The 144,179-nt window shown below is 45.2% G+C and overlaps 1 protein-coding gene across 1 annotated transcript; it reads right to left on the minus strand.

The window, feature by feature from the left end:
• Positions 1-8,076: 8,076 nt before the first annotated feature.
• Positions 8,077-75,527, minus strand: LOC119647845 (chitin deacetylase 1). Its single transcript, XM_038049102.1, has 6 exons — positions 75,289-75,527; positions 75,063-75,214; positions 50,204-50,361; positions 44,995-45,244; positions 10,069-10,387; positions 8,077-9,995 (listed from the first exon to the last, which is right to left on the minus strand). The coding sequence occupies exons 2-6, from the start codon at positions 75,112-75,114 to the stop codon at positions 9,167-9,169; spliced, it is 1,608 nt and encodes a 535-aa protein (XP_037905030.1). The 5' UTR covers positions 75,115-75,214; positions 75,289-75,527; the 3' UTR covers positions 8,077-9,166.
• Between the last annotated feature and the right edge of the window lie 68,652 nt (positions 75,528-144,179).

Below are 144,179 nucleotides of genomic sequence, written 5' to 3' on the forward strand. Positions count from 1 at the left end.
GGTAGGGGGAGAGTTGACGGTTCTTGCAACCTCTTCAACACGCAAATGTTGCAAGGGGAACTGCAACACTGCGAAAACGGTTGTTACCCAAGAAAAGGTGAGAGCTGCCATACTGTCCTTTGAACATTTCAAAGCACCTGACATGGATGGCATCTATCCGGCAATGCTAAAGGAGGGTATGGAGCATTTAGAGCGACCTCTAAGAAACATTTTTCGAGGATGTCTTGCTCTGGGCTACGTGCCTTCTTCTTGGCAACAGGTTAAGGTAGTTTTCATACCGAAACCTGGGAAAGATGACTATTCTAATCCAAAGAACTTCAGACAGATCAGCTTGACTTGATTCTTGCTGAAAGGTTTGGAGAGACTGGTGGAGCGTCACATTCGTGGAAACGCACTTAGGTCACAGGTTGGGTTGGTAGTGAAAACCAACATGCTTACCAACGTGGAAAGTCCTGTGAGTCTGCTCTTCATTCTTTGGTCACAAAGATAGAGGATGCAACTTTCAATGGTGAGTACGTGATGGGGGTGTTCGTGGACATTGAAGGGGCTTTTGACTGTGCGCCTTTTCAAAAACGTTGTGATGCCGCCAGAGTGCATGGTGTTGATGATGCTTTAATTAAGTGGATCCATGCCTTGCTAACGCAAAGATTGTTGTGCGCTGAGGTAGGGGTCGATCGCTACCTGACTACAGAAGCGACGAGGGGCTGCCCCCAAGGAGGTGTGCTTTCGCCGCTTCTGTGCTGATCGACTCACTGCTTTGCGAACTGCAAAATTTGCCAATACACACTCAAGCTTATGCTGATGACGTGGCTGTACTTGCTGTTGATCGGGATCTTGGAACGGATGTGAAGGAATATACAATGTGCCGTTGATTTGATAGACAGCTGGTGCCTCAGACATGGTCTGTCAGTTAATCTAAAGAAAACCACAATGGTTTTATTCACAAAAAGGAGAAAACTGGATGGACTTTGTCTCCCTGAGATGAGGGGTACTACCCTTCAACTCTCCGAAGAAGTGAAATATCTGGGAGTCACTCTAGATAAAAAACTTCTTTGGAACAAACATGTAGAGGTAAAGATGAAACGAGCTCTCACAGCTTATGGGCTGTGCAGACGGACCTTTGCCTCGACATAGGGACTCAGGCCTCATGTGGTAATGTGGATATACGTTGCCATCATTAGGCCGATGTTCGTATATGCATCCGTAGTGTGGTGGGTTAAGGTGAGACAAAAAGGTTTTCACCGTAAACTAGACGCACTGCAAAGAACTGTTTGTCTGGGTATCACTGGTGCCATGAGCACGACATCCGGCGCAGCTCTGAATGCACTACTCAATTTGCAGCCCCTGGATATATTTATTCAAAGCACTGCAATGAGAGTAGCTCATAGGCAGGAAAACAACGGATGTGGGGGGCACAGAGCATTGGAAGAGTTACTGGGAGGACTGAATCCAGTTCTTATAATGCCTTCCGATTCTCGTGTCCCCATGTATCTGTTTGGTACAAGATATGAAGTTACCCGGAAGCGTAGAGAGGACTGGGAAGACCCAGAGGAATGCGTGGCGGGATATACGGAAGTCTTCTACACCGATGGCTCAAAAACAGAAGAGGGTTCTGGAGCCGGAGTCTACCTCTCGAATAAAAACGAGAAGTGGGCTTTTCCTTTGGGACAATATGCAACGGTTTTTCAAGCCGAAATTTATGCGATCCTAAGGGTGGCAAACTGGGTGATTGACGAGCGGTTGAAGGGCAGGCGCATCGCAATCTGCAGTGACAGTCAAGCTGCGCTGAGGGCATTGAGCAGTCCTTTGATCACCTCGAAAATTATTCAGGAATGCAGAAACCGTTTGAACTCTATGTCTAGATTCAATACGGTGGAACTACTCTGGGTACCTGGTCACTGCGGCATAGAGGGAAATGAAATCTCGGACGCTTTAGCGAAAGAGGGGTCAATCTCCCCTATGCCGGGACGGGAGCCAGCAATTGGAGTTACAGTAGCATTGGCTAAATCTGTTTTCAAAAACTGGGAACAAGTTTTCCATAACGACAGGTGGCAGAGCCTAAATGCTGCTCGACACACCAAACTTTTCCTGCCAGAACCGAACATACGTACCGCAAAGTTTATCCTGTCGAAAAGCAGGAGGGCTTGCAGGTGTATTGTGGGCATTCTGACAGGCCATAATTCACTAGCTGGGCATATGTTCAGAATAGGAATTACCGAAGATGATACGTGTCCCTCCTGTAATGAGGAAGCGGAATCCACGGAGCATTTCCTATGTGAATGCCCCGCCTATGGACGCATCAGGCATCAGATCTTTGGTGCCGATGTCCTCCAATTGCGACGGGTAGCATCACATCCACTAACGGAAATCCTGCGATACGTTAACGAATCCGGAATATTCCGTTAGACGGAGGAGGCGAGTACAATGGGCCAACACGGCCTGAGTGCTCAGAAGCTGTAGCTTCTCCCCCACTATACACACACACATACCCACAACGGGTCAAATCCTCCTTGACTTGGAACAGGTGGTGACACTTCGCCATCTGGGGTCCGCGGCTGCTAAATACTGTTAGTAGACACCGCCCTAGACAGTCGCAGCGAGAAACCAACCGGACCCACGGAAGTACTGCCAAGAGAACAGTCCCGTCTGGCCAATCCGTCAGCCCTCTCATTCCCCTCTATGCTCCTATGACCGGCAACCCAGAGGAGGGTGACTTTGAACGTGCCGTTCAGACTTTTCAACGCCTTTCTGCATCACCAGCCAGGAGGATGCCGTCGCAGAGTACAGGGCCTTAATGTCCACGTAGCTATCGGTCAGAAGGTAGAGGGCAAGAAGTTGGACAACTATCGTTCCGATACCTGATTATTCAGCCGCTGTAGGAAGAACAAACCAAGCTTGGAATACCAAGAAGAGGAGGAACATCCACAAGAACCCTCAGGGTATCTGCTTGACATACAGGGAGGCCCATAATGAAATGAGTTTAAAGACATTAAGTCGGGAAATTATATGAATAGTTTATATAAGAGAATCCCATGTATTTATATAAATACATATATTCATAAATCCTTGTGATAGGCAAACATTTTGCGATAATATAAAAATAATAATAAAGTTATAAATAAATCCTATCTGGTCCCTGTGCGGAGTTGCCAAATCTCCCATCAGGCGCGTCCCTTCGTGCGGATAAGGGAATGCTCGGCGAATGTGTCATGGGCATGCACATGCACGCATCCGGAGATGTGCGTGTATGGGCATCCTTATGCGCAGGCCGGGTAGGTGGGAAGTAAACGCCCACCCGTGGATAAAAATTGGCTATGGGAAGGACACCCAGAAATTAAACCAAATATGGAAGAGAAGAAAAGTAGTTTTTTTACGGTGCAGGGCTTCGGAAACCCAATGCCGGCGGTTTTTGGGAGTGAGCAAGCGGGCTCCCGGCCGTCGATATCCAACGACCGCAGTGCCTCAGTAGTGGGAAACTTGGCTACTGTGGCATCTAATGCTACAAGAGATAATGGTGGAGTGGAAATTAGGTCCACACCGGATCCCTTTAGGAGGAGTTCGAAACTTGGGAGATCACCACCGAGAACAATGGTTCTTTTTGGTAGTCGAGATTCGTCGCGGGACTCTGAAAGAAATACGAATAGTCCCTTAATCGAGATCATTCCTTGTGGCGCAAGGCGCGAAAGCAAACGGGAACATACCGGAATGGCGTTCGTTACACTCGGGGAACGAATAAATGAACTGTGCGAGTTCATCAAGGAGAGGCGGAATATCCACCAAAATATTCGAGCCTTGATAAGAGGCATTAAATTGTCTTATATCAAGGCACTCGAAGAAAAGAATTCCCAAGCGTCAGTTGGCAAGGTCACAAGGGAAACGCAGGTGACGCCTCCCCATGATAAGGCAGGCGGGAAGACAGGAAAACGGGCTAGAGACGGTACCAGCGAGCCTCTTGGACCACAGCAAGTCCCGAAGAAGAAAAAAGCCTCTTCACCAAAGAAGGCGGAGCCGGCGAGAGTACCCGCGAAAGTCGGTAATCTCACGATTGCAGCCACAACACCTACGAAAGTGGAAGAAACCAACGCCCGGAGGCCCGAACAATGGACTAAGGTGAGCAACAAGAGGAAAAAGGACAAAAAGAAGCTCCGCCCGGAAATAATAATTATTTCCAAGAAATATGTCCTATGCCGACATCCTCCGAAAAGTGAAGTCAGACCCGGAATTGAAGGATTTGGGGGATAGTGTGAGCCGTATTAGGCGAACACAGAGAGGGGATCTGATGCTGGAGTTAAGTAAATCCGCCGACAAGTCGGCCGATAACTTCCGCGGGAAGGTGGAAAGTGTACTTGGAGAGGAAGCTGAGGTAAGAGCTCGGAAACAGGAGATAGTGGTTGAATGCAAGGACCTAGATGAAGTCACCTCACGGGGGGACATCTGTGCTGCGCTAAAGCAGCAGTTCAACCTTGGCGATATAGACCAGAGTGCCATAAAAAGGATGAAGAAGGCATATGGTGGCACACAGACCGCTATTATTAGTTTGCCGGCGGAATCAGCTATTAAGTTAATTACCGCGGGCAAGGTAAGAGTAGGTTGGGTCGTGTGCAGGCTCAGGGAGCAAATCTCTCTAAAGAGATGCTTCAGATGCCTCGATTTCGGTCATTTTGCGGCGGCATGCACTAGTCAGCATGATAGGCCGAGGAGTTGCAGGAAGTGTGGGGAAGACGGCCACCTCATCAAAGATTGCACCGGAGATCCACGGTGTATGTTATGTAGTGGGAAAGAGGGCGTGGACGACCGGCATATTGCGGGAAGCAGCAAATGTCCGGAGCTGAACCGCACAGGCAAATGAGATTGATACAAATCAATCTCAATCACTGTGAGGCAGCTCAGGACCTGCTCTCGCAAACCATTCGAGAGTTGAATGTCGATGTCGCGGTTATTTGCGAGCCGTACAGAAACTACGGTTGTGCGACTTGGGCGGTGGATGCGTCTGGCAACGCCGCAATCTGGGCGTGCGGAAGACAGGCCATTCAGGAAGTCATGGCCCCCCCGGCAGCCGGTTTTATAAGGACGAAGGTCAATGGTGTCCATATTTACAGCTGCTACGCTCCTCCTAGTGCAACCATAGCACAATATGAGGAGATGTTAGACAGTCTGGTGTTGGATGCGAGAGACCGCAGCCCTAAAATCATTGCGGGCGATTTCAACGCGTGGGCCCTGGAGTGGGGAAGCCGATCGACGAACACCAGAGGTCAAATTCTGTTGGAGTCATTTGCGGAGCTGGACACCGTGCTGACCAACGTTGGATGCGTGCCCACCTTTCGAGGAAGAGGGTCGGATTCGATCGTTGACCTGACATTTGTTAGCACTTCACTGGTGAGGGGGATGGCTTGGCAAGTGAGCACTACACCCACAGTGACCACCAGGCCATCTTCCTCCGCATTGGGAACTGGGGAAGCAGTCAACGACGCTCTGGAGGTGAAAAGGCTTAGGCGGTTGGCTGGTCTATCGGAGCTTTCGACGAGGAGACATTCCTGGCCGCATTGGAGGGAGCCCATGATCCGGATGGAACAGCGGTGGGAAGGGTCACACAGCTGCCTCAGCGTGTAACCGAAGCATGCGACGCTACGATGCCACGACGACGTTTGCACCACGGCAAGAGGCCAAACTACTGGTGGAACACGGAGATCGCTGCCTTGAGATTCTCTTGTCTCCGAGCGAGGAGACTTTCCCACAGGACAAGGGAAAGGCCGGAGCACCAGGAGCGTGAGGAGGAATACAGGGATCTGCGAAGCAACCTTAAGAAGGCCATTCGGAGAAGCAATCGGGAATGCTACCAGAAGCTCTGCATGGAGGCTAATACGAATCCGTGGGGTACAGCCTACCAAGTTGTAATGAAGAAGATCCGCGGGCGAAAATCCCCTCAGGTGACATGCCCACGGGTCCTGTTGCAAATAATTGCAACTCTTTTCCCGCAGCAGGAGCAGGACGAAAGAGAACCCCAACTGGCAGCTCAGCAGGACGTCTTCTCGATCCCTGATGTTACCGAAGAGGAACTTTGGGAAATCTGCAGACGTATTGGGGACAGCAAGGCTCCGGGATTGGACGGAATTCCGAACAGGGCTCTAAAGGTGGCGGTCAAGGCCAGACCAAGGTGGTTCGCAAGCACATTCGAATCGTGCATGGCGGAAGGAGTGTTTCCCGCCCAGTGGAAGAGGCAGAAGCTGGTGTTGCTACCGAAGCCCCGAAAACCACCCGGCGTGCCCTCTTCATATCGCCCTATTTGTCTCTTAGACACCATGGGGAACATGTTGGAGAGGCTGATATACAACAGGCTGCTCCCGTTCATCGAGCTTGCGGGTGGTCTTTCAGAGCGGCAATATGGGTTTCGGCGAGCCCGTTTCTACGGTCGATGCAGTAGCAAAGGTCGTGGAATTGGCTCGAAATGCAATGGCCATGGGCAAATGCTATGCTCTGGTGACGCTGGACGTCAAAAATGCTCTTAACTCAGCCAACTGGGGCTGGATTAAGGGCGCTTTGGCCAAACTGGGTGTTCCTAGCTACTTGGCTCGGCTCATCGAGAGTTACTTTTCGGACAGACTTCTCTGGTACGAGACGGACGACGGGCCGAAGGAGTACATTGTGACAGTAGGTGTGCCTCAAGGTTCTATATTGGGACCGCTGCTGTGGAACATAATGTACGACGGAGTGCTTGGCCTTCGCGTGCCGGAGGAGACAACGCTGATTGGTTTTGCAGACGACCTGGCGGTAGTTGCAATTGCAAAGCATCCCGAGGACGTGGAGCTTTATGCAAATGAAGCCATTCATACCATTCATATGGTTACGAATGGCCAAGCTGGACCTGGCGGACGAAAAGACGGAAGCGGTCCTCATTACCAACCGTCGTCTCAAAATCGGTTGTCAAATACCTGGGGGTGATGATCGATGCCAAGCTGAGTTTCAAGGGACACTTGGATTATGCGCGAGAGAAGGCAGCAAATGCCAGCTCATCCCTTGCAAGGATGATGCCTAACGTGGGAGGGCCGAAGTATAGTCGCAGGTTACTCATCGCGGGAGTGGTGAGGTCGATCCTGCTATACGCAGCCCCTGTCTGGGCAGGAGCGTTGAACCACGCTGTCAACCGGAGGAAGATATGTTCGGCGTACCGGCCAATTGCGCTAAGGGTGTGCAGCGCATTTAGGACGGCGTCGACGGAGGCAGTGTGTGTTATCGCAGGAATGATCCCTATAGATCTTCTAGCGAGCGAGGCACACTGGTTCTACGAAAAACGGAAGGCGAATCCAGCCGAGGTGAATGCGGATTTCCGAAAAGCCATCAGAAGACAGTTGTGTGGCAAGTGGCAGCAACGATGGGATAACTCCGACAAGGGCAGGTGGACCCATACATTGATCCCGTACATCGAGAAATGGGTCAACCGAAAGCACGGAGAATTGAATTACCATCTGACACAGTTCCTTACGGGACACGGTGGCTATAGGAAGTACTTGCATCGCTTCGAGTTGGACGAGTCTCCCAACTGTCCTGAATGCGGTGCTACACTCGAGGACCCGGAGCACGTTATGTCCCATTGTCCCAGATTTCTGCAGCAGAAAAGGAGGTTGAACAGCATTTTAGGGGCGGACATCGAGCCCTCCAACCTGGTGGAAGAGATGTTGAAGTCGGAGGAAAACTGGATGGCTGTAAATGAGGCAGTAGCCGTGGTGCAGACAAAACTCCTGGAGTTGGATCGAGCTCGGAAGGCGACGCGACGGAGACGTGACATGGACGAGCTGGTATAGCGAACCAGAGCCTCCCCCGCGAAGTAATACTTCACGGTGGTCCCGCGGGGAGGGGCGGAAGAGTGGGGGTGGTTTTAGTGGGTGTGAATCCCACACACTGCTGCAACCTGGCGCAGCAGCGTCTTTCTAAGATTTCCACCTCCATCCATAAAAAAAAAAAAAATCCTATCTGGTGATAACTTCAAGCACTAGATTATTAAAATTAAAACAAAAACGCTTAAAAATTTTTAGAAAATTCTTTATTTAATTTTTTCTATCTTTTGTAACACTTTTTTTCTTTCCAAGGGATTTATCCGTACTATCATTCTTAAATTAACACAGCGCAACTTTGCCCGCAATTAAAAAATATATAAAAATAGATCTAGAAAAAAAAAATCTTAAGAAATTTAGATTCGCCTTCCCGAAAACGTGGGGACAACGTCCTAAAAAACTTGTACGACTTTTCAAGACAAAACGACGCTTTTTGGAGATAAATAAAAAAATGATAGAACCAGAATGAAAAGAAACAGTTTTAATTTTTTAAACAATTTTTTTGTAATTATTTTTTTTTCATATATTTAATTTTTTACTTTATTTTATATACAAATTAATAAAAACAAATAAGAAATAATAAGAGAATTGTGTTTCAGGCTTTTCTCAGTGTAAATCTAAACTTTAAATGATATAAAGTTTATTTCGATTTTAATTAATTTTAAGGAAGTGTGTCGTTGCTAACTTTAAGGTCCTCCTCGGATGGGAGGAGTCTTTTTAGAGGCAAGAAGTAAAGTACGAGGATAAAGGACAGAAGACTGGAAAGGTAAAATGGGGAAGAGCAGATTGTGTTTGAAGTGAAAATGATACACATGTTCAGATAGTTCGCAATCTTAAGATACAGATTGCGAAGAACAGCCTTTTTTCAAGTAGCAACTAGGCTTGAGCTGCAGATTGAGGTTCGAGAGAGGAGAAGAGAGAGAGAGAGAATTGAAGTGAGTAAGATTAAGATAAAAGTTCCAGAACGATTGCTCATGTTGAGGCGACCCTTCTAGGATATTTGAGTATTTTCCAGGTAACACATGTTTTATTGTTGTTTAATTGGTTTTTCTTTCTAAAAATATTACATAAAAGTAAATTTTATGAATATAAAAAGTAGAGAACAAGGAAATACAAAAATTACTGATAAGTTGGTGGTAGTCTATGCGATGAGAAGTGTAACCGGAACAAAAAAAAGGGATTTATTACACTTTCACATTTTGTTTGCATCAAACCCTGAAAAGGACACGGAAAAAATTTGTGCCTTCCAGGGATGATATGTGGGGGTGTACGGGTTTTTTTCTCTCCACAGAAATAAAATATATATAATGTAATTATATAAAAAAATATGATATGACTTAGAAGAAACCATCACCAGTTGGATCATTGATCCATGGATAGTTGTTAGGACATCTGACGCAGGTTTGGAGATTGATGGTCTCCCCGGGAACTTCCTTTGAGGTCAATTTACAGCTGTTTGGTACCCAACAAGCTGGTTTGCCTTCAACAACACACTTCTCCCTCCATGGTTCGAAGTTCTTTACTTCTGAGATTGTCTTAGGGTTCTGTATCCATTGGATGACTTGAGTCATTGTCACGAAGTAGACATCGTTGTGGTTTGAAAGGATTTCATCGACCCAGTAAAGGAAGGCATCCAAGAATTCGGGATTGTTCTTCAACCAAGCAGCGTGGAAATAGAGACCAAGTGGAGCACGATTCTGTTCGTAGTGACGATCGAAGTTGTGATTCAAGAAGTTGTAGAACTGGTCACCGGTCATGATGTTCGAGCAGGAGTCAACCATAGCACATCCAGGAAGGTATTCATCATTCTTAGGATCCTCTCGACGATCTAACTCGTTCATAACCATTTCCCAAACAGCATGTGATCGGGTTGGGCAGTTTTGCAAGTTACCGTGGCAACGATGTGGCATGCGGAAGTACATGGTGTATGGCCATAGGGGTGGGTTGGAGAGGGCGGCAGTGATTGTTGAGTCATACAAGAAAGCTTGTTCTTCCATCATCGTGAATTGATTGTTACCACCTACACGCAAGTATGGGGCACGAACTCCTACAACTGAATTGTCAGTCAGGTTGGCGTATTTCTCAATGATGATCCTCATTCCAGCCATTTCTTTAGCCCAGTCATCGACAGTGGCGTTGGACCAGAAGTTTTCGTCGTCATTGTGTCTGTTCAAGGAGACAAGATTCGCTAGATTAGTTTCAAAATCCTTCAGTTTATCATAACCTTTTGGAAACTTACGTGATCGAATGTACAGCAATTTCATGTCCTTTACGAGCAGTTTCCTGAATAGCTGAGTAGTTGGAGTATTTATGTGAAACGAAGAAAGTAGCCTTGATATCACATCCGTTGGGGTTCTTGCGATCCTTGAAGATTTCCTTGTACAAATCAATGTTGTTGTTATTGATGGCATCATCAAAGGTGATTGTGACCATTTGTGGAACATCACGGGCTGGGATTTCACCAGGAATGGTAGTACCGTCTTCAGAGCAGAAACAATCAGGAAGGACGCAAACGGCAGGGTCGCATGGTGGAGCGCGATTTGGATCGTTATCAATATCTGCAAGGAAGAGGGTGGAGGATTAGAATTTATTTTAATTAACTAGAGAAAAGTTTGAGCTTAAAGTGGGAATCATAAGGCGAGAGCTTTTTTTTTCAAAAAAAAGTTTGTGTAAAGACCTATCCATGCGGTTTATTGTGCCCTAACATGGTCATAGTGTGAAATGTAAGAACGATGGGTCGCAAACTACTTAGAAAATTCTAGATGCCGGATTCTCGCGTTTCTTTTCTATTAGGCTAATTCTGAATCATGTTTCACATAATGTTCTAAAAAAAACCACTCTAAAGAATTTTTGGCCCCACAATCCGCCACTAAATCCCAACGTAATTCCCTAAAACGACGGTCTATCAATCAATCAATCAATGATTTATTCCACTTTCCAAAAATCACCTAAAAATCATTTCTTTCGCAACACCTTTCAATGACTGCATAATCCGCCCATACAAAAGTTTTCAACCGGTTCCCCATCATAATACCTTGGATAACCCAAGGTACTCCCTGAACAGCAAGAAGTCACTCACGCAAAAAAAAAAAAGACTCAACCAAAAAACGACGAAATAGCAGAAAACCAGATAATGCCATAACCATCATTACATTATGACTTTTTTTATCTCGAAGACGAAAAGTGAAATACAACACAAAAAACCTGACGCCTCTTCTTCAGTCTGATCACTTTCGATACTTTTATATGCACTTACACACATGCTCGTCATACCTGGCCTTACCTTTTCCTGCTGCAAAAGGTGAACCAGCTGAGCTTAACTTGTGCATTCGTACACCATCTTCAGATACCAAATCGACACATGAATGCACATTTTGCTGGTAAATTCAAAGATATCTGCATACCTGAGATATTACGACCATCGCGGCTCAGAGCATATAAGCCATTTCTTCGATGGTTGTGACCAGGTGAAAGTTTCTGCGGATCGTGTTAAGTAAATTTTGGAGGAGAAGAAAGACTGCGTAAAAGTAACACTAATTTTCATGGAATTACATAATGCTGGGAGCGGTGTTAGTTTGCTTTTAATATAAACATTCTTTTGTGCAAGTACTGGCGGTTTGACGGAGGTTTTATGGGCTAATCAGAGAGCTAATCACGATTATAGCCCGGAGGAAAGAAAGACTGTAAAAGGTGGTATGCTCGGTAAATTTGTAGAAAGCGAGAAGAGATGATATTGAATGCAAGTTTAAAGGCTCATTCAGGCTTTTGTTTGGCTTCATGGATGCAATTAAATCCAATTTCTAGCCAGCCATAGAGCCATCTACGAAGAAGAGACACTATCAGCCTTATCTTTTCCACCGAGAGTTCCTCGCTTTCAGTCCCAAAAAATGCTAAAATATATTGCAGGGGAAGAGGAGATCTCAGAAGAGACCAAGAATTATGGAGCACAAAAAGCAAAAGGAAAGCCTTGCCACCTAATTATAACACCTGAAACCAAGGAATGTCCATTAGAACTTGACCTGGCCCTACATCCTCCCTTTGTTCCCACCTCTTCTCCAAGAAATGCACAGCATTCATCAGTTAAATCTTATAGTCAAGCCACGCAAAGCAACACCGAAGTGAAGGCACCTACGAGGACGTTGGCATTGCTAGACCTAAGGCAGGAGTACCGCAGGGCTCAGTTTTGGGTCCTATTCTGTCGAATTTAATGTGCAATAGGGCTCTTGTCTTCCCCCTGCTAAAGCAGGTGACGGTAATCAGTTTCGTGGATGACCTTGCTATGATTGTCGTTACGAAAGGACCCAAAGATGCTGAAGTTCACGCTAATAAAACTATCAGGGCTATAAGGCAATGGCTGACGAAGGCAGTTTTGATTACCAGCCGTAGGAAAAAAAAATACGATAACTATTCATGTTGGGGGCCACATCATTACTTCAAAGTTGGACACCAAATACCTGAGGCTGATAATTAACGCAAACACCAATTTCAAGGGACAGCTGCACTATGCCTGAGAAAAAGCGGTTAATACCAACGCATCGTGAGCCTCACATTCGAGGCCCAAGATACAGTCGCTGATTACTTGTAGCCGAAGTAGTTCACTCTATACTGTTATACTCAGGCAGGTCTCGGAGAAAACTCTAACGTGTGAGACCAATCGAAGAAGGCTAAACATGACTCCTAGTGACGCTAAGGGTGTAGCGCCTTCAAGATAATCTCAGGCAGGACACCGTGTGCTATTGCACGAGAAATTGGAAATGAATCTATCTAGAAAAGATGCAGAATACTGAGCATTGACAAGGCAGGAAGCACTGCAAAAGTAACACCAACAATAGGATGACATGCAGAGTGGTCCCTAGACCCATACTCTGATTCCCCGTATTGAGGAGTGGATTCAATCACAATAAAGCTAGATTAACTAGAACGTGACCCAATTTCTCTTAGGAATAGTTTGTTACAGGAAGTATCTGCAACGATTCAAGTTGGAGGTTTCTCCCTTTTGCTCTAAATGTGGTTGCACACCTGAGGACCCGGACCATGTCATGTTATACTGTCAACGATTTTACTGAGAGTGACAGCAGACAGGAAGACTCCCTGAAAGCCAGCATAAGCCATCAGAACATTTTCGGAGAAGGTTTGAAGTAGGAGGCCAACTGACGTGCGGTGAACTCCGTAAGCAAAAGGATTCAGGTGGAGTTTGAGATCGCGAAGACTGGAAGACTTAGTCGCTTAAAGCGCGAACTAACGCTTTACGGCAGTTCCACACAGAAGAAGGAGAGTAAACATGGAGGTGGTTTTATTGTGCGAGAATCTCATCCACTGCAACTTCCCGCGGCAGTGTCTTTCTCAGATTTCCATATCCAGCCATAAAAAAAAGTCATACCTACTACCCTACCCTACCCTACTACCCTTTTGTGCGTAATGCAAAAAATTTGGTAAAGTAGTATCCAATGTTTTCGAGGATCCATGAAGGAGCATTTTGTTGATGGATCCTGAAAGTCATCTTAGGTAAAGCCAGGGATGCTTCAACCATCTCTATTCACCCAAGACCAATTCTGCAAGTCGCCATCGTCAAGACCAAAGTTGTCAGCAGAGCCAGAACTAAAAGTAAACTAGTGATGCCCCAATCCCATCTACAGTCCTTAGGAAATCCTTTGCTCTTTCTTTAGAAAACATCTAACCATTGCCATGCCCAAACCTTTCTCCATTATTTCAACTCAATCCTTTCAGTATAATCAATAACCAATTAGCACTGCGAAAGAAATGATACTATTCCAGAATTTCAACCTGCCAAATGTCACTCAATTGAGTATGCCATCCTAGTCAGTAGTAAATTCCATGCTTACCACGGAATGTCTTACCACTTACCACGATGTACTCCACTTTGGACATTTTTCCGCTAAGAGCAGATCCCATCTTAACTTATCCAAAAATGGAATCATCGCCCCATGCAGCACGGACCGCCCACATTCCTGATTTTGGGAAATATCCGGTCATTAGGGAAAAGCTGTAGAAAGCGGTCCACATTTTGCAAGTAAATACACGGAGAGCTGCAGCTAGTCACGAAATAAGGGAGTAGATGGCACAAAGCTGAAGAGTTGCCAGTTGGTCCTCAGTGAACCCTAACAAAATTAGGGTCATTTTTCCTCGAAGCATATCCCCAAATGTTCTTAACCGCTTGTCCGCCTCCATTGATACATGGATTGAAGCGTATTTCGAAACGGAACACTGAGCCTGCCTGACACTTTCCGTCCCAACTTCGCATTTTACAGCAAAAGACTCTCCACGGTTGAAAAGAGGGTCGAAGACGGTTTATGGTTTGCTACCAATGTAGAGGCAACTCATCAGACCCTGCCTCAAAACAGTGGGATTAAGTTGCTTTCCATTTAATCTGGTCCAACATCCAGTGGATGCAGGCTTAGGACTCCTTAACCCCTAAACAAAAAAAAAAATTGTCCATGCTTTTTACCCCATCCACGATCAGCTATGGTGGGATATACTCAACAAAGCACATTCACGTGACGCGTAATCAGCCATGGAAACTGCCAGCTTCATCTCCTGGCTTCTTCCTCCCTCAGTTCTACTAGTCGCGAACAACAGCCTTTGCTCACCTTCCTTACCACCACAGCTTTCGTTTTTAATCCCACCCCTCATCTGGGGAGTGACGCCAACTACTAACCAGATTATCCCGGCTAATATTCCCCCAATCCAGAGACCTCGATGTTTGTCCTTTTCTTTTTGAGATGAATCTTTTGGACACCATTATATAGTTCGTCTGACTTCCCTGACCTGATGAGGCATCGCTAGAGTATGTATCTAGTACTGGAATAAAGGGGATTCAATTAATCCTCTGCATGATCAGCGCACTGCTTCGCCTGTATCGCATTTGAGATACTTGCGCTTTTTGCAGATTTCGTCTCTCCTGGATTTATGGCAAGTACTAGTAAATAAAGGGTGCTTGGGCACCGTTCCTTGTCTCAGTACAATCTACTAACTGTGGACATCCAGAAGCAGTATGATCTCCCAGAAAAATAAGGAACTTTAAGTTTGGTGATTTCTCCCCCCGACTGACCTGACGAAAAAGGTCCCTTTGTGGTGCACTTTCTTCTTGTTTCTTGCATCACCTTCCTGCAAACCACAAACCCCTCCCCATCTGGGAGATAATATCAGACACCCACCCGACGAACTGATCTACTAGTGTAATAGTGGCCGAGCAGGTCCACAGCCCATCTGTCGCTTCTCCTTTAAAATGGCGCAAGTGGGCCTAAATACCTCCTAGGTTACGGGAGTGTGATCCCTTATAACTTGAAAAATTGTTCGGGTAAGGTGCTGATCCAACAGCGAAGCATGCAGTCAGATCACTGTTGAAGTTTTCGAGAACATATGTCTATGCTTTTAAGCAAATGTGGCGATAGTAACCCATATGTTCTTCCCGACCTGCTGACATACCTAAGGCACCTATTGCAAATCCTATGTTGGGCGCTATGCTAGAGAACCCTCTAATTCCTGGGAAGAGAATGAAAAATTGAAAAAAACTAAAGCCACAATGTGGACAATAAACTGAAACTGTCTTTTTATCCTTCCCCAAAGACTTAACACATCAGATCAGTTCTTCTCCTTCAGGCAGTAGATAAGCATAAACTAGAAGGAAGGAACAAAGAGTCAGGGGGCTCTATGGTCTTCAGTAAGTTCCAATTTTTAGTAAGGCTTAAAGCCTACACAGCATCCTTTTTTCCATCTGCCAAACGCCACAATTAAAACGAACTCGTCCCACATGGAATGCTTCCATGAAAGCTACAAGGAATGATACAATAGCTGAACAAAATGAAACCAGTATTCCCCCAACCCTACACACCTTAGCTGTGTTTATGGGGCAATATCCTCTCTCTCACAGAATACATCAATTCACTGGGTCCGTAGGGGTCCCAATTAGCACTAAATAATACCCACTATCCAGCATTCCTTTGATTATAAGGTAAGGTAAGGCTTGGAAAACTGGTTCAATCGTTTAACATGAACCACAAAGGCAACTTTCCTCTTTATTAGCTGGTGACCTATTTCTGCATTGACTTCCGAATCAATATCTGTTGTCTAGAGGTCGAAATACTGCAGGAGAAGAAGGTCCACCAGCGTGCTTCCAACTTTAATCAGAACTGCCTGTCTACGATAGCTCAAACTGAGGCGTATTCCCTTCAAAATTGAATAGTAAAAGGGGCTATCTAGATCCCTCACACTTAAACCAAGAAGTGAATAAATATCAATGTCTTGCTTCACCCTGTTTATAAATTATGAAGACAAACTATCCAAAAGATTGCACTATCAAGATAAATAGAATATCACGGCCGTCCAATGAATATCAACCTCAAACTAACAATACAACATTTTCCATACATTGTGCAAACCCATACAGTTCCTCATCCAACAAAGAACATAATTCAAGTTAATTTAAATGTCCCATGACAAACCAGGCGCCAACCATTGGAGTAAATTGCTTACATACTCATCCTAAATATGCAACTCATGCTCTTCAGCATGAATTTACGGAATTTATCCGTCTCGACAGATAACTATCTATTCACTCTGTTAAACGTGACTTTATTAAATTCCAACATTATGCAAATATGAAGATTATAAACTCTTTCCTTGCAGAAAATTCAACAACTCCACATGAATATGATGAAGGAACATATATATATATATATACCATATATCCCGGAGTAATTGCAGGCAGATGCAGTGCAAGAGGGATGTGTATGGGGGCTCAGTTTCGAGTAGATGCATATGAAGTCTTTCTGAGAATTTAAGCTTGTATCTGATGGGATTATGCAAGCTGCTCTAGAGAAAGATGGAAGGAGCGAACAATTCACGGTGGATCGTTGTCTTCCAATCTCACCAAACACACTTCACCTCCTTCCTCACCGCCAATCATGAACTTGCTACCATTTGAAGGGTTGCTCTTTTGACTAATCCCATTTTTACACAAATTTTGATACCTCCCCTATTTTCAACACCCTTTCCCATTCGGCTCCAAAATGTCTCAATTCCACTCAGTTTCAACACCGATTTCCATACGGAATTTTGGGTCATTTACTTTTTTTTTGGTATAGTACATGAGGGGCCCAGCATCAAGGTCCCCATTGCAGCCAGGTTATCCCTAACAACCCCAAACTATTTTGTATTTGTTCCCGAAATATAGGTAATTGCGAGAAATAAAATCTTTTTACGCGTTGGTTGACAAAAAAAAATTACGCTCATCTCCACCCCTGCCCCCCAACTTTCCATTCTGCAAAAAAGAGGGATGTCCACTAGCTCTCCTAGTACCTGAGGCTCAGGTTGGATAAATAACAGTTCCAGGCTAATTGAATTTTCCATCTGACAATTCAAAAACGAAAATTCCAGTCAGAATAGGTTACTTCCATGTACCCCACATTGGGCGCCCTTTTCAAAAAGGTTGGATGATAGAAACCAGGACCAGTATACCACCATTTGTAAAGAATATGAGCTGCTGGGATAGTCAAGTACCATCCAAAAATGGCTTTTGCTGGCAAGGACGACAATTCATGATGTTACAAATGAAATCTACCTTGAGCTCCAAAGGAATTTAAAATGGAATAGTGAGGACGTCCAGCAGCATCCTTTCATTTCAACATACTCACTTAATATTCATCGTAGAGAATGAAAAATCTACCAAGCACTGCTGCCATTTGCAGAGGTCAAGGAACTCTCTCTCCTTCAGAAGCAAAGTATCGATCACAACCAGTACAAGATACCATAAAAAGGGCAAACACAAATATTGATGTGAGTATGAGGACTCGAAAAAATTAATTTCAAAAAAAGTTGCGACGGGGCATCGGAGGCGCGAACCTGGGCGCCATTATAGATTCGCCTCCATCACTGCATCCAATGGCCGCGGAAAACAGCTGACGGGATGACAGTGACAGGAGGAGACGACTAATCAACTGTCGAGTTTGTTTACCTTCAGTGTCAGGAAAGAAAATGGAGAAGAATTTCCAATGCGACCCGAGTCGAGTGTAAAATGTAAAGGAAATAGTTGTAATATTATGAAGAGTTTTTTACCGTATTTCATTATGTGTTAAATTCAAAAGGTTGCCAAAAATAAATAATTACTGAAGTTCCAAGAGTTGCACTTCGATGTCGAGTTTGTTTTATTTAGAAAGTAATAAACAAAAGAGTCCCAAAGAAGGACATTTTCCCAAAGTTTCCTAAAGGGTCACCATGATACAAAATCAAAAATCTCACGAATAGTCCCTCCCCGGAAAAGTTCTCAGGCTAAGAGAGTATTGTACTCTTGATTTAGTGAAATTGGCAGCAAAAATTGATATAGTTTTGAAAAGACGACTTCAGTTTGGTCCAGGGCAAAGGCAACTCATCTGAGGCTGCCTCCGTCTCTGCCCTAGGAGCAGCATGACCGAAGTGGTTAGCAGATGGAGTACATTATAGCTACGAATTATATTCAGGAGAAACCCCATCTGGTATTTCTGGGCAAAAGCCGGCCGAAGCTGAAATATTTCTTGTTTGGAATGAAGAGAGCCCTGAATCCGTCATCCACTTCATGACGGAGGGAGAGAGAAGCAGCCTCTCAGGTTCCTGGTCCATAAGTTCTTCGTTTTGGGCTTACACTCAAAGGTAAAAATAAAATAAAAAGACAACTACGATTCCGTTCTAAACAAGAAATAGTTTTGAGCCCAGGCTATAGCCAAGATCCTGCGACAGGGGAAAACTAAATTTGGAGGGCATATTCACAACTGTCTAAAATCATTAACAGGAAGCACTATCAATCTCGTTACAACCGCGAACATTTCCGATGGCAATAAAGCAATAAATGGCCAATTATTCGGATATTACCATACTTTGAAAAATCTGTTGTGATGATCTCCGTGAAAACGGAAAAGAAAGGGGAAAGGGAAAAAAGTCTTTCGGTAAATTTCTGCCCACTCCCGATCAACAATCATGAAAAAAGGTGAAATTACAAAAGTTTATGATGTCTACCAGCAACCGCTCAACTTGAAGATGCCGCGCTTGACATTATTGCCTGCAGATTTAAGGACTATCTAATACCTCGGTTGTTTTAAAAAAAAAAAAAAACTTGGGATAATTAGAAGAAAGGACGATTCCATCCAATGGTGGTAATCAATGGGGGCTAGTTTGAGGAATGAACTACAACTAGAAACCCCCAATCCCATTCCCAACCATGATGAGAGCCTTAAAAAAGAGCGCTACAAAAATTTCTTCAAGCTGGACCAAACCTTGGGGATGGAAAGATTTCAGTCCCGTGAGACTCAACAAAAGCAATGATCCACCTGAGTTGCTCAAGTAGGCAAACCTGCAACCCAACCTACAGCTACAAAATGAGTTGGATAAAAACATTCCATAGGACTATGGACCAGGCAGTCAGATGAAACACCATCAGGTGCCGCTTTCAATCATGCTTTTCTGCAGGACCGAGGTGAGGCAGGTTCCAAAGAATTGTCTCTGATTGATAACGAGACGTTGAGCAATTTTTGAAAATGTGGACATTTGCCCAAAAAAGAGTGGTTCACGCACTAGGAGGGAAAACAAATTAACTCCTCAAATGAGTGCGGCCTGGGGGACCTCAAGAACACCCAACCTTCAAACAAAAAAAAAAGGTTCAGCCAGACGATTGCCTTGTTATCTCAGGCGGAGTACATACGTTTTTAGGTCCGTCTGGAGCCTCAGGCCCGAGAAGCCTGCACCTGTTCTGCACCATATACGTCAAGGGTGATTCACTCGTCGGCCATTCTAAGATATTGGTTTCAACAAGAAGCTATATCGGCTCTGCTGCAAACATAACGCTAAAAGGAAACGCAGATTATAAGGCTTTCCTAATCGGTGCGTGCCAAGGCGTATTAGTTCCTGAAACGAATAGTGAACTTTTGGTGGAATTCTGAAATGAGGGATTGCCACTGGTCCTCCCTCAAGGACAGAAGACGCAGTCAGCGAAACAGAAACTGATACATTTAAGCAGAGGCTTTCTGTTGAAGGCAGTCGATTTCGACGATATGGCGAAAGTCACCCCCAAACATGTTCAAAGTGCGACCCACTTCAAATGAGCCTTTTCAGGTCACTGAACGAAAACCATCAGAATATCTAGACAATACAGTTTTCGGTAAAGAAAGCAAAAGAGTTTTGGAGTGGGCTTGGAGTGGTTACCCTACCCTGCAATGGCTATCCTAGTCAAGCCCTTCGGGAGTATCACGGAAAGAGCGTATGCAAAAGTCACCTGTATAGAAGAAACATAACATTCTCTTTTGAACCCCTCTACGTCTTCCAGCCAAAGGAAATTCTTGATTCGATCTGTGACATTTTGTGCCGTCGTATGTCACTCTGACAATAACCATTAGTTTGTCCGGAATGCTCCCCCATTTGCAAATACATCCACTCCCTGTTTACGGTGCCGGAAGCTGTCCCAATATCGTTGGAAACTTGGTGGATCGTGAACTTAAACTCCGTACACTGTTCCCCAAAGATCGGAAGGGTATCAAAATGATCGATACATGAAGACCATGTGCGGAAACCACCCTGTTCTGTGAAGATCCAGCTCTCAAGGTGCTCCTGGATGCGTTCCGGGATTATTTCAACTACAACCTTCGCGACGCAGGAAGTAAGTAGATAGTCTTCTGGTTGGAGGACTCTTTTCCAGAACATCAACGGTCAGCTCCTTATGCCACTCTCACCTGGACCTCAGATTGCCAGGATTTACGACCGTTAAGGCCGGGTTCCTAACTATACATGAGCTTGTTGATGGTTTCTGTTTGAAAGACCAACCCGTATCAGCATGTTATGGTGACTTGCTATGAGCTCACCGGCTGTTATATGATTTAGAATCGGGCAAAAATGCTCCTTTCATCTCACAGACTACTTTTGCCTCACCACCCACCACACTGAACTTCTCGTCCTTTTTCACGACAACAGAATTTTAGAGCGTCTTGTTCGCCCCTGCTCGCAGCCACCGCTAGATTGCAAAACTCCTTATATTCATCCAATCGTCTCCACTAGTCCACATTTAGCCAGATCCTGTAATGTCCTTTTGGAAAGTAGTCGACAACTTCACCAGCAATACAGACAGATTCACTTTTGATAGCCCAGGGTTCGTCAGTATTCTTAGGCGGGTGGTTCCAATTTAGTGTCATTTGCGAAGCAAAAAAGGATTCCCATTGCTGACTGGCATGCGGATCGCTGAGATGGCCCTTAGTGAATTTAAGAGGTCGACGTAGCAATCAAATGCGGGTCCCATTCGAGACCAATGAAGGTGTTAATCCCGTTCAGAAGGCAGCATCCAACTGCATCTACTGCTGTTAACGATGTAGTCAGACTAATTAGAAGTTCATTGTCGATCACCCAGAATAAAAGCAAGAATGCTACTAAATATAGGTGGCCCAAAGCCAAACTGTCGCTCCCTTATTTCAAGAGTGGTCAACTCGATCCTACTGTATGCAATCCCAGTATCGGCAGATGCACTAGAAAGGAAAGTGAACACACGAAAAATTGGAGACGCATATAGCCCTAGTGTCCTCCGTACATGTTGTTCAAACAATACCCGATGAAGCAACCTACGTGACAGCAAGGATGATCGTCATTGATATTCTAAAGAGAGAAGGGCAATGCCTTGATGATCGAGCATATCTCACCGGAGAATTTTCTACCGATGGCACTTCGCACGGAGTGAAAAGTGGCTCTCAGCGATTCATGAAAGGTGGAACAAGTCAGGAAAAGGCTAATGCTTATGCCAAATCTCCTACAGTAACCGCTTCGACCCTATGTGGAGGAATTTTCGTGGAATGAAATAAGCTCATACTCTCACTAACTGTGGCTTTCGATCGCAGATAGAAGGACGTTATCACTTTTTTTAAGCTAATTCTTCCTATCTCTTACTTGATGGTATGTCTCGCCTTGTTCCCGATGCTGAAGCTTTCTTTGAGGTCCCCCCCTCTGTTGTATCCCCTCCTCAGTTTAGGCGCAAGTTTGCTTTAAGGAACTTGGATGGCTTTCATGAGAATGGCAGGCCATGACAGCTCCTGAGACTCGGATGTCTTCTTTCAATGTTCAGCCAAAGAGAGCCTATGATAGTGCCCTGTATGTCCCGTTCATTTGAAGGGAGGTTTAGTCCCGACAGTAGTAGTACGGTAACCTTTATCCCGAGAGCCTTTCGAGGCTCTTAAAGTGGACCTAGACTACACTATTATGTATGACCCAAAAGTCGACGAAAAAGGGGAACAATTTTGTATGGTAGTCCAGAGGTAACTAGCGCAATCAGTCACTGATATTGCTGGAGTCCAGCCTCGCCTCCATATTTCAAAATGGGTCAAGTTTATACGAGCCTATTCCTCCACTTCCACGTCTTTTCAGACCTGGTACGTCCACGAAACTATTCTCCCATTTCCAAATTTGGAAGACCAGTTCGCCGTTCGCGACTCATTTGGAGTATCCCACTAGCACCAATTCCCATTTGAAACCAGTAACCACGCGAAGCCCATTATCCAGTGCCATATTCTCCTACATAACCGAGACAACCTAGATAGTACCCCCGGAAAAACTTTAGCCTTCCCTGGATCCCCAACACTGAGTACACCCAACTTATTTGGAGCCTAAAAAAATCCGGTCATACTCCGGGTTATTCACCTTCACTTCTTCCGGCTTATACTGGAGTCATCAACAGATTTCTGAGTGATACCAATAAACAGTTAGTGCGTGTGCTCTTCAGAAGCACGTACTCCCCATCAGGACGGAATTATTCACCCCGGACACATACAAAATTATGATTTAATGTCGAATGAAAACAAAAATTTAATTAGAACACACAACTTGCATACAAATCAACTGAGAGTATCTATACAAAAGCTTTTCATATAAATGTATCTTAGATACATCATATTCTGTTTAACGGAATGACTACGGTATATGCTGGTGTTCATACTTCTGTCTTCATTAATCCCACAAAATCCGGCTAAGTTAAATTAATATGCAGCCGAAATACGGTAGAAATAGTAGAGTACGTTGGGAGGTACTTGTTTATTTGGAGGTGTTGAGTATCTGTGAATTATTTACCTGACAGGGGGACAGATAGTCAGGTGCTAATAGCAACACTTTTTTATGATTAAAATTCAAAGTGCAATCCCAAGTTTTTCGGGTATTGTTTACCGGATTGAGAGTGCCAGATGGGAGGGTCGAACGTACGGAGGGGCTCTACTGGGAGTTCAATGTTTTCGGTGATTGCTTATGCATTTTGAATGCAACCCAGGCTGTTTTTAGATATTTAGTATATCTAAAAGCCGCAGGCTGCATTCAAAGTGCATTTTTATTGACTGTTCCATCATGGTTGCCTCTGATTCGGTATAAGGCAGCGCATGGGAAGAGAAAGATTGATTATGGGCTTAGATTGTCCCAAGCTACTTCGGTTCTAAGTCATTTAGACAAAACGTCGAGGCATTTATTCCTGTGACAGAGTTAAGAGATTCTCTCTCTATCTGGCTCTAGTAACATGGGCACAACTCCTCAGGTGCTACCACCTTGTGGTACTAGGAGTCGACCAGAGACTCTCTCTCTCTGGCTCTAGTAACATGGCACAAGTCCTCAGATGCTACCACCTTCTGGTCGTAGGAGTCGACCAGAGACCCTCTTTCTGGCTCTAATAACATGGGCGAAACTCCTCAGGTGCTACCACTTTGTGGTCCAAGGAGTCGACTAGAGACTCTCTCCCTGGCTCTAGTAACATGGGCACAACTCTTCAGGTACTACCACCTTTTGGTCCAAGGAGTCGACCAGCCTGTGAGGAGTGGCCAGATCTCCCATCAGGCGCGACCCCAGGTGGCAGATAGGGGCATACCTATTGATGTGTAAATATGTGTTCATGCACTTTTCTTTTCTGACTGTGCATGGGCTAGTGTTTGCTCATCTCTGGTGCGTGGACCAAAATGGCTATGGGAAGGACACCCAGAAAATAAAACCAACATGGACGAATTGAGAAGGAGTAAAGTTACGGTGCAGGGGCTCGGAACCCCAGTATCGGCGGCTTTTGGGAGTGAGCAAGCGGGCACCCGATCGTTGATATCCCTCGACCGCAGTGCTTCGGTGGTGGACAACTTGGCCACCGTTGCATCTAATACTACAAGTGTTTTAGATTTGGAGAAGGAGGTGTTCAAACGAAGCACAACTCTGCCAAGAACACCAATTGCGAAGGCAAAGAATGATGGGCTAAAAGGAGATAGCTGGCAAAAAAAGGCGATTTCGACACCCATCGGATCTGATCAAGAGGTACTCCTGCAGCAGCAAATAGATCCATTCAGGAAAAGCTCATCAATTTTACGATCTCCTCCAATATCAAAGCCGGCAAAAAAGAAAGCTCATGGTAGCTCAGCAACTGAAAAAGGTGAAGGAGTCAGTAAAAGGAGTAGTCTGGCCAGGACTCACCGAGAACAGAGCCCTGACCCAGAAGAACTACCATTTATGCAGCTTGGGACTAAAATAGTTGAGCTGTCCGAATTCATCAAGGACAAGCACAACGTGCACCAAGCCATTAAGAACACGGTGAGAGCCATCAGGGTGCTTTATAACAGGTCACAGGAAGAAATAAGAAAGCCTAAGGAAAAGCCGGACATCCCAGCCTCAACAGTGTCACAGGCGACCCAAGTGACACCCAAGCATGAAGTCGCCGACCTTCGCTCCAGTAAAAGAGTGAGAGACAAGGAGGGGGAAGCTTTGGCGAATCAACAGGCCCCAAAAAGGAAAAAAGGGGTCTTGACCAGTCCAACAAAGGGAACTAAAAGTTCAGATGGGCCCAAAGTACCAAAAGAAGGAAAGTCGGCTAGCGAACCAAAACTGAAAGAAAATAAGAACGATGGTTGGACTAAGGTCATGAATAAAAAAAGAAATAAGAAACCAAAGGTGCGAATTCACCCGGAGGCAATTGTAATCTCCAGCAGAGGACATCTAACATATGCGAAGATACTGAAGAAGGTGAAATCTGACCCCGACCTAAAAGACCTAGGCGGAAATGTTAGCAAAATCCGGAAGACCCAGAAAAGTGATCTCATGTTCGAGCTGAAAAAATCCAGCGTTGGTAAAACTGACGACTTTCGTAACCAAGTTTTAAACTCACTTGGGGAGAATGTCGCGGTTCGTTCCCAAAAACATGAGCTCTATATTCAGTGCAAGGATCTCGATGAGGTAACATCCAGAGAAGAGATCTGCACTGCCTTGAAGGAACAATTCAAGTTGGAGGAGCCTAAGAAAGGCTTATGGCGGTACTCAAACGGCCACAATACGACTGCCAGTGGAGTCAGCGCAGAAGTTGTTGGCCGTGGGGAAGGTTCGGATTGGATGGGTTGTTTGCCGACTAAGGGAACAGATCTCCTTAAAAAGGTGCTTCAAATGCCTAATGTTTGGACACTTCGCGAAGGCATGCACTAGCGGCATCGATCGGTCCGATCGATGTCGAAGATGTGGGGAAAAAGGACATATTGCCAAGGGGTGCAATAGAGACCCCAAATGCGAAGAAAAGGAGGGAAGGGATAACCGGCATATTGCCGGAAGTGGGAAATGCCCAGAATTTAGGAAGGCGTTAACTGCAGTGAAAAAATACAAATAAACCTTAATCATTGCAGGGTCGCACAAGATTTGCTTGCGCAGACCACTTACGAATCCGCAATGGAGATTGCTCTCATTAGTGAACCGTGCAGAAATCTTGACGGTGCTGTATGGGTCACAGATTCGACTGGTGGAGCGGCGATATGGGCGTGCGGTCGTCAAGCCATACAATATAGCATGGGTCAGGCGGCTAGAGGCTTTGTGTGGGCAAAAGTAAGCGGTATATTCATATATAGCTGTTACGCCCCACCGAGCCTCACACTGCCTGAGTTTGAAGAACTGTTAGACGATCTTGTTCACGATGCAAAGGGACGGAGTCCAAAGGTGATAGCCGGTGACTTTAATGCGTGGGCTATCGAGTGGGGCAGCAAAGAGACTAACGCAAGGGGGCGGTGCTTATTAGAAGCATTCGCCCAGTTGGATGTGGTTCTGGCCAACGAAGGCGATATAAACACTTATCGGAAAAGGGGAACTGGGTCAATTGTAGATCTGACTTATATCAGCCCTGAGTTAGCACGTGACATGTCCTGGCAAGTTAGTGAGGACCTCACGTACAGCAATCACCTTTGAACTAAGGATGGAGCCACAAGGCAGGAGACCCGCACCCCGGAAGCCGAAATCCAGAGGAACACCAGGATGGTCTGCCAAAGCGATGGACGAGCAGACATTCATGGAGGTGTGGCTAGACTTGCCTAGCAAAGCAGGCACCTCCACGGATAGAGCTCTCCATGTCACACAGAGCATCTCTAAAGCATGTGACGCGTCGATGCCTAGGAGATGTTCATTCCCCACTAGAAGACCCAATTATTGGTGGAATAGTGAACTTGCCAATCTTCGATCGATTTGCCACAGGGCCAGACGAACGGCTCAGAGGGCAATAGGTAGGATCGATCAGGGGCAAAAGGAGCATGCCTATAGGGAAGCTCGCAAGAACCTCAAGCTCGCCATCCAGCGGAGTAAGAGGGAATGTTTTAAGGGGCTCTGTTCGGAAGCGGACATAAATCCGTGGAGTAGCCCTATGCTCTTGTTGAAAATAATCCAGGGGTTATTTCCCCAGCAAGAGAGGGGTGCTGACACCTTCCAGCGCCCCCTGAACGTGACGCCGATTCCACCAGTCACCAGAGACGAGCTGCTGGAGATCTGCAGTCGAATAGGCGACAGTAAAGCCCCGGGTCTTGACGGCATACCGAATAAGGCTCTCAAACTTGCCGTCAAAAGTAGACCGGATATGTTCGCGGAGCTGTTTGAAACGTGCATGTCGGAGGGTATTTTTCCTGCACCATGGAAGCGGCAGAAGCTGGTACTATTGCCTAAGGCTGGCAAACCTTCAGGTGAACCGTCCTCCTATAGACCCATATGTCTTTTAGACACTATGGGGAAAATGTTGGAGCGGGCCATTTATAATAGATTACTTCCAGTCGTCGAGAGCCAAGGGGGCCTTTCAGATAGGCAGTATGGGTTCCGGAAAGCCAGATCAACCATCGATGCCATCAAAATGGTTACTGGCTTGGCCGAAAATGCAATTCACGGAAGGGGTTGTACCAGCAAATATTGCGTGGTGGTGACCCTAGATGTGAGGAATGCATTTAACGCGGCCAATTGGAACCTTATACGAAAGTCTCTGGCGACGATTGGTGTTCCCACCTACCTCGCCGCTATTATCGATAGCTACTTGAAAGAGCGGACACTCTGGTATGATACCGATGACGGATCCAAAGAGTACGTTGTCTCCGCGGGTGTCCCTCAGGGTTCTGTACTGGGCCCACTACTGTGGAACATCATGTATAATGATGTGCTCAACCTTCCGGTTCCGGAGGAGGCTACGGTGGTGGGTTACGCCGATGATATAGCACTGGTTGTGGTTGCAAAGCATCTCGAGGATGCTGAGTTGTACTCAAGCGAAGCAATCAGTGTTATTAAGGCTTGGTTAGAGAGTGCTGGACTGACACTCGCGGAGGAAAAGACGGAAGCGGTCCTCATCACTAAGCGCCGCAAAAGAAATTACGCCTGCATTAGAATCGGGAGTCGTATCATCACTTCCAAGCCGGCCATCAAATACTTGGGGGTGATGATAGACGGAGGACTTAATTTTAAGCAGCACATAGAGCATACTTGTAAACGAGCATCCACCACGAGTATTTCTCTGGCAAGGATGATGCCGAACGTAGGAGGCCCGCGGCATACTTGCAGGCTGCTCATAGCCAAGGTGGTGAGCTCTATCATGCTGTATGCAGTCCCAGTTTGGGGAAAAGCACTGCAGGTTTTAGGCAATACACATAAACTGAGTGCGGTCTACAGAAGAACATCCCTAAGGGTGTGTTCTGCCTTCAGGACCGCCTCAGACGATGCAGCGTTCCTCATCTCGGGAATGATGCCGATTGACATCCTGGCAACCGAAATGATGAACATTTATAACACCAGGTCCATCTCTCCCTTATCTCAGGTGAAAAAAGCCGAAAGGGAGAGATCCATAAGCAGGTGGCAACAGCGATGGGACCAGTCAGAAAAGGGTCGTTGGTCTTACAGGTTGATCCCTTCCATCGGGGAGTGGCTGGAGAGAAAGCATGGGGAGATCAATTATAATCTCACCCAGTTTCTCACCGGCCATGGAGGATACCGTCAATACCTGTACAGGTTTAAATTGGACACCTCGCCTAATTGTCCAAACTGCGGGGTCCCAGAGGACCCGGCGCACGTTTTCTTCCAGTGTCCTAGGTTCGTGGAAGAAAGGAGGAATTTTGTCCGAAGTATGGTAGCCTGTCAGGAAGACTGGGATGCGATCAATCCCATGATCGCTGTAATCCAGGAAAAACTGCGAAAAACAGAAAAAGTGAGGAGGACGCGGTTACGAACCCCGCGGGTAGACGGAAGGAGACCTAGCTAAAGTAAGCTAACTCCGCCCCGTGATGTAATACCTAAAGGTGGTCCCACGGGGTAGAGGGGGAGTCGGGGGTGGTTTTAGTGGGTAAAAATCCCACACTCTGGCGTGCCCAGGCCAGAGTCTTTTGAAGATTTCCACCTCCTCAAAAAAAAAAAAGAGAGTCTCTCTCTGGCTCTAGTAACATGAGCACAACTCCTCAGGTGCTACCACCTTGTGGTACTGGGAATCGACCAGAGACTCTGCTTCTCTGGCACTAGTAACATGGACACAACTCCTCAGGTGCTACCACCTTGTGGTACTAGGGATGGAAACCCATGACTCAGTTTTGTTTCTGTTTGATTCCTTCATCCCAAATCGTACCTTTGTTGATAAATATAGTTCTCCGAAATGCAGGGGTAAAAAAGAACACTAACATTTCAAACTGACAAAAGACAAGTTCTGGTCTCACCCCGATGTACCCACTTCACTCATCGACTTCAGATCGAGGAAGTATCTAGTGGTAGGCATGGTCTCCATGGAGACTATAGATAGCATAGCATAGATACACCATATATCCTGGGGCCAACATGGTGTCCTCTACCAGTCTCAACTGAGACAACTGAACTCATTAGCTCCTTCAGTTGTATGCCAATGTCACCACTTAGACACGCCAAATCCGCTCCAGATCACTCAACCATCTTTCCAAATTGTTCAAAATAATCAAGAAATCCGTCATCGGATTAGCCTTGTTTACAATTAAACAAATCACAAACTGGTTCAGATACTTTTATGAATATCTAACAAGAAAACTATCCAAGCAATTGAACCGAACTGAACAACAGCTTGGGGTTTTTTTTTCTGCTGCTGTCCTATCTTGTTTTCGTCTCCTCGAAAGGTAAAAAGAAAGAAAAAAATCTAAAAGAAAAATCATATCTTGACGCAATCTAATTAAGCAAGTACTCGCACGAGTAAGATACAGATAAATGGGGGGTAAAAACAAAAACCAGTTAAATGCACATTTTGCCACTTGACGCCCTAATACGCTCGATAAAATGTTGTAATGTGGTAAACCTTGTGTTGATTTTGAAAATCTACAAGAAGCAGAGTATTCGCAATTGCATCTGTACTCGTGTATCTATTGCAGACTTGCAACCATGCAGACAGTGGATATCATGGAGTTTTTTAATCGATATTTTAACTGTGGAAAATAAGTAAGAGCAATTTATGCGTATTTATGACATTGTAAAATGTGTGCCCATGGATATCTACAGATACTACTCGTATCTCTTTGAAATATGTTACCATGTATCTGAGGGTCTTGCTTCAAGATATTTATAGCATTGGCAACGAAACTTGCTTTCATGTCTGTGCCATTTTCTCCAAGAATATTAGAAATAATGTCTTATTTACGAGCTCACCTGGTTTTTGGTCTACAAACCACTAAAACTTACAATGTCTGTTAGTTGCGGTCCGGAAAGTACGAAGTGCACAAGGATAAGGTAGTTGGAAGGTACAAGATGCATTTGCTTGCGTTAAGGGTGAAGTGATGAGGGTGTCTTTGTTGGAAGTCAGCTCCTTGCTTGGACTGTGTTCAGGCGTGCCATTGGCAGCCTCAATGGAGCTAACATCCTTTAGGATCCTGTTGTTGGTTTCGCTCCAAGTAATGGTGTAAACTATAGTTTTATAGTCCTTCCAAAATGTGCTGATGAAGTTAGTCGGGGTAGAAGTTTCACACAAGAAACTATTGCCATTCCGTCCATGTGGATATCCTTGCCCAGAATGGGGTGGAAAGTGGTCAAACCTTTGGAAAAGTTTTGAAGAATTTACATGTAAGTCTGCAGAAATCTATGCGTCCACTCCATGGCACAATTTTCCCTTTAGTTTCGAAGGGAAAGCGCTCCCCCACAGAAGGGATGTAATCTGCCAAGAAAGTCCGTAATTAGATTTCCTCGAAACAAGTTTCACTTCTGGAAATTTCGGGCACATTTAGGAACAATGAACCCTTACAGCCAGGTTTAAGGGAGAATGGAGACGAAAAACTGATTTCGGCCCAGCATGGAGTTTGCTTGGCTGTAGATGGCTTGAAATGGTTTGAAAGAAAAAAGAAAGGAGTCACAATAAATTGAATGGGTGTGCAACACCTGGGCGCCCCAAAGGGTAGAAGACTAAACCATACTCGGACTAACAGACCGGCAATTTCAGGCCCCACTGAGGTTGAGCTGGGAGTTAAAAACTCATTCAATTCAGTCCTGGTATGTCATAAAAAGCCACCAAAAAGAATTGAAATTTACAGGCCAGGAACCTCCAAATCGTCGAACTTATTTAAGCTTCGGAAAAGGCTACTAAACCGTGAGTCAAGCCAGGAATGAAGAGTGTCTGACCGTTCCTGGAAGGCAGTACAGAAGCCACCCCGAAAACTTTGCTCAAGTTTGCAACTTCAACAGGAATTCCAGCAGTGCAGGCTGAACACTCTCTGGTTTAGCGAGATAAATTGGTGGGACTGTGAGCACATTTCTCTCTCTTTTTCTCTTGGTGGTATATTTTGACACTTTGGTACGTCTGACTGAAGCAAATGTGACTCTGGTGCTGGATTAAAGCTAGTTTATGGAAGCCGGGGGGGAGGTGATTTGAATATCAAGGTGGACTCTCATAACAACTTGCTGGGAGAAACGACTTTAAGGAACCAAATGACAACACGCTTCTACTTCTTGAGCAGAGGCCCTGACCACAATCATACCAAAGCTTTTTTGCGAAATACCCTGACCAAAGAAACGACCATTCTAGTGCAAGGTTGCCTACATCAACAAGAAGGAGTCTACAATGGAAAGGTGAAGTAAAGTAATATATGAAGCTAGCCAGAATCTTCATGCAGGAAGCCTACTGTATAAAAGCTAAAAGAAGCTCCCAGGAGGAACTCCTCTTCCCGTTCATCAACGAGATCTTATTGCCAAGGTTTTGAAAGAAGAATATGGAAGACATCTGCGCAATCGTCCAGAGAGACGAAGTCGAAAATACGCTCAATTGCATCAATAGTCTACATCCCAATATCAAACTTACACTGGAGGTGGAAAAGGAAGGTTAACTACCACTCTTAGACCTACTGCTGAGAAGAAAACCAAAGAAATTAAACCTGAAGATCTAAAGGAAACCGATAGATACCGAACGTGCAATCCCCAGCACGTCAAACCACACTCTTCAGCGCAAAGTTGTCTCTTTCAACCACATAATCTACCGGATGCTAACCCTTCTTGTTTCTGGGAAGACAAAGGGCGGGGGGACCAAGCATATTTTTGAAGCCGCCAGACTGAATGGATACACCAACCTAGTCATCAGCGAAAGAGGATGCTTCAACCACAAGCGCTCAACAGCCCAAAAGGAGAATCGTTTTGGAATTTAATGAAGTCTCCCTTTCATGCTAACCCTTCCTGTTTCTGGGAAGACAAAGGGGGGACCAAGCATATTTTTGAAGTCACCAGACTGAATGGATAGACCAACCTAGCCATCAGCGAAACAGGATGCTTCGACCACAAGCGCTCAACACACGCTGAAACCGGGCGTAACAGCTCAAAAGGAGAGAGAGACAAGAGAGAAATCTCCCTTTCATTGAAACGAAAGCTGGGAAAGAATGGTTTGGACGTCGGTGGTTTCAGCAGCAGGATCAATCAGCCCAAAACTCTTCCAGGATCAGCCAAGGACCCCATCGACCAAATGGCCAAATTTTGGGATATACTAAAGTGTCCTGGCCAGATTCATCATCAACGGCGGAACAACCGGTATCCGGTGTAGGCCTGGCCAGATTGCAAAAAATATACTTCGGACAGAAAAGAAGGAACTTGGAAAGACGCCATTTAGAGCCCCTAAAGGAGGTAAAGTTGGCGCAAAAAAAGGGAGCGGTAGACTTCAAATCAAAGGAAGTGAAACATATAGTCTTAAGTAATCCACATCCTTTCAGAGATGAGCAAGAGATTGGTGAAACAAATAAGGGATGCAAAGGAAGTTAGTCGTGGCGAACCCCCAAAAGATGCACTCCTCAACAGAGATCAAGGCAACGAATACCTATGGCTTTTTAAAATGGTCAAAAGGCGCAATCATAAGGATAATTATAATATCTGTTCCATGGGAAAGACAAATAATAAGTGGGACGGAATGACTCAGGATTTCTATCTCGGTCGAATCTAAGCACCTAGGAAGGCGATAAGTAAGTAGCCGTCGGGCTCGAACATGATAATCGCTTAATGACTGCTCGCATTCAGTCCTGTTTTGCGTTCGCACTTATTTGTAGGGATGGAAACTCTCTACCCCTCATGGTCAATACGGTAAGCTTTCCTAATCTGGTTGTCATTCAATAGTAGGAGATCTGATCTGCTACTATTCTGATCTGATGACAGAAATCGGGTACAATTGACCCGAAAATGTTGGTGAGCATTGAAGTGGCACAAGATTTTCTTTGCTACCGTAGAAGCCAAGTTGCTGACTAGGGCCTGAATTGACGCCATAAAATCTGGCTAGCTGGGGAATCCTGCAAACGAATCGATGAGCGCAGGTAACTGAAGGTTTTTATTGCTCCTGTCAGTAAGGACGAACAAGACGCTTACAACATTAATGGAAAAAGACTGACGCATTTAAGCTTCGATACCTCGAAAAATCTCGAAGAGTACAGTGTTGAGTGTGCGTGTAGAAAGAGAAGGGAATGGGGGAGGGAGGCTCAAGCTGTCAGAAATAAGAATGATTTCAGTAGTGCATCACGAAAGAGCTTAAAAGTGGTCGTCAGTCGCTCGATGATCCGGGTGACGGCGTTGATTTGGTTGGCTCCTACAGAGATATAAGGTGCCCCCCAAAATGATGCTTAATCATAAAACATCCCTTAAATGTTGGAACTTTTTGAGCTCCTCCAAATGAGGGAAATTATCTCGAACATCCACGCACTCAGACAGAGTAAAACCGAGGTCCTCTCCAAGGAGTAAAAAGGTAAGATGAACGTTCAGATTCCAGAAGAAAGCACCCTCCCTGGGTCCGATAACTAGAGCGGTCTTTGCATACTTCTAGCCGTCTGAAATATGATGGCCAAAATGCTCCTCAGTGCATCAAAGATCGACAAGGAAAAGGCTTTTTTTGATCTGAATTTGCCTGTGCTAATCCCATCAACACCCTTCGATTCATTGTGAAACTGCGTGTAGAGTTTAGATCCTTGCTTCATCTGGTCCTTGTTGTCTTTGAGAAAATTTTCGACAGAGTCAAAGGGAGTGAATCTGGAATGCTTTACTCAGGAGATACCTTCCGGAGAAACTACTATCTGGCCAGAGACAACGAGTAGGTTGCTCAAGAAACACGTGGTACAAATCATTAGAAAAAGGGAGTAGTCTTCTAGGGTAAATTCGGAGGGAGGGTCTGGTGTCCATTTTTGGAGACCACCAGCAATGGAACTAAGGAATAGTTGGCGAATAATGCACAAGGCTATGCGAATGGTAAGGACAAGAAAACTCAAGCCTAACCCGATCTGGCAAAGTTAATTCACTTAGGCTTCACTTAGGAATTATATCTAAGTGAAATCCGCCTTTATATTCAGAGCTAAACTAGGCCGAAGCAACATTATTTTGTTTGAAGGTTGAGAAAGTCCTGCCCTGGACGAAACTGTCAATCATACTTTTGAAAATTTGGTTATTTAGGTCAAAAATAGGCATCCGTAGACTACATATGTGGAAGCGAGTTTCTTCCCAGTCAGTTCAGTCCGAGATCAACTGGATGCGGATATAGGACTCCCGCAATCTTCAAAAAAAAGAGAAGACCTATTTTGACGGGTCCTTGGGAATGAATAATGTGAGTTAGTGAACCATTAAATATGAAAGAACGCGATGTGGGATTTGTCTGTTTGATCGATACTAGTGCACTTTCAGTTACTACCTGGAATGAACTATACTGGATTAGGGTGGTCAAACAACCATCCAGAGTGGCCAAAAACGAATCAGAAGGAAGAGCTATCCCAAAACCTAAAAGAAGTTGACTAAGTGACCGTGAAGGTCTGCCCTCTAGGTCATCTCCAGCCACTCAGGATGATTGTTTGACCATCGCAATCCCATAATTTTCATTACAAACGGCGCCCAACGTGGGGTCCAACATTTCCAGGATTCAGGCCTAATAGATTTCTTGAATCCGTGGAAGATAGCCAATTCCGGCTCACAATTTCATTTTCTGGTGTCGGATAAAGAATCAATAGATCAACAATGTTCCTGGCTAGGCTCCACGTACACTTTCCTCGACATTTCTAGTTTTGGGTTTCGGGCCTTTTTCCCCGGAAGCAAGGCTTCCTAACCTCAGTGTTCTTTCCCACCTTGTAGAGTTTCCTGCCCTATCCTTGGTAGAATACCACAAGAGCTAGTCGTTTTTTGTGTTCGTCTTTGAGACTTAACGTCTCCTAGATGATTGCCTACCAGAAGTCTTTGGATCTACGGGCCTTTGCGGCTATATGCTGAAAGGTATTGCCGTCTGAGTTTCTGAGGGGTGTCTTCCCCTACCTCTCTATAAAACGGCTATCTATTGGTTTTCGATTTTGAAAAATTAACTATTCTTTCTTCTTCGGAAGATTAAGTGACGGGTGAGATGAATCCTTGATGGAATACGGAGGCAGTCAGCTACATGCTGTGCCGTTCCGTCCTCAACGATTCATCCTCTCTTTGTTTTCTGACTTCAAACGAAGGAGATCGAATTGCCGCTACCCCTTTTGTTTATTTTTATTATCTAATTCTTTGCGTCGGGGAGCAACTCGATTGATGTTTCTTCGTTAATAAGCACCGTGGGCGGAACAGGTGGAACAAATTTCCTGAGGTTGGGATTGCATTTTGGCCATCCGAGAGTTTTGCGGAATTGATTAAAGGAGTTGAAAAATTAGGGACATCCTCCAAATAATGACCGAAGGATATCAAGGAAGGGAGAAACCCTAGAGGGCCGTGCCTCATTGAAAATCTGAGGCAGAGGAAACAATGATTGAGGCTGTGGTCCGTCGTGGATTTCCCTCCCTCGATCGAGGGTCCGAAGACTCACGGCTCCACGCAGGCGGTCGAGCCATTTTTTTTTATTTTCCAGCTTTAGCTCGCGTTCTGGTTTATCTCGTTAGGCCGTCGCGAATTCCCTTGTTCGTTGGGTTGTGTTTAGATCCGGTGCGGACCCACGCATCGGTATGGACACTTTTCCGAGCCTGGCTAGCACAGAGGTGTGCAAAGACGTGTCAAAAAAAAGCTTGCAGTACCGTACTGAAGGAGTGCATTGCGAACGTGGTGCCCTTACCGTACAATATCAGACGAAGCAGCATGACTGATAGTAGGCATAGTCCCCATCGACAACGAGGCGAACCCAACATATGCAACCGGCGAGTCCTAGACCTATCATTGGCAATTAGCATGGACAGAAGCTGTTTGTTTTTAAAGGACAATAGACTCATAAAATTATTGTAATTAGATTAAGCGATGGCACGGAGAAGTTAGGTACGACCTGACCCAATGCCTAAGCGGATATGAAGGGTATAGTTTATGCCTTTATCGCTTTGGTCGTGACGACTCCCCATATTGCCTGACAAGCGGGATGATCCGGAAGGATATGGACCATGTTGTTTCTGACTGCCCTAGATTTTCGGCGGACAAGATGGAGGTGGAAATTGTCACCGAGAAGCTATTGTCTCCTAAGAATATCGTGGACCACAAGTTAGCCACTGAAACAATTTGGAGAGCGATCAAAGGAGGAGAAGCCACAGGTCGTGTGTGATTAATTGTCTCTATTGAGGATTAAAAAAACGCATAGCTGAGGTGATTTAAGATCTTTCATGGTTCGCAGATAGGTGACCGACAACTGCCGGGTGACAGACTCCCTTAGGGATCATTTCCTACAAAGTCCCAACAGATTACAACTAAAATCGCCCCCATCTCATAACCCAGCTACATCAGTTACTTAACCCTCAATAAAGCCAACCGATGCAACCAGTTGAGTGATCTAATACCGGATCTGAATATCTTATTATTCAAAGCTTCACTATTGACATACACACTGAACCCTCCTGACTGACTCCACTGTCTACCAAACTGACTACTTATCCAATCTTCTATAAAGATTGCTTGATGGAATGCACAATGTAATGAAAGATACAAGATACAAGATATTACACACATAGCCCGCGGAGAATACAAGAAGTTATAGTGACGCCAGTGAAGGTACCTGTTACCTGTGTCGCGCATAACAGCCGGCTCATTTCTAATATTACCTAATCGTCGCTAGCCAAGCTAGATCATTACCTGCAACGCCACGCATATATATATATATTGCGATTAGTAGAAATTCCAAAATGCCACACATATGCTAATTATATACACACATAGTATGCGTGATCTCAATAAAATATCGATTTAGGATATTTTTTCGATGATGGAGAGATCGCGATCTGGATAAAGGTTCGATGAGGTGATCTAAGGGGTTATGGTAATCGGTGGCATTATTCCAAGTGTTTTGAAGGCATATGAGTGAATGGTTATTAATGAATTTTTGCATAGGACTTAATGTTCAACCAAGTTGTGGTTGGTATCATTGATTCAATCAACGTGCTCGTATGCATGTGTAATATTCAGTGGAAATTTTTCGTGGTCTCAAATGGTGGACTTGAATGCACCGTGACTAAGTGCACTGCGTGAAGTGTCTGAAATGTTGATGACTTACTTTAGTCCAAGAAACAAATCGTGGGAAAGGTGGTAGTAGCCATGCTTGACATTTGAGTTTCTGGCTTTGAATGAGGGGTCCAATTCTTAGAGACGGACAGGGGTCATAATTGGAGCGATTTAAATATTGGCTGCAACTGCAGACAAACAATCAGTTCAAAGTGCATTTCTGTGCAATGTCTCCAAGGTTATCCCAGGTGGGTTCCCTAGCAGCCGAGGAATGACCTTGGAAACAATTATACTCGTCGAGATGACAGGAGGAAATGGGCCCTTCCCGTCGAGCTCGGGTTTTTCGACAGGGCCGAAATATGACTCTGGCAATTCAAGGCAGGGAGGCCCAAAACTTTGACCCCGGTCCGGATTTTCCCCCTACAACATTGGCAATTACATGCTTCGGCGAAATCAAGGCTGTCAAATGCTGGATGGTAAAGAATCCTTCCGAGCAGAAGGTCAATTTTCTACGAAGAGGTCCACCCCCAGTTCTCCATGTAACCCAGAACAGTTTCGGACTTCTCTGAGCGGCAATCATTCGAGCTCTATACAAGTAAAGTTTCCGAGCTTGGATAGAATTCAAACTTCCGAAAATTGGCAAATTTCAGACCTCACTAATCTTAATATACCAAAAAATGCTGGGAGCCAAACTCCCAGCCATTGTTAGCCCTCACTGATGTACCGCATTCAAAGAGATTACATCACCATCAAACTAAACCAGACCATTTTCCGATGAAAAACTTTCAAATTACTCATCTAAAACCCTCCATCTCCCGAGCCTCTATCCCGATACAATCAAAACCACATTCAAGGAGGTCACAATCACTTTCGGTGTGAACTCGCAACCAAAATGATCTGTGACAAACACATGACTGGAATGTTGAATAGTAACTCAATGTTGCATAATATCTCAATTTATTAAGTCGATTTTGGCATAGTTTTTCACGATATCTCTCTCTCTCTAATCTCGTTCAGACATTTTCAATTAATCGAGTAACACATGGAGCTACGTCCACCAATCTATTTATTATGCAGTCTTGGCAAGCTCCTGTACATCCCGCTGAGATACAACCGCACTTGTTAGATTCAACAAATCAACCTCATCCTCCACATCATCATCAGCATCATCAAACCATCATAATCACCATCACAGCATCACTGTCGGCTTCGTTTAAACTTGTTTAACGTGTTTTCGGCCCCATTCGCCTTTTTTCTCCATTTAAACTTTTTCGTCCCCGGTTTTGTTATTTCATCTTTTTTTTTTGTATCTTATTCAGATGAAAATGTTAAAAGGTAAAAGTGCAAACAAGTTGTTAAATCTCAAATGTTAAATATGCATGCCATCATCCACACGTTCGTTAGGATATGGTGAATGGTAATTGACGTGAATTTGGTATGCAGATAACAGCCATTCGGCGAGTAGTGGAGTGGCAAGTGAGGGAAACAAAAATAACGAATAGAAACAAGAACGATAATGGCGAATATGAGGAACTTTTTTGAATACATAACTAATGATTGGATGATGGATGCGATAGTTTGAATGCGGAGCCGAAACTATGGATACAATGAAGGAAAAAGTTGTCACTCTTGCCATTTAATTCTTTGGAAATTCACTTGTTATCCCCCATGAGAAGGCTGTTTGACTACTATTTCGTTGGCATGTTCTGCCTAGTGATTTGTAAGTCTAAATTTACATTTCTGGCAACTAAAAGATATTTCAAGGATGCAATATGTCAAGCTCATCATTATTAACAGAAACCTTGATGAAGAGTTTAAGAGCTTATTTTTTAATGGGGTCGAAAACTGTTTTGGGGGCGAGAAGAAGTCCCAGGAGCGGACAAGGGGGTTAATATGTAGAAAGTCCCACCAACCATTAATCAATTTTACTTCTTTTATAAGGCGTTTGAAAGATACTTGATAGTAAACTATCGTAAAGACGAGAGTATCCTCTCATGGACACAACAAGGCAGCTTCTAGTTATCGCGCGGATTCGAGACCCATTTTATAGCTATTGTATCCCAATTTAACCTTATTAAATATCCGAAAACAACAGAATATCTCAAAAAATTTAAATTCTGAATTAAACTAAGACAAAATCTCTTCAATGACCGCGTGTTCCTTGATATTTCTATGAATTCAAAAATAGCGCCCAATGTGGGATCATTTTTGAACCCCAACAGTCGATTTTTTTTAGTAAACAAAGATCGTCGAATTTAAACTGCTGATTTCAAATGCGGAAAAGCCGAGTAATCAGAATATTAAAACGAAAGTCCTTAATTCGTTTCCGTATTCAAAATATAATACATTAAAGAAACGGCGCCCAACGTGGGTTCAGGTGTATAGAGAGTCAGTCAACAGTCGTCAACTTTCCCCAGTTGTCAAAACTAAAAAAGTCGCCTGAATTGCTCACAGATTCGACTAACAGATAAACCAAGAGGTTTTCCACTTAAAATACAAAGATGGAACCATTAGAGCCGATGTTGGCAGTATGAAAGCATATGACGCAGAAAGTATACTGGTTCGTCTGGGGCTTAGTCCACCCAACCCCTTCTGGAGAATCATTGAAGCAAAAGGGGTAGTTTTACTTTTATTACCAAACTACCCTAATGAGATGAATGCCATGAAATTTGAGCAAGTTAATTTGAAATTTGGATATTAATGTGAGGAGCTAGATCCAAAAGGAGCTCTGAAATAACCTCCCAAACTTGAACTTCCGGACAGTGCCCAAAGGAGTTCTAAGGTTCGAATAGGCGAAATTAGTTAATATAACCGCCAATTATCATCGTTATAACAAACCCTTCATTGAATAGCTATTTTGCTGGAGGTAGAACATTACTACATGCGAAAATATTGCAAACTTCTACATTTATTTCCTGAGAACTCCAGCCAGCAGAAAGATGTCCCAAAAGATCTATTTGAGCAAGACCCGGAGACACCAAAATTTAAAAAAGCTAAAGGCCTGATAAAGTGCCAAGATGTCAACCAAATCTTGAGGAAACTTCTGAACCAAAATTCGGCATTCACTCCCATTAAACATTTAGAAAATCTGGCAGCTTCCAAGGAATTGGTACAGACATAATACCTGAACAGGGTTCACTACCAAAACAACAGAAGAATATTCTTCCTCCTTTATTTGAGGCTGTATCAAATATAAGCGGGGCTGATTTTCTTTAAAAGTCTGGAGAGGTTTTATACCTTGAAAGGGTTAATAGGCGAGTATCCAATACCTTGATTCAAAAGGGGAGAGGGAAGGGTCGGCCGTACTTTTCTCGAAGTGCACGTGACTGCGGAACAAAGAATTATTATTAAGTTTTTGGCCCGGAAGGAGGTGAATCCGACCAAAATTTTGAATCGACTGCATACACCGTTCGTAGAAAATACCCTTTCGAGGCCCGGAATATTTTGGTTGCATAAGCAAAATTCTTTGAAAGGCATAGGAAAATCGAGAACTTGAGCCACAATCGACCCCCAAAGACGAGTGTTATCGCGGAAAACATTGAGGTTGTCTGCAAGCTCATTGATGAAAATCGTCAATGATCCTTATTCGAAATCAACATAAGCTATGGAAGTGTTCAAAAAATTGTTGCAGATGACTTAGAATTCCAAAAAGTCCCACTAGATGAGTGCTATGTTTCCTATAGAAAGAAAACAAACGGCATCGACTGGAAGTCTCCCAGCGGCTGTTCGGACGGTTCCAGGAAGAGAAAGATGCGTATTTGAATAGAATCATCATCATCGTCACGAAACTAGGTTGAATAATTACACACCCAAGTCGAAACAGGCCAATATAGCGTGGAGGGAGAGCAGCGAAAGGGGGTAGTAGAAGCCAACCAACACGATTTCGTGGAAGCCAACCCCCACGATTCCGCGAAATGGGCTTTCGACGAAAAAGAAGGCAAAATCCTTCAGAAGTGAGATCCTTCCTTGCACAGAACGCAAACATACAAAAATTTGACGGGGATTAAAACGCAACACCGTCTCCGTTTCCGCCTCTAGTAGTGGTTTTTATTTGACATATATCGATATATCGGGAACAACCTATTCCCTTCTTCAGTGCCGGCCATCGGGTTCTAATCCCTTAACGTCTTCGCTAAAAGCACCGTGAAAACTAATTGACTAAAAATTTGACTCCTTTCGCTGGGAAACCTTAGAACATCCTCCATACACCCCTGGACTTACCTCCTTGCGATTTTCATCTTTTTGAGAAATAATTTAAAAAAAAAATCAGTTCCCATCCTCGTAGTTATCCTTCTTATGCACAACCCAAACATTTCTGGCGAAAATAATTGTTGCAGTTTCACAGTCAATTTCGGAACTTTCTGACCAATTGTTCTCGAGTACCCAAATATTAAGAAGCTGCTAAGGATACGATATTGGCTTATATTATTTGTATGGTCGCTTCAAGCTCGCCATGGTATTGGTTCCCTAGAGATCTTCTTAAACAGGAATTGAAACTCTAAATCCAACGCAAATCTGGAGATTCACATTGAAGTTTCTCCTCCTGCTAAAAACACGTGATTCATTTTGTCAAAATATGTGGAAAATGATACCCCCCCCCTGCAAGAAGAGATTCAAGTCCCAGCGCATTGTTCTGAATTTTATGGTGGACAAATATAATTGCGCATCTTCGACCGTCGACGGTAATTGCGGTAGAAAAATTTCGCTTCTAAGTTTTGATATTAGTGACGTCCATGTGATGCGATGCATTGATGTGCACCCAGGTGGCTGCTGGAATGTTGACATTGAACAGCAGTTTATGCTTGTCACATGGGATGGGGAAACACAGTCCAGAAAACCATCTAAGTATCACCGACACACCAATATATTAATCACATAGGTCACGAGTCAGTTAGCTACCTCGTCCTTACCCCAAAGATAAACGATAACATTCCGTGCCCCTTTGCCGCTGGATTTGGTCCTTCTGTCTAGAGTCTTCTTGGCTCCTGGCTGAAGTTGACCTAAGCACTCTTGTCGATGAAAAACAACCCAAAGGCCGCAAAAAGGCTATGGTTTTGATACAGTAGAACCCGAATTCAAAACCGTTCGACTCGGCCAAGCCCATGACTAGAAATAGTGTTTTCTTAAGGGCGAAACATTCGTCTCTTTCTAGCCAAAGAAATTTCAGGACGGAAAAGAACTATAAAGTCAACACAGCCCAGCGAGCTTTTGAATGTGAAAAGTGAAAAAAAGAAGCGATTCTGACGAAAAAACTCACACTTTCAAGGCAGAGAAAGCCAGCGAAAACCAAGATATAGGTGAAAACCATCCCAGACCTCGTGTTCAACAAATCTACGGAGCCCTCTAGTTAAGAACGAATTGACTACCGGACTCGATAAAACTAATCAAGGAAACACTCAAGGAATACTCGAAAGTAATAGCAAATGCAGCAGCACTCAGGATAACGAACCTTACTCTCCCTCGAATCAGATGCTTGCCAAAAGCGCATAAGCAAGGCGATGCATGAAAACATAGTGGCGAGAAGCTCACCAACATAGAAGGTAGCACGGTGACTCCTGTCATGTTAAAACTTTCTTGATACTATGAGCACGAAAACAAACCATAAGGAACAGAGAAGGACTCATTGAGAAACTTCAAAATATGGAAACAATTTTGGATAAGGAAGACATGGTATTATTCGACATAAAGCCCTGTTTCCAAATCTATCAGTAAAGGAAGCACTCACATACATACACCTAACAAAAATCGACGAATCATCATGGGAATGGAGAAGTTAAGCTGGAGAATAGGAAGCGTCAAAGACCCCAAGAATGACAGAGGAGAAAGCGAAATCTACCAGTTAACTTCCACGGATTGCGAAAAATCATATATAGGGCGAACCAGAGGACTAATAACGACCAGGTTCAACAAGCTTTTAAGGGAAACAAATCTAGAGATAGAGAAAAAACTGACCGACAAGGGCCCTCAAATCGTTAGTAGCCATACCCATCACCAACGAAAGCCTCTTGGTTGACGATCCCGATTCAGGTTAGGCGACCTGCTACCAAAAGAGTCAAACACTCAACAAGAAGAGGATCCAAGTTGATGAAGAAGTACCCAAAGGCTATCTAAAAAGATTATGGTGTGGCCGGCTAGATGGAAACTTAACCTCTTGACACCTCCATGCTATCGAACGAGACCAAGTCTGAAGGTGAAGATGTCCTGTCGGGGGCTTTATTTTCCAAGTCAACTGCCCATAAGAGGCTTAGTCTCAAAGGTTTTCCATTTAAGAATACACTTACTGAAAAAATTGTTTTAAGATCAGTGAACTGAAACTAGTTCAAGGTCTTCACAACTGTCAGCACTGCAAAGCTTGAAATGGCCAACCAAAGCTCAACTTTTTTCGGATTTTGGGACCCAGAAGCAAATACAACTTCCGATTGTGGTAGTACTATCATCACTAGCGTCCTAAATATTGTTAATGCTTTCGACGTATCATGAGCCTGCCGCATTTCCAATCCTTATTTTATTAGCACAGACTACGCTCTTCCGCCGAGTTTCACCCCGTACACCTATTTTTTCCCTTGCGGACCTAATTTCTCCCAAGCAATCTTGCTTTCCTTCCATACCAATTTCACCTCAGAAACCTCTCTCAGACCTTCTATCCCTTAAACCTAGCTTCTCTCCCAAAGTCTTGACTAATTATAACAGCGGCTTCGTTAGGACCCATTCATGCCACAATTATGTAACTAAAATTGAAGTTTTTTTCATAAATTATCATAAAACTAGTTCCCGATATACAATAAAACTTTTACTGTAAAAATAAGTTGACACTAAAAAAAAGTAGAAAAATCGGTTCAAGTTTCAGTTTCGGTATTACGAAATACTTGAACTTGGTAACCTTGGTAAAGAAATTGTGCGATTATATGGCATTGACGTATTGAAATTTTTTGAAATTTACTGATGTCACCTTGATCGTCTTCAATTTTGTTAAACTGGTATAATTACTTTCACTTTTGTATGGTTTTTATGTCAGTTTTAGGCTTGTTTAATTTTTTTGTGTGGTTTGGGTTTTTATTTTAATCATTTGTCTATTTTTTTTATTATTTTTTTCTTGTATTTGATTTATTTTGTATTTGATTTATTTTTCTTGTATTTGATTTATTTGTCTATTTTTTTTAATTGTTCGCTTTTATGCTTTCTGTTACTTGATAGAATTGAAGAAAACAAGATTTAAAAATAGCAGAAAAAAATATTATAGAAAATAGAACAGGAAAATATAAAGAAAAATAAAATAACAAAATACAAGAAAACTAATCAATATTAAAAAAAAAACAGAAAAAATACTAAATAGAAAAAAAAATAGAAAATAAAAGGAATAAAAATTGGTTTTTTTTGATTTCTTGTTTTTTTTTCTATTTTTCTGTTCTGTCTCCAAACGTTTTGACAGAACAGAATAAGAAAAAATACTCTAGAAAGAAAAAGAGTAAAAAATATGAAGTAATTTAATTAGTATAATTTAGTATATTTATTTTTTTTATTTCTGCTTTTTTTAAATTATTTTTTTTATTTCAATTTTTAATTTTTTAATTTTTATTTTTTTAATTTTTATTTTTTTAAATTAATTTGAATTTTTATTTTTCTATTTCCACAAGTTTAGTATTTTTTCTATTCTGTGACAGATAAATTTATATTTTTTGTTCTTCTGCCCCTTTCCTCTCTAAAAATCGTTTTCTGCTTTCAACTAATGTTTTACCTCCTTAAAATCTACCTTTTTTCATTCCTGTTCCCTTCCACTGTCTTCTTATTATTCCTACGTACTTCCATTCCAATTTTTCCTATTATTATGTTTGTTTTGTCCGGCTCCTGCCCTTTCCGGCTCCTGCCTTTTCCGGCTCTTATTCCTATTGTTCCTCATGAATTTCCTCATTGTTGTTCATGTCCTGCCCCTATTTACTATTATTTTGGATACCAAAACCCTATCTCTCTCCAACAACTCCTTATAGACCCCCCCCCTTAATATTATACTTAGAAAAAATAACATTACATCTTTACTTACCACAAGTGTTTTCATCAGAACCATCTGAACAATCCTTTTCGCCGTTACAGAACAATCCACGTTCAATACAATTGCTATCACCGCAAGCCAAGAAACCATCTTGACACAATGGTTCGTCTGTGTGCAAAAGTGGTTTTATTTTACGTTCTTTGTTCTTTAGTTTGCAATTTTTCACTGAATCCTTCCAATCGCAAGTTTGCTTTTCAATATCGAAATACAAACCGGCCGGACAACGAATAGCTTGAAGACCCTGGAGAGAGAAGAAAAAAAATATTAGAAAAAATATTTTTAATTAAATAATAATTATTTTCATAATTATTCCAATTGCCTCCAAAAAAATCTTTAATTTAATAATTATTATCTTTAGAAATTTTCTTTTATTCAGGAAATTATTTTAAAAGCATTTCGATATCAAAAGATGGAGTTCTGCCTCTTTATTTTCAAAATTAACGTATATTTTTTTTGTATAATACCAATTCCTCAAAGAAGGCGGGGGGAAGGGGGTGCGGGTGTTTCCTAAGCATGAATGAAACAGCAGAAGGTGGATAAGGATATCCCAGAAAGGGTTCTGTAACGAAGAATCTCCAAACTCTCTGCCTTTGGAAAAGTAAACCATTTTATCGAAATGGACAGCATTTTGAGGCTCAGATATTGCATATAGACACCACTACGACTTTTTTGACACATTTTGGTTAGGGAGAGTCTAAAAATGGCCCCTTAAAAAATGTGGTTATTTTCTAACTCCCGCATTCCCTGTCTCTAAAAAAACTGTTCCGAAAAATACTAATCGAGGCCTTTCATTTGATACCCCAGAGTCTATATTCGACAAACCCAGGGGGGGGGGGGGGGGGGGGCTATTTAAGGTTTCTCAAGCAGTACTCAGGTAGTCCTAGATTGGACCATTGATAATAATAATGATATCTAGTATTTGCTTGTTTGAATCTGATTGTAAGCCAATGTTGGCTACCATCTCAGAGACCTGATGTATCCAACCAAACATTCGCCAGACTTTTTCAATTGAATTTGATTTATACAAGTCGTAATTGCATGAATGCATATGAATAGCCATCCCCACTCCGGCTGAAACAGAAATCTCCATCTCTCACAATATCCTCTGAGAAGCTTTCCAGGAGTCTTTCCCAATGGGTTTCTAAGTGTGACGGAAGAGCATTTCAATTACAGAGCGCTCCCTATTAGAGACTTTCAATGATGAAAAAATTAACTCCACTTCCTCCAAGTCAAAGTTATCTAGAATGGGCTCCCTGGCCGGCTAATTTACTAGAAATGCGTTATGAAATTGCTTAAGGCATTAGCGAAACCTGGATGAAGTAGGGTCCGAACACTGGTGTTCTTTGTGATCAATGAACGTCTTAAATCCAAAATTTACCGCAGTTTAGTCAACCCTACATATCGCCCTCTATGGTTCTGAGTGTTCTTCGACTATAAAAGACAATGAAGAGCGCCTCGCGGTAATGGAGAAGAAAATATTACGTTGGATCCGCTGCATAACACGCCATGATCACGTCCAAAATGATTATATCCGCGACTAATATGGGGCTGCATCGATCGAGGAAAAATTGCGAATGAAGCTTCTTCGATAGTATATTCAAAAAATTCGCACTAACTAGAATTCACTTGTTAAGAGTTACCTGAAAGTCGATGGTAAGTGACCAAAAGGCCGGCGGACACAGCGGTGGCTTGATACTTTGGATGGCGATTTGAAAGCCACTCTTAAACTGCTTTAAGCAGAATTTGTCAATCTTATCAAATCTATAAGGGGTACCCCAAAAATGATAATTTCAGAGAAGGTCCCACATGAACGCTTGAGATATGGAGGCCATGAAACTTTTAAACTTCAAGAGTCCTTTTGATCCAGATCAGGCTACTTTCCCGACCTGAGCTGATAACATTTTTTTAAAATTCTTTTCGATTTTGACGATCTGTCATTCGCTGAAGTCTCTTCTGATACTTGCGAATGCGCTTCGACCATACCGCAAATTTCTGTTTTAACACCTCAAAGATATCAATGATTGGTATATCAATGGAGAGATGATATAATACTTTCTAACGATATTCGCTATAAATTTCCAAAATGCACTTGTGTAACGCGACCAGTCTCCTTTGAGTCGACATTCCCAGTTACTGAGCTTCTCCTGATTGCTAGGTGCATGGAGTGGCTTACAATTGAAGTATTTGGGTTACTCCTTTGCTCAGTCCGGTTTCTCAATGACTCTCCGTTGGGCTCAAGTGAAACTTCTTGAAAAATTTGTCCCCTAGTTGGGAGAGTAGTTGCTCCTTTACTCAGTCCAGTTTCTGAATGATTCTCCACCGGAGTCAAGTGGAATTTCTCGAAAAATGTATGCCTAGTGGAAGGGTCAACTGGATTATATAAGCCAGCCACGATACATCTAATAAGTAATATCTCCACTCAATGGTCCCGGACTTACGAATGTATTGGGGAGCTTATTCGTACACATTATAGGCACTAAACCACGGATAGATACTGCTAGATGTTAGGTCCTATGATATCCACGGACAAGCTTCCCCAAAACATTTAATACATTGTCTGGGACCATTGAGTGTGCATACTACCTATTAGATTTACTCTACACCCGGCGTTGATTGTCCAACCAACCTCCTGTTCCGAAACATAATTTGGTTCCTGAAAACAAGTTGTGAATGCGCAATGAAATCGATGTCTCCACCCCACTGGACCATATATTTGCTGAGTTGATTCGTTTCAGCCATACATCCCCTAGATTTTTCGTCCCTGGTGGTTGACAACATAACTACAAAACGTCCAAGGGCCAAGAGCCCCTTTGATGTTGTTGACCAGCTCTCAACCGTGTTGGAAACTATCTTCGTATCTCTGGGCTCTCATTAACTAAATTGAAATTAGAGCCCCCGATTTCTCGCCACTGGAAATTAGGGAACAGCGAACCCAGCGACAACGCCCCAGTGTTCGAGTATCCTATGGTACGGGAAGCGCTGAAATACAGTGCCAGGTCACAATTCATCCGGTAGGCGCGTTGATTCCCTGTCCCGAATCAGGGATTTGTTTAAAGGAGTTTTTCTCCCAGAAAAAAAGAATGGATCTAGGATGACGAACAGAAATAGGACCGTTCTGGTTGTCCATAACTACTTATTTGAAACGTCAGAAGATTAAAATCAGGAAACTTACTGATTTTAGAAAAAGATGGAAATTTAAATTAAGGGGGTATTCGCGGATGAGATGAGATAAATCCCAGTTGGGACGGTAAAATGGGGCCAAACAAGATACTTTAACCCATATGCCGAAAAGTTTCTATACTTGGAAGAGGAGAAAATATAGTTAGGATTATCAGATTAACTTCAACATAGAACATCACCTTTGGCCTACGGTGTGTTACCGAGTCATCTCGACCTAAACTTCCGGGCATCCGAATCCGAATGCCAAACCAATAAAGAAATCAGATCACATTAGATTAATCAATAAAAACCGGAAATGTCGGAATGCCGAAATTGGCAGTGTACGGATCAATTTATAACGAAAACGAAGATGACAGAATGGTCAAATTATCAACTCAACGCCACTTTTATCAGGCTTGGGGCTATACTTCACTTGTAAAAATTGGCGACCCACCCTGCCTGCATTTATATAAACTTATATGCCACTGCGGTATTTCCGAACTTAGGCACCATATAGTGGTAGCTTCTTGACTTTTTTCAGATTTTTTGATTGGGTAGGTCCTGAAAATGGGTCTGTGAAAGAAGTGACCATTTTTCAGCCCCCGCCCTCCTCCTCTCTCATCAAATGTCAGAGCTATGGTCAGCTTTTGAAAAGTACTAATCGAGGAGTTTCATTTGATACCCCACATGACCATGTTTGAAAAAAAAAAATTGTACACGCCTTGTGCATGTTTGGAGACCCCCCTTAAGTTCAAAATGCAACTATGTAACTCACTGTATGCGTAAGCGTTCTCAGTTCCCACCTTCCCACCAAATTTTATGTTGACCGTTTCTGAGAAAAGTGTGTATGACAGTCAGAGGGGCAGACCGTGTGTGGGCGACCATACTAGGTAGGATCAACAACAGAAAAAAATGGTAGCAGTGTATGGATTTAGTGTCCTCTGAACATGTTGCTCTTACCGAACTGCATACAACGATGCAGCATGTATAATGGCTGGGATGATGCCTATCGATATCTTGGCAACTGAAACCCTATGGATTCGTCAACCAAGCTATGGAGCTGGTAAACCTAACGCCGTTCGACAACAGTCGGCATGGAATCTATCATTGGTTGAATGGCAGAAACGATGGGACGAGAGCTAGGAAGGACGTCGGATATATAGGTTGATACTGATCGTCGAGAGTTGGATTAAACGGAGACATGGTAACATGAGCTGTGACTGAACACAGTTCCTGGGCAGATATAGTGGTTAGGAAGGATACCTATTTGGAAGGATTATTAAGGTGGGAGGCTCCCTTGTCGGTAAGAATTCATATGCAACGCAGGTCTTTGTTCAACTGACAAGGACGAATCATATTGTTCGACATGCCATCAGGCCCCATATTGTCCAAGCCATGGAAGAAGGATAATTCCAGCCTCTGAAATCAATAGTAGGGCGTAAAATTGAGATTGCGAATCGAACTTCCTCTATCTGAGCTAACCAGGCCAACGTCGGCTTCTATAAAAATAAAAGATACTCGTCCTGATGTTCATGGAAGGATACTGTGGCACCCGAACTCCTGCGTTAGTTGAAATTGGTGTTTTGGGGAAAATGATGGAAACAGGACAAAAGAGCTACTTTGGTACTTTTATCTGAATACACGTAGAACCTTAACATTGTCAGGTTACCATAAATTTACCGGATAACCCAGTAAGATAATCAACTGTACCCGTACGCGATAATATCAGATAAGTAGTCATATACTATCCAGGAGCTGCAGCCGTTTCAATCTAAAACCCCACCCCAGATCCCATTATCCAAGAAAAACCGGAACTAGCAGTGCATAGATCACTTATTTCAAAAAAAGACAGAAGAAGGAATACTCTCTTTGATGGCTACGCTTTGTAACGATTTTTTATCGGTTATTGTATTGTTTGTATCTCAAGTATTTTTTGTTGGTCCGATATCTGATTTCGCTTCTTTTTATCTCCTAATCATTCACGGAAAAATCTTATATTTCTCGAATTAAAATATTAAAAAAAAACTATAAAACAACTTACAGATGATGTACATTGAATAACATCACGACAATTATCACCTTCACCGGCTACCAATCTAAACCATTCACCGGCATCTTTATCTTTACACAATTCTGTTTCGAATGATTCTTCTTTCTTTGGTGTCTCCTCAGCCTGTCTTTTCCATCGATTTGTAGATGCTGTAATGTAATAGAAACATGATAAGTTTATAGTTGAAAAATGCAAACAGGTTTCACTATTCGTTGAATTATCTGGATTTATTTAGCAATGACAAAAAGAGGAACTTATAGATACTGCAGTGACCAGTAAAGTAAGGAGGAAGTGCAAAGTGACTACTTCAGACGAATGTTTAGGCTCGTTTGCTGATGGATTGATCTTTTTTATTATAATCTGCATAAATGTGTAGATATATTTGCCGTTCACTCCTTTGTCTAGCAAGGGTCACCATACCAAATGAAAAAGGCCGGACCTACCTTTCTGGGCCGAAATTTGGATTGTTTGAACCAATACCGCATTTCGGGAATCAGTTGTTCCCTTCTTCCGCTATTATCTTTATTTTTAAAAAAATAAACACTGAAAATGGGAATAACTGATTCCCGAAATACGGCATTTGCTTGAACAAACCAAACTGTAGCCAAAAAAAAGAAGGTCCATCTTTATTTAAAAAAAAAAAATTAACACTGAAAAGGGAACAACTGATTCCCGAAATACGGCATTTATTTAAACAAACCAAATTATAGCAAAAACATGCCGGGAAATCGGAAGCTAAGCGCTTCAGGTATGAAAGGTTTTGTTTGTTTCTTGTGTGAGTATATTTGAGTCTAGAACTATCCCATTTGTGCGTAGCCCCTTAAGAATATGCATTTAACATGTCAGATTTAGTACTTCGGGTTGTAAATTTACACGGTAAGGCAACTTTGAGCAGCTTCATAATTTTTGTCAGATTTTTCAGTTGGTTAGTTTCTGACAATGGCTCCGTTAAAGAAATCATCACTTTGCACCCCTTCCACTCCCCGCCTTTTTAACAAACCACAAAACTAAGACCGGCTTCGAAAAGTACTAATCGAGACCTTTCATTTGATACCCCACATGACTATATTTGGTGAAAAAAATTTTACACCCCCCTTTTACATGTACATGGGACCCCCCCCCCTAAATGTCAACGTAGGAGGATATTACTCACTGCATGTCTGAGGGTCCACAGTTCCCACCTTCTCACGAAATTTCGTGTCAATCGGTGTAGCCATTTCTGAGAAAAGTGCCTGTGACAGACAGACAGATAGACCAACCTAATAAAGCAGGCACCTCTACTACCGCCCATGTGGTCCAATGCATCGCCGAAGCGTGTCACGCGTTCATGCCGAGGAGGTGCTCATTCCCCAGTAGAAGCCTTCGATCAGCCTGTCACCGAGCCAGAAGAGCGGTTCAAAGAGCGATTGACAGAATCAACCAAGGGCAAAAAGAGCGCACCTATAAGGAAGCCCGCAAAATCCTCAAGCCCGCCATCCAACGGAGCAAGAGGGAATGCTTTAAGGAGCCCTGTTTAGAAGCGGACGTAAACCCGTAGAGTAGCGCCTATAGAATCGTGATGGGGCGATTCAGAGGCCAATCATCTCCGCAGATCACGAGTCCTTCACTCTTGTTAAAAATTATCCAGGGTTTATTCCCTCAGCAAGAGGAGGGCATAGACAGCTTCCAGCGACCTCTGAACGACATGGCAATACCGCCAGTTACCAGTGACGAGCTGCTGGAGATCTGCACTAAGATAGGAGATAATAGAGCTCCGGGTCTGGATTGCGTGCCGAATAAGGCCCTTAAGCTTGCCGTGAAATCCAGACCGGACATGTTCGCTGAGTTGTTTGAAGCGTGCACGTGAAAAGGTGGCGCAGGTCCTTGAAAAGTTACAAAAAGCTTGTGACGCTTCCATGTCTCGCCGTACGGTACTCGAAAAACGAATGCCTAACTTCTGGTGGAATGTCGAAGTCGAAGAACTTCGTAAAGTTTGCCTTAAAGCCAGAAGACACAGCCAACGTAGCAGAAACCGGTCTGAGTCTGAAGAGTTGCACAACCAATATAAGAAGGCGAGGAAAGCATTGCAAGCAGCCATCTCTAGAAGTAAAACTGAACACTTCAAGAGATTATGCAAGGAAGCAGACTTCGCCCCATGGGGAGGTGCATACAAGGCAGTTCTGGCAACAATCAAAGGAAAGCGCTCACTGCCGATCACCAACTCTGATTTGCTGCGGGAAATCCTTAGCACTCCCTTCCCATACGTTTCAAGTGAGTCGAACCTACCCACTGTCCAGGTAGATCCCGGTGAAATTCCCGAGGTAACCACGAAAGAAGTCCTGGAAGCCACGAAGAAGATTGCCGAAAATAAAGCTCCAGGTTTAGACGGCATTCCGAATCAAAACACTGACAGTGGCCGTCAAGACAGTTCCAAGGTGGTTCTCTGAAACATTTACTACGTGCCTCAAAGATGGGATGTTCCCGGAAGAGTGGCGGAAACAGAAGCTTGTGCTAATCCCGAAGCCAAATAAACCTTTGGGTAATCCTTCGTCTTATAGACCTATATGCCTGCTAAACGGCATCGGCAAACTTTTCGAACGGGTCATCTTCAATAAGCTTGTACCAATCACAGAAAGGGAGGGTGGTCTCTCAGACAGGCAGTTCGGATTCCGAAAGGCAAGATCTACTGTCAATGCCATCAGCACGGTGACGGAAATTGCGGAAAAAGCAATGGAGGCCAATAAATCTTGCGCGGTAGTTACTCTCGATGTGAAGAATGCCTTTAATACGGCAAAATGGAACAAAATAATTGCGGCTTGACCCAATTTGGGCGCTCCTAAATATCTGGTGCACATAGTCATGGAATTTCTCCGGGAGAGAATATTGTGTTGCGATTCGGACGATGGACCTAAAACGTATACAACAACCTGCGGGGTTCCACAAGGATCAGTCCTCGGTCCTCTCCTGTGGATAATAATGTATGACGAAATTTTAAAGTTGCAACCACCCAAAGGAGTCACAATCATTGGCTTCGCAGACGATATCGGAGTACCTATTGTCGCACAAGACATTGATGAGATCGAGGTACTCGCAAACGAGGCAATTTTTGAAATCAGGTCTTGGCTAGAGGAAGCTGGTCTGACACTCGCGGAGCATAAAACCGAGGTAGTTTTGATTACAAAGCGAAGGAAGCAGACGTCGATAAAGATCAGGATTGGAGAACACATAATACAGTCGCAGTCAACGCTTAAATACCAAGGAGTTATGGTTGACCAAAGACTGAAATTCAAGTCTCATCTTGAAAATTTAGCCACCAAGGCTTCCGGAGTGGCTCCATTGTTGGCAAGAATGTTGCCAAATATTGGTGGTCCTAGGCAAAGCCGTCGGCTCCTGATCTCGAGAGTTGTTAGCTCCATCTTGCTTTATGCAGCTCCAGTCTGGGCATCGTCTTTGAAAGTGGAAGCAAACAGAAGAAAAATCGCAGCTTGTATCATAACCGGCATGATCCCCATCGACATCTTGACGAATGAGGGTCGACGCCTCTATGAGCCATCATATGCAATCGGTGAGTCTTATACCAATCGTCGGCAATTGGCACGAAGTGATTCTATTTTGGAATGGCAGAAAAGGTGGGATGATTCACCTAAAGGACGCTGGACACACAGGATTATTCCAGATGTCTCTAAATGGATCAAGCGAAGACACGGTGAGGTTAGTTACCACCTAACTCGGACACGGAGGGTACCGTGCATACCTTTATCGCTTCGGGCGTGACGACTCCCCGTATTGCCCAACATGCCTGATGATTCCGGAAGATGCAGAGCATGCTGTTTTTAAGTGCCCGCGGGGTTCGCTGCACACAGAGCGGAGGCGGAAATTGACGCCGAGGCACGGTTGACACCCGAGAATATCGTGGACCACATGCTTGCCTCTGAAACATCTTGGAGGGCGGTTGAAAAATTAATGAAGGCGATCCACAATCTGCTGAGGAGGGAGGAGCTTCGCAGAAAAGTGACAAATGACGACAGAAGCCGCAGTTCATAACTGATCCTGCCCCGCGATGTAATACCGAAATGGCAGTCCCGCGGGGTAAGCGAAGGAGAAGGAGGTGGTTTTAGTGAGAAAAAGTCTCACATAACCGTATGACAGGAGCCAACGGTAGGTTTTGAACCTTTCCCCCCACCCAAGACCCATCTTTTTCACTAGGTTACTAAATGACTACTTTTAGTTGCAGTTACTGTTGCAACAATTTTAAATCTTTTTAAAACCACCACTGAAGATACAATTAGATGAAAATCAACGAACTAACCAAAGAATGAAAGCAGATATTCAATGGGGATTTCATGTGACCAAATCAAATCTTCAAAATTCATCTGACTTGGAAGGATAGTATCTATTATGTTAATTGCAGAAGTTTCCAGCCCATAGTATAGTAACTAACCAACAAATGAATATTGAACTCATTGTATGGAAGCCATTTTACCCAGAGGAAGGAAGCAAAATGTTCCCGAAATGTCGGTATTTGCTGAATAAATTTCAAACTAGTGAGGAAATCATGTATGGAATTAATTAAGAATTGAATAATTAATTAAGATTTGAATATTGTGGAACTGGTATACCCAACAACGGGGTTTGGCTCGCTTCACGAGTAACCTCCATAGATTTTCATCGAAACTTCCTTATTACGAGTATCTTTTACATAAAATTCTGTATCTATCAGATTTTCTGACTTTTCATTTATAAATTCTCTAACCTTGACTATTCATTCACTGGAAAAATCCACAATGAGGTTGGAGAAAATGCAACAATGAGCGCTTCTACCCCACTTCACCCTTCTCCGTAGTAGGGGACTACCTTGAAGCAATCTACCTGGCAAACTCCTCGTAGTCATTTGTTCTTTAGTGAAATCTACCTCATTTCCTGTCTGCGGCAACTTCAGCAATCCAACTTATTAAGATTATTAAAATTACCCCTCGTACTTGCTGAAGTTGATTGAATTTTATGCATAAATCTGCAACTATCGTTATGCATGAATCTTGATTTTTTTTAATAAAAAAAAAATCTGTTTTTCTTGATATCACGCCGATTATGAGTTGCATACCAGCCAATGTCAAACTACTTTCGCTTTTAATGTGCTAATAAATATTGAAATATCGTAATTCGATAATACTCGTATTTTAGATATTATACTGAGCTGGGTTCCAACGTCTGGACGACCTGATAATGGTATGGAATTGCTGGTATTGCTGGGAGTGCAGTGGTAGAATCGGGGTGGAACTGGTAATTTGCAACTTAGATATCTCAACCGGTAGCCGTTTCGCATAATATCTTATTGCAAAAGATGAATGTTTACCTATTTCCATGAAATATAGTTTGCCGTTTAGAGGTAAATAGAAAATTACAGTTAGCTATTTACCATACTTATGCGGCCACCTTGTTTGCTGTTTAGGTGTGAATTGAATTTACAGGTTTTTTGCAATATTTGGCATAGTGCCAGGTGAAATTCGTAAGATAATCGAAGCAAGTCAAGCGGGAAGAATTATCTGTTTGTCCTGCATATGTACATTTGGGACGTTTATTTACATTTTTAACTGCAGTAAGCTCAAAAGTAAGCAAGAGAAGAGACCGAACATCTTCTGTCCTATCTTAGGCATCCCAAAAAATTGGTCTGCTTATCATGAAAAGATAATTGGAACTCAACTTTGACAAATAATCCTTTCAGAAATCCAGCATGAATGGTTGTCAGTGCGAATACACCATATTCAGCAGTTTTCCCAGAAATGCCTTTTCTAAGCTAAAAACTTAAAGTTTCTTCTTCTTTTTCTTCAGCCTTTGCCCCGTTCACAAGCGGGGTCGGCTCGTCGTCATCGGCTTCGCCATTTGGCTCTATCGAATGCCTGATCTGGGTGCAATCTCTAGGCTTTCAAATCGCCATCCAGCGTGTCAAGCCACCGTTGCTTAGGTCTGCCTTTTGGTCGTTTACCATCGACTTCGATGTTCAGACCAATCCTGGCAAGTGAATTCTCGTTTGCACGAATTGCGTGACCATACCATCGAAGACGCCTCTCTCGCAACTTTTCCACGATCGGTGCAACCCCATAACGATCGCGGATATCCTCATTTCGGATGTGATCTAAACGTGTGACGCCACTAGTCCAACGTAGCATCTTCGACTCCCTTACCGCAAGACGCCGTTCATTGTCTTTTATGGTCGGCCAACACTCAGAACCATAGAGAGCGACTGGACGGACGACATTGCGGTAAATTTTAGATTTGAGACGTTCGTTGATACATCGATCACAAAGGACACCAGTTGTGGAACGCCACTTCATCCAGGTTGCGTTAATGCGTGAAGCAATTTCATAACGCAGTTCTCCATTGGCTGATAGCGTTGACCCGAGGGATTTAAATCGCTCAGTTCTGGGCAGATCACTGCCGCTGACAGTGATTGTGCCTATTTCATGGGGATCGGTCGTCAAAAATTCGGTTTTGTTTAAATTCAATCTGAGACCGTGTTGCATGAGGCGATCATTCCATTTTTGAACAAGTTGCTCGAGACCATTTTTGCTGTCAGATGCTAGGAAAACATCATCTGCATAAAGCAGTGTGTAGGGCGCTGGACGTTGGATCTCCCGTGTGACGGTGTCCATAACAAGGACAAAGAGGAGTGGTGAGAGGTCACTTCCTTGATGAACACCAACAGAGACACGAAGCGGTTTTGATACACCCGCCATACTTCGAACTTTACTTTTCGGATCGTGGTAGAGCAATTGAACCCAGCACACGAGTTCTTCTGGCACTAAGTGTTGTCGTAAAGCATACCAGATGAGTTCGTGTGGTACACGGTCAAACGCTTTCTCTAGATCCAGAAAGGCAATGTAAAGAGGGCGATGCTTCTCACGGTGTTTCTCCATGAGTAACCGCGCAGCGTGTATTGCGTCAGTAGTTCCGCAGTTCTTGACAAATCCGGCTTGATTCACGGTTATTTCAACGATTTCGCGAATACGGTTGTCAAGAATGCGTTCAAAAATCTTCATAGTATGGGAAAGTAACCGGATCGGACGGTAATTTGAACATTCTGCTGGGCTACCTTTCTTTTTCCATATTGGAACAGTGGCACTTTCTTGCCAGTCAGATGGTGTTTTTCCTTCCTGAATAACCCGGTTAAAGAATTCACTGAGCCACAGTGTTGGGTCCCAGCTCTTCGCTTTCCAGACCTCAGATGCGATGTCGTCAAGTCCTGTTGCCTTCCCCGATTTCATTTGTTTTATTGCCTCCTCGACTTCAGTTGCGCTGACTGGTGGAACTGCTCCAAATGTCGGCAATGATTGTGGAAGTGGAGGATGAGCAAATTCTTCAGTTGAAATCTGCTCGAAGTATTCTCGCCATCTATCCGTTGCGGCTCGACGGTTGGAATGCTAAGTACCGTTCTTGTCATTAACACAACAGAAGTGTTCGATATCCTGTGTGCGTTCATCACGGCTTTTAGCAAGTCGATACAGATCTCTCTCGCCATCCCGAGTGTCCAGTTTATCGTAAAGATTTTTGAAATGGTTCGCTCGGGTGACAGCGACCGCTTTCTTTGCTTCCCGGTTGGCATTTTTATAAATTTGCCAATTAGCAGGCGTTTTATCGTCGAGAAATTTGTGGTAGAGGCGTTTCTTTTCATGAACCTTCATTTCAACATCATTATTCCAAAGCCAAGTATCTCGGTTGATGTACCGCTTACCCGGCTTGGTGACCCCGAGGGTTGCATAGGCCGCTTTGTGGATCGTGTCTTTCATTTGGTTCCATGATTCTTCCACAGTCGTAATGGTTGGCAATTGTATGAGTGAGACCGTTTCTTCTTCCTTCTCACCAAATCGCCACCATTTAATGCGAGGCGGGCCAGTGCGTTCCTCACGCTGTTTTATCGGTGGCTTAATTCGCAGGACGGCAATCAACGGCCGATGTTGAGGTGCGATGGTCTCATAGGGAACGACTTTGCAAACAGTGACAGTGGTAAAGTGTTGGCGTCTTATGAGAATATAGTCGATTTGCGTTTTATTGTTCCCACTATAAAATGTGGGAAGATGAGACAATCGTTTGATGAACCATGTGTTCATAAGTACAAGGTCATGGGTGTCCGCAAAATCGATTATACGCTCGCCGCCTTCATTGCGCGCTCCGAACCCCTTTCCCCCATGGCACCTGTTACCGTCTGCCTTTTTACCCACATAACCATTAAGGTCGCCGGCAATGATTATGTAATCGTCAGCAGGCACGTGACAAGTCTTTTCATCGAGAATTTGCTAGAAGGCATCTTTCTCGGCATCAGGTCGACCTGTCTGTGGTGCATACGCGGTGAAGAAGTGAATAGTGCGATCAGCTGATATAATGGTGAGCTTCATCACCCGATCATCAAATCGTTCGACTTCTTTAATGGCATCACGGAAACCCTCTGAGATGGCAATGCCAACACCATATTGAGTGTGTGGGTTACCAAAATAGAGAAGTTTGTAGCCATTTTTACCGCGTTCGCGTTCAATGTCGCAGCTTTTGGAACCAGACCATCGGGTTTCTTGCAGAGCGCAGATGTCAATGCACCTTTTCCGAAGGGCTCTTGCGAGTTCCTCCGTCTTTCCAGTTAGGGTACCAACATTTAGCGTACAGACACGTATTTGTTTTGTTCGTTGTGTGCGGACTAACTTGCTTACGTCCTGACGCCGTCCATGCGTCAAGAACCCTTGCCCATTTCTCGACAGGACCGGGGCCGTCCTGCCGCGTCGACTGAGGTGGACGCCCTAGCATTTCTCCGAGGCTTATGACTCAATCCGATCATCATGTTTGTAACGACATTGTATGCATTTTCTTGGTCGACCTGTCGCGGGGCCTGTCACCAAGAGAGATCAGGTAGGATTTAGCATAGTAGAATAACTCCATCTATACTCTATTTATCTCTTTTCCTGATCTCAGCATTTTATTTTTGTTTTACTGAGGATAGTACAGAGTACGTTGCCTCAAACCCTCCTCCTTTACCTGGGCTTGGGACCAGCATACTATGTTAATAGCATAGTTTGTTCACTCAAAAACATGGACATTAAGGTATTTCGGACCTTTGGTCAATAAAATGTTCCTTGGTTTACTGGAAACTAATATAGACTTCTATTGTAATCTCACAGATTGAGAAAATAGGAGGATTGTCAAAATTCATTGACAGAGGACTTTTCAGAAATGTCAATAGGCTTAGGTTTTCTCTTTATATACCATGCAGGAACCTCTCTCTTCTCATCTTGTTGGAACTACGAAGCCAAACTAGGCCATTCAAAATTCACTCTTGTCATCGGACTCTTAAAAATCGAAAATTCCACAAAAACGCAACGAAAAGTACAAATATTCCTGATAACCTTACTATGTCTGTCACAAATATGAGAGCAATTTTGACAATTTAGCGCTGATTTATGTCAATAGATTCTCAGAAGCCAAAGCTTTTACAAAAATGTCGCACATGGGGTTGATACTTTGATGCCAGTTTAACTGAAACAAGAGTTCAAGGAACCATCAATAAAAATATTTTGGTTGGTAATTGGGCGATCTTAAGTCCGCATCCACTTGATGACGGACTGGAGAATTAGAGAGGAACTTACTCCCCCTTTTGTTCCACGAAGAAAGGCAGGAGGACCACCTAGGGACCAATCGAAAGAGAAGGATTGCCAAAGATTTGGGAAGACAAACAAAGAAAAATCCTGTATACTCGGTCCTTAAAACGTGTAGCTGGACTGCCAAAATTCTGGGTGCTTATCAAAAAAACCATTCAAACAAATATTTTTGAATAAGGTGATACCATGGTACTCTGCAATTATACACTTGGTTAGCCATAGTCGGCCATAATTTTTTTCTGGTAGGCCAACTGAATGACAGAATCCAAGAACCCGATGTAGTGGTGTAAATCAAGTGTGCCTAGCTCGGCTGTTAAAATGTACTTCCAATCCCCAATAGTGACCTTCGTTAAATGTAAAACAGCTACAGGGGCAACTCCCAGCTCAGCAGAAAACTAAGAAAACCCAATCAACAGCATAAAAGGAAACTTCGATCATTCATTGATTAACAGATTAAGAAATTTCGGCTCCCGACTGGCTTACAAAGAACCTTGCAGGAAAGATACAGAACTCTAGAAAAAGATGGTAGCTAAAAAAGGGGAAATAGGAAGAGGACCGACAGATGGTAATCATCATCCATAAAAAAGATAACATTCTCAGAAGAGTGAAGTCATATCCAAAGCAGCCTACATGCTATCGCTGTCGATTTTTTGGGGATTCAGCTGCCATATGACTTTTCCAAAAATTTTCACTCTTCCTGCACTGTTTTGCGCCACGGAAACATGCGATATCATCATGATCAGATAGCGAATGCCGAACTCGGCCTTCTTTCTCTGGTAAACATACAACCATGGCCAGGCCGCACAAATGAAAACAAAATTTATTCCGTGAAGATCCAGCCATGAATTAGGGGGAACCACTAGCGTCCACAATCATCATCATCCGATCTTGAAACCACTCAATGACAAAATATTGGATCTCCAAGGTACAGCAGGGTGCCGAATATTCGTCCCTTCCACCATGTACCAACTTCATCATGACAACAAACGCTTCTATGTCAGACATCTAGGAACCGGACAGAATATTGGCTCTTGAAGTGGCTCAAGTATGTCCTCTCAAATGTACTACATTTACCACAAAGGAACTATAAACATCTCTTCAGGAAGGTAATTTAAGGTAATTATCATCTCTAAACGAATCGAAGGGTCATACGCCAACATTTTCGGAAGCGTCAAAACAGATCTAAAACTCGTCGATTTGAAAAAAATTTAAAATGTGCTTGAGCTCAAAGGATCCGAGAATATAACCACGACAAGTTCTTCAGTCAAATTGAAGGAAGACATAAGGACTATAAAGGAGATGCCTATGAAGCATTAAAAAGCACACGGTAGGGCGAAGTGTGTACTCTATTTACCGCAAAGGAACTATAAAAATCTCTCCAGCACCATGGAACCAAACTATGTACAGTGGCCAATATCCCCCAAATGGAGCATAGCGCACCGGTCATGCCCACGTGCCATCGTTCTCGGTTCGACGAAATATGCTTGACTCCTCCGCAAACCAAACTAAATGACTCAAAATTTAATACTGTCACCAGTCTCTTAAAAATCAGAACTACCGCAAAAAAGTATCGCAAAGCGCTAATATCCTGACAAACTGTACCTCTGCAACAGATTCTCAGAAATCTATGTATTCACGATGTAGAGATCAAACTATGTTCAAAGAGCTAAGAAGAGCCTGCTATGCGACTGTACGTTCACTTTTCCGTGGTTATCTTAGTTAAATTCCAGCAGCTGCCGAAGTGCAGGAGAGCCCTCTATGCGGTTCGTACATGAGGGCCATCATCTAGAAGTAAAATTCAGAAAACCAAAAGTCTTGCAAAATGTTCGGTCCACAGTAGGCGAGACGAATATATCCCTAAACGGTATAAACACAAAAACTGTCACTCAGATTACCCACCCCCCACCCACATACAATGTCACTCACTCCTCAATGAACAGCCCGGCTGCTACTGGAACAATGAAATCATAGTGCTGTGAGTCACTACTTTACTGGACACTTAGAGGGGAATCCGATCGATTGCATGCAAGCAGTTGTGAGGTAACCTGAGAGGTATCATTCGAAGAAACAACAATTCAGGATACCAGAAGCTAAGGACTTCAGGTATGAAAGGTTTTTTTGTATTGCTTAGGTCCAATCCGACAAATGCGCAATATCTCCAGTTACCGAAATGCATATGGAATACCTACGGATGATGATCGATATCAATTTAAGGAGGCATATATAGTATTTTTGGTGAACCATGGCCGGGACCGCCACGACATTTGAAAAAACATCACCGAGATAGAGAGATCCCTCCCAGCTAAATCTGTGCCTTACATTCTGCTGCAAGTATGACCTGTGACAAAGACACTGAGGTGAAAGCATTTAAGGTCCGTTTGCCATCTGATGGTTTTCAAGGTTTACAACTTTTTTAATACCACATCAGATGAGACAGTGCCGATAATAACGAACATGATCTCAGTCAGCCTATTCACGCGACAAATTAATTCGCTATACCCGGAAGACCATATGGCCATGCGGATAGATCCCAGAATTGCGACAAAGGTTCTCTTGAAAAATCGAAGTACAAATAAGATCATTCCTAACATTAAAAAATAAGACGAGCCTAGACACGGAGACATGATCAACCTGCCCCCAGGATACTGTGGTCACTACAGACAGCTCCTGTAAGGCTTTAGATTGGAAGATTCCCCGAATTTTTCTGGATATGTTAGCATACCGGTAGTCAAAAGAGTGCTAGTTACTAACCTCTGGATTTGCAAAAATTCCTGGTATCTTGCAATAAATTTCAACTCCTTCCTAAAAAGCAAATGCTCCACTCTCTATGCCCTTGTTACACAGAAATCAAATTCCTTAATTCGAGGGGGGGGGGGGGGTATGGATGCCTCTCCGTTGAACTCCTCCTTTTCACACACAAACAGGGGTTAACAGCAAAATTTTTAACGAATATCTAATTAACATCTCTCCCAAGTACCATTTATATATGGTGTGGAGGAATCAGCAGACTGTCTATTGTATGAAGCCACAGGATATTGATTCATAAGTTACTAAAACCGGTTAAATAACGTCCTGATAAACTGGCATATATTACGAAAACCTGTCTTAGAATTTGTCAACCCTGCAAAGTTGGAATAAGACCTGGCCCTAGAAGATCCTGGCACCCACTACTTTCGAAAAGCTCACTAATATTTTCTTATCCAGGATAATAAACTGAGCCCTACTCAACATGCGATAACATTCATCAACCATTCGCTAGTCATGCATTAGCATTCTACGAATAAAGTCCTTGGAGTACGTGGTGACCAGCACGTAACTAAAGCCACTCAAAGCTCAGCTGACGTTCTCGTTACCCGCAAGGTAGTGGAATGAATTTCAGCATTTCAAACAAAGTAAACCACACAAACCATGGACATCAGCACGTAGCAAACTCCCTTCTGTATTTTTACCATACTTCCAAGGGTTCCCACTGTTTCCTGTAAAGAATGAAGTTCCGAGTAAATCCTTCCATCCACATTGTTGATTTTCCTTTCCATCCTTTTGGTCCCGGAAAGTTTCCCAGTAAATAGTCTTCCCCCCAGTAAGTTCCCAAACTATCCCGACACTGCATCATTCCACCCACTCAATTAATCGAGTAAACTTTTCTGATAACTTACGCTCGTTGACAAGAGAAAAACTACTTCACTGGAATATCTGCTCGTTTACCCAGTACTCGGCGGGCGTACGGCAATTAATTCTTCTAAGCCATTATCTCACCTTTAGCTACGTAAGATACTCAATGAAAACAAAAGATACAATTTCTGGTATATGCAGCCCCAGCCAGAGACAGAACATGCACAGAGTGCAGGTGGTCACATTGCTTAACATCTTTCATGCTAGACATGATTTTCCGCAGGTGAGGTATGCAACCTCGCCAAAGAATTGATGTCGGCATTAATTAGAAATGCACTTTATAGTCTTGCTACGCGCATATAATATCTATCTGAAAGTACTTAGATACACAGGCCCAGGTGAGAAACGCACTATGCATTGTCATACCGTGAGTGCAACCAGCCATGCTCATTATATTAGCTGGAAACACTTTGACAATCTGTTGCCATTGTCTTGTGAGGAAAATGTTTTGTCATATAGTGCACGCGTACAGAGGGTGGGTGGGTGGATTGCTTCGTTGGGTATGTTCAGTTTTCTTTGGACACCTTTATTGTCTCACTCGAGGGCTCCATGAGGTGATTTTCTATTGTTCACTGCTTCTCAGTGGGATGCCGTTGTTGCCGCCGGGTTCGAGTTCATCTACAGAAGGCTATTGTGCGAGGATACGTACCAAACATGGCTCCATGAAAATATGGCCAAGTTAGAAGTGGAAAATTGTGGAGGCGAGGTATGTTATGCAGTTCCCTGTTGTTAGCTCCTCTAAACTTGGTTGGGAGACGGGACGAGACCAGGAAAACGATCAACTTTTGTGGGTATTGTAGATTTCTGTATAGCATTGAGAATGAGGAAGGACTAGTCGAATGGTGCTTGGATCGTATCCTTTCAGGCTTTGAGTGGATAATAGGCTCTCGATATGGAATTCCGCTTGTGTGGTAGGAAATGGTTTTGTTGAGTGTCTCTTTGTTGATGTTATTGCGATTGGCTCTAACAAGGAGAGAAGTGTCACTCATGTCTTGCTTGAAAACATCCGCTGATCAACTCACGGTGTCCTTTTTGAACTATGAACCACATTAGGGAATAGAGTTTCCGAAAAATTCAAAAGCTAGAGTGGTTTTTTTGGGTACTTCAGCCGCAGCATGCCCACAGTAACATTAAGAAATAGACCGCCTTGCCAAGCATATATCCATTAAGAGTATGGTGAGACCCTTGAGCATTACTTCAACCCGAAGCTATAAGGTTACCTTCCGAAGACACTTAGCTCCGCCAGTTTCAATGCTCCATCTCATTATGGGTCCGAAATTCAAATGAGCTCTTTAAAAAAAAACCCCAAAACCTGTTCAAGCCATTCGACCACAACACTTGACCGCACACTCCACCGAGTCAATTAAACTTCCTTTTCAGTATTCGGTACTTCCGGAAACTGGAACAATACTAATTGCAGGCTAATGAATAACCACTACAGGTTTTGCGACTTAATGACATACACCACGCATAGTTTCAAACAAGAAGTTATCCATCAAGGCTACAACTTGCAACCTCGAGGCACCAATTTCAAGATTGCGAAAATGCATTCTACATATAGTGGCTACGCGTGAATGGTAATACCACACAATATGGTGGACCTGAGGACGGAAAGGAGGAAGAATGCAAGCATGCAACAATTATAACTTTGTTCAAAACTACATTCTTGCTTGAAAGTGCAGTTTGGCCATGTATGCATGTTAAAAGGGAAAACGTATGTGCACTTTGTATGCATAGTGAAAATTGCATGGAGTGAAGGCGAAGTTGCCAAGTGACTACAGAGAAAAAGGAAGAAAATATGCCGGAACCACAAGGGGATGAAAACATAGCCTTTTTGTGTCTTATACGGAAGTACTTTGTAGGAAGAAATTATGGATGTTGAAGGGCTTTTTTTCAAATGAATCTTGTTTGAAGTGGCATTTCGTGGAGCAAGTTTGAAGGAATTTAAGACTTCAGCATTCACATGGAACCATTGTACTCTTAGCTCTGGCCTTCAGTGGTGTTCTCTTTTGATTTTAAATAAATATAATGACTTGGTCTAAACACAACCAAAAGAGTTCCTGCCTACTGAGATTTCAAATATTCGGAGTCAACTGCAGCCATTCAAGACACCACCTGACTCCGAAGAAGAATCCTCGCCAATATACCTCTGACCTTATGACTCCGGTTATGACTGTCAATATCAACAAAGGGAAAGGAGACCTTGAGCTGCCGTCTACATACCAACCATACTCCATCCTTGGCACGACCGGAAAAATGTTTAAAAAAATCAACAGGAAGAGACTAGATGAAGCGATACATAGTGTCTAGGGGACCATCAAAAATGGAGATGAAAAAGGGGATTCCCCCATGGCCCGGAGTTTTCCTGAAGGCCCGGAATAGAAATTCTGCTGAAAAAAGGAGATAATAAGGAGGACGCATAGTTTTCGTTCCAGACCCGCATAATTTCCACTTCGAGTCCGAATTGTTTCTTTACAACCCTATCTGTCAGGGACTTATCTCCAAGACAGTTCGGTTTTAATGCAGGGAGGCCGACAGTGGAAACTATCATAGATTCCGTGGATACAGCTCATAAAGCTGTGGCACTGGAACACAAGCACACATAGGAAAATTCATTCCAAATTCAGGGTTACCTCTTACGGATATTGGGGAATTATCTAAGTGACAGCTTCCTGCTCCATGAGACGCTACAGGGGCAGAAAAGAATGGGAATTACGCCCGAAGTAACGCAGGGCTTCATCCTAGGGCCGAACTTAAAACACTTCCTATGATAATCTGATAAGACTTCACCCGGCAGAAGAGTTACACCAGATCGAGTATGCCCGACGCACTTTTCAACAGACGCAAAGCAGACCACTCTTGGTTTCAGTTTTGTGCTGAAAAGAAAAAAACAAAGTAGTCATTGTTTAGGATATGGGGGATCCACATCCACATCTGCATGATGTTGGGCCAGACCAAATGGAGAGCAATTTACTCCAAGGTTTTCTTTGGTCCACGGATCCCTCGTTTGGGGCATAGCACCCAAGCATTCAAAAAACAAGGACTAACAGTTTCGTTCAGGGCAGAGACAACTCTTCAGACGCTGTCTCACCTCTGTCCTGGGAGCAGCGTAACCGAAAGTGGCAACAGACGGATAAATGCTCCTATATGCTATTCAAGCTGAACCGCCAATAGTTTGAGCCTAAGCAAGGCTAAAGCTAGGAGCGTTTTTCCTCCTGTTGCCTCCTAGGGTAGAGGTGAAGCAACGTCTGAAGAGTTGCCTCTGCCCAGGACGAAACCATTAGTCCTTGTTTTTTCAAAGTAGTCACCCTGATTAAAAAAGAATCCTAATCTAACGCTTGTCGATCGGCGAAGTCAAAACCAACATACCAACTACCTTGGATTCACACTCCATTCGAATATGAGCTTTTTCAATCCAATTAAAGGACCAGCAGCAGCAGACAAGGCTGTAGTCTTAGTTTCGGCTAATGGCAAACGTTGAAGGTCCTACATCTATGTAGCAGGAGAGGGTTTCTAATAAGTACAACATAATCAGTCCTGCTGAACGGTGCGGAGGTATGGACTGATGTTCCTAGCGAGAAGGTTTATCATATACGTCATACACAAGTATAATGTTGGAGAGCTTTGTAGGCGGCGTCTAGCCCTCGCATTATGGTTTCCGTTACACTCCTTAATAAGGGACGCGTAAAGACGTTTCCCTAACAAGTGCAAAGCAAATAAACTCCATGGTTCAATGACAACTTAGATCCATGTAGGATTGGCTATTTCCTTACCTAGCTTCTAAGCGGATATGGAGGTTTTCAGTCTTACTTTCAGAAGATTTGGAAAGCATGATCCTCTTATTGTGTGCTCTGCAATAGAGTGATGGACGACGTCGATCATTCCTTTTTTCTTGTGGAAGGCCGTCAACAACTCCATGTAAACACAAAGGAGCTCTATCCAGGCCTCATTGTGAGAGAGATGCTGAAGATAGAGTTAGAAGAGTTGTGCATTATGTTCAGGATCTTCTTGTGGCAAAAAAGATAGAACTCGACTTTCCTGGAACTAGCAACTCCCTTTCTCATCTCTCCTCCTGTTGGTGAAGGGGAAACCAAGAGAGCTGGGGGCTAACTTGAAGTAATGTGTCAAACGGTTCCAAGCTAAAGAATTAAAACGTAACATCGTCACTAGTGGTGATTATGTATACCCGTGCACTGAAGAAGGGACGAAGATGGTGTTACGTTTTAATTCCTTAAACCTTTTCGCTAGAAGCACCGCGAACACACATTGATTCCACGCTTGTTCACCGCTGACGAGGAGATTTTTAGTTGGTAGTCACACAGCTGACCGTGGCTGAAGTCCATCACTCTGTGCGTGAACACATTCACCCTCTCCAAAAAATCAAATACGCAACCACTGCATTAGTATCGAAGAATCATCAACATCCACAGTACTGCACATCCCTGGCCTCCGGAAACCAACCACTTAAGATCAAATTACTGAAAAGGCGCAGTGCTTCTCTCACAGCATCATTTGAGACCATATACATCACCACGAAAGCAACCTGCATAAATCTCCTATCCAAGGAAATTTGTCCCCCGGCACATTGCTTGAAATTGTATGGTGGAAAAGAATCATTGCGCATGTTTGACCTTTTTCGGTTCGTACGTATGTAAAATTCCGCGCATTAGCTCCAGTGTTAGTGCGTTACAGAGCAAGCATGCTTGCTATAAACAGCAATTATGCCGCTTTGAACTAATTGATTTCCTGAATTGATCATCAGAAGAGCCAAAACAAGAATCCGTGCTTGCATTGTCCGCAATCAAAACCGAGAGTAGTGCTCAAATCAAAGTAAAACTGGCTTCTAGTTATCTCACTTACAAACATGCCGGAATTTGGGAGCTTCCTTCAACACTGTCTATGGTTCTAGGCTGAGGTGCTTGCTATTATCTTTGGGATCCTATATTCCCAAAGAATTGACGGAAAAACCTTAAAGGGAAATGGAAAAAATGCGGGCTAAGCACACCTGCGCACCACTGTTTTCAGTTCTTGGTCATATGCTCCAGTTCCATCCAAGACTTTCAGAAAACCTTCCACTTTCTTTCCACAGTTCTGACCCGAATAGCTCTAATTCCAGCGAACTCATCGAGAACCTTAGAACCTTGGAACAAGTACAACAGTCAAAAGGAGAAAACAGAATGAGGATGAATTATTAAAGACTGAATGACTGGCGCAGTCTAAGTCATCAGTAGCCCAAACTACCCTATCTTTCCACCCGGGTGAAGAAGAGGCAATGTAAAAATAGTGAACTTAATTGACGGTAAAGTTTGTCATCCCACATACTGGCGGTTTCGGTCATGATCCCTGTCGACATTGGGACCAATGAAATGAATATCCTATTCTATGCCAAACCTATGGAGAGGCACATAGAACGTAGAAATCCCGCAAGGTCCATTTATTTTGGCTACCACGTGTCGGATTCAGAAGCTGCGAGATCTCTGGCAACTGGCGACGCAGATAGGACGAGTCTTCGAAAAGCCGGTGGACGCACAGACTCATTCCAACCATTAGGGTATAGTGGAAATACGGAGAAATCGATTACCATATTGCCCAGTTCCTCATGAGACTCAGTGGTTGCTGCAGGTAGTATCGCATCGCTTTGGGCTGAATGGTTCCCGAATTGTCTTGCATATAGTGGCACACCGGAGGATGCAAGCCTATGAAGTTTCACCGCTCAAAGCTTGCGATGTAAAGAACGAGCCTGAACCAAACACTGGGAAGGAACATGAGCCCCGAGAGTTTATATTTTCCTCTGCAATTGTAAAAATAAAGAATGACCTGGTAAAGGAAGCAAGGAGGACGAAAGCTTAAGGAAAGAGACCCCTGAGTGTCTAAGGGAAAGCCTAACCCGCGAAGTAATACCTAAGTTGGGGTCCCACGTTACTGGTGCTAAAGAGACCGGAGATGGTTTTTAGTGGGTGCGAATTTCACAGGCGCCCGCTCTGACTCCGTCGTTTATACGGTGAAGCTGGAGTGAATGCCTCTTTATAAGATTTTCTACCTCCGTGGACGAACAGAAAAAAAGAGGCTCGGACGGCAATCTTTTCCACCTTATAGCTACAAGAGACCAGCATTCAACAACCTTCTAGGGAGGGAGTTACCAAAGGAAACTAGCATCCCAAAATAACACAGAAATGACAAACCTTCGATGAAAAGAAAAAAAGGGAAAACTCTTTCCTCCCGGGTGTAATCTAGAACAGACAAAGGAACACTTATTGCTAGAGAAAGGGCATGCAACCCAAAACTTGAAACTTCCCTTGTTGTTGAAAGAAGCTTCAACTAAAATTTTACAGAAGCCCAAGAAGCCAGAAGCCAGAATTTACTATACTCAGTAAGACACTAAGGTTTTAATACAAGATTAAAGTAAGGTCTAACTGGCAGTCGCTCTAAAGAAATTACTGGAAGTAGTGCCCTAGAGAAAAAAATTCAGGTCCACAGCACAAATCATGCACCCGATTCGCCCTCGAAAAAACATGGCTACAATATAGTGCTTCGAATTTCCCATCTACCCGAGTACTGGAAAAATACCAAAAAATAACTGACGTAGCTTACTATCATCACTACCCAACCAACTTGGGCAATGAATATCTGAGCGCCTTAGCTTCGAGACTAACAGCTCTATCGCAAACCTTGTAAGAAGTTTCAGCCTTAGATAGCTAAGCTAGCTATATTGAAGGGTGACCAAAAATCATAAGAAATCCCAAGTTCAAAATGAAATAGTTCAAAACGGTTCGTCGCGTCTGAGGGAAAGGGTTGTAGGTAAGAGCCAGCTTTTCAAATGAGCTGCAAACCTGAAATCAGGACTTCGACAGGGAAGACTATAAACTTTGGAGCAATAGCCATCTCAGGAATCGCGCACTGTCGTATACTCATGGATCTAAAAGAGAAAGCAGAGCAGGTATAGGGATATGTGAAGTGAACCCGAAACATAGCCCATCACCGCCACTGGGCAAACTTAACAGCGTATTTCAGGCAGAAAGGCATGCGGTAAACCTGTATATCCGGGAGAATCTGCCGAGAAAGTTCAACCGACCCCGTGGCAAACCCATTCTCCCAATCCAAATTTAAATCAGTGTATTGACTTGCTTCCTAAAAGTGCTGGTGCTCAAGATATTGATGGAATTGAAACAGTGAGGGCAGGGCCGATAGAATCTCCCAACCTAGCATGCAAAACAAGCAACTTTGACAGGACATACAATAAGGCAACAGGCTGCAGGGTAGGTGCAACTAAACCCAAACCTACTCAAAGAACTCTTTCCCATATAAATCGTCAACAAAATCCCATTCAAAATCAAAATTTTAAAAAGGCAAAGAAATTGGAGACCAAATGTGAAAGTTCTGGTTTTTTATCTGTCAGCACTGCCTGCAGCTGTCAAATCAAAAAAAATTAATAGTCAAGGTAAAGGTCAAGATTAAATAACGCCGAAAACAAGTTAAAATATTCAAAAGGTTATATTTTCCCAAAAAATGTGTACGACCCTGAGTAAGAAATAAGGCATTGTCTAACCAGATGCATGCGGAAAAGAAAGACCAAACTGGATGCTTCAACTCTTTCTTTAATCCTTTATGATATCAAAAAATTATATCTGATTTCTCTATGCAATAATTCCATATCGCTAAGGTCAACTAGTAACTCTTATTCTCATCCAGTTTCCTCGCATATTCTATACGAATTCATACCACAATCCCATCATGACCATAAAATCATTTGTGAAAAGTTGTTTGATATTTCGCCGGCAATGCAACATGTCTTTGATAAATGTCTTTAACCTCGTGGTAAACCAAATAAAATCCCATAACGATCTCCCAACACATTAATTTGCTCGTTAAAAATCCAAAATACTAAATAGTTTCAAGAAGCTACTTGGTATGACTAGATAACCTAGAGGTCTACCACCAGCAGTATTGTTCATTCTGCTATGAACCTTCCTTGTAGCTATGCCGCAATTTGTACGGAAGAGTATCTAACCTTATCACGTTCAGATCATATTTCCAAGAAGCATATAACCCCCCATGTTGCAAGGTATTTTATAATAATTATCAGTTGGAGATAGACGAGCTTAATGTCAAAGTGTTCACCTTTTTGAATCGTGGCATAATCATATAAAGCGGATGCCAACTATCTTCTTTTGAACCGGTACCAGTTTTCAGCGAACTAGTACATACCAAGTGCCAGTACCGGTATCGGAAAGTTATGCCAACTTTATGTGGTTATATATCATATATGGCAATTATGTGTGTGTATGAATGTTGCAAACAAGGCCACCAAGTTTTGATTGATGCAATCGAATTATTTGGAAAGAGAAAAAAATTAATTTTTTTTTTTTTATTCAATTTGTCCAAGATATTGTATAGGTCATGAATTTTAAGGTTTTCCTTCGCAGAAATTTTGATGAGAGAGGACAGTTGATGGATGAGATGGTCAGGGATGTTGAGAATAGTGAGTGCTGCTGGGGATTGTGACGTTTTGGTACTGGGTTAATGCCGAGGAGGAAGTGGACACCAGCAACAAAAAACCTAATTCGGAAGAACTTCGGAGGAATTTGGCTTAATTGCCGGAGGATCTAGAGTTGGAAGAACCAAATCTTGACGTTTTGGTACTGGGTTAATGCCGAGGAGGAAGTGGACACCAGCAAAAAAAAAACCTAATTCGGAAGAACTTCGGAGGAATTTGGCTTAATTGCCGGAGGATCTAGAGTTGGAAGAACCAAATCTTGGATGTTTGGTACCTTTGGGAGTTAAGCAAGGTTCGAAGTAACCACAGCATTGAAAAGGACCACCCTGTCAAATGATAATGGTCGTAAAACGTCCCTAGAATCGATGTAGATGTTATGGAGATACTGAGGATCAAGTCTCCCAGTCTTAAGAACTAGCGCTTCTATCCTTGAAAAGTATGACAATTTCAAGAAAATGAAGGGCAGACCTCAACAAAATGTCAAAAAACATCCCCTTGCGCATGTTTCCAGATATCACCCCACAAGCCGACCAGAAAGCCTTACAAATTCCTTAAACCATCAGATAAAAAAAAACTCACAGTTCCGTTACTAATACTCAAAGAAACCACATGGACCAAGTCAGTCCTACATTAAGCAACACTAAATCCACAACAAGCATGATCTACATCAAAAGCCGGTTATGTAACGGCGGGGACCAGTTCATTCGATTACGTTTCAACATTCACAAATCTTCTAAATTTAGATACTAGGGTATACTCCACTAACACCAAATACGCCTGAACTACACACCAGATCTTGGACCAAAAAAAAAAAGCTACGAAAAAGCTACGAAACCAAAAGCAATGAAGAAAAAATAGATACCCAACTGCTCTTAATAAACCACACAAATTAAAATTCATGGTCAAATCACTCATTAATTGAATTCAATGATTGACTAGCAGAAGGAGAGAGAGAGGACCAAAAAAAAAGATTGAAGCATAATTATCTTTCCACACCCTCATTTTGGGTGTGAAGAAATTGTCAAAAAAGAAACCAAAGAGAGAGAAATATCAGAGGTCAGCCTTTCCTTTCTGTTTGGACGATCTGTTTTTTTTGAATACGTAGATGGGAAATTTGAATAGATTTTGCATAAAAATCGACGTCAAATTAGAATAATCAGCAAATTAAAAATCTGTCAAAGAAGAAAGAGAGATTCAAGATAAAAATGTTGGTTGCATGATTATGTGATATCTTCGTGGCGCCTCATGGAAGACCATAAGATCTTCGGTGTAAATTTCACTTTCATTTTCATTTGTATGAAAGCGACAGTGGTGACGGGAAAAGATACTAGATAGTAGGAAAAGGAGAGGTATCTTCTTTTGTATTTGATTCTGACTTGTTAGGTAATGAGGCGGAAGTTAGATCTGCAGGTTATTTAGAGGCGTAAGCTATTACCCTTGAAAAGACTGCACTGTCAAAAGTAGATAAACTACCTCGTGGCCCGACTAAGCTGTGGAGAGGTAGGTCCTCAGATACTTCTTCCTGAACGACATCAGAGTAGTGTCTTCTTCCTTGATCTAAGGAAGATACCACAATGAATCCGTAGTTCAGTACCCGTTGCCAAGTACAGTCCATCGGTATTTCCCTGATGCCTGACATCCGGCTCGTTAAAGTTATGTAAGGCACTTCAGCAATAAATTTAGACAAAGACTTCATGTTCCTTATATGCTGCATCTCAGCAACAAATAGCTAGCCTTCGTAAATATCCCAATAAAGAGAGGTCTTCCCCGTATAACCCAGACCGGTAAAGCTAGAAACCACAATGATACATATGATTGCCATTAACGGGCATTGAGGATATGTTATTCCAAAAACTAAGCTCCACCGTTTTGAGGACGAATTTCGCCTTAAATTCCAAGAAAAGAATTAAAAATGTTCAACTTAATGTCAAGGGTAGCTCTGGAATACGAGGTATGTACGTTGCGAATTCCAGCATATCCTGACAACCCTAGCCAACTCAGGACACCAAAACTTCAAAGGGAAAAATATCTAAATATAGTGGACAGTTTAGACGTAACGACATGCCTACGTGTTTAGACCAATAAATTTCTTGAAATCTCACTAGGTTTCCCAGCACTAGCTTGTACCCTCAGGAGCAGGAACCGAGCTGACTAGCAGCTCAGCAGGCCCAATATCACATAGTACTTCCCTAGCCATTATCTTCAAATTCCAGCTTAAAACTCAGATAACTCTGGGGGTAGGCAGGCTTGTTAGCACTGATGAAGGGAACAACTGGTTCCCGAAATATCGGCATTTGCAGGACCAAAAAATAACACCAGCGAATCGTATTCCAGATAAATCTATTGCTCATATCAGAATTCTTTCCTAATAAATCCAGCCTGACAGTATTCCCGGAATCTTTTCCATTTAGATAGATCAAGCACGATCACCACCCCCTTAACAGCTCAAAACCAAACATTCACTTTCCCTCTTATTCCAAGTTCACCAACATTTTACTTTCATTCACCATACCAACAGTCACATTCCTCAGATAATATCTACTGCCTCAAAACAATCTTCACAACTCCTGATCGGTAAATTCCATATTTAAACTTTCAGGGTGCGATCACTTTCGCCATTTCCTTAGCAATCCAAATATAGATTTTGCAAAAATACCATTCGACAATTATTGCATATCCTCAAATCCATTTCTGCTATTCGAAAATAGATACAATCATGATCACTACCACACTTTCAAGTACTAAAGATATATTTTTGCTCCCACCTGGATCACATTGGATCCGGGGGAAAAACTCCATTACTGGAACCTGGTTTTAACCACCACAAAAGGGCAGTTTGCAATTTTCTCGATTATTCTCGAACAAGGTCGTGGTTTTTGTGTTCACTTGTATCTTTTTCAGTTTGCGTCAATAATTCGTATCCAATATAAACCACTGAGTATCTTCAAGCTTTCCTTGTTAAAGATTCTTTGCAATTCAGCCGTTACGTATTCACTTTGCACTTCCAATAACTTCATTGCAGCTTCCTCAATATAATAAAATCTAGAAAATGAAAGTATCTACTCACCTGTTGTTACAGCAACAGCAACAATGGCAAAAATAAAGATTATCTTCGCCATTTCGCAGCTTCTTCAAAAACGTACTTAAATTTAAAACAATACAAGAACAGGATAAGGTTGTCGACTCTCCCCCTAACGTGGTCTTCCTTTTGATGATTCTCTATAGTCCGGAATAAATGGAAGTAATCCCTTTTTTAGTAACAATTCATTCAGGATGCATTCACTAGATAATACCAGAGGTCACAGATAAAACTTTCTTCTCCAACAAAACTGAACTTTATCGATCGAACGGATTCGAACGATTGAAATGGAAAAATTCGCTTTAGCGTGTTTTCAGTTGCTCTTTAAATCTACTTTTTTGTATCTTCCTATTTCGATGTTTAATTCTTTTTCTTTTTTTTTTTTTAAATTAATTATTCAAAAAAAAAAATTACACACGGCGTCGGATATAAGACCGACTTCCAATGAACGCAAGAGAGAGTATCAAGATTTCATGCTTTTATATTAACTTTTAAAAGATACAAGTGGGGGCTAAACATCAGCGGGGACGGTCTATCAAGTGGGGTCTGGAGTAAATGATCTTAACCTGGGGATCTGCATTTGAGTACCTTTGCATGAACCTGACAACATGATAGTACTATTACATTTTCGCATAGGGGATTGGATATGTGACGGATCGCAGTTAAGATACCGAAAAAAAAAAACAACAACGAGTAGAGTTGTAGGTGCGACTGAGTTTCATACAACATCACTGTTGGGTACGCGTAACCTGTTGTAAATTTTTTTGGGAAAAAAAGCCCAAGTGATCACCGTGGACAAGATTCAACCAACGAAATTGGTGATTCCAACTTGCCAGCCATTGAAGATCGAGGTATGCATAAGTAACAATTGCACTAATGATCGAGGCTCCATTAAGTTCGTAGATAGATAAGTTGGTGGATGTATAGACGGATGGCCACCGCTCTAGCCATGCCAAAAACAAACATGCTGCCGATCATGTCCCCTAACTTGATGGCTTGGATGATTATATCCGGTATATCTGTATCTAAGTTTCTCATAAAATTATTCTAAAAGCGGTGATACCATATCGGAAAGGTCAATCTTTTTATAAACAAATGTGACAACAAATGGTATACAAGAACAACCCCTTCCCTCGAGACTCTCAGCATCAACTAGCCCTATGGCCTTATCCCGGAAAAGGAACACTGGGAATATCGTTTTACTTTCCCCGGAAAAACTAAAATCTTGGTAGCCTACCGTAAAAATAGAAAAACAATCAATACGGAGCTCAAAAACACTTCGATCGTGAAGATTCAACTTAGATTGAAGAGCAACCCTGAACTAATAGACGGGAACCTGAATTTAGACTTCGATTCTGGTATACTCTATTGGAAACCAGTTCATTTACGATTCTCTCCGAAACAGATTGGCTGAAGAAGGCTGCTGCTGTCAAAACCCCTGACACGGATCCCTAATCAAGACGGACCAAGAGTGTCTAGAGCTGGAAGTAGGCTCATCCAACTAGCAAGGATTTGCTTATCTCCTGGTTGTGTTAGGAGCAAGAGGATCTGGCGAGAGGACAAGCGAAAGCAACAGCCCAGGGATCGTCCTCCCTGCACTGAAGAAGGTGCTAATACAACCCCAAGCCAAGATCGAACAGCGTACGCCGAGGGCTGGGTGCCGAATTGGGAGCTTGGTATTTACTATGCCAACTCTGAATACCTTCGGCACCTTCAAATAAAACCCTTATCCTGATGGCGGATTAGCCAGCAAGACATGGACTCAATTATTTAGAAAAAAGCAAACAAAACGACAATAGAAGAAACCGTGGTGATACCAGACGCATCATCGAAGGACGAGCTAACAGTAGCACCGAGGCCAGCACACTCGATGACAGCCATAACCCCACTGTGCTGAAATCAATCATACGTACCTCCCGGAGCGAGGCCGCAGATGGACTAGAGGTTTCCAGTCTGGAATCCAATTCCGTCAAGCCGGGTATAGCGAGTACCAGACATAGTGCTCCTAACCCGAAACCCTCGAAGTCGGGGGGATCCCTCAAAAGTAAAAACCAACAAGAACGCCGGTCACCGGAAACCGAAGGCCCATTGGAATTCTGCACAAAAGCCAATACCAAAAGGCCTTGCATATTCTCAACAAATTTGCAAAGAATGAGGACGCCGGTACTGTCGACGAGCGGGATGAAAAAAATCTCCCTAAATACCAGAGTGGGCAACAGCTCGGACGCTAAACAACATCTGGAGAAAAGAAAGCAGCAACAGCCAACCGACGGGCTACGAACTGCGAAACCCTTTAGCGACGTGGCCAGGAACCACCTACGTGTACCGCTGGCGAATGGAGATTCCACTAGCGGCAAACTAGCGCCACAGGTGTAGACCAATGTTGAGGCCAACCTGTCGGAGATAATCATTGAGTATTTCCTGAACGCCAAAGACAAGCACACGGAATCCATCCTCTGCTTTCATTCCTTCTCAGGTAGTCCGCGGCTACCATGTTATAGCTTGCGAGGACCAATTTTCCAGAGACTGTCTCGGTTCATAAGATCAGCGACGCCTGGAAGCATAAAGTTCAATGTCATCCCCCTATGACGAGATTCCCAGGAGACCGGTCGCTCGCATCTGGTTGCCGAAGATCCGCATAAAAAAAGACAAGCTCGTTCAATCCCTGTACCTTCAAAACCCCAGGATTCCTATGGACGACTGGGTAGTTATCAAGGAGGAGGAATCCCAGACAGACAGCAAACCTTTCCTCCTAAAGAAAGGCATCGACATCGCGCTAATACAGGAGTCTTGGGTCGGAGGCGACCGATTTATTCCACAGCACAGGAGATGCTGATCAGGACAGACCTAGAGCATGTTACCTCGCGGGGAGAGTCTGCACCCTTTACTGTGTCCGAACTTGAGCTCCAGCGACTTAGTCGTGGTCAAACGGCAGCAGGCGGGGGCAGAGAACGTGTATATTTTCTAGAAAATCAACTAGAGAGGTGAATCTTTCTTTGATTTTATTATTACTACAAACCTATCGTTGTGTAACAGGGGCAGTACACCAACCTTCTATTTCCGCAGCTCGGAGGTTGACGGTTGTGACGGTTGAGAGGAGGTCCTTGATATCACCCTAATAATCGACAATGGGATTTTTAGGGTGGACAACTGAAGAGTGTCTGACCAGAAATCCTTCTCACAGTTGAATAGTTTTCAGTCTAGATCTTGCCTCAGGGGTCTCCAAACCCTTCAAGGACCCCAATAATACCAGTCATGCTACAGAAGCAGCAGGAAAGGGTTGCGCCGTGGATTGTTTAGATTTACCCGAGGTGCACCTCTTTTGGATACGTACCAGAAGTGGTCTTCACACCGAAAGCGGGCAGGCGTGACCATCAGTCGCCGAAGGACCTTCGACTAATCAGCCTCATGGCGGCGATTAAGGAGAGAACGTCCTTCTGTAATTCCCAGCATGCCTACCTCAAAGCAAAATCCACAGAAACCGCCCTCCACAAGGTAATTGGCACGATTGAGCGGTCAATTCAGTAGAAGCAGTATACCCTAACTGCTTTCTTAGGTATAGGAGAAGCATTCAACAATGTTAGTACCAACGCCATCAAGGAAGCCTTGATTAGTATTGGATTGGAAGGGTATCTTACGCATTGGATTATATCCATGCTATGTACCAGGATAATCCAGTCAGATCTGGGAGGCAACCACTTGTCCAGAGCTGTGAATAGAGGCACCCCCCAAGGTGACGCATCTCTCCGGTACTCAGATTTATAGTAATGGACGAAATTTTGCCTGTAAGAGAACCTTTGTAAAGAAATGGGGTCTCCGGCCGAGGATGGCTCTCTGGATGTACACCGCTGGATCGATGGATCAAAGATGGTATCTGAAGTCAGAGCGGGGATTTTCTCGAACATACAGTGTATCCCAGTCGTATGGTCTCTTAGGTTTCGTCAGTGTGTTCCAAGCGGAAGTACTGGCGATACTAAAAGTCTGTCGATAGCCAGAGCATGATCCGAGACCTAACTGTCACAGCGGCGTCGGTGTTCCGGAGGACCCGGAGCATATTTTCTTCCATTGTCCTAGATTTGTTGAGGAAAGGAAGAATCTAGAGGAGACATTGGGGGAAACAATAGCACCGGAAAAAATTCTTGCATGCTAGGAGAGCTGGAATGTAGTAAACGACATGGTAGGGCCGATTCAATGCGCGTTGAGAGATTCAGAGTAGGCGTGGTAGGCGCGGTTGCGAACGCAATAGATGAGCGAGGGGAGAGGGTAGAGCCATGTCCACCCGACGACGAAATACTTTATAGTAGTTCCGCGGGGAAATGGACAGGAGTTAAAGGGTGGTTTTAGTGGATAAAAATCCCACACGCTGGAACATGTGTATCAGTGTCTTTGGAAGATTTCCACTTTCGGAAAAGATAAAAGACAGACTAACGAACAGACAGTAAACCGATGTTAATAAGGTGGTGAGGGTAAAACCTTAAAAAGGACTAACTTGTTGCTGTATCACTGGGGAAATAATAGCACGCCCAACGACATCCTTGGTAGTTTTTTATGGTTAACCCCCCTTCATCTCCATATCCAAATGCAAGCATGTAAACCAATCTTCAAAATTGCCGGGGATATCAGCGAGGCAAAAAGCTCCCTAAGCCGAAAGAAGATTGAGATTCTTGCTAGGTCATTACTGATATCGAAGGATAGTGTAAGAAATTTGAAACAAAATGGAGCAACAAGTCGAACTGCAAACACGTGGCTGTCAACTACGATTTAAACTAACAACCTGCACACATATTCTAGGTTAACGCACCTGGGAGAATATGTCAGAGGCTAGGCTGAGAAACCTTTTTTTCGTACACGGAGGTGTAAAATCTTAGAAAGATATTATACTTCCGCCTCAGCTCCGCCGCACAAACGCCGGAGCTACACAAAAAAAAACCCCACGGTCTCTCCAGCCCTAGCCCCACGTGACATCACTTAAATATTACTTCGCGGGGTAGGTTTGCCCTTAGGCCTTCTCCTACTTTCGGTTTTCCTCCTTATTTGCTGCTTCAGCAACTCCTCATGTATTTGTACGTTTGCAGAGCAAACCGTAAACCAGATCTCCTCGGACCTCAGCATCTCCGTAAGTAAGTTCTCCGGGCTTACGCTCTTGCCCAACACTTGGTTGAGGATCCTCCTCTCCATTTGTCTTGCATGATACAGCACACTCATTTCTTTTACCAGAATGTCGACAGGGATCATGCCTGTTACCACCAATATTGCCTCATCTGATGGGTTTCTAAAAGCACTGCAATCCCTCAAAGCGATCCGCCGGTAAACCGATTTCACCTGCTTCTGCCTCTGAGAGTTTGCAAGCACCTCTACCCACACAGGTGACGAGTAAAGCAGAATGGAACGCACCACTGCGACCAGAAGCAACGTCCAACAGTGTTTCGGACCACCAATAATCGGCAACATTTTTGCAAGTGCCACGTTGGCATTGGTTGCCTTTTGGCATGCATATTCTAGGTCTTCTCTAAAGCTCAATTTGGTGTCAATTACCACCCCCAGGTATTTGATAGCCGGCTTTGATACGACCGTATATCCACCGTATATCTTCCACTTTCACAGTGTTATTTTTCTTGCACTTGGTTATTAAGGCTGCTTCCGTTTTCGAGTGCGCCAAGGTCAGCGCGGCTCTTTCTAGCCAGGACTTTACCGCTCTTGCTGTTTCTGTCGCGTACACCTCCATATCTTCTGGATGTTTTGCTGTAACAACCACAGCACACGACACGACAATCGTAGTCCCTTCTGGCACGGGAAGAGCAAGCTCCCCATTATAGATGATATTCCAGAGCAGTGGACCAAGTACCGATCCCTGTAGTACTCCGGCTGTGACAATGTACTCTTTTGGGCCCTCATCCGTCCCGTACCAGAGAATCCTCGCTGAGAGGTAGTTTTCCACCAAATTCGCTAAATACCCGGTGACACTTATGTCAGCCAACGCCCTTTTAATTCTGTTCCAGTTGGCCGAGTTGAATGCGTTTTTAACATCCAGCGCTAACGCATACAACACAGAGATCAGTGCGCGTTTTGCCAGGTTTACTACCATGCTGTCTACCGTAGAATGTGCACGTCGGAATCCAAACTAGCATTCTGATAAACCATTGCTGGCTTCGACGATGGGTAGGAGCCTGTTGTTGATGACTCCCCCCATCATCTTCCCCCATTGTTTCCAGCAGGCAGATAGGATGATATGGTGCTGGGTTTCCAGATGACTTGCCAGGTTTCGGAAGCAACACTAACTTTTGCTTTTGGACAGGGAATATTCCTTCTTTTAGGGACGTCTCGAAAGTATTGGTAAAAAGGCGGGCCTAGTCTTCACTGCCAGTTCAACCAAACTCGGTTGGGAATGCTATCCAAACCCGAGGCCTTGCCGTCACCGATCCCACCACATATTTGCCGCAAGTCCTCTAGAGTTCCTGAAGGTATTATGCCCTCATTTCGATAGACAACCGTTTGCCTTCCCTTATTTTCGTGGTGGGGGAACAGAGTTGCAACAATGTGTTTCAAGAGGCCCAGAAAGATCGCCTGGGGTGAGCTCCGCAGCCTTTTCATTGCCATTCTGCAGCCCTTACCCAAGGGTTTATGTCGGCATTATCACGCAGCTGTTTGAAGCAGTTCGTTTTGCTTTGCAGTTGCCTCTGTGCCTCTGTATTTCCCCTGAGCTTCTGGCAAAGCCTCGCAAACTTGCGATTTCGTTGTTCCACCAGTAGTTGGTTTGCTTTCTGGGCATAGCGTCGCACGCTTCCGTCACCCATCGGGTGATTTGGTTTGCTTTTTCTATAGACGTACCATTCAGCGATATGTAGGGTTTGAGCACCGCTGAAAACGTGTCCCCCTCAAAAACTTTTGCTATCAAATCGAGCATACCACCCAGCATTCTGCGAGAAATCCTGTTTCGAGCTTGATCCATCCTTGATTTCCATGCAGATTGCCTGGTGGTCACTGTGAGTATAGTCCTCACTGACATGCCAAGCGATTCTACTGCCTGAAGCGGTACTCACGTATGTTAGGTTCACTATAGACACCAGGCCCCTTCCCCGGGAGGGTGTACAAGGCCCCAACATTAGCCACTACCACGTCTAGTTCCGCGAATGCTACGAGGAGAACACTTCCCCTCATATTAGGCGAAGGTGGCTTTACGGTTTCTTACCACGGCAGAGGCAATTAGTCAGAGACTGCTTCACCTCCTCCCTCACATTAGTTGTCCGGCTGCCCCACTCAAGAGCCCACGCTTTAATGCGTATCTGCAATTATGGTCGGCTAATGTCCTCTTGCATCCAAAACCAGAGCGGCAAACACCTGCGCATACTCGGCAAATCTAGCACTTGATGGAGCATGGCAACTGTAGATGTGGACGCTTTTCACCTTCGCCACCACCATGGTGAAGCTTGGCCCATTTGGTCTTTGACACAAAGGCTACCACGGTGGTTTGGATTTGGCTCACTAATTATGGCCCATTGATGTTTTTTTCTCGCGGATGATTTGCGAGAGTAAATCCCGCGCCGCCTCGCAATGCTTGAGGTTGATTTGTATCAACCTCATCTGCGACTTGTATTAAGGGCTCTCCTTCTTCCAGGCATCTACTGCTGCGTGCAATGTGCCGATGGTCCAGCCCCTTTGCACAGTAGACAATTTCGGACTGCTCCACAGCCCTTGCTGATGTGGCTTCCGCTCCGCATCTCCGGCTTCGACCTGTCATCGGCACTGGAACATGCCTTCGCGATACGATCGAAGCCAAGGCATCTAAGACATCGTTTCAGAGAGCAGGTATCGCTCTCTAAGGCGACATATAACCCAACCTATTTTTACTCTCCCTGTTGCCAAACGTTTGAGTACTACCTCCACCGGTAGACTAATGATGGTGGTTTGTGTCCCACCGTAGGCTTTTTGTAGCATCTTCACCGCTGAATTTTGAAGTCCAATGAGGTCAAACTCTTTTTCTAAAACCTCTCGAACCCCCTCCTTCATAGTGACCTCATCTATATCCTTGCAGACTATAAAGATCTCCGGTGTGCTAGCCTTGATTTCGGCTTCCTGTCTTAAGGACTTTCCAATTTGGCTCAAGAGTTTATTTGGCGTTATATCCTTGGACTTCTTGAGCTCCAGCATAGGGTCTCCTTTCTGAGGCCGTCTACCATTATTTCCCAAAGCAGTAAGTTCAGGGACGGGGTTCACTTTCTTGAGAATGTCAGCGTATGATCCTTCGCCACGCTTGAAGATAATGATACCTCCGATCGTACCCCCTATCTCTCTTTTTCCGAGAAGCCGAACTTTCTCCAGGCTTCCACATCCTCTTTAGGGGTATTCACACCCTCTCTCCGGTATTGCGGCTACATAAAACTTCCCAGCAGCTTGAGCGGTACGTTGATCTCTTTATTACCCTACGTAATGGCCCACTCATTAAAGTCACTGGCTATCACCTTTAGACCTCGTTCCCTTGCATTTCGGACAAAATTGACTAACAAGTCTTCAAACTCAGGCAGTATGAGGCTCGGTGGGCCGTAGCAGCTATACAGGTATAAAGCGCTTATTTTTGCCTACACAAAGCCTCTAATCACCTGATCCATGCTATATTGTATGGCTTGACGACGATACGCCCCTATCTCCGCTCTACTAGTCGAATCTGTGACCCATACACGACCGTCAAGGTCTCTATATGGTTCACACATGATAGCAATCTCCATCGCGAATTCGTGAGTGGTCTTCGCAAGCAAATCCTGTGCGATTCTATTTAAATTGCGGGCATTTATCACTTCCGGCAATCCCTTCCCTCCTTTCCTTGGCACAAAATGCATTTTGGGTCCTTATTTCACTTCTTAGCAATATGTCTTTCCTCCGCACATCTTCGACATCGGACCGATCGCCTTCGCGAAGTATCAAAATATTAGACATTTGAAGCACCTCTTTAGAGAGATCTGTTCCCTTCCCGTCTGTTTGTTCGTCTGCCTGCCTGTCACACGAATTTGCCTTGGAAACGGTTATAATGATTGACACCAAATTGGTGGAAAAGTGGGAATTGTGACCGCTCACGCTTACAGTAAATTACATCTTTCTAGGTAGAATTTAGGGGGGGAGGGGGGGGGGGTCCTCATATATGCAAAAGGAAGGTGTCAATTTTTGTTCACCAAATTTAGTCATGTGGGGTATGCAATGAAAGATCTCGACTATTATTTTCTGATGACGGTCTTAGTTTTGACACTTGTTAGAAAGGTGGGGAGTGCAGGAGCTGAAAGTGATCATTTCTTTCGCGGACTCATTCTCAGAAACTACCCAACTAAAAAATCTGAAAAAAACAGGAGGCTGCTCCTATATGGTACCTAGGGTTCGAAATATTCTTCAACCGATATCTGTTCAAATAAAGTTAATAATAGTATATTACTACAATTTATAGTAATTGGCAGCAAAACCCACCTTAAGTTCATCCTAGAATCACCAAGTTCTTATTGCGGCAATGTACGCTATAAGATCCTACCAAGTTTAAAGTTATAGTCACGTACCCGTTTGCGATTCCATAAAAGGGTTCTGGTCCATGTAGTGATGTCCTTTCCTGGCCAATTCATCTGCTGCTTCATTGCCTTCCATCCCAACCTAGAGTATTCAGACCTTATTGAGCGAGCAGTTCAGTTTGTCAAGGCATTCCCCTACCAGTTTGGAATTTACCGGGTAAAACTCAAGTGCCTTATTAGCCGCTTCGCTGTCGGTTAGAATAGCAATGATAGCAAAATAGACAGAATACATTGACCTGCCTTTGGCTATATCCTTGTATAGCTTGGTTGCTTCTGTAGTTTGTTCTGGTGCTCAGAGGTGGCGGTGAGGAAGACGGGGCGGCAACCCTGTCGATCAAACCAAAACCAAGTGGCCGAGAAGAGTCTCCATAGTGGTGGCAGCGGGAGAAGCTGTACTCACTTTGGCTTTCCGGCCGTGATGCAGTAGGCGAATGCTCCAAAGGCCTAATTAGGGCAATCAGACCCGAGTCTGCACGGGGACTCATCTGAAGTGGCAATTTGGTCAGGAAACCTTACCAGGGGTATACTGGTACCATGGGAACCGCGATAGCCCCTGGACTCTCATACTTCGGGTGAACTCCCGTTGTATATGAGTACAGCTCGGTTGTTTGCAGTTGGCCTCCTAGTGGGAGTTTCATAGGGGTTGTGGTTTTGCTCAAGCGAGAAGAGACCTTTGGGCCTCGGCGTGGTGTTGCGTTTCAACACGGGTGCCGTACTCCTTAGTTCGGTAGAGATTTAGGTAGGTGTTGCATCCACTAGTATGAATGATAAGCCATGCACTTGGTATAGACTGGTACCGTTGTTGCTTGTATCAGCGGGGCTCTGACTGTAGTTTGTTCTATACCTTCACAGAATTTCCTGCAGTTGTTCCGTTTTGCTTCCCTGACCCTGAATTGCTATACGCATTCAGTGCATTTCTGTACTTCGGCCAATCCCCGGGTAATTTTACCCCCTCCATTCTCATTCTGGCCAGGCTGCTGTTCCACCAGGGTACATCGCTTGATGACTTAACTGTCTTAGTCGGACAGTTGGCCTTATGTGCTCAAATGACGACTTTGTTGAGGCCTTCTACCACAGTTTCCAGTTCCGGTTTGCTCCGGATATCAACATGTTATAGTAGGTGAGCCATGTTGTTGGTCAGGTGCGTTGCATATGAATCCCAATCCATTCTGCTGCGAATCTTACTTCACTTTTTTGGGAGTTGACTCAACAGTTCGCAATGCCTCTTCCCCCGTTTCTCCTCTTCCAAGTTTTTTGGAGGCGTCACTTGTGTTGTCTGGCTTACTTTTTCAACCTCCTCTTTCATCCTGGGCCTTGCCGTACGCTAACCTAATGCCTCCCGATTTGTCGCTGCACGTTATGTCGCCTCCTTGGGAATATAATTTTCATTCGCGAGGGCGTGTGCCTGTAAGGGTGGGGATCTACGGTGAATCGAGCTTCTTCTGAACGGGTCCGTCAATGGAACAAGTTCTATCCCATCCATCGCGCTTGTAACATTTGATTCCACGGTAGCCATGGTTCCCACTACTGCGGGAGGACTTGTCAGTGGACCTGCTCTTAGCTGCTAGCGGACCTACGAGGTCAACTCATGATAACCCGGAAGTAACTCTTATTCTGGTTTGTTGCTCATTTTCTTCCCGAAGCAGGTGGTCACGAATTTGGATCCTGCTCTGAGTTCGTGGGTATCCATAGGATAATCTATGCGACGAACGAGGAGGCACATACAAGGTGATCTACTCAAGGAACCCTGACTTATGTAAGCTAGTAGCTGCGTGACTCCCAATCAGGAAGCCAAGTTCTATAAATCAAATGACTAATAGAAGTGGAACTGTAAGAAACAAAATGTCGGGCTCCATATCTTCGATCCAATCATCAGTCAGCTAACTACGATACTCAGTAATCAACACCTGATCTGTTACGTTGGAAGTAGATACATGTGAATTGCAGAAACTGAATCATATGAAACAGTACCGTTCATTGCAGCTAAGCTTCGATCACCTCATTTACATTGTCTACGTTAACTAGACGAATTAAATGGCCAACACGCTCTAATCTACGCTGACTTCACGACATTCCAATGCAGCTTTTATGGTCCTCCGGCCACTTTGTGGTTTACCTTTAGTACGTGAGAAACTAGTAATGCACCATTGAATGATCAATGGTCAAGCTTTAAGTCGCAACTATGTACATACTAAACACCATCAACAATTCATCAAGGGTATCTGTTTCCAGATCCAATCCATATCGTCCACACTCGTAACCACGTCCCCAACATTCCCATATCCGCACCGTAACCGGGAAAGAGAAATCATTGCACTCTGATGACCACAAAACTAGCCAAAGCCAGCGGGGAGAAAACAAGTCACCTTGGATATCTTTTTTTTATTAATTTTATTAATTTCGTTTATCTTTTTTCTTAATTTTTTTTATATCTTTTTCTCTTCATCTGCTTTTTGGAGATGTTGAAGGTGGTTTGCATTTTTACGTCTGCGGCCAGGTTTCATAATGCTCACTATGGTGACGTTGTTGATTTTTCAGGTCCAAACGACTGGCCTGCAAATTTGCGCTACTCACGACATCCAAGATGAATAGAGGATCGTAAATATCTCGAAAGTATAAAGAATAGGAAGAGCCTTCGTGGCACTGCTATTGTTTGTTTAGTATTTCAAGAAGATACAATTTGGATGCATTCTGAATTGGAAAATTTGATGGGGTACAGATATCACCTTAATTGATTTCCTGTAGACCCCTCAAGGACACTAGCATTATTTCTAACGACTCAAAATTTAAATTCCATTCGAGAGAAATCCATAATAATAATCTGTGCTAATCGCACTTGCGCAAAGAGCATTAGTTTCGAAAGACTTCTACTTCCTTCCATTAAAGCTTGAAAGTATCTTTTCCGATAGTTGTATCTTAAATTCATTCACAAGTTGAATTGGTTTGAAACTGGTATTTTGGCTTTTGCGTAAGAGCTTATCGTTCTACTTCCGCTTTCGACAATTTTCGGTAGCACAGACATACGGAGGTGGACCTTTGATCCGATTCGATTAATGCCGGCAACTTGATTTCTTCTCCAACTTTTTGTTGCTGCATGAAAGATAATTATAATCAAATTGATCGATAAATGGCACTCACGAGACTTGAGCTGGTCTTGAATGGAGTGGTTTCCACTAACTTGTCGAAAGTAAACTTCAAGTCGGTTCCATCCACGGGAGCAATGAATCATTGAGTTGTTCGGGGTCTCCTATGAGTAACAAACAAAGTTATTAAGTATCTGAGCCAGTTGACTAGTCAATGGTAAAGGTGAAACCATGGCTACTAAGAATCGCCATTGCAGCTGCCAGATCCGCAGAAAAAATTCCCAGCCAGCCAACGTTAGTAATCTGAATTGCCATGTCTCCAAGTGCCAGGCATTATTGCCCTTATTCTGTCGAATTCGATACAATCTCGTTACTATCCGACCTTGGCAAGGAACACCACCCAATTTACACATTTCCCAATCAATTACGACAACATTCGAAAGGAAAACAAAGGCTCGCGGTGACATGGTGTAAAATTTGATGTCGACCGTGTTAACAATAACACAACGAGACAGGACAAACGACATGTCCCCTTTCTCAGCAAGTTCAACCCTACAACCCCCAGACGGTTTGGTATCTTTCGCAATGCACCCCTGTCTATATGTTATCAGGGGCAGCGGAACACGCTACAATCGTGTGGAATTTCACACAAGAATTCGATTTTAATCACATCAATAGCAACAGCAACTATTTCGTTTCGGGGATACTCAGTCATTTGGAAGGACTTATGTGGACTACCTTGTTGCGTGATGGACCAGGACTGGGTGTGGCTTATATTCAGCCAAAGTGTTACCGATTTGTAGTGATAAGAAAACTGACCTGACAACCTAATATCGCCGCCCCTTCCCGAAATGTCATATAAGTGAACTAATAAGCAATCAACCATTGTAAGAAAAAGATGTGAACGTCCTTTATTGGCTAATAATTATGTAAAATAGATACAAATACATATTTCCGGGACCAACTATCCCCATATACGTCTTTGAGGTGGGGGAGAGCCAAAGCCTCTGAGCACTCCGATCCTAGTAGTCCATTGTTAGTTAGTTTAGTTTACTGGGGGGAGCCGCAGCTCCGAGCACTCAGGTCATTGTTAGGTCTATTGTGCTATCCCGATAAATTGCCTATTCAATGGCTTCCCGCCTACTGCGTTCGCAGGCTTTAACGAATCTGGGAACATTCTCCAGAGGCAAAAAGTGTGCAGATTGTTCATTGAAGAAAACCTTACCAAGGTATCTTCGTCTGAGATCTGAGGAGGCCGGACAGCTGCATAAAAAGGGCACGGCCGTCTCTAACTCCTCCTCACAATGGCTGCACATAGCCAAAACAACCACCGCAATCTTTTCTAAATGGTAGTTTAAGGAACAGTGTCCCGTTAAAAGCCCTACTAGGGTTTTCATGTCTCACTTCTTAAGGGACAACAAAAATGCCGCTCTAGTGGCCTTAGGGTCTTTCACAAGGATTTTCGCCTGCCAGCAAGAGTCCAAATTTCTCCACTCAGTCGCATGAATCCTTGCAATTTCGTCCTTCAAAGTAGACCATCTGGTCGGATTCCAAGAGCTGGTTCAGGCCCCATCATTGTGGATCCAGACCCGCGGCGAGCCAGTCTGTCAGCCTCCTCATTACCAGCGAAGTTAGAGTGCCCAGGCACCCACATCAGGAATGGTTCGTTCAGTCGGCCAAGTTTCAGTAGCACCTGATGAGAACTCCATACCAACTGGCCTAATATGTCTGTCATTGCTGTTTAGTGATGATAATGCCGCCCGACTGACGGAAAAGATTCGAATGGTGCGACCCCTCAATTTTTGTCGCTGACATTCTTCTGTTGCCAATGAAATAGCATATATCTCCGCCTGGAATGTGGTCGTCATTTTTCCGAGAGGTCGGGCCTGTTCTATAATCGGATTCCCCGAGAAAACCCCAGCGCTCGATCTGCCCTCCATGACTGACCCGTCGGTGAAGATTATTAAGTCTGTAATCTGAAAAGACCCATGGCCATTTGTCCACCATTCTTCTCTTTCGGTGATGACGATAGTATATGTCTTTTCAAAGACGAATCTGGAAACCATATGATCGGTCGGCATCAGAGCTACCAGATGTTTCCCAAGGAATTTCCAGATAGACTCTTGATCATATGATTGGCCGCCTTTCTACGCTCCAATGGTATCGACTCTAAATCCGTCGTTGGCTGCTTTCCGTGTCCGCAAACTTACCGATAATTATTACAGCTAAATCGTCCGCAAATGCTTACGCAAAGACTTTTTTGTCCACCAGGAGCCACAGCAGGGTATCCACTACTAGGAACCTAAACAGAGGAGAGAGAACCCCTCCCTGTGAGCAGCCCCTAAGACATCCTGCTTCAATAGACTTTTGGCCGACCACTCTAGCATGTGAAGGATCCAACTGATTAACAGCGGTTCGATTCCATACTATCTTGCCGCATCACAAATTACCGCGAATAAGGCATAATTGAATGCGCCTGAGGCATATTTTTTTCGGATATCGCCTTTTCAATCTTTACCGGGAGTTCATGGAGTGCTGTCTCCGTGGATTTGCCTTTCTGGTAGGCGTGTTGCCTTTGGTTAAAACGGAACCATGGCTCTTGAACCAGAAATATATAAGGACAGTCCTGCAACTTTGCCACTCTTGCCGCTAGTAGACAGGAAGAAACTTTGGCATGCTGCAGGTTAATTCAATTAACTCTGTTGTTTGTAGCCATAAGTGCAGTCTCACCGAGGTTACCAGCTTGTCCTTTCGCCGATAGTTCCGCTTTGATGCGGCCGATTTCTCTGGATATCGCTACACTTGGTGGTGTAGCAACGTCCATGTTCTCATTCCCAAGAAACTTGGCTTTTTTCGCAGCGTCTTCCGTTGTCATCGGCTGGGAGCCCTCCCTTCTTCACGGTGTCCGGGCTGCCTAGATCTGTTTCCACATACTGGAATTAGACCAGCTGCGTTCATATCACCAGTTTCCCTTTCTTCCGTTTTCCCTGGTACAGGCGGTGGGGAAGGTTCTGACAGGCAAGCCTGTAGTCCTTCCTCCTTTGCGGCTAAAATTTCCTCCTGCCGAGCCTTCCTCCCTCGTTTTATGAAAGAGTTAGACAACAGTGTCACCGGCAGGCCGGCCTTAGTCAGATTTTCAGTTCCTTTCATTAAGAGAGTCGCTGTACTATCCTTTCTGACTGATCGCGCCGTAAACACCTGATGTAGATTTTCCACTAGCGGAGAGCGTGTCTTCTACAGACTTCTCCGTTGGGGAACATGAATCTGGTGGGGCCTCCAAATTCCGTGCTTTGGCGACGAACTGATTTCTCAAAGTCGCGGGTGAATTCGAAGTCCATGACTTCTTACCACTTGGAAAGTTGCAATCCTTTATTTGCATCTTCATGTGTTTTTGACACCCTTAGTTACAGTAAACTACCACAACTACCCAACGACGACGAGTTGGTGTCCGAGAGAGAGAATGATCCAGATACTATGCAATGAACCAGGTATTGTGCAATAAACTCGAGTGAGGAGTGCTTGCCGAAATTCTCCTTTTGAAATTGGGTCAATAAATATAGGAAATTTATCGAAGCGAATTAATACGCAATCTAATTATCGTCTTAAAAAAAGATGCGAAGATTACTTCATCCCACTCCATCTGACTTCGCCTGGTTAACCTGCTTGGCTGTTAGACCATATTTTGACACCATTTATATTTTGAACAAGGTTTTCCAATGAAGCTGATTCCTTCCGTAGAAACACGGGACGTATGCACAAGCTGCAGCCTCCTTTGTGGTCGCTTCCATAGAAATTTCCTCTAAGGAATGTCAGAAAGACAATTTACCATCCCTTAGAAGAGTCTATAGAGAAAACGAACAGAGCCAAGAATTTGCTAACCAAGGTTTTAACGATGGACTCCATTTGGAATGCACTGGTGAAGCTACCTTAAGACCACTCCAGCAGGTAATTACAAGGTTAAGTTCTGACGGGTGATATCTGTTCACCATTTAAACACCGAACTTCGCAAGACAGAGCATACCAGATATTGAACTCCATCCTTAGAAGAAAGGTAGTGCAAGAAGACTACACACAGGAGGAGCAAATCAAGTTTTCAGGGGGCACTGAATGTCATTGCGTACCGGCGGGATAAGTAAAACGTAGCTAACTGATGGGTTTCTTGTGCCTGTTTCCAATGCCCTGCATCACATACAAAGCACTAACACCAGAGTACACGCGCGAGATTATTCATGTGCAAGTGATCGACGAACTTTGAACATATGCAAAGCTTTTCGTCTACCATACAAATTCGAACAATGCGCCGGGAGGCGAATCTCCTGTGTGTAGCCTCCTTGAGCAAGGGGCCATCGTTAATGTTTTTTCTTAGAGGTGGGGTAGGTGAATGCATTTACGTACAGAGGGTTGAACACTCGCAACGGTACGTCGCCGGAGTACCAACTAAACACCTCCCCATCATCAGAGAGCTGGCATGCAACCGTTTGTCACATTACTTCCTGCTAGTCCCCGAATTCTCCCACCTTGCGGAGTCTTCAAATCAGCGAATTCCTTTCACCAACGGGAAGGGAGAGGAGGAAGAGAATTGTCAGTTCAAGGAACTCGCTGCCGTCCAACTGCTCCACCGGTCGAGCACAATCTTCTTTGCAACGAGAAGGACTAGAACGTAATGGACAACTCGGCTTCACTTGTTAGCGCTCCTCAACATCTCCTTGACAATGTTATCTGAAGAGAAATCCCTTATGTTTAAAAAGGGCTGCTGACGAACCCCATCCCACCTTCCACAAGGAAAAAAAGGTATGCAGGGCGTCGCCCACAACTCCACTGCAAAACACACAATCCGGAGATCGAACCTTTAGAAATTTTCTGCAGGTAAGACTGAAAACCTCCATGGTCACTTAAGAACTAAGTAAGGAAATGCTCAGTCTCACTATGCCTGCAATTCAGCCATACCCCTAAGTTGTCAATGAGCCGCGCAGTTCATTTTCCTCTAGTTTCATTTTGCCAAGAGAATTGCCACTCATCTAGGGTGCATTGCCGTTCTTCACGAGCAACCACCCCCCTTGGTTCTTCTCCCTTCCGCTTGTATATGGCTTGACGCTCCTTAACAAGAAGGGCAACGGGGATCACACCAACGATCACCATTACGGCCGGTTCAGAGACAGTGCGGTAGGCAGACGCCACCCGCAAAGCTCACCGTTTCTGTACTTGCACGAGACGACTACTATATACCTGCCTGCCAGAGCGTTAGCCTACTTAACGCCGAAACTCCAGCTGCAGCCTTGTTAGCTGCTGTTTTGATTTGCTCGCAAAAAGCTCATCTTTGAATCAAGAGCCAGCCCAAGGTACTTTCCCGCTGGTTTGGACTGGATGATCGACTCGCCGAACGATATGGGACGCTGTCTCAAACCCAGATAGCAGCAGTACCTGATATGTCAAGATGCCATGAAGTTGGGTCCTTGTTTCGGTACTACTCACTCATGGCCACTAAATCCGTTTTGGACTCCGCAGCGAACTGAGTTAGTAATTCGTGAGCGGTTGCACTCCGGTGCATATTAATTTATAGGATGCAAATCATGTTGACCACGTGCTGCTAGCTCTTTCCAATTCTGCTCTGAATAGTAAACATCGCCCCGAGCCCGCAATGTGCGCAACATTCTCATCAAACCCACCACTGTCCCTGCATAGGACGCAGCTCTCCTTTTAGTTGCAGATGTTTGCGTTATGGCCTGCCTGACCGCATTTACGGCATATTGCCCTTCTGTCAGGTCCCCGACAGGTTGCAGACGTGTGCCCATAATCCAAGCATCTGGTTGGGGGGTGCCAGATTCATATCCACAATACCCAACCAATTTCGATTTTCCCGCTGTTTAAAAGCTTCCCCCCGTATTGCTCCAACTTCGACCACAGCAAGTTTTTGACCCCGGGAGTTCGCGGAGGTGATACCAATCCGGGCATTGGTTACCTCCGGATATTCGCGTTTAATGATCTTTTCTACCTCGTTCTTTTCTATGAGGCGGTCAAAGTTTTGGATTTCCAGAGAGTACGTAGGTTCCAGGCTGGAAACCAAAGTTTTCTCTCCCAAAAGCCCCTTGGCTACTTCACAGAACGTAATTTTATTTGTTGTTCTAGGGACTCCATCATGATTCGTTTTTCGAATAGAAGACATTTCTGCTCCGCTATCTTCAGATTTCACTGAGGACTTCCACAAAAGTCTTGCCTTCCGTTGGCTTGATAAGCAGATCTGGCAGTCTAGTCCTTCTTCGTCTCTCCAACTTTTTTTTGGTGCTCCGTCCTTCCTGGCCACCTTAATTTTAAGCAAAAGTTTTTCTGATAATGGGCGTGTTGTTGTCTCTTGTCCCTTTCCGCCTTCTTCTTTTGAGTCCTGGAAAGTACCTGGGTGAAGTCTTCTTCAGATGCCCTTTCCTCCTTTCGTTTTTTCTCTCTCCAATCGGGAGGCGTGGTTGTGTCGGCTTCCCGCGGATTTTCTTTTAGTCTCCATATCCGTTTGTAGTACGAAATTCTGTCCAGGAGCTCCTCCAGCTCCAGCAGCTCGTTTTCCACCCTTTTCTGACGTTTTTCTGAAGTAACGTCGCAAATGGCATGCGCTTCACAACTGCCGTGCATTTCTTAATAAGCCTTTCCTCTTCAGCCTTCGCCAGAGTAGTCGACAGTGCCCCCTCCGCTTATAATCGAAACCATCTGGTTAGTTTCGGCAGTTTCCACTGTGCATCTTTCCGAAACTATAGCACTGCGTGGTACTGTCTGGATTGCCGACTCAGTTGCAGGTGCCGCATCACTTCGCGACTCTTCTTCTCTGTTTGCGCATCCCGATGTCCCGTTGGGTATTTTAGCCCTTGCTGCGCTCTTCGGGGGGCGCTGGGGCGAGCGACACATTTTCGTGCTGCCAGCTCACTTTCCATTCCTACTATCTCCTCGTCCGTATTGTTTGTGTGCATTGTGTGCAAGTAAGCGGGTCGCAACGTCAGGAACGGATATACTCTCGGGGACAAAGCCCCTACCCCAGTTTTCTGAGGCTCGAGCTACGATTAGCTTTTCCCGGAACTCGTGAATGGATCAGCGCTCGATCGGGACAACGCGGTCTACTAATACCGGTTCAATGCGCACTACTCCGTCAGGGTGCCGAAGGGCCTGGCTGCTGATACACGCCACAACTACCACCGTTGCAGAACTAGGCTCAGAGCACCCCATCGACGTCTACAAGGAGTTATTGACAGCTCCGGGGCTCCCACTGTGTCCCGGCGTGTATCGGTTATTAGCAGTTCGCTCTTCTTCAAGACACAGGTATTACTCCACCTAGGGGGTCAGAACTACTTGCTCGGGGATCTCGAGGACGCCACTCCCCGTATCGTAAGCGACCCTTTAAGAATCGTTGGCGACCCCTGAGGTAATCATTAGTGTGTTAGCAAACAGAGCCAGGGCATAGATTTCAGACACCAAAGAGTAAAGCTTTTCTTTCGCCTGCATAAAAGTTTACAAGTATACCAGGAAACTGTGGACCGTCATCTTGACAATGAGAAACAAGGTTTCCTACGTGGAAACCCTTAACACTACTAACCTACTTTCAAGACCTGTGTACAATTCTTCTGCTTTCGTCTCTCAGAGTTTTCCACCACCCACACAGGCGACCTGTAAAGCAAAATGGATGTCGAGGTGGGGAAAGCTGCCTTTTGATACACATACTTTTGGTATTCCCTAAAGCTCAATTTGACATAAATCATCACCTTCAGGCATTTGGTAGCCGGATTAGACACAATAGCGTGTCCACCGACTTTCACTGTATTCTTCTTTATACGGTTCATTATTAAGAACGCTTTCGTTTCCTCATCCGCCAGCCAGACTTTATCGGTCAATGTCTCCGCCGCGTAAATCTCCACATACTCTGTGTACTTTGCTGTTACAATATAGAAACCCCATACAGAAAGCCGGCAAATGTAGCCTCTTCTGGAGCCAAAAAAAGGACTACTTCATTATATATGGCATTCCACTGTATCCAGCACTGAGCTTTGTGGTAACTCCCTTGTAACAATGTAATTTTTACGGCTCTGGTCCGCCCCGTATCAGAGACCGCCCTCTGGAACACCCATGTCAGAAAACGCTCCTTTAATTTAATTCCAGTTAACTAAGTTACATGCATTCTGATATCCAATGCCAACATGGCACAACAGCCGCCAGAACTCAACACGTGTTTTGACAAATTCACCACCATGCTCGTTACATCCACCGTAGAGTAGACGTGCCGAAACCCACTCTGACGCTCCGATAAGCCGTTCTTGTTTTCGACAATGGGGAGACGTCCGGTGTAGATTACTCTCACCATCATGTTCCCCATTTAATCAACAAGCAAATCAAGGGATATAATGCTGGATCTTCAGATGACTTATTGGGTTTGAAAAGTAACAACAACTTTTGGTTTCTCCACTAACGGTAATGCAAAAATATTCCTTCGTTTAGGCACGCCTCGAAAGTGCTAGTGAAAAGCCTCGTTGTGGCAGATCTTACACCATATTTCCTTCATCTCCTTCTGGACTACTGGAGGTGTCACGCACTCGTTGAACTTGACGACCTCTTGCCTTCTGCTGTTTCGGCGGTGTGGACAAATCACCAGAGCTGATCTTTGCAGCCTTTTCATTGCCACCCTGTAAGGGTTTACAAAAACCTAGTCTGCGTTGCTCCTCTCTATCTTCGCAACGAGACTTTTCCCTAAGCCTCTGAAGCCCCTTCTGTGATCTGGATGATTTTTCCTATGCCTGTATCTTTCAGGGATATGCCAGGCTTGATCGCGGTAGAAAATTTGTTTCCTTAAAGCCTTTACCTTTAACCTGGGCAACCCACCTGTCATTCTGGGAAATTCCTTTTTCGGGTTCGATTCACCCTTGATTTCCTTGCAGATTACCTGGTCTTCAGTGGGAGTATAATGCTGATTGAGTCGCCAAGCAAATCTTCTGACTAATGCGGTGCTCATGTATAGCAGGTCTACTATAAACTCTAGGTTTCTGCCTCTGGAACTGTATGAGCTTCTGAAATTTCCGAGTAACAAATGCTTCGACAAAACGCGTCCTTTCACATTCATTGCCCGGCTACACCATTTAATAGCCCACCGATGAAAATACTCTGCTGCGATTATCGACCAACATACCATCCTCAGGATACTCCATTATTTTCTAGATGGCACTGATTTGTTTCTACCTCTCCTCTCCTCGAGTACTCCTTTAATGCGTACCAGGTATTGGCTGCAATGGGCCGATGGTCCAGACCCTCCTCTTCGTTGGGTTAGCTTCGTATCTGCTGCATTGTTTCGAACTTCCATTTAGACTGGTAAATGCCTCCGCAATGTGACCGAAGTCAAGATATCTACATATACCATCACTTCACTGCCACCTGCTCCTTAAGCCGAAACAGAAGTCAGCCTATTTTTACTCCCCCTGCTGCCAACAGGTGAGTGCTGCCTCCACTAGTAGGGTGATAATGGTGGTTTGTGTTCGATCGCACATTTTCCTCCGTATTTTCATTGCACACTCTTATATTTTCCAAAGCGTCGCGAATTTCCCCCTTAATGGTGATCTCATATACAACTTTGCAGCCTATGATCTCCGGACTGCTCGCCGTCATGTCGCCTTCCTGTCATAGGGAGTTTCCAATGTGACTCAAAAATTTATCTGCGGTGGCATATTCGGATTTCTCAAGCTCCAACCTAAGATCTCCTTTCTGGGACCCTCTAATGCGACTAGCATTATCTCCCAAATTAGTGAGTTCTCGGTTGGAGGTGCCGTCTTTCCCCAGGGTTACACATTCTCCTTCTGTATGACTTCTGGCGGCAACCTCAGCCGTCCTCCTAATCCGCAGCAGTTTTTTTAGGAGTTGAGTTCTTTTTTTTTCTTCGGGGTTTATTGCCCTGTTGATTTGTTTCACCATTGCGCAGCCTCATCTCGGTATTCTCTTCTATTTTGTTTTGAATGAACGTCACTTGTGTCGCCTGGTTAACTTTTTCGTCTGACGCCTTCAGTTCTCTTTCACATAGACTTCAAAGTTTCTTCCTTTGTGTATCCAGCCGCTACACACTCCGCAACGGTAGCAGCCCTTCTACCAAAAATGATCCAGAAGTTCTAGTGAACCCAGTTCGCTGGCTAGTTTTTGAGCTCTATCCGAAATCCCGTCCAATATGAAAGCCTTGAGAATGAAGATCTCCCGCAGCTCTTCCTCAGTGACTACAGGTTGCCAAAAAGGTTCCTTTAAGGTTAAATCTGTGGTTGACTACGGAAAAAACCTCTGAATAGGTCGCTTGAGATTACTTTTACCTGGGTACCCTCAAACAACTTTTAAAGTCTAACCAGATTAGCCAAATACCCCTGCAGACACACCCCTTGGGGAAACTAAAAGAAGCCCCAACCAAAATCTATGAACACCCATCCCGTAGATGTATGTGGTCGACAATCCGTTAATGTAATATCCAAGCTTTGATAAAAGATATTGAATTTGAAAATCGAACAGCATATGAGGAAATTACGTCGGAAACGCTGGTGACACCTCCCCGAAAGAGAAAAGAAAGACACCTCGTAAGCACAAGTCAAATGGACTATTGTGATGCAAGCGGGAGGTTTGCCAAAGAAAAATAAACAGGTGGCAATAACCTTCAAAGTTGGTAGCTTATCAACAGTAGCACCAATATCGACAATAAAATGCCAGGTACTGACAGGTAGAACAGCCAAAAGAAATGGAGGGAGAGGGCCACCTAATCAATGACTGCTCCCTAGAGCGACAACATGTCTTGTGCATACGTCCAGAAGTTACGGGTTTCTGCATATACGAGGATACTGAACTTGATAAAAGATTCAGGATTCGCTTTGGCAAACCATTCAAGAATCGTATGTTGACGTGGTGGTTATCTTTAAATACTATCGGGATCATGGCATCCCATCTTCCTTTTTTTGGTGTAACGTGTTGATATAGGGATATAGGAAGAAGACTATTCAAAAAATCAGAGTACTCCCGGAGGTAACAATCAACGACAGCTTGATCTAAGATGCTAGCGGTTACAGCATTGAGGTCATTGTCGTTGAATGAGGAAACTGCTTGGCAAACGCCAGGGGCAATTCTGATCCAATCCCTTGAAGAGACCTAGTCTACATTGAATGGTGGTCATTCCGGGGGAAAGATTAAACCTTGGTTGTTGAATTACCTTGCTGGATGTTCCAGAAAGGCATGGGGATACTCTGTTAACCAACTACTTTGATGTCGGAACTTCCTACCGACATTCCAACTATCTGCAGTCATGTATCATCATCATCATCATCATCATCAACGGCGCAACAACCGGCATCCGGTCTAGGCCTGCCTTAATAAGGAACTCCAGACATCCCGGTTTTGTGCCGAGGTCCACCAATTCGATATCCCTAAAAGCTGTCTGGCGTCCTGACCCACGCCATCGCTCCATCTTAGGCAGGGTCTGCCTCATCTTCTTTTTCTACCATAGATATTGCCCTTATAGACTTTCCGGGTGGGATCATCCTCATCTATACGGATTAAGTGACCCGCCCACCGTAACTTATTGAGCCGGATTTTATCGACAACCGGACGGTCATGGTATCGCTCATAGATTTCGTCATTGTGTAGGCTACGGAATCGTCCATCCTCATGTAGGGGGCCAAAAATTCTTCAGAGGATTCTTCTCTCGAACGCGGCCAAGAGTTCGCAATTTTTCTTGCTAAGAACCCAAGTTTCCGAGGAATACATAAGGACTGCCAAGATCATAGTCTTGTACAGTAAGAGCTTTGACCCTATGGTGAGACGTTTCGAGCGGAACAGTCTTTGTAAGCTGAAATAGGTTCTGTTGGCTGACAACAACCGTGCGCGGATTTCATCATCGTAGTTGTTATCGGTTGTGATTTTGGACCCCTTCTTTACAGTTCATAAAGCCCAGTCGATAAAACGTTTCGAAGAAAGGGGAAGGGGCGGGCGAATTACGACAGTGAAGCCAACTTCTATCGGCTCCACTGAGCTGGAAAGACCACCAGTGAACCAAGTTAACCTGGTTTAGGTTAATTCTGGACCTCTTTGCCGTTGGCAAGGAGAAGACCCTTTGAGCTTACATCTGAGGTTGGCAACGGAAAAAAACTCTAAACAGGTCACTTAAGATAGCTTTTACCTAACATCTTCAATCAGCTTTTAAGGCTTGTGCTAATTAGACAGATGTCCCAGCAAACGCACCGCTTCAAGAAAGTAAAAGAAGTCTCAACGAATATGTCTTTCTTTTCAGCTAAACCAGGATGTGGAATCTTCCGAAGATATCAACAGGGACATGAACGTATATCTGCGCCTACGTACTGAACCACACACGTGCAATACTTCAACCGCTCACACCGCAGAACTGTCGTCGGATGCTACCACACAGGGCCAGTTAGCAATTATGCTATTATTCCTGTATGGCTGTCGCTCGCTTCCCGCTATACCGAGCACATTATTAGAAATGTCACTAATTCCTGCCATTTGTTTTCCGACTAAAGCATTTGCTCAGAGTGTTGGTAATAGCACCGACTCCTAAGGGACTCCAGGTGAAACACAGCAGAAATTTGTGCCTTTGCCGCTCTCGTACTTGAGCCCCCGGTCTGTGAAGTAGCTAAACACAATGTTTCTCAGATAGCATGGAGTGTTCATTCGGATGAGGGACCTGTTGATGGTCGACCAGTTTACTGAGTTAAAAACAGTGGTCCATCGTGACCACTGCGCAGTAATCTTTTGACAGTATGACATGACAGTAGCTGCGGTGTATACCACCACCTTAATTGTATCGACGGTGAAGCCACCTTTCCTGAATCTATACCGCATATCGGTAAGAACTTTTTCATATTCAGCTTTCTCGCGCATACCTGGAGCAATTCATCTTCGGCGATACGCGGTATGGTCTCTAAACTAGCTAACATACCCCGATTGCTTCGAAGACTGTGTTCAATTTCTACGGGAACAGTGTCTTCACTATCGATGCCAGCATTGTCACCTCAACGTCGTTGCAAAGGTCTTTAAAACTGTTGGTTTTGATATGTTTAATCATCAATCATTTTGGACCTGTCAATTTGAGATTCTGTGCTCTTTGATTTCAAACACTACCGCCTGTTGATCACTGTGAGTTAATTTTTCGCTGACCGACCACCTCATCTTAGGTAGAAGGGAAAACTAGCGAAAGTGACACGACAACGATCGAACCCATACTGGCTTTACAATATATATTTACCTCACCATTGTTTGCAATTCCTAATTCTTTCCAAAGACGCAAAGGTTTCCCATAGCCTACGGTCTCTGACGTTTGTATGATAGCTACCCCACTCTGCTGCCCCCACGCGTTGGAGTAACCGTCGATAATTAGTGGACCTCTAATGTTTGCGTCTGCCGCCACGTTTTCTACCACGTAGAAGCTGATGCCGTTTATTTTAGCTCAGACGAAACCCTCCAATCGCCGTTCAATTTCTAGGAACGCTTGCTCCCCACATATCCACATAGCAACCTGTTTGTTTGCTCTTGTCATGAATCCACGTGGTATTTTGCATGGTTCGCTGATAAGAACCGCGTCCACTCCCCTGAGCCGCCTCGCAGTGATTGAGATTTATCTGTATTACCTTCATGATTTTCTTGTATTCAAGGCCCTCCTGAACTTCAAACATTTATTACTGTCAGCTATGTGGTTAGCGTCTTTTTTCTGGCCTTTTCTACAGAACAACCTTGTCTTCTCTAACCTTCCTGTACGTTATCTTTCCCAATCCCTTCATGCTCCGTCTTACGTTGCCTCTGACGCCCATCAGCCTGCTCTTGAGTTCGATGTTCAGATATCCCGACTCCACTCTCCTGTCGCTCGCAAGCCTACCAAGTTCAACTTTCGTAAGGCGAACTTCGACGGTCTGAACTCAGCCCTGGCGTCAATCAACTGGGTCCCCATGCTCTCTCCATTTACATGTGATCAAGCACTCAAAACTTTCTATACCATATTATCTGATCTTCTTCCTTGTTACGTTCCCTCCTCTCCTAAGTGCTTACGCTCTTACCCCGTCTGGTTCACCACTGAAATTCACAAAAAACTACGTCAAAAACAGACTGCGAGAAAGATGTTCCTGTCTTCTAGAAACGTTGCTGACTTAGTTTTTTTCAAATCCCTTCGTTCCTCGGTCAAATCTTTAATACGTAAGTCCAGCCACGAATATTTGTCCAGCGTGGAAGACTCACTAAAGCGCGGAAATCTGAAACCTTTCTGGTCTCACATTCGCAACTCCCGCTGCCCCGCCCAGTTATCCCCTCCGTCCATTAAATTCTCTGGCTTCTCTGCTAACTCCCCCCAACGATCTTGTGATTTACTCTGCCGCTACTTTTCGTCAGTCTATGTTCCTCCTCCTTCCTCCAAATCCATCCCGATAGTAGATGTAGCCTGCCCCGCATCGCCTACCATTCCCCTTCTTACTCCTATCCTTGTCGAATACCTCATTGGCGAACTTGATGCCAAGGTCGGACCTGGCTACGATGGTCTTCCAAACCTCTTTTTGATCAAAACTGGTAAGTCCATCTGCCTTCCCCTATCTCTTATTTTCAACAAAAGCCTTGAAGAGAATCATTTTCCCAACTTGTGGAAAGAGGCTCTCATTATCCCCATTCACAAAAGTGGCGATCGTTCGTTTGCCGAGAATTATCGTCCCATTTCCCTCCTCTCCTCCTGTTCCAAAATCCTGGAAAGATATGTCAGCGATTGGTTGTCCGCCCACTTTGGCCAACACATAGTGAAAGAACAATACGGCTTCGTTAAATGTAGGTCCACTGCCTCCAACCTGCTTGACTTTACAAACTTTGTCGCCAAATGTCTAAATTCACGGCAAGAAGTGCATACCATTTACACTGACTTCGCGAAAGCCTTCGACACTGTAAATCACAAGATACTTCTATCCAAACTCTCGTCCCTAAACGTTCCCATACCACTTGTTTTATGGCTTGCCTCTTACCTTTCCAACCGATCCTGCCGCGTCTATTTTGACGGCTGTACTTCCCGCTCCTTCTCCCCCTCTTCTGGCGTCCCGCAGGAGTCTATTCTGGGTCCTTTGCTATTTTTATTTTTTATTAACGACCTTCCTCCCCTCCTTACTTGTCCCTGTTTGCTCTATGCAGACGACCTTAAGCTGTTTTCCGCTATATCGTCGCCTATGGACTGTGTTTCCCTTCAGAATAACCTGGACACTCTGGTTCGTTGGTGCTCCACTAATGGTTGAGCGCTAAACGTCAGAAAGTGTCACTCTATGTGCTACTCCCTAAAATCCTCACCCACTTCTTTCTCCTACTCGCTTAACGGACATTCCTTATCCTGCTTAAATTCCACTCAAGACCTCGGAGTCACTTTCGACAATAAGCTCCGCTTTGACACCCATTGCCTCGATGTCATCAATCGAGCAGCAAAATTGTCAGGCTTTATTCTTCGCTCCTCCTCTGATTTTGACTCCATCCAACCCTCCTTAGCTCTCTTCAATTCCCTTGTGAGGAATACCCTCGAGTATTGCTCCGTGATCTGGTCACCCACTCGTAACTGTGATTGTCTTGCCCTTGAAAATGTGCAACGTAAATTCACCCGTTCTCTCTTCTTTAAGAAAAGCTTCCCTCGTGTGGATTACCCCTCCCGCCTCCGCTTTCTAAACCTTCCCTTCCTACAGCAGCGTAGATCCTATCTGGATCTATGCACATTCTTTCAACTTTCCTTGGGCCTGATGGACTGCTCCGCCGCTGACGAGATCACCTGCCGTCCTGCGTCTTATAACACACGTAACGCAGATATTTTCAACGTGCCTTTCGCGGAGCTCGAAGTCTATTTTCATTCCCCGATTCCCAGGCTTTGCCGAAATTATAATGCAAAACAGCTTGGTCCTTTTAACTTCCCTACTTTAAATAGTTTTAAACGTAGGATAAGTTTTTTGCTTTCTCCTCCTCCTGAGGACAATAATTAATTGGAATTCTTTCTGTTTGTTGTCCATTAATTAAATAAATAAATAAATAAATAAACATGCATGATGGTCTTTTATCGTAGTCCTTCGCTACATGACCTCTGAATCTACTGCTTAGCTTGGAACGATCCTCTTTTTTTTGCCCCTTTCCTCCAATTTGAAGTCAATTTTGACGCTGCGCAGTATATCCGTATATGACATTTCCCCCGTTTTCTTAGTTAAAGTTGGGTGGCCATGATTTTTTGAATTCTTTGCATTTCTTTTTCAGGTGCCTCTTGGGGTCTTGCATTCAGAACCGGATCACTGCTAATCATGTATATTCCATCTGAACCTGCACCACCAACCTAAAGGTGATGAAGCATTGAGCGGTCTCTGAGGTTTGCCAGGGTTTTAACGGGACGAATGCGTTCAAAATACTAGCCTGAAAGCCATTTCGGTTAGATTTCACAGACAGACAGGTAACAATCTAAATCGTATTCCAATGCCGTTTACACTGCGCCCCTTAAATGTATTTTACCTCCACACAGAGCATTGCTCTACGGTTACCACGTGGAGGTGAAGACCGATTCAGGATTGACAGGCAACTGATGCGCTCCCAGGAGCCGGCTTTGTAAGAACAAAAATCAACAACATATTCGAAAAATCGAAAATTTGACTGACGGTTTCGTCCAGGGCAGAGGCAACTCATCAGACGCTGCCTCACCTCTGCCCTGGGAGCCTAGGCTAGACTAACGCTAGGTTGTTGTTTAGGGTCTGCGGGATCCTAAGTCCCCATCCACTTGGTGGATGGAGCGTCTTTCCACCTGTTGGCACTTTCTGCCACGCTGCTCCCAGGGCAGAGGTGAGGCAGCATCTGATGAGTTGCCTCTGCCCTAGACGAAACCGTTAGTCAAATTTTTGATTTTTCGATTCTTAATGCTTGGGGTGCTACGCTCCAAACTAGGGATCCATGGACTAAAAAACGAGGGAGTAAGTTGCTCCTCTTTAGTCCGGTCCACCATCAAGTGGATGGGGACTTAGGATCCCGCAGACCCTAAACAACAACAACAAATTGTTCTTAGATTCTAGAGATCACAACTTTTATGTCCTTGCTAATTATCCTTGCAACTGGCGTCACATATACTTTTCTAACGTAATTTTCGTGTTATTAAGAAAGTCCCCTACTATCATACCAAATTTGTGATAGAAGGGAACTAACGTTTCGAAGATGAAAACTTATCGACCATACCACATATCGATCCTGGTCTAAAAAACGATTAGACCAAATATGAAAATGCATTTCCCTCCTATAAATTCCACTAGCACCAGCAACACCGTTCATCTCCTTAACCTACCATACCAAGCAAACTCTGTCTGCCAGCAAACGACCAAAGGTGAACCCTATTCACAAAACCTGACCATTACCCACTGACCATTGTTCATAACAGAACTATTATATGGTGGGGTTAATGGAAAATTATTCCTTATATGCACATATATATGTCAATGCTCCCAACCATTACCACCCATTTTTGTAAGGTCTCCCGTGAGCACACTTCGTATGGACTATGCATGAGGTTACTAGGATGATGGCCATACAATATTCGATCCTGAGATATGTAAACACTGTACACCTCATGAGTCCCCTGGTCATAGTCAACATCGAAATAGGTTTTAGCCTTCACTCCTTGAATTTCACCTCCCGGTGAGCGAAAGTGTTTGCATTGGACGCAATTCACCCTACGGACATTATTGTAATCAAGGATGTTTGGGAGAGGTTAGCCACCATTGTGCAAACTTAGTGTAGTATTGTAGTATTCTCATCCCATGAGATTGTTTCCGTGTAACAATAAAATTTTAGTGTAACGGACTTTATAGTGTTCTTCATGCAGGCTTCGATGTCCTGTGGAAATTCGGAATTAGGTCTACATAGATATTTCCATGTTTTCAGAGCTTATGGAGGATTAAAGCTGAAGCATGAGCATTATGTATACAGGCAACTCCTTGGAAGTCTCCTATCCTGAGCGAAGTTCAATGAAGCCTTACTGGAAATGTTCTGTGCATCATTTTCTTCGAACTAGTTTTTTAGATAAAAACATTTCGATTTCCTGTGATTCATAACTTCAGTTTGGGTCGAATTTCTTAATTTCCTCCCTAACATCTTCAATCCGTTAATGAAAAAATTTTTGCCACGTCCAGTGAAAGGATACCCCCAATTTCGCAAGATTTTTTAGCCAGTTCTCTCCGCATAGTTGACAACAGTCAACTCGGGGGGTCGTTTTGACCAGCCTGACTATTGGGACCACTACATATGATACATCACTTATCCCAACTATGGCTCCCTGTTAAAAGTATATTTGCCCTGTTGGATGTCTCCCTTCTATTCTTCAAATCCTACCCCATCCTTTAAACTACTATACCCTTGCTGGTGATATCCTACACGATATCAAATACAAAAGAACCCTCAGGTAGCGAAATAGATACTCTCCGCAATCCTCTCACCTACTTACCGAAATTCGTGAACTGGACAGGTCCATCTACGAAAGAGTCCTGACCTCCTTTACACTAAATATCTCCACATCCTCCCAACACTAAACTGAACTATGGTACATACAGGGAACTCAGAAACACCTGCCCGCGTTTAGGCAAATCAATCCAACAAAACGCGACCCTACCCTAAAACATCCCCCACCCACAGAAAATGTGAACGTCCTCGCAGACCAGTTTCTTCAAGCACACCACTGCACCCTTCACTTCCGTGAACCACGTTTCAACTCCTTCATTGCGTCCATCACCACCTCGAAAAATAAAAAATCGGTTTGACTTGACAGAATCCCCTCCATCGTCCTAAAGAAACGTGCTCCAAACATTGCTCCCATCATGTCCTCTATGATCAACCAATGTCTAACCCATGCGCACTTCCCAATAAATTGGCAGAGTGCTCGGATAATTCCTAGCCCAAAAAAAACCAGAATCCTCTAAATCCCGATAGCTACAGGCCTATCTCGATCCTATCATCTTCCGCCAAGGTACTCCAGCGGATCATAAAAGCAATCATTGATGAGCACTGTGACTCCAATCACACATTTCCCGACTTTCAATTCGCCAATCGATCCAAACACTCGGTTGAGCATACACTCCTCCCGCTCAAATCGGATGTCCTCCTGGGCCTCAACTGGAAAGCGCCGACCACAGCTTGTCTCCTCAACAATAAGCTCTCCGAAATCCTCCACTTCCATCCGTACCTCTGCAAACTAATTCTTAGCTTTCTTGACGGGGGAAATCCCAAGTTCAACTCCAACAGCACCTTTCTTCTCCCTACTGAAGTCCAGCTGGCATCCCTCAAGGATCAGTCCTCTCCGCTACCCTCTTTTCTTTGTTCACCGCAGACCTACCCAAACCAACCCCACATCCAATCCCAGTCCTCTATGCCATCCAAATGGTTACTGGCTTGACCGAGGATGCAATCCACGGATGCAATCCCTGGATGTGAGAAATGCATTCAATTCGGTCAATTGAAACCTAACACAGGAATCTCTGGCGAAGATTGGTATTCCCGCTTATCTTGCAGCTATTGTCAACAGCTATTTACAAGAACGGAGGCTTTGGTATGACACCGATGACGGACCCCAGGAGTACGTTGTCTCCGCGGGTGTCCCACAGAGCTCCGTACTGGGCCCACTGCTGTGGAACATCATGTACAACGATGTTGTTAATCTTTCCCTTCCGGAGGAAGCCACGCTGGTGGGCTACGCCGATGATATAGCGCTGGTTGTTGTCGCAAAGCATCTCCAAGATATACTCATGCGAAGCGATCAAAGCTGTTAAGGGTTGGCTAGAGAGTTCTGGTCTGACACTTGCGGAGGAAAAAACGGAAGCGGCCCTCATCACCAAGCGCCGTAAAAGAAATTTTGCCCGTATTCAAATTGGGAATCATATCATCACATCTAAGCCTGCGATCAAATACTTGGGAGTGATGATAGATAGGAAGCTTAGCTATAAGCCACACGTGCAGTATGTCTATGACAAAGCATCCACTGCGAGTGTGGCCCTGGCAAGAATGATGCCGAACGTAAGAGAGCCATGACATGCTTCCAGGTTGCTTATAGCTAGGGTAGTGAGTTCGATCCTGCTCTATGCAGCTCCAGTTTGGGGAAAGGCATTGCAGGTTACATCTAACGCTAACAAACTGAGTTCAGTCTACAGAAGAACAGCCCTAAGAGTGTGCTCGGCTTTCAGGACTGTCTCAGATGATGCAGCATTCGTCGTCTTTGGAATGATGCCCATTGATACTGCCAGATGAGATAACGAATATATATAATGCGAAGTCTATCTCTCCTTTATCGCAGACAAAGAACGCCGAAAGGGAGAGATCTCTAAATAGATGACAAGAGCGTTGGGAACGCTCGGGAAAGGGTCGGTGGAAACACAGGTTCAACCCTGCCATCAAGGAGTGATTAGAGAGACGGCACGGTAAGATTAATTATAATCTTACTCAGTTAAGGCATGGAGGATGTCGCCAGTACATGTTCAGGTTTAAACTAGATACCTCACCCGACTGTCCAAACTACGATGGAGTCCCAGAGGACCCAGAGCATGTATTCTTCCACTGTCCAAGGTTTGTGGAAGAAAGGAAGAACCTAGAGGAGACTCAAGGAGAGGTGCTTGTGCCAGAGAATCTGGTGCGAAGAATGCTAGCATGTCAGGAAGACTGGGATGCGATCAACTCCATGGTCGTATCTATCGTCGTATCTGCGAAAAGTAGAGGAGACCAGAAAAGCGCTGTTACGTACGCCGCGTAGGGACGAAAGGGGACCAAGCTAAAATCAGCTGACTCCGCCCCGTGATGTAATACCGTACGGTGGTTCCACGGGGCTTGGGGGGGGAGTCGGGGGTAGTTTTAGTGGGTAAGAATCCCACACTCTGGCGTGTCCAGGCCAGTGCCTTTTGAAGATTTCCACCTCCTCAAAAAAAAAAATCCCAGTCCTCCAATGCGGGGATGACCTCATCCTAACCTCCACCTGGTGAGGCCAACCAGAATTCCCATTTGGACGAGCTTTACCGGTACTTCAGTCGTTGGAAACTCTCCCTAAACCTACAGAAATGCGAAACTATCGTATTCTGTGGTAACATAAGAATGGCGCTAAAAATGAGGAGTGACACATCAACCTTATCCCTCAAATTTCACAACGTCCCAATCCTAACCGTAAACGAAGTCACCTACCTTGAGTATGAATTCCCGCTTATCCCACCTCCCACATATCATGAGGGTACTAAGCGGTGCAACTGGTGCCTTCAAATGCCTTTACCCAATCCTGAAATACAACATCCAAACACCTTTGAAAGTCGAGCTCTTTTGCTACAAACAGCTGTCCCCTCCTCATTTTCAGCTTCATTTTCTAGACCGACAGTTCCCCTACCCACATCAAACGACTCCGACTCAAAGAGTGCAGAATCCTACGCCGCTGCTCGAACACCTACAAAAACAAAGACCGCTCCAAATGCATCTCCAACCAGATCTTCTACGGCACCTGCCAAACGCCCCGCATCGACGCCGTCCTAGCCCGTCATGCCCTCAACTTCCTCACTAAATGTCAAATCCATCCTAATCCCCTTATCTCCCAGGCCATGCAGATCGAGATCGTCCAAGAGAATCTTCTACGAATTCATTTGTTCCCTCAAATCCTCTTATCTCTCCATACCCGAAACTCCTTTTTGACCCTGATGGTAGAGTGGTCTCCTACACCGGTAACTACCCCCCATCCCAATTTTCAAAACCCACCCCAGCGCCAAAACGAACTTCCTTTTCCCAAACCTCTCCCGCATCCACCCCATCTTAACACACATTCTCTCGAGCTTAACCTCCACTAGATTTGCACCTAGGTACTGGCGGGCCTGCTCTGTCGCATTTCGCCCCTTTTCACCATTCATTGCAGATTAACCAAAAAGTTGACCCACATTAACTTGAACGGCATCTTCGGCAATTAGGTCTGTAGTGTCGGACAAGAGTGTCAGTAAACCCAAAACCAAAAGCAATTGGATACAATAATTCCAATCGGCACTATTATTTGGATAACCATTTTTCCTGCAACCTTTTTTTTTTATGGATGGAGGTGGAAATCTTAGAAAGACACTGCTGCGCCAGGTTGCAGAAGTGTGTGGGATTCACACCCACTAAAACCACTCCCACTCTTCTGCCCCTCCCCGCGGAACCACCGTGAAGTATTTTCGCGGGGGAGGCTCTGGTTCGCTATACCAGCTCATCCATGTCACGACTCCGTCGCGCCGCCTTCCGAGCTCGATCCAACTCCAGGAGTTTTGTCTGCACCACGGCTACTGCCTCATTTACCGCCATCCAGTTTTCCTCCGACTTCAACATCTCTTCCACCAGGTTGGAGGGCTCGATGTCCGCCCCTAAGATGCTGTTCAACCTCCTTTTCTGCTGCAGAAATCTGGGACAATGGAACATAACGTGCTCCGGGTCCTCGAGTGTAGCACCGCATTCAGGACAGTTGGGAGACTCGTCCAACTCGAAGCGATGCAAGTACTTCCTATAGCCACCGTGTCCCGTAAGGAACTGTGTCAGGTGGTAATTCAATTCTCCGTGCTTTCGGTTGACCCATTTCTCGATGCACGAGATCAATGTATGGGTCCACCTGCCCTTGTCGGAGTTATCCCATCGTTGTTGCCACTTGTCACACAACTCTCTCCTGATGGCTTTTCGGAAATCCGCATTCACCTCGGCTGGATTTGCCTTCCGTTTTTCGTAGAGCCAGTGTGCCTCGCCCGCTAGAAGATCTATAGGGATCATTCCTGCGATAACACACACTGCCTCCGTCGACGCCGTCCTAAATGCGCTGCACACCCTTAGCGCAATTGGCCGGTATGCCGAACATATCTTCCTCCAGTTGACAGCATGGTTCAACGCTCCCGCCCAGACAGGGGCCGCGTATAGCAGGATCGACCTCACCACTCCCGCGATGAGTAGCCTGCGACTATACTTCGGCCCTCCCACGTTAGGCATCATCCTTGCAAGGGATGAGCTGGCATTTGCTGCCTTCTCTCGCGCATAATCCAAGTGTCCCTTGAAACTCAGTTTGGCATCGATCATCACCCCCAGGTATTTGACAACCGATTTTGAGACGACCTCACGATTACCAACCCGGATGGTAACCGTGTTGTTCTTCCTACGGTTGGTAATGAGGACCACCTCCGTCTTTTCGTCCGCCAGATCCAGCTTGGCCATTCGTAACCATGACTTGATGGTATGAATGGCTTCATTTGCATAAAGCTCCACGTCCTCGGAATGCTTTGCAATTGCAACTACCGCCAAGTCGTCCGCAAAACCAATCAGCGTTGTCTCCTCCGGCACGCGAAGGCCAAGCACTCCGTCGTACATTATGTTCCACAGCAGTGGTCCCAATACAGAACCTTGAGGCACACCTGCTGTCAAAATGTACTCCTTCGGCCCGTCGTCCGTCTCGTACCAGAGAAGTCTGTCCGAAAGGTAACTCTCGATGAGCCGAGCCAAGTAGCTAGGAACACCCAGTTTGGCCAAAGCACCCATAATCCAGCCCCAGTTGGCTGAGTTAAAAGCATTTTTGACGTCCAGCGTCACCAGAGCACAGCATTTGCCCATGGCCATTGCATTTCGAGCCAATTCCACGACCTTTGCTACTGCATCGACCGTAGAACGGGCTCGCCGAAACCCATATTGCCGCTCTGAAAGAACATCCGCAAGCTCGATGAACGGGAGCAGCCTGTTGTATATCACCCTCTCCAACATCTTCCCCATGGTGTCTAAGAGACAAATAGGGCGATATGAAGAGGGCACGCCGGGTGGTTTTCGGGGCTTCGGTAGCAAGACCAGCTTCTGACTCTTCCACTGGGCGGGAAACACTCCTTCCGCCATGCACGATTCGAATGTGCTTGCGAACCACCTTAGTCTGGCCTTGACCGCCACCTTCAGAGCCCTGTTCGGAATTCCGTCCAATCCCGGAGCCTTGCTGTCCCCAATACGCCTGCAGATTTCCCAAAGTTCCTCTTCGGTAACATCAGGGATCGAGAAGACGTCCTGCTGAGCTGCCAGTTGGGGTTCTCTTTCGTCCTGCTCCTGCTGCGGATCTTCTTCATTACAACTTGGTAGGCTGTACCCCACGGTTTCGTATTAGCCTCCATGCAGAGCTTCTGGTAGAATTCCCGCTTGCTTCTCCGAATGGCCTTCTTAAGGTTGCTTCGCACATCCCTGTATTCCTCCTCACGCTCCTGGTGCTCCGGCCTTCCCCTTGCCCTGTGGGAAAGTCTCCTCGCTCGGAGACAAGAGGGTCTCAAGGCAGCGATCTCCGTATTCCACCAGTAGTTTGGCCTCTTGCCGTGGTGCAAACGTCATCGTGGCATCGTAGCGTCGCATGCTTCGGTTACACGCTGAGACAGCTGTGTGACCCTTTCCACCGCTGTTCCATCCGGATCATGGGCTCCCTCCAATGCGGCCAGGAATGTCTCCTCGTCGAAAGCTCCGATAGACCAGCCAACCGCCTTAGCCTTTCCACTTCCAGAGCGTCGTTGACTGCTTCCCCGGTTCCCAATCTGGAGGAAGATGGCCTGGTGGTCACTGTGGGTGTAGTGCTCACTCACTTGCCAAGCCATCCCCCTCACCAGTGAAGTGCTAACAAATGTCAGGTCAACGATCGAACCCGACCCTCTTCCTCGAAAGGTGGGCACGCATCCAACGTTGGCCAGCACGATGTCCAGCTCCGCAAATGACTCCAACAGAATTTGACCTCTGGTGTTCGTCGATCGGCTTCCCCACTCCAGGGCTCACGCGTTGAAATCGCCCGCAATGATTTTAGGGCTGCGGTCTCTAGCATCCAACACCAGACTGTCTAACATCTCCTCATATTGTGCTAAAGTTGCACTAGGAGGAGCGTAGCAGCTGTAAATATGGACACCGTTGACCTTCGTCCTTATAAAACCGGCTGCCGGGGGGGCCATGACTTCCTGAATGGCCTGTCTTCCGCACGCCCAGATTGCCGCGTTGCTAGACGCATCCACCGCCCAAGTCGCATCGCCGTAGTTTCTGTACGGCTCGCAAATAACCGCGACATCGACATTCGACTCTCGAATGGTTTGCGAGAGCAGGTCCTGAGCTGCCTCACAGTGATTGAGATTGATTTGTATCAATCTCATTCCTGCAACCTTGGTTCAGTGTAGTCATAATGATGTATTGTCAAATTCAGGTTAGGCTGTCTGGGCAAAGTTTATGGGCAATAAAAAAATCAGACTTGATGAAGTACTCATCGTTGCTACTAAAATGCCAGTTAAAATTAGGATAGATTGGTGACAGCAAAAAAGCAGCCCAGGCTAGGTTCCAGGTCAACATGAAGTAACCTATAGAGAACCTCAAGAATTGCACGATGACCTTTTGGTATCTTGTATTTTTTCAGGTAGACTCATTATCCATCCTCACACTTACAGCCTGCTTTTCCACCAGGATAAGCTTCGTTTAAGGCACCATCCTCTTCAAGTTTACCCAACTAGTGGCCTACGCTGACGATATTGACATTATGGAAAGAACAACCCAAGATGCACCGTCTACTCAACGGCTCAACAGGTTGCGGTGGGCGGGTCACCTAACCCGTATGAATAAGGATGATCCAACCGGAAAGTCTATAAGGGCAACAGCTATGGAAGAAAAAGAAGACGAGGCAGACCGTGCCTGAGATGGCACGATGGCGTAGGTCAGAACGCCAGACAGGTTTTAGGGATATCAAATTGGTGTACCTCGCGTAAAACCGGGATGTCTGGATTTCCTTACTAAGGTAGGCCTAGACCGGATGCTGGTTTTTGCGGCGTTTATGATGGTGATTAAATCGCTGCATACCCTTAGTGCTACCACCCAGCGGGTCATTTTTACCCTTCGCCTATTGGTCTCATACGCTAGCACTTCCTTCCAGGAATCTAACACTTTGGTTCATGTATAATCACATACCGCCAAGCTACATTCCGCGGTAGACTATACTTTTTGTTTAGGCCGACAGCATTGCAATTGGAACCCTTGAGAAATATGGGCCGAAAACCAAAGACCACCATCGGACCACTATAGAAGAAAAAGAAGAGGCTATAACTCGGCCAGATACCCGCCCAAGATACTTATGTGCAGCAAAAGATTGCATCCCCTCATCATGTTGGCAAAATATTTTAGTCCTCCTCAGTCAAATTCATCCACTGCAAAGGTGAGTATCTAAATCTCATTATCTCTCTTTCCTTAATGTGTCGAATCTATCTTCTATCTATCCGTAATTTACATCAAATATCTTCCTTCCAATGCTTACTGCATTGAATCGCATCTCTAAAAAATAGAATTCTAGATCACGGTTTTCCCTTTAATTCCGACCCAATTAAATAGATGCTTGCATCGCTCGTTAATTTGTTGGAACACAAGTGCAAAATCATGCCGCCATGCTGGTACCTTATTTGTGATATTTCCCTGAACATCTTTCATGTGGTGAACTCTTAAGCTGAAACTCCAACAGATAAATTTGCACGGCAACTTCCCGCATCAACTTGCTCTGTACCATTTAGTGTTAACGTTTAAAGAGGTTCATGAATATAAAGAAAGTGACTTGATTGAAAACAAGAAATGAAATTATCAAAATTATAATTTTCGACCTAAAGGACTACAAATAAGGACTCTTTTTCATCCTGCAGGAGATAGATTTGCTGAATCCTACCCAAAAACTCCTTCAGAAGTACCATAAATCAACAATCCTTCATCAGAACAGAACAGGCAACATCATCGATGTGATCCCCGATTTTATATGTGATGCTCCATGGATCTTCAAACAATGCATCAGTTGGAACTCATCCATGGTGGTGCGTTGATCAAATGACCTATCAATCTCTCTCTCTCTCAATCACTCTTATCAATCTCGTTGGCTCCTGGTCCGCCATAGATGTTTGCGATCGTCTTTGTGGTGCTCTCTATGGTCTGGTATCTATAACCTTTTTTTTTTGGAGTAGGGTAGGTGAATGCGTTTACGCACAGAGTGTTGGACTCCCGCAACAGCACGCTGGCGGACTACCAACTAAACACCTCCCTGTCATCAGAGAACTAGCCTGGAACCGTTTGACACATTACTTCGGGCTAGCCCTCCCGCTCTCCCGGCTTTGGGAGCCTTCAAGTCAGCGAATTCCTTTCACCAACGGGAGGTGAGGGGAGGAAGGGAGTTGTTAGTTCAGGGAACCCCTTACCGTCCGATCCCTCTGCCGGTCGAGTTCAATCTTCTTGGTAGTAAGAAGAGCCCTAACATAATACGCAATACGATTCCAGCTGCCAGCGCTCTTCAGCATCTCTCTGACAATGTTGTCTGGAGAGAGCTCCCCTGTGTCTGCATAAAGCTGCTGGCGGAGGCCATCCCACCTCTCGCAAGAGAAAAAGGTGTGTTCTGCGTCATCCGGCACTCTATTGCAGAACACACAATCAGGAGATCGCGCCTTCCCAACCCTGTGCAGGTAAGACTGAAAACCTCCATGCCCGCTTAGAAGTTGGGTAAGGAAGTAATCAATCTCACCGTGCTCCCTGTTCAACCACGGGTCTAATTTGTCGATGAGCCGCGCAGTCCACTTGCCCCTTGGCTCATTTTGCCAAGAAACTTCCCACTCGTTAAGGGTGCGTTGACGTTCTTCACGGGCAACCACTTTTCTTAAGTTTTCGCCCTTACGGCGATAGATAGCTTTGCGCTCCTTGGCAAGGAGGGCAACGGGGATCACTCCCGCAATCACCATCACAGCCGGTTCGGAGACAGTGCGATAAGCAGACGCCACTCGCAAAGCTTCCCGCCTCTGCACTTGAGCTAGGCGTTTACGATGCACCTCCTTGTCAAGGGCATCAGCCCATACCTCCGCACCATAGAGAAGGACGGACTGCGTTGCTCCCATGAGGAGACGTCTCCTAGTTGATATAGGGCCGCCCACATTCGCCATTAGCCGACTCAAGGCCGCGACTCCTGCTGCAGCCCTGTCCGCGGCTGCTTTGATTTGCTCGAAGAAGCTCATCTTCGAGTCGAGCATTAAACCAAGGTATTTAACCGCTGGTTTTGACTCTATAGTCAACTCGCCGATCGATATGGGACGCAAGGTCGGGATTCTCCTTCTGGTCAGGATGACTACTTCGGTTTTCTCCAGCGCAAGGTTGAAACCGTGAGCAGTCATCCATCCGCTTACCCGTCGCATCAATATGCCAAGTCTGCTTTGCGCCTGTTCAACAGTGCGTCCGGCAACAAGTGCCGCAACGTCGTCTGCATAACCGACCAGGCGCGACTCTTCAGGCATATCGAGTCTCAGCAGACTATCGTAGGAAGCGTTCCAGAGGTCCGGCCCTAGGATGGATCCCTGCGCTACTCCCGACGTGATTTCCATCCTCCTCTGGCCCTCTAGCGTCTCATAGAACAGGGAGCGGTCTTTCAGATAATCCCTCAATATCCGCAAGAGATAGCTTGGCACGTGAAAGGAGTTCTCTAGTGTGCCCAGCATATCTGTCCATCTTACGGAATTGAAGGCATTTCTGACGTCAAGCGTTATGAGGAGCACTATCCGTCGAGATCGGCGGCTGTGCGCCCCGGCTCGATTAAACGCATCTACGACCTCCATAACAGCATCCACTGTAGATTTCCCTGTTCTAAACCCGAACTGCCTTGCGGATAAGTCCCCAGCAGCACGGATCGCTTCAGCGAGTCTACCCCTGATGAGCTTCTCGAGCACTTTTCCGGCCGTGTCAAGCATACACAGCGGTCGGTATGCAGACGGGAGCTCCGGATCTCCTTTACGCTTACGGATCAACGCGAGTCTGGCCACTTTCCAGCGAGAAGGAAAAATGCCCTCCTTCAAGCACGCGTTGAACGCTTCGAGCAGCAATTCTGGCCGTTGGCGGAACACCAGTTTGTAAACTTCCGCCGGGATGCCATCAGGGCCTGGCGCCTTCCTGTTTTTCATAGTGAGAACCGCTTCTTCGAGTTCTCCCATTGTGAAAAGGGGGCAATCCACGAGGGTTTCCGCGCTGTTTACATCAACCCGTACAGGGTGTCTGGGGAACAATGCCCGCACAATGCGGTCCATCTGGTCGGTGCTCAGTATGCAGGGCTTCCGCAGAGCCCCGATTTTCCGAGTGACAAGCTTATAGCCAAGTCCCACGGGTCATCATTCACCTCATTAACAAGATTTTGCCAGCCGCGAGCTTTGCTTTTATTTATAGCGCTGCGGAGTCTCCTTTTTGCTGATCTATATTGTGCCTTTATGGCACATGCCTCCTCGTTGGCGTACAAACGTTGTGCCAAACGGCGGAGCTTATGACACTCCTTCCGTAGGTCGGCAATTTCCGCCGTCCGCCAGTTCATAGAAGGCTTGTCGCGCCTGAGGCCTCTCCGGGGGCATGGAAGCCTCACACGCCGTCGTTATCAGATTCATCACTGAATTTACGACGGTGTCAGCTGCGACACCACCACCCCCCGGAGTGCCCCCCAGTGCGGCCCTACCTGCTCCAAGAGCTTCGACGAACCTTCCGATGTTCACCTTCGCGACATTCCACACGCAGGGGGAACGTCGTGTTGGTGCTCGCCGGCAAGTAGCGTCAAACACTCCGAACGCAATGTACTGATGATCACTTGCCGAGAAGTCTTCTAGGACTCGCCACCCGTCCACCGATGATGCCAGAGATTCCGACGCAAAAGTGATGTCGGGAATGCTTCCTTCACAACCTGAGCGCCGAAACGTTGGCGTGGATCCGGTGTTTAAAATTACGAGCCCGGTTCTCGCCGCCATTTCCAGAATCCGTTTCCCTCTGGAGTCTGATTGAGGCATGCCCCATTCAAGAGCCCTAGCATTAAAATCACCGCCAACCAGGATTCGTCCCTCCGTGCTCGAAACGGCGTCCTCCAGAGCATCAAGCCGGCGTTGAAAGTCCGGAATCGACTCATTCGGCGTCAGGTAAACGCTAAAAAACGTTATCCCTAAACACCGGATCCAGGCAAATCCGTCCCCCCGGCCTTCGGCAAGAACACGAAGTCGAACGTCGTCCCGAACCCAGATGGCAGCGGTGCCCGATAAGTCCAGATACCATGAGGACGGGTCCTTGTTTCGGTATTGCTCGCTAATCAGCACTAGATCAGCATTTACTTCCGCAGCGAACTGCGCTAGCAACTGGTGAGCGGTTGCACTCCGGTGCATGTTAATTTGCAAAATGCGGATCATGGCGTTCGCACCCTAGCCCTCTCCAATTCCGCCCTGAAGATCGGACACCGTCCCGAGCCCGCAGTGTGTGCGACGCTTTCGCCAGACGCACCACGATCCCTGCAGAGAACACAACTCTCGCTTTCCTTGCAAGTCTTCGCTTGATGACCCGCTTGGCCGCATCTCCGGCATGCTGTCCTCCTGTCCGGACCCTTGCAAGCTGCTGACGTGTGTCCATAGTCCAGACACCTGTAGCACTTGGTGGGGACTATCCGCATTCGTACCCTGCATACTACCCATCCGATTTTGATTCTCCCGCTGTTAAGGAGTTTCCTCGCATATTGCTCGGGGACATCCACCACGGCAAGTTTTTGGCCTCGAGCATTTACAGAGGTAATAGCTACCCGGGCATTGGTTACCTCTGGACATTCACGCTTTAGCGCCTCCTCTACTTCGACCTTTTCTGTGAGGCAGTCAAGATCCCGTATTTCCAGAGAGCACATGGGTTCTAGGCTGGAAACAAGGGCCTTCTCCCCCAATAGCCCCTTGACCGCTTCGCAGAACGTGCTCTTGTTGGTCGTCTTTGGGCCCAGTTCGACGAGAACTCCACCACTCCTCGTTTTCCGTATCGAAGACAACTCTGCTCCGTTCTCCTCGGGTTTCATCCTGTAGCGGATTTCACTAAGGACTTCCGCAAATGTCTTGCCTTCCGTCGGCTTAATGAGCAGAGCCGACGGTCTAGTCTTTCTTCGTTTCCTCGTTTTTTCCGCTACTGGCTTTGGGTTGGCAGCCTCCTTGTTTTTGGACAGACGTGTCTCTGGCGCCGGAGTCCGTTGTTTCTTCTTATCCTTTTTCGCCTTTTTTTTTTGGGCCTTGGAGACTACTTCGATAAAGTCTCCTTCAGGCACGTCGTCCTCTTTCCGCTTTTTCCCCTGTTCACTTTGCAGAGGGCTATCTGCGGTCCGTTTGACGCAAGCAGCATTCTCAGCGGGGAGTGCGACTGCTTCTGCTCTACAATCGTCTTCCGCTGCTCTCCACGTGCATCTATAAAAGGAAACGCGGTCCAGTAGTTCCTCCAATTCCATCAGCCCGTTTTTGACGCCTTTGCTGACGTTTCTCTGAAGGAACGTTGCCGACCGCATACGCTTCACCACTGCTGCGCACTTTCGGATGAGCCTTTCCTCTTCGGCTCTAGCGAGGACGGTCGAATGCATTTCCACTCGATTTGTGCCCAAATCTATCTGCTCAGGACTAGCTTTTCTCACTGAGCTTACTTCCAGGACAGGGGCACTGCAAGGTAGTGGAGTTGCCATCCCCGCACGGTCAGTCGCACCACTTGATGAGGCTTCCTCTTTATTTGGGCGCCCCGGTGTCTCATCGGGTATATCAGCCCTCGTTGCCTCTTTCACTGGTCGCTGCGGTGAACGACGCATCTTTGTGCTCCGCCCAAACGCACCCAGCTCTTCCTCCTTGTCTATTGTTTCGTCGTTTTTTTTATAATTTTCAGAATATTCTGCATGAAAAAGTTACCAGCGCATCGTGTGCAAGGGAGCGGGCCGCAATAGTCAAGAACGGGTATACCCTCGGGGACACAGCCCCTACCCCAGTTCCCTGAGGCCTGACCTACGCTTAGCTGATCCCGGAATTCACGGACGGATCAGCGCTCGCTCGGGGCAACGCGGTCTACTAACGCCGGTTCAATGCACACTTCCCGACCAGGGTCCCGAAGGGGCTGGCTCCTGATACACGTCGCAACTACCACCTTGGCAGAGCTACGCTCACATCACCCCGTCAACGCCGACAGAGAGTTGTCGACGGCTCCGGAGACTCCCAGTGTGTCCCGACGTGTACCGGTCATTCGCGGTTCGCTCTTCACCGAGAAGCTTTCTCGAGGCTACTACCTAGGACGCAGGTATGCTGCCAGCTAGGGGGCAAAACTACTTACTCGGACACCTCGGGGACGTCACACCCCGTATCGTAAGCGACCCGTTTAAAAATCGCTATCGACCCCTGAGGGGAAGACTTCCTTGGTAACGTTAGTACTAAGGTACAGTGTTTGTACTTCAATGATCGCTCAACCATGCCAGTTACCTCAAGGAGAGCGGTTTCTTTGGATTTACCTTTGAGGTAAGCGTGCTGGGACTTAGGGATAGGCGTTCTCTTCATAATTGTCCTTAAGTGGATGTCCAGGATGCGCTCTGGGGTCTTCAATACCAAAGAAGGAAGGCTGATTGTGGTTCGCGAGCTGCCAATATTTGTGCCTGTAGCAGATGTTGAAGATCTGCCTGGTCAGCTTCCTGAGATGAACAGATTTTCATGCCAAGACGGTGGAAGTGTCTATTGCCTGTATTCAGTGTTCTTTCTTCAGTCGTGCCAATCTTACCAATTTCTGCACCGGACAGTTTGTTCTTGTTAACTTAACCAAATATTCTCCAGTCGATTATCGATTCTCTAAAAGGTTTGGAGACCTCTGCGGCGAAATCTAGACCAAACAGTATCCAACTGTGATCTGAGAAGGATTTCTGGTCAGACACTCTCCAGCTCTCCACCATAAAAATCCCATTGTCAGTTAGGAAAGTGATATCAAGGACCTCATGCCACCTGTCACAGTTCTTCGAGCTGGGAAAATAGAAGGTTGGTTTACTGTCCCTGTAGCACAGACATGGATTTGTATTAATAACAAAATCCAAGAATGACTCACCTCTTCCGTTGATTTTCGTGTTGCCCCAAGACGTATGCCTTGTATTGGCCTAATAGAGATTGGCCTTTTTTTCTGCTAATGTTGCAGTTCTTCTGGTGGAGCTGATCGGTCATAAGCCATGTAAGCCGACGAAATATATACGTTCTCTACTCCCACCTACTCCAGTTTGACCACGACGTGGTCGATCCGGACACAGAAAAACGTGCAGACTCCTTCTCGCAAGGATACATACTCTAGGCCTGACTCGATCAGCGTCTCTTGCTCTCTCGCTTTGGAGCTCTTTGATGGTTCGGTCACCTCCGATCCAGGACTCCTGTATCAGTGCGACGTCGATGTCTTCCTCTAAGAGGAAGAGAAGCAGATTAGCTAAAGCGCGCTTCGAGTGCTGTAGATTTATAAGCACTACCCTCAGTGTGATCTGCTTGTGCAAAGGGTTCGTCAGTCCCCGTCGGACCGTCGATCTTCATCTCCTCCAACAGTTCGTTGGCGACGTCGTCCTGGTCTTCGTCCGGTTCACCTTTGCGTTCCAGTCCCCAAACCGCAATCTGCCTTTTTCCATGCCTCTAAGTACTCTCCGCTTATACCGGGCAGAAACAGTTGACTGTTCACCTGGGGTTCCTCCTCCTTAACTACCCAGTCATCCATGGGAATCTCGGGAGTTTGAGGGGGCAGGATTTGGTCGCGCTTGTTCTGATCGAGGACAGCAGATGATTTTTAGCTTTACACCCTCCCAAGCGTCACTGATCTTAGCGGGCCATGAACCGAGCAAGTCTCTGGAAAATTAGTCCCCGTTTGACATAACGTGGAATCAATGAACCACCTAAGCGAAATCAAAACAGGGGATGAATCCCGTGTATTCGGCTTTATCGTCCAAACGATTCTCGGTGATCATCTCCGACAGCCTGACCTCTGCCAGACATTTGCGCTGATATTTAACGAGGTCCTCTCCATCCTGTTCGGCTAAATGCCAGTTCGTCCTCCGCTAATGCGTCTGGTATCATCATATGTTCTTCTATCGTCTGTTTTTTTTGAATCCATGTCTTGGGGTGTGGGGCCTTGTCCCTGGCCACCATGGGAAGGGTCTTATATGAAACTGAAAAGCTTAGATTTTTGTCTGCTACTTGTACTCTAATCTAAAATTGATAGACATGGGGTAGCTTCCTCCAAAGTACAATTTTTAGTTTTAAATGTAAATATATATCTCGGGAGCGACTTAACCCCTTCATCAGTACAAAGCTACTCTTGCTGTCTTTATTAAGGCAGAACAAGACCAAATACCGGTTGTTGTGCCGTTGATGATGATGATGATGAAAGGACTTTCTGGTATGAGATAATACGAAGTAGCTCAGAGATTGGTACTGGGTTCCCTGCTAAGGAATGCTTGCTCTTCGCCTTCCAGAAGAGGTTGCGATTGTGGGCTTTCCGGGTATAATTGTTACAGCAAAGTTCCCAGAGGATGTGAAGGTCTACGCAGCGGAGCCAGTGAGAATGATGAAGTACTTTTATAGCTCCATCAGATGAGGCAACACTGATGTTGGCAGGCATGATCGCAGTCGACATTCCAGAGAGAGCAATGAGGGTGCTGTACCATACAACTATGTCGAAGGATCAGAGTCAAATGATCTCTTGCAACGCAAATGGGCCAAGTCTTCGAGGAGTCGGTAGCATTATAGGCTCATTCCAAACATTGAGGTATGGCTAGAAAATGAACACGGAGAGCACAACCACCTAATTATTTCCTCCAGGGCGCGGAGGTTATTACAGGCAGTAGTACCGACGTAACGGAGTATCTGGAGCATGTGATGCTTCACTGCCTAAGGTTCGCGATCGAAAGAGGGAATCGGAACCAGGCAGTGGGAAGGATTGTTATGAAGATGAACAGGTCGAAGGAGGCTGAGCTATAGTTTCCTCTTCAACTGTAGAAATACAAGAGGATTTGCCGAAGGACGCAGGGAGGAGGATAGCTCAAAGGACCAGAAGCGCTGGGACCTAAAGGCAAGACCAGTTACCAAGTAAAGCCTAAATAGTGGCCCCGTGAGGTCGAAATAGAAGGACCGGGGGTACTTTTTAGTGAGTGCGAATTCCTCTTATGCTCCCTCCAGCTCCGAACTTCGCCCGGTTGAACCCAAACTCCTGACATACCCAAAACGTCAAACTTCAGATTTCCAATTTGTTTTTTGTTTGTTACGTAAAAGTACCAAAATACTACATAAATTATTTTCCCCGATGAGGATAACGAGCTGTAAAGTCAAACATGTATGCACCCCATAATCATTGATACCTTCTTCGGTATATGTTTGGTAACCTGCTGACATGCAATCAGGTGAGATTGTAAAATCGAATCAACGAGTCAAGCGAAAGCTTTAATTCAAAGGTGAATCGTGACCCACCTGAGATAGGTTTGCATTCTGCAGGTACATCGGTATCTACTCTACGAATTTCAGTGCATCATCCTCTATGCTGGTACACACCAACACACATACAATTGTCGTCATGCAAAATAACAAGACCTGCAGAAGGTTCCAAACCTCATAACCCCAAAAGTCGAAGAGTCTTGGAAACATCTTCGCCATAGCAAAGTAATATCTTTTCTTGGAAACAGTCGGTACCTGTGAAGCTTGTGCAGGCTTAAGGTCATCTCGGCATTTCTCGAATGATGCTATCAAATTGTACAAAATGAACTATTGCAGTTTTAAGAAAAACTGAGAAAAATTAGCGGCATGGATTGTCACGACTTGGGAAATTGAAAATTGGGATTAGATTCAGCGGATCTGGGTTAGAGTCGGTGTAAATTTCTTGAGTTGGTGTTCCAAATGATGGGCACGCACCAGTTGTACTTTGTGAATTTTAGACCGGAACATTTCGTGAACTTTAGCGTTAGACAGAGTCAAGGGCTCGATTATAGACTTGCCGTGATAAGGAGTGGAAGGTTAGATGCATCTTTTGGAGATGACTCCGAAGATGTTTAATAACATTAGAGAATTGCTAGGAATTCCAAAAAGTTTCGGTGGTTTTTTTAGCGGCCTGGTCAGGTTAAAGTTGCATAATTCGGCAAGTCCTCACATGACCTCCTCGTGATGGCCGCTGGAAACCGTCTTCGGGCGGGCCAAGAGTGTGTAGGGACGGGCTGGGAGTAGGCTCATCCAACTGACGAGGATCTGCTTATCTGCTGGTCATGTGTAAGGGCAAGTACATCTGGCGGGGGGATGGACCAAAGCAGCAGCCCGGTGATCATTCTCCCTGCACCGTAGAAGGTGCTAATTGGACCCCAAGCCAAGGTGAAACAGCATACGCCGAGAGCGAGGGCGAGGGCGAGCTTGGTCTTTAGTATGTGGACTCTGAATACCTTGGGCACCTTCAGTTTCAAATAAGACCCTTACCCTGGTGGCCGGGCCAGCCAGGGTGGACATTCTTCTGATAGAAGAAGAGGGGGTGATGCCAGGCGCATCATCGGAGGACGAGTTGCTAGCCTCCAGCCAGCACACAGTAGCCGTCGAGAGCAGTACACTCGGTGCCAGCCGTAGCACCGTTGTGCTGAAACCAACCTCAGGGACCTTCCGGAGTGGCAGACGAACTAGTGGCTTCCAGCCTGGAATCCACTGCCGGCAATTCTATTAGCGGCAAAATAGAGCTGGAGGTGTGGACCAGTGTTGAGGCCAGGCTGCCGAGCATGGTCTATGAGCATCTCCTGGACACCGAAGGCAAATACCCGGGAATCATCCCCCACTTTGATTCCTCTCAGATGGTCCGTGGGTTCCACGTAATAGCTTGCATGGACCAGTTCTCTAAGGACTTTCTCGGTTCGTGTGTCGCTATGATCAGCGATACCTGGAAGGATTTGAAGCTGAATGGCATCCCTTACGACGAGATTCCCAGGAGACCGGTCGCTAGCATTTGGTTGCCGAAGATCCGCATGGATAAGGACAAGCTCGTCCAATTCGTGCGCCTTCATGCGACTGGGTTGCTATTAAGGAGGAAGAACCTCAGACAAACAGCCAGCCTGTACTAGTCCGTATATACGAGGAGAGCCTCGAGACACTGAAAAAGGCCGACTATAAAGTGTGGTTCGGAGTCAGGAATGCAAAGGTAAAAGTGTTCCACTCTGCAAAACCGGACGACGACCTAGACCCAATCGACGTCGCCAACGAGCTGTTGGAGGAGATGACGATCGACAGTCCGACGGGGACTCACGAACCCCCCACACAAGCAGATCATGCTGAGGGTAAGGCAGATAAATCTGGAGCACTACAAGTGCCCCTCGACTAATCTGCTTGTCTTCCTCTTAGAGAAAGACATCGATATCGCACTAATACAGGACCCCTGGGTCGGAGGCGAACGAAACCATCAAAGGGCTCCAAAGCAAATATTTTAAGTTATTCCACAGCACAGGAAACGCTGATCAAGATTGACCTAGAGCATGTATTCTTCCGAGGAAGAGTCTGCATGCTTTTCTGTGCCCGGACCTGAGTTCCAGTGACCTAGTTCTGGTCAAGCTGGAGCATGCGAGGGCAGAGAACGTGTATATTTTCTCGGCTTACATGGCTCACGACCGATTAGCTCCGCCAGGAGAACTACAACATCTGACGAACACCATAGCGACAAAGAAAGCCAACGTGCTGATAGACTGCGACGCTAATGCAAGACATACGCTTTGGGGCAGCTCCGAAATCAACGAAAGAGGTGAGTGATTCTTTGATTTTATTATTACTTCAAATCTATCGGTGTGTATCAGGGGTAGCACGCCAACCTTCCATTTCCCCTGCTGGAGAGCTGTGACGGTTGGGAGGAAGTCCTCGATATCACCCTAACAACCGACAATGGGATTCTTAAGGTAGAGGACTGGAGAGTCTCTGACCAGAGGTCCTTCTCTGATCACAGTTGGATACTTTTCAGTCTAGATCTCGCCGCAGAGGTCTTCAAGCCCTTTAGAGACCCCAAGAGGATCGACTGGAGAAAGTTTGGTCAGGTAATTAAGAACAAACTTTCCGGTGCGCAAATTGATAAGATTGGCACGACAGACGAACTGGAGTCAAAGGTCAGGGCTCTGGAAAAGGCATTCGATACCGCCTTTAAAGTCTCGTGCCCTACTAAGTACAGCAAAAATACCCTGCCACCGTGGTGGAATGAAGATCTCTCTAGCCTCAGGGAGCTGTCCAGAGAAATCTTCAACATCTGATACAGGCAAAAATACTGGCAGCCATACAAGGACTGCCCGAAGAACTAGAAGTCGGCCATCAGGACCGCCAAGAGGCGGCCTTGGTTGGCCTGTTGTCAGAACATCGAAAGCACAAGTGAATCCGCGAGGCTCAGTAAGATTCTGTCCAAGGAACATAAGAGCCCATCCTTTCTTAAAAAGTCGGAAGGGTCCTGGACGAAATCTTCTAACGAAACCGTGGAGCTGCTGGCTCAAACGCACTTTCCCTCCAGCGAGGAGGACTGTGAGTCAGAACCTTGCTTGGAGGGTTTGCGGCAACCCCAGCTGTGCGAGACTATCAAATCGGTACTTACCGAGGATAGGATCGGCTGGGCTAGAAACAGCTTCTCCACATACAAATCTCCAGGCCCAGATGGCATAATGCCAGTCATGCTACAGAAGCAGCAGGAAAGGGTTCTGCCGTGGCTTGTTGAGATTGACCGGAGCTGCATCACTTTAGGATACGTACCGCAGTCCTGGAGGCGCGCACGGGTGGTTTTCATACCGAAAGCGGGCAGCCGCGGTCATGAGTCCGCGAAGGACTTTCGACCAATCAGCCTGACGTCTTTCGTGCTGAAGACCCTAGAACGCATCCTGGACATTCACTTAAGGACGATTATGGAGAAAACGCCTTTCTCAAAGTCCCAACATGCCTACCTAAAAGGAAAATCCACTGAAACCGCCCTCCACGAGGTAATTGGCACGATTGAGCGGTCGCTGCAGTAGAAGCAGTATACCCTCGCTGCCTTCTTGGATATAGAGGGAGCTTTTAACAACGTCAGTATCAACGCCATCAAGGAAGCCTTGACCGGCATTGGGTTGGAGGGGTATCTCACGCATTGGATTATATCCATGCTAAGTACCAGGATAATCCAGTCGTATCTGGGAGGCAACCACTTGACCAGAGCTGTGAACAGAGGCACGCCCCAGGGTGGTGCTATCTCACCGGTGCTCTGGTTAATAGTAATGGACAAAATTTTGCGTACATTGAACAGCAGCGGGGTGAAGGTGGTGGCGTATGCCGACGACTTGGTGATATTAGTATCATGAATCTTTCTGTCCATTATGAGTAACATCATGAAAAGAGCGTTGTGGGCCGCAAGATACGGACTCAGCATAAACCCAACCAAAACGCAACTGATGCTATTCACCACGAAGACAAGGATACCTGAATTCCATCTACCACGGCTGAATGAACAAAGATTGGTTCTTTCCTGTAATGTAAAGTATCTGGATGTAATCCTAGATACTAAGCTAAATTGGAGATTGAACATAGAACTGAGGGTTAAAAAGGCCTGTATAGCCTTCTACGCCTGCAAGAGAAAGGTTGCAAAGAAATGAGGTCTCCGGCCGAAGATGGTTCTCTGGATGTACACCGCTGTAGTGCGTCCGATCCTAACGTACGGCTCTATTGTATGGTAGCAGGCTTTGAGGAAAAATACAATAGAACGAAGCTTAATAGGCACCAAGGAACCGCGTGTGCAGGTGCTACTGGGGCCCTGCAGCCCTGCGAGGCAGGTGCTCTCAATGTACTCCTGCATCTCCTCCCCCGAGACCTCTACATTAAATATGTTGCAGCGTGCAAAGTCGTCAGACTACGTGAGTCCGGATGCTGGGCATCGAAGTCCTACGGCCACAGTAACATCCTATATGAAATACTTCGGGAAATCTGAACATCCCCCATGGACTATGCCACAGGCAAGCTGAACTTCACGAGAAACTTTGCTGTGGACCTTCCAACCAGGGCAAAATGGAAGACCGGCGGCGTGTTGCAAGACTATGATACAGTATTCTTTACGGACGGATCGAAGATGGGCTGTGGAGTCGGCGAAGGGGGTTTCTTGAATACACACTGTGTATCCAAGTCGTATAGTCTCCCAGGTTTTGCCAGTGTATTCCAGGCGGAAGTACTGGCGATATTGGAAGTCTGTCGATAGCTGGAGCGAGATTCGAGCCCCAAGCGTAACATAGCCATTCTGACCGACAGCCAAGCGACCATCAAGGCCCTGCACTCAGCGACGACATTTTCCTGGCTGGTGGGGCAGTGCAGAGACGCTCTGAACCGTCTGGGCAGCACGCTCAAGGTCATTCCCCTCTTTGTTCCCGGACATAGGAACATAGAGGGGAATGAGCGGACTGACGGATTGGCCAAGCAAGGCTCAGCTCTTGGCAGTTTTTCGGCGAATACAGTCGGTGTTCCGCTAGCCGCTGTCGGGGGCCGAGTCTACTCACACTATCTAGCAGCCGCGGGCCTGAGATGGCGAAGGTTTACAAGCTGTGCCAAGTCAAGGAGAATTTGGTCCGCTTATAACATAGCCCGATCACGAGAGCTCCTGTGCCAGGCGTGTGCAAATGCATTCAAGATTACGGCGGCCTGCACGGAGCCCTGGCCCATAGGGGACCATGCCGTCAGGCTCGGCATACCCTACAATTCGCATTGCTGAAGCTGCTGAGAAGGAAGAGAAACCCTCATGCACTTTCTCTGCGATTGCCCAGTTCTGGCTAGAGTCAGGCTACGGACACTGGGTAAACCATTCTTTGGGGACCTCAGAGAGAGGGGAGGGGAGCTGCTTTCTTTTGTGAATGCTACGGGCTGGCTCTGAAAATCCGAGCCGGCTCGACTCTGCCTCCTACTCCCATAACAACAGTCATGGTCTTAGGAGTTTGTGGCATCAAAACGGCGCACCAAAGCGCTAATTGGGCTCCTACCTACCACCCCTTCGGTGGTTTGGTTTCAATTTTATAGATGGCATGCAAAGTGTACGGGCAACTTACAAGGAAGAACTTGAGTTATCTAAGTCTTCAACTCCAACTGGGTCCATGCATAATCATATGTTAAAGTCACCAGAAGCCCATATCTACTTCCTTCCATCTTCTTGTCCAGTCACGATTCCAGCAATCCAACAGCGAATCAACAAATTAATCAAAAGCTTGCAAGCATTTATCACTTTTTTTTTCGCATATGAAATTAATCATCAGATCCGTTGCATAACTAATCCATCACTCAGTTTTTGCTTGCAGAATGATTCGGGAAAATCATCAAACTGATTATAATATTAACTACCTACTTAAATAATGCAAGCGCGAAAAGCAAAAAGATACAAAGATACAGCACCTAAAATATTGCACACCTCTTCTGTCTCCGATGTGTGATTACTTCCATTCTTTATGGTTCCAATTACTTTTCTCCAATTCACCGCAACAATTTGGGTCGACACCACTTGCCTTTCTTGGCAATTGCCAATATGCAGATTTATCTGTGGTTATGAATTGCAGATTCCCAACGAGAGTCATCTGCATCCTGATATTGTCTATCATTGTTTACCCGTCCCAGCCCAATTGCAACATCACCGATACGTCCCCAGTCGTCGTGGGGCTCATTACGTACCCAAAAATTTATCATTACAATACATGACTTTACATAAGATACTCGGCTGATATGGTCTTTAAATATTCAGATAATATTTGCGATTCGATAGCCAAATTCAGCCCAAAACTGATATTTCCGAATTTCCATTTGTTTCAATTTCGCAAACCATCTTAAGTGGAAAAATTGCATTATTTAATAGTTACGAGTGGATGCGTGTTGTGTAGGATCGATATCGACCTTAAATCAACATTAAATATTCTTTTCATGGTATTAACTACGTTTTTACCGCCGAATATGAATGAATAATTTATTCTAAAGATAGATATTGATTTTAAAGCTTTCGTCACTCTTTTTGCGAATGTAGTAACTCCTCCAACGCGGAATAGGAGCAGCGGTAACGAGAAAATATGGAGGCCCCACAAGGCCAGAGCGCGGTAAATTCAAACCCGATACCGTCCCAGAACAATCTTTTTGAAAAATCTCCATGACAAGCTGCGGAAGTATATTGTTCTCCAGGAATTTCGTGAAATTTTTTAAACATTCCTTTCTCCTAATATTTTCTCATCACCTGCAAACTTGGCAAAAACACCAGCATTAAAAACTGCGGATGTGAATTCCTGCATATCATCTGAAAACACACAATGCTTAGGCAAGCATAACCCCAACAAGGATGTTATTACAACACCAGATTCAAAGGGTATCTACGACTAGTACAAAGCTCGAACCACATTCAACACTAATATCCTCCCTTCCTATGCAAAACAATGTCCTTCCTGTCGAGTGGTTTAGTGGAAAGCAGGGCTATCATCGCACTCGGTTGTCGTAGCAATATTTCATCTGAATGAGCTTCCACTAGGGATGCCTGGCATGTACATGAGTACAAGGAGTAATCTCAGATTTATTGCAGAGAAAACAAAGAATATTTTGTTTTAAACTGCACTTGGCAATCGTGTTGAGGGCAAGAGGCACAGTAAATTTATTGTGACGTCCTTGCATATGCACAGGTAGGATCTGAAGAGGATTCTGAAATATCCTGTGAACATTGGAGTTGTGTTGGTCCAATACAAGTTTTCGAAGTGGGTAGCTTTGTAAATCAAACAAATAGCATGCAGCATAGCAGTTTTGAAAGAAATCTATGCCGGCATTTTCTTTAGAGGGGATGAAGTAGAGCAGCAGCACGAGGACCTTCCTCCCTGCACTGGAAACATTACTAATATCTCTCCTCTCTCCTTTCCCATTTCTCCACTCTCCTCTCTCCTCTCTCCTCTCTCCTCTCTCCTCTCTCCTCTCTCCTCTCTCCTCTCTTCTCTCTCCACTCTCCTCTCTCCTCTCTTCTCTCTCCACTCTCCTCTCTCCACTCTCCACTCTCCTCTCTCCTCTCTCCTCTCTCCTCTCTCCTCTCTCCTCTCTCCTCTCTCCTCTCTCCTCTCTCCTCTCTCCTCTCTCCTCTCTCCTCTCTCCTCTCTCCTCTCTCCTCTCTCCTCTCTCCTCTCTCCTCTCTCCTCTCTCCTCTCTCCTCTCTCCTCTCTCCTCTCTCCTCTCTCCTCTCTCCACTCTCCTCTCTCCTCTCTCCACTCTCCTCTCTCCTCTCTCCTCTCTCCTCTCTCCTCTCTCCTCTCTCCTCTCTCCTCTCTCCTCTCTCCTCTCTCCTCTCTCCTCTCTCCTCTGTCCTCTGTCCTCTGCCCTCTCTCCTCTCTCCTCTGTCCTCTCTCCCCTCTCCACTCTCCACTCTCCTCTCTCCACTCTCCACTCTCCTCTCTCCTCTCTCCTCTCTCCTCTCTCCTCTCTCCACTCTCCTCTCTCCTCTCTCCTCTCTCCTCTCTCCGCTCTCCGCTCTCCTCTCCGCTCTCCGCTCTCCAATCTTCTCCCTCCTCTCTCCTCTCTCCGCTCTCCACTCTCCTCTCTTCTCCCTCCTCTCTCCCCTCTCCTCTCTCCGCTCTCCGCTCTCCTCTCCGCTCTCCGCTCTCCAATCTTCTCCCTCCTCTCTCCTCTCTCCGCTCTCCACTCTCCTCTCTTCTCCCTCCTCTCTCCCCTCTCCTCTCTAAGCTAAAACAGCGTACGCGAAGGCTGCGTGGCCAAGAGGCGGTTTCGTCCATAGTATTCGGACTCTGACTACCGTGGGCACCTTCAGTTTATTTAAGACCTTCAACTTGATGGCCAGGCAAACCAGGGTCCCCTAATTACTCGGAGGACCAAGACATAGATTTTAACTTAAAAACCAAGAAACTGACGATAGAAAAGTGGTGTTGATACCAAGCACATCATTGGAAAGCAGGTTGCAGGAATCCAGCCATGACACAGTAACTGTCGTAGGTAGTACAGCCGGTACGAGCCGTAGCACTGTAACCAGCATCGCGGATCTCCGGGAGCAAGGTGACAAACAGGCTAGTGGTTTCGAGCCGGAAAACCATTGTCGTCGAACTGGACGTAGCGAGTACCAGTCACAGAACTCCTGCTCCAAAATTGTCGACGTCAAGTGTCCTACTAGGAACAATGGCCAACTAGAATGGAGTCCTGCTCAAAAGCTAGCACTATAAAGTCCCCTCGGACATCACCTTGTCGTGTTGGGGACACCTGTAGTAAGGGTGTCCAAGAACATGAATATGGAACCTTTGGATTTGCACTCTTCAAATGGTAAGAAGTCACAAACTTCGAAGAAGGCATGCTTTCCAACTCAATGGGAAGGTTGCACTTAAAGCCTACGGCGCAGCCAACCAGAAAGGAAAGTACACCAACTCTCACTTTGGGAGAAACTGGAAATTCATCCATCCATCCAAATCCAACGAGAGCGAAAAAGGAAAGCTCGCATAAAGAAACCTCCACCACAACGGGGAGGGGAGACTACAGCCTCAATCCTGCCTGTCAGAACCTTTTCCTTCGCGCTTACCAGAAAGAGCCGAAGAAAGGTTAGCTGGTGACGTGGCTACTACTAGTTTAACGCCGGTATGTAAAAATGGAGCCAAGCAGTCCGAACACTGTGAACCTGGGAAGGCTCCAAGCCGGTGGCAGGCTCTGCGGAAAAAGGAGGACCAACTTGGGGATGAGGACATCTTACAGAATATCCCGAATTCGTTAACGTATCGCAGGATTGCCGTTAGTGTATGTGATGCTACCCGTCGCAGCTGCAGAACATCGGCACAGAAGATCTGATGCCTGATGCGTCCTTAGATGGGAAATGCATATTGGAAACGCGCCGTGGATTCCGCTTCCTCATTACAGGAGGGACACTTGTCATCTTGAATAGTTCCTATTCTGAACATATGTCCAGCTAGGAATTATGGCGGTGTGGATTCCGCTTCCTCAACACAGAAAGGACACCTATCATCCGAATAATTCCTGTTCCGAAAATATATCCAGCTAGTGACTTATGTCCTGCCCAAATAGCCACAATACTCCTGCAAATCCTCCTGCTTTTCGACAGGATAAACTTTGCGGTTCGTCAGGAAAAGTGTGTGCTTTGAATAAATACATCCAGGGGCTGCATAGAGCTGCGCCGGATATCATGCTCGTGGCACTGGTAACACCCAGACAGTTTACTGTGGAAACCGTTTTGACGCACCTTAACCCACCACACTACGGACGCATAAGCGAACCACAGCCTAATGATAGCAACGTATATCCCCAATACCACATGAAGCCAGAGTCCCCATGTCGAAGCAAAGGTTCATTTATACAGCACATAAGGTAAGGCTCGTTTCAGCTTTACCTCTGCATGTTTGCTTCAAAGAAACTTTTTATCTAGAGTGGTTCCCAGATATTTCACTTTTCCGGAGAGTTGAAGGGTTGTACCCCCCATCTCTGGGAGGCAAAGTCCATCGAGTTTCCTCCTTTAACTGAAAGACCGTGCCTGAGGTGCCAACTGTCTATCACATCAACGGCACGTTGTATATTTCTACACACCGTTCCAAGATTACGATCAACAGTAGCGAACATAGTAGAGAGTCGTTGCTCCCTGCTCCCTCGTTGCCTCTGCTCCCTCGTTGCTTCTGCTCTTAGGAAGCAATCAACACCCACTTCAGCACACAGCAATCTCTGCGTTTGCATAGCACGGATCCTTAATTAAGGCATCATCAACACCATCCACTCAGACGGCATCATAAAGCTCGCATACTCACCCTTCAGAGTTGCATCCTTTATCTTTGTAACCAAAGAATGAAGAGCAGACCCACAGGATTTTCCACGCTGGTAAGCATGTTCGTTTTCATTAAGTGGATGTGACCTAAGTGCCTTTCCACGAATGGGACGCTCAACCAGTCTCTCTAAACCTTTCAGCAAGAATGAAGTCTGTCTTAAATTCTTTGGATTAGAATAGTCATCTTTCCCAGGTTTCGTTATGAAGACTACCTTAACCTTTTGCCAAGAGTAAGGCACGTAGCCCAAACCAAGACTTGCTAGGAAAATATTTCTTAGAAATCGCTCTAAGTGCTCGATACCCTCCTTTAGCATTGCTGGATAGATGCCATCCATGCCAAGTGCTTTAAAAAGTTCAAAGGACAGTATGGTAGCTCCCATCTTTTCATAGGTAACAACCGCTTTCGCTTTAGTTCGCCTTGCAGCAATTGCGTGTTGAAGGGGTTGCAAGAACCGTCAACCCTCCCCTTCTCCCGAATGGTGTACTTCCAGGAGGGTCTCTATTGATTCCAGTCTGGAGCTCGTCAAAGTACCATCGAGTTTTCTAAGAGAGTCCAATTTGGCCGACTCATCCCTTGTAAGGAGTCTGCACAGCCTTTAAGTCTCTCAGTCGCCGTCCAGTTCCTCAAAGCACGCTCTAAACGAGTCTTGCTTCGAACACCTAACGAACCTCTCATATTCACGCTGTGAGTTTCAGAAGTTTAACCAGTCTTTGTTCTTATTACTTTTGCAAGCACGGTTCAGAAGTTGCCTGATTGATTCCCTGAATTTTTGCAGCTCCCGGTTCCACCAAGGAGCCGTTTTACCACTTTGGCCCCGGAAAATAGAACAAGCCTCTTCAGAGTATTCTAAAGTGTGCAGTTCAGAGCTTCCAATTCATCTGCAAGCACCAAAGGAGTCCTTAGCCGCCAAGGGAGCTATACTTTGTTGTCAAGAAGTTCATTGAACTTTGTCAGATCCGGTTTGCTTCAATTCCGTCTTTGTATTGACTCCAAGACTGGTCGCCCGCAATAGTGAGATTGAGTTCTAAGTATCGGTGGTCTGACAGTGAGACCTTATCTAGCACCCGCTAGTGTGTAATCAGCTCAGTTTTGAGGTACAGATTATGATTTCTCTGGACATTACCGCACCTAGTGGTACAGCCACGTCCATGTCCTCTTTCCCAAGGTGCTTCATCTTCCTTCGCAGTGCCGTCTTCTACCGCCGGCTTGAGGCCTTTCCAGATTTGCAGTGTCCAATAATGTATAGAGAAATCGGACCCAAGGTAATGCGCGCAAGAAGCGTGATCAACACACCTCTGGAAACGCTTTATTGTGCTCCGGACCAAGGCCTACAACCGCGCATCCTGCGATGATGAAATCAACGAAAGAGATCTCAACGAAGAGTGTCCTTCCCAAAAGAATACGGAGACAAAAGCGGGAAGCAAGAGGAAATTTGCCCAAGCTGCAGCCTCATTTCTCAAGATTTAACAATCAAGACTTTCGCAATGGGTTCCTCCATTGGAAAGCACTAATGAGACCGCCTTAAACTGGCTCCACCAGATAATTGCAGCTTTGAGTTATAGGGGTCGACTCGAGTACATTATTGTGAATACCGAGCTGCGCAGGCCAGAACGTGTTAGATGTAGATCATCCGCATTTTAGGTGAAGGGAACCAGGGGATAGACTTCGGGCACTGGAGGGTAAAGTTTATGACTGCTGGGAATGATCAATCTATAAACATGGAGGGTTTCAGCTTGTCATTTAAACTGGATCAAAAGAGCCTGAAGGTGCTCCGGGACAGTCACCATATGGCACTCATGTGAGGGTTCGCACTGGCGAAGAAAAATGTTAGAAAAGGCGTGAAAAATGGACCGATCGAGATAGAGGAACCTCCCGATCCTTCTACAAGCGGACGTGGAGAGGTAGGGAAAATGCGCAAAGCAGAAACCCCCACCCCCCCCCCCCCCCCCCCCCATTTTACCCAGGTAGTCTCCAGGGCTCAAAAGAAGAAGGCAAAGAGGGGCAAGAAGCAACACCACGCCACGCCATCAAAAAACCTTCTGTCTAAAATTAAGGCGGACACGATTGGTGGAACACCAGAAGAAAAGGTCGGAAAATGAAGGAAGACTAATTCGGCTCATTAAGTCGACGGAAATCAAGACTTTCATGAAAATCCTCAGCGAAATCCGTTATGGGTTCCAAGCCCGAAGATAGATATCGGAAAGGGAGACATGTAAAACTAGATGGCAACAGCGAGTCAAAAAAGAGGTTGATCTCTCCCATCGGAGAGTGACTGTTGAGGAAATCAGTTATAATCTGGCCCATTTTCACACTAGTCATGGAAAATACCGGCTGTACCTGTACAGGTTTAAATTGAACACCACACCTAATTCTCCGAAATACCATAGGATCCCGAAGGACCCAGCACACGTATTCATCCAATGCCCAAGATTCGTAGAAGAAGGCAGAAACCTAAAGAGGTGAAATGCTATCACCGGAAGATTTTGCCCGGAGCATGCTAACATATCACGAGGATTGGGATGTGTTCCATGATCGCAACAATCTACTGTAAACTGCGAAAAGTGGGAGAAGCCAAAAGGGTACAGTTAACAACGTGGTGCATAGAAGAAAGGATACCTAACCAAAGTGAGCTAACTTCGCTCCGTGATGTAATATATAGGGTGGCCCCACGAGGCAGGGGGGAGTCGGAATGATTTTAGTGGGCGAAAATTCCACAAACTTACAAAATTAACACCTCCTTAAAAATAGGCAGACAGTGACTCAGTTTTCAACAAAACCTTAAAAACAAACAATAGAAGAAGAGGTATTGACTCCTGATGCATCAATGGAGGACGAGCTACTGGCCTCCACCTGGGATACAGTAGAGAGCAGCACACCGGTACGTAGTCCAAATCCTACAGCCCTACAGCCAACCTTCTCTACACCGCAAAAAATGAAAGTACCTCAATACACTGAAAAGGGAGTAAGGGTAGCGCGTATAATTCTGGGGTACTAAAAGTGCTACCCAGCTAATCTGTTGGCGTTCTTCCCAGAGAGATGACATTGACATGGAGCCCTGGATCAGAGGAGGCAGAACCACCAAAAGGGTGCAACGTAAATATTACACTTTATTCTTCAACACAAGATACACTGATGGGGAATACCTTCTTCGTATCTAGTATCTAAACTAGGAGGAAAGTTTTGGGGAGAGTGGTCCAATAAGAATGGTCGGGATCTAGCTCGGAAGGCAATGTCCGTTGGTAACTGCTGCATGGTAAAGGCGCTAGATTGCCTTTAATTCGGAAACTGGGGTTGGATTTAGATTGTTTTGACTAAACTGGGTATACCTGACTAGTTCGCTCAGCTAATCGGCAATTACCTCTCGGAGAGGCTTCTCTGGTACGAAAGAGCTCATTCTGAGAGTGAGTGTTGCTCAACCTCCAGTATTGTGGCTTCTGATGTGAAAGAAGGTAGGCAACGTAGTTCGGTTTTGTAGAGGTTGTAGCCAAGGTTGTAGTTGCAGAGCAACTAGAAAATATGGGACTATATAAAGGTGAAACCATTCCTGCTATTGGCTGCGATAGTTTACACTGGAACTGGCGGACCAAAAGACGAAGGTGGTCCTCATTACCAATGACAAGAAAGCAGAGTTGGTGGCCATAGTAGTCTACAGGCAAGAGAAGGCAACAAATGCTAGATCATCTTAGAAGAGATGGAATCTATTCTGCTATACGCGGCTCCTGTCTGGATATAAGCGTTGGGCAATACGATGAACTAAAAGAGAGAAGTGGGGGGATAACATCAAATGAGGCAGTGCATGCCATCGCGGAAATGATTCCTTTCGACCTCCTAGCGAATGAAGCACACCATCTCTACCAGGAAAAGAGTGCGGATCGTTCTGAGGTGACTGCGAACTTCTGAAAATCCATAAGGAAGGCGCTGTATAGAAGATGGTATCAACGAATGAATTATTATTATTATTCTGTTAAGGGAAAGTCGCACCGTGTCCTTGAAGGACTATTGTGCTCCTTTTACTGGTTATAGTGTACCTATTGATCATAGTATCTCAAGCAGGCCTATAAGCGTTAGAAAATTTAGTATGTTCCCTACTTCCAGGTCTTTCAGCTTTGCATCTGGTCGACCTACTTAGCACAAGTACCGGACACTGTCCCCGGACGTGTATAGAGGTTTCGTCCTCCTCCTCACAAAACCTGCAGGCAGTGTCCGTAGATATCCCTAGCTTCCCTAGGTGATAGTTCAGCCGACAATGACCAGTGAGAATTCCCACTATGATTCGGAGGTTCTTTTTGGTGAGGTTTAAGCAATCCTTTGTGCGTATGGTTTCGCATCCCCCAATAAGCACCCTGGACTGCTCCATCCCTGGTTGGCCCGCCCAGTATAGTTCCCCCAACCGTTCCTCTTCATTTCTTAGATTCATAGTCATGAAACCGTTTCTGATTCCACAGAATGGTTCTGGCCTGTGTAAAGGCGTCCCTGTTCCCTTCTTGGCTAGTTCGTCCGCTGCCTCGTTGCCTTCCAACCCAGCATGGCTTGGAACCCAAAGTATCCAGACCTTGTTGGACGAGCCGAGTGTATTCAGTCTCTCAAGGCATTCCCATACCAGTTTAGAGTTCACCTGGTTGGACCTAAGTACCTTGATCGCTGCTTGGCTATCGGTGAGAATAGCTATGTTCTGCCCCCTATAGTTCCTTCCCAGATTAAAGGAGGCAGATTTGTCTATGGCGTATATTTCCACCTGGAATATGCTAGTGTATCTGCCCATTGGCCCAAAGTACATTTTCCTTGGACCAACGACACGGGCACCCGCTCCCTCTGCTGTGAGCGATCCGTCAGTGTACCAAGTAATCAGTTGCTGCTTTAAGCAGTATGTCGCAGCCACGCTCTCCCAGTTTGCCTTGTTACTCCAACGTGTTTCAAACTTCTTATCGAAGTGAAACCTCGTTGTCATGATATCCTTTGGTATCAGTAATTCGGGATACCGCCTAGAAAGAATATCAATCTTCCTTGGATTTAGGCAGCTCCCCGCCTCATACTACCGGCCATCTTGAATATTGATCTCCTTGCCTGCATTTGTATGTGCAGATGGAGAGATGTTAATCCCAGAAGGACCTCCAGGGATGCCGTTGGGCATGTCCTCATTGCCCCACTGATACACATGCAAGCCAGCCTTTGGAGCTTATGTAATTCCCTGACTTGTGTGCTGAGTTCGGTTCTTTCTGCCCAGATTACCGCTCCATAGGTAATCATTGGTCTTACTATTGCAGTGTATATCCAAAGTGGTATTTCGGGCTGTAACCCTATTTTTTTCCTGCAAGTCATCAGAGCCCTCGTGGCTTTCCGACAAGTGTTTCCGACATGTGTCTTCCGGAGTAATTTTTGGTCTAGCGTGATTCCCAAATATTTGACCTCTGTTTCTCGTTTCACGTCCATATTATGTAATGTTATGGCTCTCAGGTAATCCAGCTTACGCCTCCTAGTGAATGGTACTAAGGTGGTTTTGGTTGGGTTGACCCGCAGTCCCACCTTCCTGCACCAGGCACTAGTAACCCTTAGTCCAGTTTGAATCCTATCACATAGAGTATCTTCATATTTGCCCCTATGACCTTCTCCACCGTTTTGAGTACGAACGATGTTAGGCAAATTGGTCTGAAAGATTTAGGTTGAAAAGGATCCTTTTTACCCGCTTTCGGAATAAAGACCACTTTTGCCCGTCTCCATGCCCTTGGTATGTATCCCAGTGCTATGCTCCCCCTTACCACCCTCAGAAGAGACTCTAAGATAATTCCTAGGCCTCTCTGGATAAGTGCTGGGAAAATGCCATCTACTCCGGGAGATTTCAGTGGTTTAAAAGTTCCCACTGCCCATCTTAGCCTAGCTTCTGAGCATACCTCTTTTGCTAGTATCCAGCTCTCCTTCCTTCCCCTTTTATTCGTTGTTGGGGTTTCAGGCGGAATGTTGTCGCCTGCCACCATGGGGTAGGACCCCGGAAAATGAGTTCTGAGAAGCAGGTGTACCCTGTCCTCCTCATTCTCGGCAAATGTCCCATCTTCCTTTTTCAAGCAGACAGAGGATATTCCCCCGTCTTTGGATACAGCCTTGTACAGCCTGGTTGCTTCTGTGATCTGTTCGATCCCTTCACAGAATTCCCTGAAGCTGTTCCGTTTCGCTTCCCTGATCGCGTTGCTATACGCAGTCAGCGCATTTTTATACCTCTGCCAGTCCCCGGTTTGTTTCGCCCGGTTAAAGGGTTTTCGTGCCTCTGTTCTCATTCTGGCTAGGTTCTTGTTCCACCATGGTACATCCCTTGATGGCTTGACTGTCTTGACCGGACAGCTGGCCTCATATGCGTCAATGACTATTGTGTTGAGGTTTTCCATCACCGTTTCTAATTCCAGTTCGCCCCTGATGTCACCGCCCCCTTGAAGGTGGGCAATGTTGTTGCTCAAGTGCGTTGCATAGGATTCCCAATCCGTTCTCCTGGGATTCCTTATTATCTTTTCTATTTCGGAGTTACCCTCAATGTCTAATCTGATTATCTTGTGATCAGACATAGAGGGTTCATCTGACACCCTCCAATTCCTGACCATTCCATTCATTAGGGTATTTCCTAGAGTTATATCTAGTACCTCTTGTCTGGTGCCTGGTCACAAATGTTGGAGTGTTCCCTACGTTGTATATTTCTAACTTATTGCTAAGAATAAATTCAAGAAGGTACTCACCTCTACGATTGGTGTCGCTGCTTCCGCAGACTTCGTGGTGGGCGTTGGCATCGCAGCCGAGAAGAAGTGGTAACGCCCTCTTCCCGCAATACTTCGTCAGTTTTGCGACTTGTTCCGGTGGAGCCCAGATTTTGTCTCCTGGGAAGTAACCCGATGCCACAACTGCCTCTCGAGTGCTCCTCCCGGCTTCCAATGAGACTTGGATAGCCACAAGGTCCCCGGTTAAGAACTCTGAAAGACATATGTATTTTAAATTACGTTTAAGAATTATGCAAGCTCTTGGTTTATCACAAGAGGAGTCCCAAATTATCTGCATGCTTCCTCCTTGCAGACCGCGAATTTGCCACCAATACACCCAGGGCTTCTGAGCCATCACTAATACTAATTCTCCTTGGAACTTGCGCTTCAATTACCGCAGATGCAGCTTTCGCATGGTGGAGGTTTATCTGAACTATCTTAGTGCTGGCCATTGGCTCCGTTATTGTTTGAAGCTCTTCTCCACTGTCGGAGTGTCACCCTCCTCCTCCAACATGGCGCTTTCCTGCGCATCACTGCCCACCCTGAGCCCTAGGAGTCCTAGCTCTAGGTCGTCCAGCTTCCGCTCTTCACTGGGCAGCAGGTCTATTTCCCTGGCTGATCCAGTGCTTTCCGCCTCTATTGCTTTCGAGACTTCTTCAGGGACCTCGGTATTTTTTCCACCCGGTGCCTCCTTCGGGGTATCTTTCCTCGGCTTTTCCCTGTGCACATGCAGGGGTATGTTGCCAAATCGGTAGTTGATATGACAACTTCGACTTTTAATTGCCTCCAGGAATCGGTCATCTACCCCGATCGTGAGGAGTTTACCCTTGCCCTCCACCTCGCTTCCGAAGACTCTCCATAGTCGGGCATGGAGATCTTCATTCTGAGCGATTAGGAGGCTCATAAGGTCTTCCGTTTCTATTGCCGCGGCTTTTGGAAGAAAAACTGTCACCATGTGGGCTCCTGGTATATCATCCCCAGCACATGTTGACATTTCCACCCCTTCCGAGCCTGGCAATCTAGGAACCATGGTTTTAACCCATTCTGCGGTGTCTTCCTTCGCGCAGTCCACCAGTATAAGGCCTGGTCGAAAGCGTATCCCAGTGAACACCAGTTTCGAAGTCCAACCCTTGATCATCTGCTTGACGACAAGTTCCTCAATGATTTCCTGCTCCTCACGAGTGAGCATTTGCTCGGGAAACCTTTTTGGCAGTATGGCCAGTCAAATGCCCTTGACCGCACTAGCATAGCTAACGGAGGGTTTCCTGAGTCCTGCCTTCACTCCTGACCTGCCCGGGTTTTCTCCCCCCTTGGGTTCAGGTTTGGATTTTTTGGGAGCATTCCCTTCATGCGGGCTGATCTCTGCTGCTCCCCGCTTTCTCGGCTCCGGTAGAAATGGCTTAGGTCTGTCCCGAGCCTTCTTAAGGGCCTCTTCTGGTTTCAGGACTTCCTTCAGAAAGCACCGCAATGGTTACGCTTCAAAAGAAACTCAGAATTCAAAATGGGTAGGAAATCTTAAATCAAATATCCAGAATTGATCGAAATGAAGTCTAGCCTGGAAGAAGGGTTAGATTTGTATATATATTATCGTCCTTGCGTGTTTCCACTATTTTTCCCTTCAGGAAAGATATCAGCTCTCAGAATATTGGCTTTCCATATCTCCAACCGGAACATTCAGTCCATTTACATTGCGTGATGTTGGCACGAATCACACCAAGTTATAGATTCACTTTTCAGCCACGTAGTATATTTATCTACCAAACGACTTCCACGTTTCCCATATTCGAGGATTTTCAATAGTGCGCTGGCAAAAAAAAAAACCCTATCCAATGCCATATTTCCATCAACTTTCCCGGCAACAAGCCCTCCTACTGGCAGCCCCTTCATTACGACAAAAAGTTCATATCAAGGCTATAAACTCCAAGCATAGGCACCTCACATCGACCACCACCCTCGACTCCATATAGTTCCAACGTTCGCCATTAACTCCCATTCCCGCGGCCACATTGTACTCGGTTGAGTTTACTTGAAATTGACCGTGGAAAAATATGAAAGTCATACCGTTTCGAAATTTTTACCTTCAGAGATGGAAAATCGATTTTCACACGAAAACAGCGGCGAGACGTTATCCACGCGAGGAAGATTTGCATGCAGAAGCTCATGGGGTATGACCAGGACGAGCTAGTCGAGGAAGGGCTAAGTCGGCATGCACCATGTGTAGGAAATTTCAGGACCCACTCCGTGATTATGTTCTTATGGAAGAAGAGGGACTCAAAGGGCAACAAATAGATAATATTATAAAAACTGAGTCCATTAGTCCTTCAGGATGCACTGCAACCATTTCCCGAATGGAACCAAGTGGGGCACTTGGCCGATGTGGGGAAGGTGCATGAATAATTGAATACTAAATTGGAGACTACTCAGAATGTTGGGGTTAAATGGTTTCTGTTGATAGATGGATTAAGCAAAAAGCAATATTTCAAGGCATGCCCAAAAATAAGGGGGTTTAAATGCAATGGGAAAGGGTGAACAGAAAACTGCATTAGACAACTTTGATCCAGCAAATTCAGGGATTGCTACTCGACTCTGATTGAATGTAGGCTGTTTGTAATGACTCTTGTTGATTTATTGACTCCGATATTTGTATTATTCCATTCCTACAGCTGGCTTTTATCTCATCCAGGAGCCTGCACCCTCTCAAAGAGTAAGGGCATAGGGAGAAAATCTGGGCCCAGGATAATTACTATGCTTCTCTCCAAAAACTCTCCCTCGACGATTACCTACCTTGTCGTGGTGAGGGAGCTCAGTAAGGAAGATCCTCCAGGAAACGCGAGGTGACACCTGAAGCCAAGCGGTAATCAAAACCCCAAGCCAAGGTGTGACTACCGTGCCGAGGGCTGAATGGTCACAGGGGTTAAGATGTGGCCGTAAACGGTGAACGCTGGGCACCAGGCGACCCCCAGTTTCAACTAGCCTTGTCTCAGCAAAAAGGGGCTCTGCCGAGATTGACTTACTTTCCCCGGATAAATTGAGGCCATGGCAGCCAAATATGAAACAAGTCGGGAAACCGGAAGCTGGACGCTTCAGGTACGAAAGGTTTTGTGTATTTCTTAGTACGTAGCACGTAATATATCCATATATTATATGAGAGTATCCACTTTCGGGTGATATTGACATTCATAGTCTTCAATTTTCAAAGAAGCAACAAATTTGAGGTATTATAACTTTGTTAGTAATAGTGTGATTTGCACCAAACTTGGTAAGATTATGCTCTATACTATAGCCTATATCACTGCAGGTCATGGTACACTCATGGTACGCCGGATCAAAACACAAAAGGGGAGAAACCGGGAAAGTGGCTGCGCGAGAAGCTGAATGACTCAACAGGCCAGCAAACCCCGAAAAGAAAAAAGGACTCAACTCCCAAAAAGGCGGAGTTCATGAAAAGTACGTCTGAAGCTACCAGTGAAAATACTGCAGTGGCTACCTCGAGAAAAGGGATCGAACCTTCAAAGGCGGATGCGGAAGCTTGGAGGAAGGTAGAACCGCGGAAAAGAAATTATCGGAGGAAGATTAGACCGGAGGTGATTTTCATTTCCAAACGGGACGAAGAGTCATACGCCGACATTCTCAGGAAAGTGAAGGCAGACCCCGAACTCACCAATTTGGGAGACAATGTCAGCTGCATTAGACGGTCCCAGAAGGGAGATCTTATGTTGGAACTTAAGAAATCCAAGGATATAACCGCGGACAAATTCTTAAGCCAAATCGGGAAGACTTTAGGGCAGGAAGCCGACATAAGAGCTAGCAGGCCGGAGATCACTATAATCTGCAAAGATATAGATGAAATCACGACGAAGGAGGAGGTTCGCGAAGCGTTGGAAAAACAGTTCGATCTTGCCGGACTACAAGAGTCAGTGGTGAAAACGCTAAGGAAAGCCTATGGGGGAACACAAACCGCCATCATCAGCCTACCAGTGGAGAACGCACTCAAACTGTTAGCAGCAGGGAGAGTGAGAATAGGCTGGGTTATGTGTCGCCTTAGGGAACAGGTGGCGTTAAAACGGTGCTTTAGATGTCTTGGCTTTGGTCACATTGCGAAGTCATGTACTAACCCAAATGACAGGTCAAAGCAATGCAGGAGATGCGGAGTGGAAGGCCAC

This window comes from Hermetia illucens, chromosome 2, assembly GCF_905115235.1.
Source record: "Hermetia illucens chromosome 2, iHerIll2.2.curated.20191125, whole genome shotgun sequence".
NCBI lineage: Eukaryota > Metazoa > Arthropoda > Insecta > Diptera > Stratiomyidae > Hermetia > Hermetia illucens.

Coding starts and splice junctions, on each gene's coding strand:
- LOC119647845 (XM_038049102.1), bottom strand. CDS start 75,114: ATGGCGAAGATAATCTTTATTTTTGCCATTGTTGCTGTTGCTGTAACA. Junction 50,362..75,062: donor TGCTGTTGCTGTAACAACAG/GTGAGTAGATAC, acceptor ATTACATTACAG/CATCTACAAATCGATGGAAA. Junction 10,388..44,994: donor TTCTGATGAAAACACTTGTG/GTAAGTAAAGAT, acceptor TCTTCCTTGCAG/ATATTGATAACGATCCAAAT.